General features: G+C 54.2%; 2 protein-coding genes across 2 annotated transcripts in view; one reads left to right on the top strand and one right to left on the bottom strand.

Moving 5' to 3' along the window:
* CDC16 (cell division cycle 16) overlaps positions 1-11,336 on the bottom strand; it is a 26,371-nt gene extending 15,035 nt beyond the window's left edge. The window contains exons 1-11 of the mRNA XM_065901660.1: positions 11,181-11,336; positions 9,971-10,025; positions 9,777-9,874; positions 8,489-8,527; positions 8,096-8,236; positions 5,977-6,136; positions 4,961-5,052; positions 4,338-4,471; positions 3,480-3,559; positions 2,467-2,516; positions 1,551-1,624 (exon numbers count right to left, since the gene is read on the bottom strand). Coding sequence (XP_065757732.1) covers positions 1,551-1,624; positions 2,467-2,516; positions 3,480-3,559; positions 4,338-4,471; positions 4,961-5,052; positions 5,977-6,136; positions 8,096-8,236; positions 8,489-8,527; positions 9,777-9,874; positions 9,971-10,025; positions 11,181-11,228 — 971 coding nt within the window. The 5' untranslated portion in view covers positions 11,229-11,336. The remainder of the gene's footprint in view (positions 1-1,550; positions 1,625-2,466; positions 2,517-3,479; positions 3,560-4,337; positions 4,472-4,960; positions 5,053-5,976; positions 6,137-8,095; positions 8,237-8,488; positions 8,528-9,776; positions 9,875-9,970; positions 10,026-11,180) is intronic.
* A 42,419-nt stretch (positions 11,337-53,755) lies between these two features.
* Positions 53,756-139,138, top strand: RASA3 (RAS p21 protein activator 3). Its single transcript, XM_065901743.1, has 24 exons — positions 53,756-53,909; positions 86,603-86,720; positions 94,990-95,093; positions 104,726-104,820; positions 110,070-110,146; positions 113,805-113,885; positions 114,183-114,255; positions 115,274-115,350; positions 116,626-116,730; positions 117,726-117,882; positions 119,648-119,796; positions 120,323-120,437; positions 120,894-120,968; positions 121,370-121,493; positions 121,804-121,910; positions 122,977-123,054; positions 126,077-126,154; positions 126,543-126,616; positions 127,814-127,920; positions 128,194-128,276; positions 131,632-131,840; positions 131,976-132,079; positions 136,558-136,741; positions 137,724-139,138. Exons 1-24 carry the CDS (start codon positions 53,855-53,857, stop codon positions 137,797-137,799), a joined length of 2,505 nt encoding a protein of 834 aa, XP_065757815.1. The 5' UTR covers positions 53,756-53,854; the 3' UTR covers positions 137,800-139,138.
* The last annotated feature ends 1,218 nt before the right edge of the window (positions 139,139-140,356 follow it).

Here is a 140,356-nt window from a genome sequence, read left to right as displayed (position 1 = left end):
ATGCTTAACAGTACAAGCAAAATTTTAAGTAATTTTAGGAGAGGTCCACAATTTCCTAGGTATGTAGTGGAACCCATTAGCTTTCTGCATAGACTTAACAAATATTAGTTAACCCAGGAGCTTCATTTCAAAGTGGAAGAGAGAATCAGTAGCAGCAGCAACCTTTTAATGAAGGCCTGCTTTGTGCCTCATATGCACCATCTAACCCTAATAACTTTCAGGATTATTTATGATTTTAGGCTAAGTACATCGAGGCTGGAAAGATTAAGTGACACCCTAGAGAAGACTTGGCAGACTCACGCTGGTTCGATGGACAGGACTACACAGTCTCACACTCTTCAACGAGGTGACCCACAACCAGGAATAAAGACCGCATGTCACAAAACGTGAAAAATAAAAAGGGTGACATTCCCGCTTTCTTAGCATTTTATTTTCTAAGATTTCTTTTACCCAGATGGTCCGTTTCAAGCAGAATTTATCACTGAATAAGTGCAGTAAATCAAAGCACAGTCCAAGAGAACTGCTATAACATGAATCATCCTGCTCCCAAAAAAACACAAGCGCAAGTTTCTAAAGGGCTTAACACTCAAACAGTCAGAGTGCTCTCCCTAATTTTTCCCCTAGTGCAGGATCCTCTCCTCTCATCTCATCTTCTTAACAACCCTGGCATACAGCTACATCACTCCCCATTTCACAGGAGAGGGAGGGTCAGAGAAATGAACTCTCCCAAAGAATCATATCTAGTAAGTGGCAGCATGGGGGCTAGAAATCAAGGCTGGTCCAAAGTTTATGAACTTTACCATAGATCCGTTTTCTATTCCGTTCGTAATGGAGGAAGTCACAGGTATTACCAGAGCTTTTTCTGTACTTGAGTAATTGAATTAACACTGGCTAGGCAGCTGGACTGGGCTGCATGGAGCTCCTCAAGCTAATACCACAGCAGATCTTTACATAAACCTGTTCACTTTGCCAAGCATTCTGGTTGTTCTTTTTTAAGTATTTTTTATTTTATTTATTTATTTAGGCTGCACGGCATGGCATGTGCGATCTTAGTTCCCACACCAGGCATCAAACCTGTGCCCCCTGTAGTGGAAGCAGAGTCCTAACCACTGGACCACCAGGGAAGTCCCCAAGAACTGTTTTACAGTCACATTTAGCGACCCTAACCTCACAAAGAGTTTTGTGTAATTTCACAGTTATTAAAAAAGTCCTCATAGTAAGAGATTAATACTATCTCTGTAAATAACAAACTCCCAAAATATTTCATATTATTCACTATTCATATTTATTCTAATTATAAATAAAAATTTAAATACATCATAAGTCCCTTGAAGACAAGGTCTATACCACTGACTACTTTTATCTCCCCTTCCCCCTACAGCATCTTATAAAGAGCAGGGAACACAATGGATGCAACTGAATAAAATCTGAAGAAAACACTTTCTTTCACACTGCTTTTAAAGTACTACAAATTACTATATTAAAGCAGATAACGAAGAAATTACTTCCTGTAGGTTTACAACAAAGGGAGGAAGACAGTAAGTTCATACCTGAGATATCTTCTGGCATGTTCATTTTTATGACCAACCATGAGATAATAGCATCCCACTGCAAACCAAGACACCTAAAAAGTTTAAAATGCACCATGACCAAAGGCACGTAACCTTGCACTGGGAATCGGCAACAAGTCAGATGTCCCATCACACACGCAGATCATGACAGAGCCTTCCCTGCACAGGCTGTCTACAAAGGGTCCGGGGGGAAGAGAGACCAGACTCCCCGACAGCCGCTGCTCCAGGTGCCTCCCACCATGCGCCTGCAGCATCTGAGGCATGAGGCCCTGGACTCGCCCTGTCTTCCGGGCCCCAGCTTGGGTTCACAGACTCCACCTCGTCAGCTAACTTCTCCTGCACTGATTTCTCCACTTTATAAACTGTTTCCACTATGGGGTGCAGATTATTCTCAGTCTTAAACCCTGACTCCTGACGCTTGTCTTTAAGCACATAGTTTCTGATTCCATTTTCAATTTCTATGTTTTGTTCTGATCTATGGCAGTTTGGAAGACCCAATGATTCACTCAGTGCATAATTCAGTAAGCTGTCATACATGCAACAGGAGAAATACCAAGCAGGTATTAACACTGCTTATGAAAGATATATGACTTTCACTTTTAGTATTTAATTTTTCTGTATGTTAAGTATTTTTAAATGATAAGCATATATTATTCCTATAATCATAAAAAATAAAAGATTTTTAAGTTATATGCTAAAAAAATTCTTTTGTGATTTGAAAAAGTGAACACTGCTTCTAATTATCATAACCATTAGAAGATTCTGCTCCAACAACTTAAAATAAAACATCTGTATCAACTTAAATTTAGCCTCTGTCTAAACACTAGTTAAGTATTTTCTTAAAGTTTAAGTAAGAAAAAAATACTATAAGGAAAAAAAGTTTATATTTACTTACAGGATTACTAGGATATAAATCCACCAATTTATGAGAAAGATAGAAAAGTTCTACATTAGAGAAAAAGAAAAAAAAAACAAAATTATTCATAGCAAGTGAATTTTAAGATATGAGTTTCCCCCAGTTACGACTCTTTACAATCATATAAACTGTGTTCTCATAGCAATAATTTTATACTTTTCTTTCTTCCTAGACACAAAATTCATTTATTGGATGCAACACAGAAACTCCACAAGCAGTCGCTGTGGCTTCATGGACTCCCCGCCCCACCCCGGCAGTGAGTGGGCGGGCAGCACAGACAGAGCGCTTCACGCGCTTGGGTTACTTCCAACGGCCTCGCCTGTCTTAAAGCCCACGTCTCTTACTGCAGGGGCCTATTGCAGACCATCTTAACCACCCACAACCAGCGTGGTTGACCAAACTCCCCAGTTTGTCGCATCAGCAAGGTGAGTTCCTCCTGACTGACACAAAGACCAGGGCAGCTAGAGAGCCTGCACCCCCAGCAAACTTGCAGGAGATGTGATGCTGCAGGTCCACGGACGGTACTTGGAGCAGCAAGCTCAGAGCTGGAGTGCCTGGCTACCCTTCTTGACAGAGCTGATTATTCAGCTTAAAAGATTTAAGGGCAAATATAGTCCAAACTCTAAATGTTTCTGAAATGCTAAAATACGGAAAACGTTAACAAAACCTCTACCCCCTTACAATTTCTAAGTTACTGACTCTTGCCCTATCAGCTTTCTTATGGATTTTACAAGAAAAAGAAAAAGGCAAACTGCCAGCCAACACTCTAAAGTTATGACATCTTGGAGCACAAGTTACATTTAAGGAAGCAGAAAGTAGGGATAAAGGAAGTATGTCCTGCTACAATGACAAGACAGACCACTGGTCAGTCTGACAAGTGCTTCTTCCCCCAGCTGTCACCTGCAATTGCAATTACCCAGGACTCGAGAGAGAAAATTTCCAGTTACAGAATATTTTTGTTATCAAAATTCTTAGTTTTAAAATATTCTTACCATTTGCTTTATTCAGCTCTACAAGTGTTCCTATATGTACAGGTAAACAATTCGCATGGAAAGGATCTTTTTCCATCACTCTGAAAGTTAAAGCAGCACATCATGTATGTGGGTACAATGTACCAGCACTCATTACAATTAGCTATGTTTATTTAGATAGTCATTTCCACATTACACACAATACTGTGAGTTATAATACATTTTTGGTTTCTTAACTCCATTATCCTCAGACTTTCTTAGTTAAGGTAATGATTAAGTTATAAATGAAACTGAAAATCCAGATTTACTCAGAAGCAATAAATATAAACATCACTATAAACATTTAAATTAACAGGTATAATTTAAGTGGTCTAATTATTTAGAAGGATCAAAAATAATATGAAATATTAAATGAATCCTACTTGTCAATTAAAATCTTTGTGAATTCAAGGATTTTAAGCAACCCCAAAGACAAATGTGAACTATGTACATAGAAGAACTGACAGTGGAGGAGGAGGCTTGGCAAGTGAGCCTGACTCACTTGTAGGATAAAATAAAATAAAATAAAATCCCTGTAGGGATTTTATTCGTCTCTACTTCAACAAAGAATGGGCTTTATAAAACATGGGCCGGGATGGGATTCCCAAACTTGCAAATTATCACTGGGGAGTGACAAAGACACTCCCGAGTTAATGACACGAAGCAACAAATGTGTGCACGCCTCTGTCTGTAGACTGCTCTTCTGAGCCAATACCCACTCTGTACTCTGCAAAGGCTCGCCCGTCAGCTGACATTACTCAGAAAGCATGCCCCACACACCGTCATGTAAAGTGGACTATGTGCTCTATGTTCCTGCACAAAAGAAGTGGACATACTTACACAGAAGTCAGCTTGTAGCACATTTTAAAATCACAGTTATAATAATGTCTTTCAGCTAAAGACACGACCACATCCAGATTCTCCTGCAAGCCATCTACAGACTCGGGGATGACAGTTTCACTAGGCTTATTATACTGAAAAAGAGGAGCGCAAACATGACTCAGTGGGAAGCACTGAAAGGGGCACTCAACCCGACCCGAGCACGTCAGTGTCTCACACAACAGGTGTGACGCTCTCGAAACTTCCAGCTTCGAGCGCTCCCAGTACTCCTTTCACAAGGCTGAGTCTTGTCTCACTCTTATCAGAGTCCCATGGTAGGAAGTATTTTACAAAGCAGAAGTACAGGAAGCGTAAGAAAAACCCTCATTTTCACACATCATCATCCCATTATCTGACAGCTTCATCATTTAAAAGTAAGAGTTGTCCCTGGGAGAAAGACGTATTTTTGAAAGCTTTGCTAGGAATCATACTATTTAAAATAACCTATGTGTATTCCTGAAAATGTGCTAAACTAATAAAAATTAATGTTTAAATTCTTAACCCATAAAAGAATAGAGGCCAAATTTAAAGAAAGAAATACTATACTTATATAAAGCAAATACTAACTTGGTGTTTTAACTTACCTTTTTTAACTTGTTCTCAAACAGAAAACGTAGCAATTCCTGTTCTTCAGTGCAGAGCTTGCTAAGAGGTAGTGATTCAAGAAGTTCTTTTTCTAAAAAATATTAACAAAAAAAAGAATGTCCTCAGTAATTATGGTGAAAAAAATCAGCAACAAAAATTATTCTTCTATATTCTAAGCATGTATCTTCTATATGCTTATTCTTGGTCTAAGCATACAGAACTCAAAAGAGGAAATAACAAGATCAAATGTACTACAGAAAACTAAGACCCAGGTGACGAAAACCGCACAACAGCTGTGCGCGAACCTTCAGGCAACTCCAGTCACCCCCAGACTTGAGAGCCACCAGGCCACTTTCCCAGCCTCGGCACGATGGACCCTGCGGGGACAATCTCTGCCCTCTACCCACTAGATTCCACAGGCAACCTCCGACCCCCACTCCCACCCGCCCCCCAAGCTGAGACAGTCAGACTCTCCCCAGACACTGCCAGACGTCTCCAGGGGACAAAGGCACAGGCTGAGAACAACGCTTTGGGCCACAGTATGTCCGAGGCCCGTTAATACTGCAGCCCCTCTGCTTCTTGCGTGCAGGCGCCTCGCACCACTGGCCACACACTCGGCCAGCGGCTCTCGGGCTGTGCGCCACCTCAGAAGCATCTGGGGGCTGTACACCCTCTGACGCCAGGGTCCCGCCACAGACCCTGACTTGCCTGGTCAGGAGGTGGGACCTGCACACTGACTACCTGTCAGACGCCTCGGGGTTTAAAGTGCAGCCACGCTGGTAGCCACGGCATCAGACCCTGAGCTCTCACACAACATCAGGTCGCCAGGGGCCTGGCTGCGAGAAGCACCTCACGCTGCTGTGTCCCGCAGCGCGCTTCACGCTTGAAGGCGCGAAGGAAGTGAACGGGTTTCTATAAAGCCTGCACATGGCCTGCCATGGAGTCTATAAATCTCAGGGAAAAAAAAATACAAATATTAATTGTGCTAAACATAAAAACACCTGGGTTTCCAAACCTTCTTGGGCTGTCAACATATGGTGGGATGTTAACAGATCAAATGCTTCAAAGCAATACACGTCAAGCTTCAAAGCTTCTTTATAGCTGTAGGTAGCGAGGGTTCGGTTGTCTAGAGCGTCATAGATTTTTCCTCGTAAAAGACAAATGGAACTCTTTATCTGTTGGAAAAAACAGTCACATACAAATCAATACTACTCAAAGTAATTTTGATCAAAAATCACATACTGTCCAAACGTGAAGACTCTTTTTTTTTTAACATCTAAAAGGATTCACTCCATCTCAGTGTCACACACAATATACATTAATAGAATCATAAAAACAAAGTAAAATTTCTGTCATCCATCTTCCCTAGGCTCCCTCAGGTCAACAAACCCTTATAACTAGGTTAAGCGTCACTGCCACTTTGTTCACACTTGTTCTGACTCAAAGAGGGCAACAGCTTAGAGAGAGCACACAGAGCACACACACATATTAAGTAAACATGAAGACAGTCTGACAGGTGTATCTCAGGAACAAACCTTAGTAAGTATCAGAACACGGGCAGCAATGCAGCACAGGGTTAGCAGCTTGGCCTCGGGAACCAGAGAGAGGCGAGCTCCAGTCCCAGCTGTGATGCTCCCAAGTGACCCTGGACCACGCTCCAGCTGCTCAGGCCCCAGTCCCCCTCCTCATCTAACTCATAGGCGCTGTAAGGGTTGGAGGTGGTACCCTCCAGAGCCAGCACATGGTAAGCGGATCACACAGCAGCCACCTCACCACTATAACAATAACAAAAGGATGTAGAAACCAGATTTATGTTCCAGACTCTGAACCTCAAAACACAAATAAGTGAGCTTACAGGTTGTCCAGAGATGCCATTAGGCTTCTCAGGTGGCTTAAACAATCTGCCTGCCAATGCAGGAGACGGGGCTCTATTCCTGGGTGGGGAAGATCCCCTGGAGAAGGAAACAGCAACCCACTCCAGTAATCTTGCCTGGAAAGTTCCCTGGACAGAGAAGCCTCACAGGCTACAGTTCGTGGGGCAGCAAACGAGCAGGACACGACTGAGCACACATGCATGCAGAGATGCCACCAACTGGTAATGAGATGAAGGAGATTCACCATAAAATCACAATTCAAAAATAGTAGAGGACATTGTGGGAGAATCTTAGACCTATGCAGTATTTGTGAGTTATTTAAAAAAAACCACACTCAATAAAATAAATACTGCATTAAAAATAAGTCATGCATTTCTTAGCAGTTAATGTATAAGAGGTCCAAAAGTAATGATCCTCAACTCGCTCATAAATGTATTTCCTCACACAAAAAACAATGTGTCTCTTCAAAAGAAAAAACCTAAGAATGTTTAGTATTCCTACCATTATATGGTGAAAAGCAGAGTAACCAAGTTCCTGCATAGATATGTTACAAAGAGCAACTGGGATATAAAGGAATTGGTAGCTAACAGCTAAGTGATATAAGGTCTCTTGCTGAAACTAAAAAAGAAAAAGTTCTCAAATGGATTATGGTAAGGATTATACAGCTCAATAAATATACTAAAAACCAATGTACTATACACTTCTGAAGAATGAACTACATGTTATGTGAATTACATTTCAAGAAAGTTGTTTAAGAAAAGAGTAACAGTCCAGATTAGCAGTCTGACTATGAATGTTATCTATTACACTACATTATATAATCTCTGCCAGCAGGAATTTGCAATTTCAGGCAGGTATGAAGTACATACACTGAAATACAAAAAATAACACAAATAGTAACATCAAACCACTTCCTGGAAAAAACCAATCTAAGGTAAGCAAGGTTTCTTGGGGATACCTACAAAACACTGTCAAAACAGTTAAGAAGGGAAAAGTGGAAAGGAATTTAAAACATCAGTGGTGAGAAGAAAGAGCTTAAGTCTGCCTATTTGAGATTCAAGCATCTGAGGACACAATTACAACTTCTAACTGATGGTTCAGAAATGTCTTAAAATCTTTTGGGGTTGAGAAAATCAACTAAGTTGGCAACCCAACTATTTTAAGACAATTATACTGAAGTAAAAGAAGGTGATTTACATTTGCCCTCTCCTGTGGGCAATTCTTACTGATGTCAATGAAGCTTCTTACTGTATTACTTACTGAGGACTGTGACATTTCCCAGTCACTGGAGGGGTCTTTCAAGCCACTTTCATCCTTCAAACATTTCTCAAACAGCCGTTTGTTGATCGGCTCCTCCATGTCAAGAATATCAAGAGCCTGCTGATGTTCTTTCGCAGCAAACTGTAGAAAACAAAAACAGCCTTCGTCACTTATGACTTCTGATACTAGATACACACAGTCACTGTAGATTTTAAAAGGTAATGAATATTGTACCCACTCATTAATTAAATTTAAAATGTTTAAAGTAGAATTTTCTTCATGCACATCAGCTTTTAGTAAATGGAGAATCGGTATACTGAATTCTCACACTCATGTGAGGGATGCAAAGATTCACAGCACTAAACCTTTACCAAATAACGAGAGCATACTTACATGGCATCTAGCTGCAAGGTAGCGACATGCTTCATACAACTAGAAAAGAAATTAATCTATCAAAAAAGTGATCAAGAAAACATGCATCTTCAATCAAAAAGAAAACTATAACAAAAAAGAGATGAAAGTTATTTTCATAACTCCTCTTTTACTCTCACAGAGAAAAAAGTCTTTTTAACTCATATTCGTCATGAACCTACTGTTTGCCAAGCACCAAGGATTCAAAAAGGAATAAGGCCTGCCTCAAGGAGGTTGTTAACAGGGGAGACATAAACACAGCACACCGTTTCTTTTACAAGCTATGAAAGAACAGCATCAAAAAATACTAGCCAGCTGAATAAGGAAACACCTCCAGGGGGAGAAGGTAACTTAGGAGTTGGTCAGCATCCCAGCACTGAGTCTGAGTAGCTGTCACACATCTCAGGAGCTGCAGTCGGTGGGCATGACTGGATACACACTCCATGCACTGACGGTGGTGGTGGACGGTGGTGGTGGCTATGTGACAACTGGAGAGAAGTCACAAAGCGCCTGGTGGGGGGCAGGGGGTGTCCATGAAAGCATCTGACTTTATCCTGTGAGTTAAAGTCACTGAGTCATGTCCAACTCTGCAACCCCATGGACTGGTCCATGGAATCCTCTAGGCCAGAATACTGGAATGGGTAGCCTTTCCCTTCTCCAGGGGATCTTCCCAACCCAGGGATCAAACCTAGGTCTCCTACACTGCAGATGGATTCTTTACCAGCTGAGCCACAAGGGAATCCTGTAGGTACTGGGAAAGCGCTGAGTTTAAAGGATGAACTGGAGACAAGGAAAGGGTGTGGGAAAGATGTTACTGAACAAAAGAGAGAGGCTAAAACAACAAAACAGACAAATTACAGGCCTGATGTGCAGAGTGGATATCAGACAGAAAGGAATAGACTATACTTTCAGAACTATTTAGAAAACAGTATTGTCAAAACTTAGTGACCAGATGGTAGTGTGGGCGGGGCGGGAGGGGCGGGTGTGGCAGGAGGGAAAAACAAAGTGATCAAGATTAGGAATAAGAACATTTCTCTTTGACTTCCCTGGTGATTCCAATGCAAGGGACATGGGTTCCATCCCTATTCAGGGAACTAAAATTTCCGCATGCCTCATGCCGAGACCAAAAAGAAACATACGCAAGAAATTTCTCTTTACATAAGAGAAACTGAATCCTTTAAAATATTCTTTAAAGTATTATCACATAAAAAAGAACATATACCTAAAATACTAATCTAACGACATTTTTAACACCTTTGGACTCACTTACTTTGTCCAGTTTCCGAGACCGAAGTGCATGAGCTGCCCTGTGATACTGGGCTGTCAGGTAAAGACACTGAGCCAACCAGTAAATGTCCTGGGGGTCCTCTGGAGAGAAAAACATAAATGGTCAGAGGTGCAAGGTAAAGTAGAAAGTTCTTTTAAGAGTAGAGAAATGAGAAAAAAATAGAATTTGTCACTTACCATGAGAGAGTGAAGCTACTTTATCTGCCCAAAATAGAGCACTCTGATACTGTTGCTGCATCATAAAAAGAAAAAGCGGTAATTGCCCTGTTATTTCAATAATTTTACACAGATAGCTGGTATTACTAGAAGGCTTTAATACTATATAACAAACCAACATCTCAATACAGTATTTTTTTTAACATGTAGTATCAATCATATCTCTAATCTTCTATCCCAGGTGAGTTTTAGTTCAGTGGTACAAAAAAAATAAAAATATCATTGGAAGACTGCTGACACACAAGTTGAAGAAGGCAGATTTTTTAAAAATTTATACTCTGCAAAAGTACATCAGAAGGTATCTAAGGAACTGGTTAATTCAAGTGATCAAGGTTCTCAGTCTTTCCCTCAGGCCTCCTAGATGCAAACCAGGAACTCTGCTGCCAATCAATTTGGGAAGAGGGATGCTCTGGGAGGGTCACAGATCTGCCCAACCTTAGTGCCTGCAGGCCGAAAACAGGCCTGTCCCCTTCCTCACCATATCCCCAGAGACAGAGGAAAAGTGCTCCGGAAGCATTTGGTTAACTCATCTGACTTACGGCAAACCAAAATACAGCGTTCTGAATGTTGCAAACAACCGACAACAATATTTCACATCCAACACCTAACAGTTCACAGTGAACACGCTTTTCTCTCCCCTTCTTGGTTTCCAATTTATTGGGACCACATACATTTTACAAAAACTAGGTGACATCGTAGACTAAAGGGATGCTGCTCATTCTGGAGATACGTCTTCCCTTAAACACTGATGCTCATTCAGGCAAAGGGCAGGGAGAAGAGGTGTAGTTAACGTGAACTTTTTAAAGTACTGATTTTGACACTACAAGTTTGTCTTTATCACTATTCACTTAAACTTGCCCAAATAAGAAGGATAACTAGGCTTTAAACGTTTTCTATTTACTATCGAAGTTCACAGGCCACCCCTCGACTTGCGTTCAGTACGAAGCGTGTGCTGAACACCTCGGGCCGGACTAGGAGGCACCGACACGTGCCCGGCTCGCGGCGCGCGGAGACGCCCGAGACCCAGCGCTCCCCGGCCGGCCCGCAACAGAGGCCGGCACCCGACGCCTCCTCCAGGGCTCCGGCCCGCACCAAAGCCCAGGGCCGCAGGACCGCGCGCCGCCAGGACCCGCGTCTCCAGAGCCCCGCCCGCGTCCCCGGACGGCCCCACCTGGTCCAGATACTGCCGGACGCGCTTCCGCAGTCGCTCCAGGTTCATGGCTGCGGGGCCGGGCCCGGCGCGCTTCCGCGTCCCGCTGCCCACCCGGCGGAGCCGTGCCCGCGGCGGGCGCCCGCGCCAACCCCACTGGACCGCGCGCAGAGCACGGGAACTTCCGCTCCCGGCTGGCCCCGCCCCGGAAGCCCTGTGCAAACGCGTCCCTGCTGGCGCCGGAAACGGGCGTCGCGCTGTGGGTTCCGAGATGCTCTCTTTCCCTTTCGGTGGCCAGGGCTGTCTTTCGGACTGCTACGTTGTTTTCCGTATCGTCCAGTTTTTGCAAGAATGCTGATGTCCGTTCAGCCGTAATCCCCCGCTCTTTACCCTTCTTATCCACTGCAGTCTCCCAGGTGACGTCTCATCGCCTTGGCCTGCTTTCACGGAGAGCCCCGTGAGGTCCGGAGTCGGCTCCCAGTCCTTTTCCTCCGGTGGACCCACACGAGCTCCTTGGCTGCGCCTTCCCACTCGCGTGTGCTGCGTCCTGCGTTAACCCGTTTCTCCCTCGCTGCAAATTTCCATCCCAGAGGTCCTTGTACCCGTGTTGACAGTTTCCCACGTTTGAATAAAATCTTACGTGCCTTAAGAAATGTCATTTGAATATTTTTTTTCTTTAACATCATTCAAATGAAATATCCAAAAGAGGCCACTCAATAGAGATAGAGAATTGACAGTAGGTGTCAGGGGCTGGAGTGAGGGGTGGGGTTGGGCAGATGACAAGTGACCTCTAAACGGTAAGGGATTTCTTTTACAGTGATGATAATGATCTAAAATGGATTGTTCAGTTCAGTTCAGTCGCTCAGTCGTGTTCGACTCTTTGCGACCCCATGAATCGCAGCACTCCAGGCCTCCCTGTCCATCACCAGCTCCCGGAGTTTACTCGAACTCATGCCCATCGAGTTGGTGATGCCATCCAGCCATCTCATCCTCTGTCTTCCCCTTCTCCTCCTGCCCCCAGTCCCTCCCAGCATCAGGGTCTTTTCCAATGAGTCAACTCTTCACATGAGGTGGCCAAAGTATTGGAGTTTCAGCTTCAGCATCAGTCCTTCCAATGAACACCCAGGACTGATCTCCTTCAGGATGGACTGGGTGGATCTCCTTGCAGTCCAAGGAACTCTCAAGAGTCTTCTCAAACACCACAGTTCAAAAGCATCAATTTTTCGGTGCTCAGCTTTCTTCACAGTCCAACTCTGACATCCATACATGACCACTGGAAAAACCATAGCCTTGACCAGATGGACCTTTGTTGGCAAAGTAATGTCTCTGCTTTTTAATGTGCTATCTAGGTTGGTCATAACTTTCCAAGGAGTAAGCGTCTTTTAATTTCATGGCTGCAATCACCATCTGCAGTGATTTTGGAGCCCAGAAAAATAAAGTCTGATACTGTTTCCACTGTCTCCCCATCTATTTCCCATGAGGTGATGGGACCAGATGCCATGATCTTAGTTTTCTGAATGTTGAGCTTTAAGCCAGCTTTTTCACTCTCCTCTTTCACTTTCATCAAGAGGCTTTTTAGTTTCTCTTTACTTTCTGCCATAAGGGTGGTGTCATCTGCATCTGAGGTTATTGATATTTCTCCCGGCAATCTTGATTCCAACTTGTGCTTCTTCCAGCCCAGCGTTTCTCATGATGTACTCTGCATATAAGTTAAATAAGCAGGGTGACAATATACAACCTTGACATACTCCTTTTCCTATTTGGAACCAGTCTGTCGTTCCATGTCCGGTTCTAACTGTTGCTTCCTGACGTGCATACAGGTTTCTCAAGAGGCAGGTCAGGTGGTCTGGTACTCACATCTCCTTCAGAACTTTCCACAGTTTGCTGTGATCCACACAGTCGAAGGCTTTGGCGTAGTCAATAAAGCAGAAATAGATTTTTTTTTTTTAACTCTCTTGCTTTTTTGATGATCCAGCAGATATTGGCAACTTGATCTCTGATTCCTCTGCCTTTTCTAAAACCAGCTTGAACATCTGGAAGTTCTCGATTCACGTATTGCTGAAGTCTGGCTTGGAGAATTTTGAGCATTACTTTACTAGCGTGTGAGATGAGTGTAATTGTGCAGTAGTTTGAGCATTCTTTGGGATTGCCTTTCTTAAGGATTGGAATGAAAAAGAACCTTTTCCAGTCCTGTGGCCACTGCTGAGTTTTACAAATTTGCTGGCATATTGAGTGCAGCACCTTCACAGCATCATCTTTCAGGATTTGAAATAGCTCAACTGGAATTCCATCACATCCACTAGCTTTGTTCGTAGTGATGTTTCTAAGGCCCACTTGACTTCACATTCCAGGATGTCTGGCTCTAGATGAGTGATCACACCATTGTGATTATCTGGGTCATGAAGATCTTTTTTGAGAGCTTGTTTGGAGGTTCTAGCAGGGGAGTGCAGCTACTCGTATACCCTTGACCAAAGACCGGTCCTCCTCTATCCGGGATGGTCGTCCTCTTTGACCGAGAGCGGGAGGGATGCACATGGAGCGGTGAGGGAGGAAGGGGACACTCGCCTAGCCAGCCAGATCAGCCGAATCAACCCTGGCGATCAATGGGGTGAAAGATGTCGCAACCAGATCGCCCTCACATCCATGAAGTTCTTTTTTGTACAGTTCTTCTCTATATTCTTGCCACCTCTTCTTAACATATTCTGCTTCTGTTAGGTCCATACTATTTCTGTCCTTTATTGAGCCCATTTTTGCATGAAATATTCCCTTGGTATCTCTAATGTTCTTGAAGAGATCTCTAGTCTTTCCCATTCTGTTGTTTTCCTCTATTTCTTTGCATTGATTGCTGAGGAAGGCTTTCTTATCTCTCCTGGCTATTCTTTGGAACTCTGCATTCAAATGGGAATATCTTTCCTTTTCTCCTTTGCTTTTTGCTTCTCCTCTTTTCACAGCTATTTGTAAGGCCTCCTCAGACAACCATTTTGCCTTTTTGCATTTCTTTTCCATGGGGATGGTCTTGATCCCTGTCTCCTGTACAATGTCACGAACCTCCATCCATAGTTTATCAGGCTCTCTGTCTGTCAGATCTAGTCCCTTTAATCTATTTCTCACTTCCACTGCATAGTCATAAGGGATTTGATTTAAGTCATACCTGAATGGCCTAGTGGTCTCTGTCCATGGAATTTTCTAGGTAAGACTACTGGAGTGGGTTGCCATTTCCTCCTCCAGGGGAGCTTCCTGACCTAGGGATCAAACCCATGTCTCCCGCATTGGCAGGCGAATTCTTTACCACTGAACCACCAGGGGAGGGTGCTTTGAAAGTTGAGAAATCTCATTTGGATGTTGGTTATCACTTCAGGGTTCTTGTGACTTTGAAATTAAACTTTCTCAAGGTTTAGATTCATAACGTAGTCGAACGCCACTGTGATTATCTTGATCATGTGCAATGGAGAAAGTTCTGGAGCTGCCATCAAGAGCAAGAAAGAATGAACTGGAAAAAAGTGATAGATTGTGCTTTCAAGAGTATGTGTTCACTTTATTAAATCCTTTTGCAGTGAAGCTTTTAATGCCTGAAGACGTTTGGAGAATCTGGCTTCATGGAATGAAATAAAAGATGTGTAATCTTCAAACTACTGCACAATTGTCCTCATCTCACACACTAGCAAGGTAATGCTCAAAATTCTCCAAGCTAGGTTTCAACACGACAAGAACCAGGAACTTCCAGATGTTCAAGTTGGATTTAGAAAAGGCAGAGGAACCAGAGATCAAATTGCCAACATCCGTTAGATCATAGAAAAAGCAAGAGAATCCCAGGAAAAACATCTACTTCTGCTTCATTGACGATGCGAAAGCCTTTGACTATGTAAACCACACCAAACTGTGGAAAATTCTTCAAGAGATGGGAATACCAGACCACCTGATCTGCCTCCTGAGAAATCTGTATACAGGTCAAGAAGCAACAGTTAGAACTGGACATGGGACAATGCAGTGGTTCCAAATTGGGAAAGGAGTACATCAAGGCTGTATATTGTCACTCTATTTATTTAACTTCTATGCAGAGTACATCATGCGAAATACCAGGGTGGATGAAGCACAAGCTGGGATCAAGATTGCTGGGAGAAATATCAATAACCTCAGATATGCAGATAACTCCACCCTTATGGCAGAAAGCAAAGAGGAACTAAAGAGCCTCTTGATGAAAGTGAAAGAGGAGAGTGAAAAAGCTGGCTTAAAGCCCAACATTCAGAAAACTAAGATCATGGCATCAGGTCCCATCACTTCGTGGCAAATAGATGGGGAAAGAATGGAAACAGTGACAGACTTTATTTTCTTGGACTCCGCAATCACTACAGATGGTGACTGCAGCCATAAAATTAAAAGACGTTTGCTCCTTGGAAGAAAAGCTATGACCAGCCTAGACAGCATATGAAAAATCAGAGACATTACTTTGCCAACAAAGTTCTGCCTAGTCAAAGCTATGGTTTTCCCAGCAATCATGTATAGATGTGAGAGGTGGACTATAAAGAGAGTTGAGTGCTGAAGAATTGATGCTTTTGAACTGTGGTGTTGGAGAAGACTCTTGAGAGTCCCTGGGGCAGCAAGGAGATCCAACCAGTCCATCCTAAAGGAAATCAGTCCTGAATATTCATTGGAAGGATGGATGCTGAAGCTGAAGCTCCGATACCTTGGCCACCTGATGCAAAGAACTGACTCATTGGGAAAGACCCTGGTGTTGGGAAAGATTGAAGGTGGGAGGAGAAGGGGACAAGAGAGGATGAGATGGTTGGATGGCATCATTGACTCGATGACACGAGTTTGAGCAAGCTCTGGGAGTTGGTGAAGGACAGGGAAACCTGGCGTGTTGCCGTCCATGGGGTCGCAAAGAGTCGGACATGACTGGGTGACTGAGCAACAACAATAAAAGACTCTAATTGGCTAAAGTTGAAAGGATACAGGTGATTCTCAAGGAGATGGTGATTTTCAGACATTCTGTTGTCATTTTACAATGACAGTTCTACAAATTTGGGGCTAGCCTCTGTGCAAACATCAGCTCTGCCTCCCAGAGCCGTCTCTGCGTCCCGCTGTGCTCACTACACAGGCTCCGAGGGCTGCAGCGAACACCCACTTGGGAACCAGTGCTTGTGTCCCTGGTTCAACCCCCAGCCACGGCCCCAGAGGTTACTGCCCTGACGGACACAGATCCTTGAAGGGCAGGTCTTACCTCTGCTGCTTCTACACACGACTCTGTTAAAATTCTTGGGGAATCTATTATGTTCCTGAACTGGATTTCATGACTTGGAGACTAGTTATAAAACAGCCCATAAAACCACGCTGAAGAACTGAGCAGGTGGTCATGGTGGTGGTTTAGCCGCTCAGTCGTTTCCGACTCTTGCGACCCCATGGACTGTAACCAGCCAGACTCCTGTGTGCATGGGATTCCCTGGCAAGAATACTGGCATGAGTAGCCATTTCCTTCTCCAGGAGATCTTCCTGACCCAGGGATCAAACCCAGGGCTCTTGAATTGCAGGCAGATTCTTCCCTGAGCCACCAGGGAAGCACCTGCGGTGACTGGATTCACTCATTCTTCTTGATCAGGCCTGAGTGTTTTGGGTGACTTAGCACATATTTGTTGAGAACAATTGATTACTTTGCTACAACTTACAATTTGATGAAATTATTGCAAACAACCTGAGAGAAAGAGTGCTAATTAGGCGAGCTGGAGTTGTGGGCGTCTGACCTTTCTCATCAAATGGCAGGAAGGGACAGGCGCCTCCTGTCGGGGCAGCTGAGGACTCTGTGGTCCCACCCGCACGGCTGCCTCTGAGCTGGGCTGCGGTCCCAGGGGCCAACACCAGAGGGCGCGCCTCGCCGCTCCTCCAGGCCCTGCAGAGGCTGCCGGCCGGCCAGTTCTGCGGACGCCTTGAACCGGACCGGGCCAGGTCAGGCGAAGGGCCTCGGAAGGCCAGACCCTGAGGATCACGGAGGCCTTGTCGGTTTCGGCCATTTCGGTCGGTGTTAGTTTGTTTTGTGGTTTCCCCCACTTGCTCCCGGGTTAATGCAGGAGACACTGGGTGGATCCCTGGGTCGGGAAGATCCGCTGGAGGAGGGCATGGCAACCCGCTCAGTATTCTCGCCTGGGGAATTCCATGGACAGAGGAGCCTGGTGGGCTACTGTCCACGGGGCTGCAAAGAGCTGGACACAGCCGAGCACACAGTACATTAGTGAATACAGGTAGTTGAGTAATTGTTTCAAAAGCTCCAGATAACAAGGTTTGTTTTTTTGTTTGTTTGTTTGTTTGTTTTGCTAGAAATAAGACATCTTTGGACAACTTTATCATGTATAACAAATCTTTCTCCCCCTGTGTGCAACTAAGCTTCTTTTGAATTTTGGAGTTGAGCACTAAGGAACCGCAAACATCAGAAACATATTGCGTAAATTCGCTGCATTGGGACTTTTCAGGGTGAAGCTGCAGAGACCAGCTGCTAAAACTCACCTCTGGGAGTAAGTGGCCACTGGGGTGGGGACAGAGGCAAGACGAACACTGGCTGTGGCTGGGAAGGATGTCCTGCCCTAAGTCGACGCAAAGTAGCCACAGTTATAAAGGAGGCACAGGAATGAGGGCTCACAAACCAAGCATTCGATCGCTGCGGCTGCTGCTAAGTTGCTTCAGTCGTGCCCAGCTCTGTGCAACCCCATAGACGGCAGCCCACCAGGCTCCCCCGTCCCTGGGATTCTCCAGGCAAGAACACTGCAGTGGGCTGCCATTTCCTTCTCCAATGCATGAAAGTGAAAAGTGAAAGTGCAGTCACTCTGTCCTGTCTGACTCTTAGTGACCCCATGGACCGCAGTCTACCAGGCTCCTCCGTCCATGGGGTTTTCCAGGCAAGAGTACTGGAGTGGGGTGCCATTGCCTTCTCCGATTCAATCGCTACTGGAGGGCTTTTTCTAGCAATTTGGCTTTGAGCTCAAGATTCTTGACACAGTACTATGCCCACTTTGAGGCTTCTGGACAGGGAAGGGGTGTGGACAACTTACAGTGGTTCTGAGGTTTCCCCCTAACTTAATGAAGACCAAATTCAGTCTTGAGCCAGGTTCTAGAACCAGTTCTCCCTGCCGATGGGGGTTCAGAGAGGCTGAGTAATCTTCTCACAGTCACTCAGAGAATCCTCTGAAGGGTCAAAACTCACATCCAGGTCTGTCTGACTCCAGGCCTATGATTTTAAACACCATCATTGAAGGGCCTGAGTGCTGGGAGCAGGGAAGAACCTGAGCGATTCCATGTGGACATGGAAGCCTGAGAGGAGATGGACCATGGATCTTCAAGGGTTTGTGCAGGAAGGGGTGATGTGAGCTCCTGGTTCTCCTCCTTTATTTCAGCAGAGAATTCAGTCCAAACCTGCAGTGTGAGCTAGATACAGCCAAGCGTTACACACCATGATGTGTACAAGGGTCCAGCTCTGTGAAGTGGGACCACGTCCATCTTCTCGTCTGGAGCCCCAGGCCTGTCCCAGGGCCTGGTGCGTACACACATGCGCTGGTCCCTAACCAAGACCTACTGATTACTCTTACTTCTTAGGTTCTGTATCTTGGGATCAGGGTGTAATTTTGTCCCATTGAGGAATTTTAATCTGATTTATTTAGATATTTGTTAAAGTAGTAATCACAGCCTTTTAAGGCAAATTATACAAATATATCTGAGAATTATAAACAAATCCACAACAACACAAAATATGGTAACAGAGTATGTGTTCCTAACTAGAGAGAAAAATCCAATTCAAAAGGCTTTAGCTCCCAGTATTACTCTGCATAATTTGTTTCCAGCTATCAGCCCTAGAAGCACAGAAAATAGTTTTGCTGCATCATCTGCTCAGACATCCTGTGAACACATGCAGTTTGGATGCTGACTCACACGCGTGTAGCTGTCCCTGCGTGATAAGGTGAGGAGGCCTGGCCAGGGTGGGAAGCAGCGTCCCTGAGGACAGGGGGCTGCCCCAGAAGGCCGTGACAGCCTTGCCGTTTGTCCACCACTGCTTCTGACGCATCTTCTCCTCCTCTGTGTTCTGAGTCCTCCCCTCCACTTCATCTTTTGGGTCCAGGCGGTGGCCTTGCTGAACTTCAGCTTCAGTTCCCATGGGATCAAAAATACATGTTGGAAACAAACACTTTTCTTAGGTAAAGATGGTAAAATATCAGTTTTCTAGAACACTGGGAAATGAAGTATTTAAATTCGTTGACAGTTCTACTTTATTTAGAATTAATTATATAACCTTAAAAAATAACAGCCTTGTGTGCATGCTAAGTCGTTTCAGTCATGTCAGACTCTGTGTGACTATATGGACTGCGGCCAGCCAGGCTCTTCTGTCCACGGGGATTCTCCAAGAAGAAAAGAACACTGGAGTGGGTTGCCATGCCTTCCTCCAGGGGATCCTCCTGGCCCTCTTTAAAAAAATAACAGTGTTATTGAGACATAATTGTATAACACAAAATTCACCATTTCAAGGTGTATTTTCAGTGGTTTTGTTTTATTATACATTGTACAGTTGTCCCCAAATCCAATTTTAGGAAACTTTCATCATTCCCACCCAGAAGGCCACATGCAGCTGTGGCTCCCAGTTATCCTCCCCAGCCCTTGGCACCCTCGAGCCTACTTCATGTCTCTGCGGACTGGCCATTCTGGGCATTTCATAGAAATGGAATCATGCACTATGTGCCCATTTGTATCAGGCCTCTTTCACCAAGCAGAATGTCTCAATGTTTATCTGCAATGCAGTGTGTATAGAACTTTATTCCCAGGTCTCCTGCATTGCAGGAAAACTCTTCACTGTCTGAGCCACCAGGGAAGTCCCTTATTCCTTTTTGCGGTTGCATAATATTCTATAATATGGTTGTATCCTATTTTGTTCATTTGTTCATCAGTTGATGGAACATTCTTGTACAACTTTTTGTGTGGACATGTGTCCTTAATTCTCTTGGGTATGCACCACAGAGTGGAATTATTAGGTGCTTTGGTAAGTATGTACTTAGTTTTAGAGGCCAGACTGTTTCCCAGGTTGGCTGCACAAGTTCACATCCCGTCACCAGAGCCCGCCTCAACTCTCGTCTTCTGTGTTTTGATTTTAGTCTCCTGGTGGGTGTGGAGTAAATTCTCATTGTGGTTCTGACTTGCATTCCCCTAATAGTATTGAGCATCTTTTCATGGGTTTCTTAGCCATTTGTCCATATTCTTTGGAGAAATATCTAAATAATCAGATGATCTTTTGCTATGTCAATTGTATTGTTGAACATCTTCCTGAAATGGGTCAAAGTACTTTTACACTAGATTGGTACTTCCACGATTGCACTTTGAACCTTCTGGCTTGTTGGTGTTGGAAGATGCTGGGCCTTTAGGAAGTCAGCCACATCCCAGAAGTTTTCTTTTTCCTGTTATTTCCCTCATCCTTCCCTGAAAGTCTGTGCTGGGAACTGCCCTTGGATAGAGACTGCAGCAATGGGACCTAGTCATCCAGGTCTCTCAGGGAAAGGGCAGACCAGGGCTGCTTTCTCCGCTGTGGACACACTAGGACCCGGAAGAAGAGAGAGTGAAGGCTCTCCGTCATGTCCTGCCCTGGAGCGTGTCTGCTCACCCCGACCTTGCACACTGCGTGTGTCAGGGGCACTACACAGTGCAAGGCAAAGTCTCACGTGAAATACTAGGAGTTGAATTCTCACAGATTTTATTTGCCCGATATAGTTAAGGAGTAATCAGGCACACAACCCCTCAAGGGATAGCCCGCATGATCAGAAGATATTCCTAAAACTTATTGGCAGGTAGAAGAGCCACCTCAGTCGACACGTTGATGGAATCCTGTGGCTTAAAATAAGCAGAGGGGGATGGGGTGGAAGGTGGGAGGGAAGCGCACGAGGGAGGGGACATATGTATACCTATGGCTCATCCATGTTGATGTATGGCAGAAGCCAACACAATATTGTAAAAATCCTTCCATTAAAAATAGATTTTTAAAAAGCCATGCTGAATTTTTCCCCATTATCTTAAATGGCTAAAACCTTTAAATAGAACCTACTGTGTTCTCTTTCACCTTTAATTATAAGCCTAAAATAATAAATCCCTGTTGGATGCTGAATGCTTGGTAAGTAGTAGGCTCTCATATAACACATTGAATGATAATACAAGAATATTTCATAATTAAATTCAGTCAACTATGTAAAAATGTCACCCTGTTCCTAGTTCAATATTCTCATGTAAGAATTCAAATAATCTTAACAACAGCATCCCCTAATGTTTCATCGTTCATTTATTTCCAGCACACACGCGCGCGCGCGCACACACACACACCCCAAGATTATAAAGTCCTTGAAGTGGGGAAATATCTTAAAGTACCACTTGCCCATCATGTGTTCTTTTAAAAAATTTTTTTGGAGGTTGATAAATTTTATTTAAGAACTTATACAAATATTCTAGATTGAGTTTTAATTCTCATTTTCCTCCTCTTCTTTATCTTGATTAATCTGGAAGTAACGCAGTTTATGAGCTTCTTTGCTGTTAGCAACTATGCGTAATCACGTAGATTATTTTTTTCAGATACTTTTTGTAAGATATTTCAAATATCTTTTGGGAAAGGACCCCAGAAGTTACAGTGATCTTGCTTTGGCTTCTTTCTGACTGTTGTGACACCGCTGCCCAGATTGCGGCCGTTTCCATTCACCTTGATCCTCTCCTGAAGAAATGGCTCCGTTTTGGTGGCATCCGTGACCAGCATCTTCTGCAGGATGGGCCTAGTCCGGAGTGCACTGCAGGAACGGCTTCTTTTTTTGTCACAAGCTTTTTCACCAGCGCCTTGGGGGCAGCAGAGGCAGAAAGGGTGAAATTTTTACATATTTATGGCTGCACTGGGTCTTCATCGCTGTGTGGGCTTTTTCTCCAGCTGCAGCAAGCGGGGGCCGCTCTCAGGTACGTGGGCTTCTCACTGCGGTGGCCTCTCTGGTGGGGCACAGCCTCAGTAGTTGTGGCTTCAGGGCACGTGGGACCTTCCTGGGCCAGGAACCGAACCTCTGTCTCCTGCACTGGCAGGCAGATTCTTTACCCTTGAAGTGCCAAAGAAGCCTCTCTCCATGTGCTCTTAATTAAGGATTTTAGATAAACAGAATTTGGGGTGTGCATAATGTCAAAGGCTCTCTTACTTTGCTAAGCTTTCTGACCCTCTTGACCCATACCTCCCACTACCCACCCGAACCTCTGGCAACCACCAATCTGTTCTCTGATCTATGAGCTTGCTATTATTACTATATTTTACATAAAAGAGAGATTGTACAAAGTTTGTTTTTCTCTGTCTGTCTGACTTATTTTTCTCAGCATAATGCCCAAGAGGTCCATTCATGTTTTCTCAAATGGCAAGATATCATTCCTTTGGTGACTGAATAATGTCTATATATGTAACTACATATCTTGTGATTTCTTTATCCATTCTTTGGTTGATGGGCACTTGGACTGCTTCCATATTTTGGCTGTTGGAAACAATGCTGCTATGAACATGGGGGGTGGGGGGCGTGTACACCTTTCAAGTTAGTGCTTTTTTTGGTTAATGTTTTTATCCTGTGTGGCAGATGCATACAGTAAAGAAGGAATAAAATAATATTTCATGATTTCATGCTTGCCAAGTAAACGCCAGGCACTGTGGTAGTCGTTTTTGCAAACATCTGACCCTGACATGAGTTCTGGAGAGGGTTCTCTTCACAAAGGAGCGATGGAAGCTCATGGGAGCCGAGTGAGCTCGGGGTCAGCCTCATGCCCTCTGCGTCTCCGCAAGGTCCTCTGGACTGGCTGCAAGATCACTGGTGTTTGTCCTGTTTTTGTTTCCTTCTCACGTGTGGGGGTCATTTGGGACTGGGGCACTAGATTAGAATAATACACACTTCCAGGAACTGCAGGCTCCAGCAAATCCAGGGTGCCTAGTGGGTTTTATCAGTTGATCTTTTAGAAATCCTATCCTCCCTCAATAAAAAGTTGTCAAATCAGTTCAGTAATTTCTCATTTTGGAGTTAGGGATAAGTGAGGATGATTTGAAAGTGTAAGGAAGACGAAAGGTTGAAACCTTTCCTTCAAAATATTTGAGATACTTTGCAAGTTAATATCTAAACTAGCAAAAACTACAGAAAGATTGAGGAGATGCTGCTCTGGCGAAGGAATCAGGGCTCCAGAGGAAGGGCTGTTTTTTTCTGCCAAGTCAATGAGCATATTTTCTGGAATTTTAAATGTAAACTGCAGCATATCCTGTCTGTGCCTGACCAGCAAAGGCCCCAGGCTCAGCTGACCGGACGTTGGGTAGGGATATCAGTCTTCAGGCAGCTGGTCAAGGGTAGCCACTGGGCTTTCTTTGGACCATCTTCCAACTCTCTGGTCCTATAACAGAGTCCTCTCCTCCCTAAACTTGCAGTTTTCAAATAGCTTGGTTTTTTGTTGCAACCCCTGCTCCCACCTGGATGCTGACCAAGTCCCTGTGTTTCCAAGGATAGAGAGCAGGGGCTTGTCAAGGAAGAGTCCTGCTGGTTCGAGGCAGGGAAGGGGACCCTCGGCAGGGGAGATCTACAGCAGGCCGTCTGCCCCCTGTCCTGTGTCTGTCCCCACCCTCGTCCTGCACAGGAGCTGAGGTTGGAAACGCCGCGCTGGGTGTGAGAGCCGCCTGGGAGGGAGCTGCCTCTGGGTCTGGACTATGACACGCAGGTCACAGTTCTGACTCGGGACCAGAGGCGGTGACTGGCAGTCTCTTCCTCGTGCTTTCCATGGTTGCCTTTTCTCAAAGGGGAGCACAGAGGAGCGACGACCTCGCCGGGAGCCCAGCACTGGGACGCCTGCCCGCCGGCTCCCTGGGGTCTGGTCTTTGTCAAAACTGGGAGCGTTTCCCCGCTTTGGTTCCTGTCCCATCCTGGCAGCTCCTTGGCCCCACACTTAAACACTCAGCGCAGCTGGTGACACTTCAAATAAAGTGCAGGAAGCCCTGCTGCGAGGGGCTGCTGTTCCCCCTTTCTTGGTTTGGCTTTAACATCTCCCTTTGCTCGTGGCCTTTATCTGTTTCCTGTTTTGTAAAAGGAGGGTTTCAAGGGAGTCAAAGTAAATAAATGAAGAATGAATCTGAAGCACAGGATCCAAGCATTTTCTTGACATTTGCTAAACAAAATGACAAATGGGGAAAAAGTAAGGAAACATAAACAAACAAAAAACCAGAAATGAGAGCAAACACGATACGATACTTAAGTCCATAAATATAAATGGGTAAAACTGGGGGGAAAGCCACTTGGACTAGATTATAAAACAAAATTATAGTGTTCCACTTGGAAGATACAAATCTGAAATAAAATGACACAGAAACATTACAAATTAAATGATGTCAAAAAAAAAATTAGTCACGTAAACCAGAGGAGTAAATACATGACATCCCAATGGAAAAGGCCCAAGACCCATGTGAAAGGCATGCAGGGTGACCCCTTCTCCATCTGGGAGGACCCAGGAGCCTTTCATGCCCTGGGGTGTGAGCCTGTAACCCTGTTACACAGGCTCTGTGTAATCCTCTGGAAAGTAGTCTGTGTCAAGTATGAAAAGCTTCTGATATAACACGCTGGTAGTTTTTAATCAATAAATTTGAGGGAACTTCTTCTTACACTATGAACAAAAATTCCACATTGATTAAAGTCTATATTAATTAAAGATTTAAAGTGAATCAGGAAAACTATGAAAAATTAAGGATAACAGAATATTTTTCCAATCTTAGCTTAAGAGAGCCCTTTCTACATACAGTAGAAGAACAAGATGCCACGAGGGAAAAGAGTCACAGATTTGATGACCTAGAAATAAACTAGGTGAAATGATAAATAATAATGGGAAAATATTTGTGACACTGATAATAGAAAAAGTAAATATTGATAATGCATGTTAAAAACTAAAGGAGACACAGCAGTACGAAGCTGACCAAAGGTAGGTGCAGACAGTTACTCTGCAGAAGAAATCCGGAGGCCAGAGTGTGAGGGTGCAACCGTCACAGGGAGACGTGCATATTGCCGGGCGCTTCACAAGGGCAGTTTGCTAGCGCCGAAAAATTAAGTGTGCGCCTTCGGATTGAATGATTTCACTTCTAGGAATGTAAGTTGCAGAAATAACATGGGCTAGGATGATTATCATAGTTTCACACGGAATAGTGAAAAACTGGAAACAACCTAAATTTCTGTAGTTAGGGGGCTGATTAAATAAATTAGGGCACATCTGTGCAAAAATACTTTGTGACTGCTAAAAAGGAACAGAGAAGATCTTTTTATACTGACATGAAACTGTCTTCATGATATGTTGTTGAATGAAATGAGCAACTGATAGAAAACTATGTAGGATGTGGTGCCATTTTTGTTTAAACAGGCAACTCTACAGAGGAGCAAAGACAGAGCTCGTAAGCAAGATGTTGGCAATGATCACTTCCGGACAGTTCAGACCGGGAGAGCCCCCCTCTTACTCACCCACTCGGTACTGGTTTATACTTTATTTTTTACAATAAACAAGTATTAGTTTTATAATTAAAAATAAAGATTTGTAACGAACTGTTCAGGTCTTCAATATAAATTGCAAGCTAGGTTTCTGAATGCTTTAGCACCTTGTTTTACTGCACTCCACAGACACTGCTTTTTTATACAAATGGAAGGTCTGGGGCAACCCTATGTCCAGTAAGTCCACCGACGTCATTTTTCCCACAGCATTTGCTCACCTCGTGTATTTGTGTCACATTTTGGTAATTATCACAATATTTTAAAGTTCTTCATTGTTATTATATTTTTAAGTGATCTGCTCTGTCATTACTATGACTCAATGAAGGCTCAGATGATGGCTGGCATTTTCTAGCAGTAATGTTTTTAATTAAGGAATGTACTTTTTAAAGATGCGATGCTACTGCACACTTGGTAGACTACAGTATAGTGTAAACACAGCTTTCACACGTGCTGGGAAGCCAGAACACTCCTGACTCCCTTTCCTGTGACCTTCACTTTGTTGTGGTGTTCTGGAACGGGGCCAAGCAGGTGTGCCTGTTATTAGTAATTACTTGTAAGTTACGTATCTTTGTGAAATGTGTGTGTTCTTCCCGTGCCTCCGGATTCTGTAAGAAGCGTCCGAGGCAAGCAGGCAGGAAGGTGGGGGCTTCTCAAGACTCCCCCCAAGTGAGGAGAGAGGCATTAGCAGAGCCAGGTCCACTCACACGCCTGCAGGCTCGGTAAACCACCCACCAGAGCCGGGCCCCTGCGGGGGTCTGCGTCAGGCCGCAGGGGCGGGGGAGGAGGGGATGAGTGTTTCCTTACACTTTGACATCTAGCGTTGTTCCCCGTGATGGGCTGCATTTCAAGGGAAAGCAAGTCCCCGAAATACCAGAGCCATGCATACAAATGGGGCAAGTGAAGGTTTTACAGCCCTTTAATCGGATTCATTGGGACATTCATAAACAGGATAATTAAGGACAAAATGAAAATCATTTTTTCATTCAGAATTATGGTTTTGCCAGCAACAAGGATGAGATGAAAAGGGAGAGCTTACAGTTCAGAGTATCTGGCAAACATGTTCAGATTAGTTTCCTTTGCCTCTCTCTGGGTGCAGCATGGGACCGCTATTTCAGGACTGTCACAAAACTTCCCACTGAGAAAGGCTTTTCACCAAATCTTTCTCCTACAACCTATAATTGATCAACTGAGCTCATTTTTATCTCCTTACAATTTTTTAAGGAGGTTTCTTTGGTGGCTCAGATGGTAAAGAATCTTCCTGCAATGTGGGAGACCCACATTCAATCCCTGGGTCGGGAAGATCCCTTGGAGAAGGCACCCCACTCCAGTATTCAACAACCCACTCCAGTATTCTTGCCTGGAGAATTCCATGGACAGAGGAGCCTGGCAGGCTACGGTCCACAGGGTTGCAAAGGGTCAGACACGAGTGAGCGACTGACACGCACGTCATTTCTAAGTGAGGAAACAGTGGGCGAATTCCTCAGTTGAGTCATTGTTCTGTGTCTTCCATTATTAAGGTACGACCACTCGGCACATTTGCTGACAATAGAGTAAAATGCCCTAAAGTAGCAAAGAGTCTCTGTGTCCATACCTGTGATGAATCTGAAGAAAGGAATGGAAAATTCAGACAGTGGGTTGGAAGGAATAGAAAAGCGAGGTACCTCCTCCGGCGGTGGGTCTGCCTTCCACAGGGTGTGTGGAGAAAGGGTCCTGCGCTGAGTTTGTGACCTTCTCCAGAACAGGTTTTTCTCTCTCAGGCTGCAAAGCTCCTGCTCTCTTTTCTCCCTGTTTAGACTCCAAAAAACAGCATAGATGTTGAAACATGGAGAGAGTTGAAGCCTGTGGTGGCATCAACTCTCATCCTCATTTCAAGAGAAGGAGCTGGGTGCCTTCTGGGCAGGAAGGTTTCCTGAGCAGGAGTGTCACCTCTCGTTCACAATGAAGTGAACAGGCTTGGGAGGGCCAGTGTGGACCGGGACCTGCAACCGTGAGAGCTGCTGCTCTGTCCAGGTGTCGCTGAAGGTGGGAACCAGCCTGACTCTGGAGGCGCCAGCTCTCTTTCTGCAGTGGGTGGAGGCGCCGGCTCTCTTTCTGCAGGGGTGCAGGGGCCGGCTCTCTTTCTGCAGGGGTGGAGGTGCCTGGCTTGTCCAGTGTGGTCCCACCCACGGATGGGGCCCCCTTACCTCCTGTGCGCACAGGTGACACCGCTGCGGGTCCACCCCCCAGTCCTCACGATGCAGGACACCTTCTCCAGCAGCAGACGGTTATCCCTGTCGATGACGGACAGCCGGCCCTCCTCCAGCTGCGCAGACACACCGGCCGTGCCAGGGCCATGCCAGGGCCGCCCCGCGCACAGCCCTGTCCAGGGGGCCTGCAGCCCCGCCCCTGGGCCTCGGGGCCCCCTCACACCTGCCCGCGCTGCTGCGGCCGCTCCCTGGGCAGCAGGCGGGCTCCTGTGTCCTAACTGGGATACCCGAGGGCGAGGTCAAATTTCACAGACTTGGAGTGGAAGTAACAGGGAGAGAGAAGCGATTCTTTGCGAAATTAGGTCATTCCTCAAAACCTCTGAGCTGTGTCAGTGAAATACAAAAGAAATCACTTTATATTTTAAGAGGGAGATTTTATACTGCTCAGAAGAAAAGAAGGTTTGAGGCCAGAGGAAACAAAAACCCTCCTACTTTATTTAGGGTTTTGAACTGACTGATCTGCCTGTTTGCTCCTCTGTTTTGCCTGGTTAGGCTGACACTGGGGGCACGGAAAGCTCGCAGCATCTTGCTCTGGGAGGTGTGAGATGCTGACTCTCACCAGATGGCTTCAACTCCAAGAAATAAAAATTCCAAGGTGGCCACGGAAGGGTCTGGTTTAAAGGAGCAATGCTAATTAATTACTCTAGATCTGTGCTGAATAAATTGCTGCGGTGGATCCCCTCTGCCCCCTCCCCACTTCCGGATCCCTGCCCGGTCAGCAGGGAGATCAGAGGAAGATCCCTGGCCCAGCTGTCGCCAGCTCCATTCTGGGCGAGACAGGCTTAGCTGGCGGGATGCGATTCACGGGGTCGCAAAGAGTCGGACACGACGGAGCGACTGAGCTGAACTGAGAGGCATTTTATTTTTGATACATGACTTGCTTCTTCCCTATGAGCCTGTTTTTTTCATCTTCCTGGGTTTTTAAGCTGATATTTTTTGTGCTGTGTTGGCTGTAACAGTAACAGGAATAGAACTGAAACTTACCTTGAGTTTGCCGAGTTTCAGGCAGAGGTGACTGAGGGTTGGCGGGGCGCGGCTGTCCACCACCGGCCGGGCCTCCTGCACCTGCGCAGAGTGGGCAGTGTGACCCACACACCCTCACCAGTCAATTACCCTGAGTTTTCACTGGGCGGCTTCTGGTCTGGGGGCCCTGGGAACACGTGCAGGTTGTTACAGTGTCGGAGATACCAAGTTGGTCTGGGCAGAAAGTTCTGAAAGAGGCTCTGGACTTGATTCAGAACCTGAGCATCCCCTGGAGGGGAACAGGCAGCCCGCAGACATGGCTCAACATGGTCATTTTCAAGCAGAGAATCAAGTGTGTGTGGATGAGATATTAAATGGAGCTGCCCGCTGACGTCTCCACTCCGCGCTGCCTGGCTTTGAGACAGTGAGTTACATCCCCAAGTCCACCGGACTCTAGTTTCTGAGCTTCCAGCAGTTTCTCAGCATTAGCGTCTTAGCCATTGATTAAGTGCACAATGATCCATGCAGAGTTTCGTATCAGAATTTGTACAAACAAGGGAAGAATTTGTATTTTAAAATGTGATGGACGAAATGCACAAGGGCCGTAAGTGTTACACTTGCAATAAGAAGGAACCCCCATACTCTAGCCACTTGCTTACATATCCCCAGCTGCTGAGGCCTCTGATCTGATCATCTGGAAGTGGCAGCTCCACGACTGCGTCTTTCCAGTGTGAGGACCCGAGCTCTAGGCATCTGGGACCCGAGCACATGGAGCCATGTGGTGATGGAGCAGGCGCCTTCTCAGAGAGCCAGGAGCCGGCCAGGGGTCTCTGAAAGCAGGCTCGGGAACCAGCACTTGTGCCCTGAAGCAAGGGGACCCCAGAAGGACAGGCAAGAGAGAGGTCCTCCCCACTGCGTGTGTAGGAGGGCACGGTGGATAAGACTGGACAGTCTGTGCTGCCCCATCACCCAGGGCCGTGGGAGCAGGCAGAAGTGAGCGAGACTCCGGCCCTCTTGCTGCAGTGTGAGTCTGTTAAGGTGGGGTCAGAGGAGGGTGGAGGCGCTACGGGGTTTTGTTAAGGAAATATCAGCAGCAATTTCTGTTTTATTAAGGTAATTTTCTTAGCATGAATGGGTGTTGAGGTTCTGAGACAAGGCCCTGCCCAGACTTGGGGAGGGGCCTCATTCTGGGGGTGCTGTGGGCTGGGGGAGGGGTTCCAGTCATCCTAAAGCTGCACCGAGTCCCTTCCTACCCTCAGGGGTTCTCAGCCCACGCAGTGAGGAGCTCCTCTAAAGAGCTGACCCCACTCGAGTACAGAAGAAGAACCACAGGGATACCGGGGTGAGAGTCCTTCCCACCCTCCAACATGCTTGATCAACCAGACTGGCCACCCTCCTAGACTGGGGAGGGGCGGAGGGGGACAGGGAGGTTGCATGCCATCTTTGTTATCAGCGAGCAGGGAAGGCCCCAGAACTGGGGGTCGCAGGAAGGGAGGTGAACTGGGGCGAAGCCAAGAGGCTCCTAGGGGCTCCCACAGGGACGCAGGTGCAAGGTCAGGTGAGGAGGCAGTGTGCAAACCTTGCACCCAGGCGGGCGGTACCCCTGGAGGAGCAGGAACCTTGGGTTCACTCCTTTAGATCATCCCATGGCACCCCGATTCCCACACAGCCGCTTCTTTGTTTCTCAGCTTTGATGGTCAGCCAGCACCCTGCACCTGGATGGCTCTGAGAGGTCTCGAGGGCAGAAGACTGCCCAGCCACTTGGGACCACAGGGCCACCTTCTCAAATGAGACCCACGTTTGCATCAGATATATGGAAATAATAGTGTATCTCTTAACAGAAACAAAAGTCCATTCCTAGTCTGCACTGGAGTTAGTTGTTTCGATAGGGGAAATATGCCGTGATTGAGAAAGGATGGTCCTAAAACACGGCACTTGGAAGCCATAGTCTATTTAATGGAATTTTCATTGCATGGCATGACCAACCTTTTAAGGATATGCCATTTCACCTATTCCATCTCCAAAAGGAAAATTCGCCTTTGGCTTTCAGGGGGTCTGTGGCTTCGAGGTGCTGCTCTGCACATCTGCCCCTACCTTCCTCCTGTGGTCCTGGTAGGCTTTCTCCCACGTGCCCTGCAGGTACACCCTGCCGTGGGAAAGGGTCAGCCGGGGGCCTCCAAGCATCTCGGAAAGGACGGAGGGTGGACGCCTGTCCGGTGCAGCCCTGGACAACTGTGTTTGCTGGGTCACATGACAGTCTCCATGGCACCCAAGCTCCGGGAAGGGGAGAGACCAGAGAGTGGCCTCTGCACTTGGCAGAAGGAACTGAATGTCCTTCCCTGCAGGGGCTATCCTCTCAGTGATGCCACTGGGAGGAGCGCACCTCAGCGCCCCATGCTCAGGAATAAGGTAAAGACATTCTCTTCTCAAAAATATTCAAGATCTTAGAAAACTAAGATCATGGCATCTGGTCCCATCACCTCATGGGAAATAGATGGGGAAACAGTGGAAACAGTGGCTGACTTTACTTTTCTGGGCTCCAAAATCACTGCAGATGGTGACTGCAGCCATGAAATTAAAAGACGCTTACTCCTTGGAAGGAAAGTTATGACCAACCTAGACAGCATATTAAAAAGCAGAGACATTACTTTGCCAACAAAGGTCTGTCTAGTCAAGGCTATGGTTTTTCCAGTGGTCATGTATGGATGTGAGAGTTGCATTATAAAAAAAGCTGAGTGCCGAAGAATTGTTGCTTTTGAACTGTGGTGTTGGAGAAGACTCTTGAGAGTCCCTTGGACTACAGGGAGATCCAACCTAAAGGAGATCAGTCCTGGGTGTTCATTGGAAGGACTGATGTTGAAGCTGAAACTCCAATACTTTGGCCACCGGATGCAAAGAGCTGACTCACTTGAACAGACCCTGATGCTGGGAAAGATTGAGAGCAGGAGGAGAAGGGGACGACAGAGGATGAGATGGTGGGATGACATCACCGATTCAATGGACATGGGTTTGGGTGGACTCTGGGAGTTGGTGATGGACAGGAAGGCCTGGCGTTCTGCGGTTCATGGAGTCGCAAAAAGTCGGACATGACTGAGCGACTGAACTGAACTGAACTGATTCTCCCCCAACTAACTCCTTCCATCTTCTTCTCCTCTCTTTCCCTGCATCCTCCCCTCTCCCCTTCCCTTCCTCAGTCCCTCCCTCTTCTGTCTTTGAATTTTATAATAACTTGGACAGTTCCAAATATTTTTATCTGCAGCTTAGGTGGCGGATCTTCAGTAACTTTTTCTCCAATGGACTTGAAGACAGAAAGTTTTAGCCATTTTAAGCCATTCCTCTCTCCCCAGCTTTTTCTGTTAGGAATGGGTTTTGTGTGAGACAAAGGAAATAAAGTGATGATAACATTATCTTTTGAGTCATTCTTCTTTGTCAGAATTATATGCATAATTTTGAGGATGACATAATTAGAGGAACGGGTTAATGACAAAATAGCAGTGCTATTTTCATTTCAGAATTCTGGTCTTCACTACATTACAGTAACCATTACAAAGCTCTGCAGTGTGGAGTTCTCGAATGGGAGTTCACCATGCAGCTCTGTGGAAGGGGGCATATTATGAGGAATTGGGTTCCGCACAGTAGAAGATAAATGTATGAATTACTGCCTAAAAAATAGTCGGCACTTTAAGTCTATAAAGTCTAGATTTTATAGTCTAGTCTAAATTTTATAAAGTTTGTAAAATTTCTTAGTCTATAAAGCCTGCACGTCACAATCAAAAGACTTCTGCTAAGTTATTTTTGTTCACCTGGCTACAGGCACTGACCAAGCCCACAGTCAGCGCTGCTTGGTGGATATCTGCCATTAGCAATGATGGAACATAGGACTGATGTTAGTGACCGAGTCCGCAGCTGGGCATCTGCGACTTTTCATTCAAGCATGGGTCTACGTGACTCTCGTCTTTCTTTTTCTGAAGCCCATTGGCCACACAGGCTGAGAAATTTTTGATAACTTCAGCATCTTGGCAGGTGCCTGGGGCAGAGCCACTCTGTCCAGTTTGTTCGCACTGTGTGGACAGCCTGTGCATGAAGGGCAAAGCAGAAACTGGACAAATCACGGGATGCTTGAGGGCTTTTGAATGTGTGGATTTGCTGCACTCGCCCTTCTAGCTGTGTGCTGACTGTCCGCCTGGGCTTGCTCTCCACTGACCACTTGATTCACGTTTGCTATTTGATTGACTTGATGGTGGGGCCCAGGGCAGAGAAACTGGAGAAACTGGACCTGCCCCCATGAACAGAAAGGTCACCATCAGCTGCCTGGTCTGGCTCCCACTCGCCCATCCACCCCGGCTGGAACTAAGTTTTAGTTACTAGCATGCTCTCAACAAGATTAGAGCAGAAAAGTCTGCTAGTTCGGAGTTCCTAAGGGCTTGTCCTGACGGAAGAATCTGAAACACTGGCAAGGATTCACACACACTGAGGAATTACTCATAGACGTGAAAGGCTGGAAGGCCTCAAGTTCAGTTTGTAGCAAGAGACAGTGCTAGTCTCTACTGGTGTTCTTTTCTGTCCAAGACCCGATCCATGACACCGTTTTGCATTCTGTGAACTTTTAAATAGTGAATTTTTACATGGTTCTAGATTTGTATGTTTAATATTAAAACAGTTTCTACCTATGTTCTGCAAAAAATAAATACCAGAGCCTTTTTTGATTTGCTCATTCACATGATAACTGTGTGTTTGGCTCAGCCTTAATCTGTGTTTTGGTCCAATTTGACTTGAAAATTGAGTTTATTAGTAAGGCCTTGAGATGTTACCAGTGATACCACAACTACTTGAAGCCCTTGCACACGATTGATTTGTGATGTGTACACAGGATCGAGTGTTTGTGATACAATATGCTTTAATTAAATCCTTAATATTTGTAAATCTTTTCTTGTGCTCTGTGACCACAGTTGATTTTTCTGTCCCTCTGCCTTTCCACAAGGGCAGTGTGAGCAACAGGATCCATCCTTATTTTGTAGGAATCTCAAATTGCCTCAAACTTACTTCCTTTTGGAGGGAAATTGGCGCACAGATATCTGTTCTGAGGAATATGGAGGTGCCCCTGGTGGCCTCTGGAGATCACGGGTCATGGGGGGCCTTGGTGGGGATACTCGGCACCTCTGTCCAGTCAGGGCTGCTGCTCCTCCGGCCTGAGACACCTGAAAGCACCGAGGGCATCGTAAATGCACCAAGGGGCTGACTCAGGCTCAGGAGTCTCGAAGCTGCGACGCTGCAGTCAAAGCAGCCAGGGTCCTGAGCCAGCACAGAGGGGGCTCTTGCTGGGGGTGTTCCAGGTACCAGAAATTGAGGTCTCTGTGAGAGACACATGGGGGCCCCACAGGAGAGCCCTGGGGGAAGGTGAACCAGAAACAACCTCTAAAAGCAGTTTCCAGGCTCCTGCAGGGCAGGGGCAGGGTGGGGAGTCCCTGCCCCCAGCTCCTGTGTCTGGGCAGCCAAACGCTCTCACTCCACGGGACTGGCTGAAGCAGCCGTGGTTGGAGACATCCCAAGATGCCAAGAAAAAGTGACAGTCTCCATTCAAGGCCCCAAACCTGTCCAGTGTCTCTAGGGTATGAGCATCTTGCAAAGTGCGTTGACATGAGTAGAACCACTAGAAACCTCAGAACTGACTCCCAGAGACAACAGCTACTGAAATCATGAGACGATTAGAGGACAATGGAGCTCCCTGTGTTTTAAATGGAAAAAAAGACGAAACTGGAAATATCTTCAGGGAACAGGAAACCACAAAATTTTCAACACATGAGGAACATTTACAAAATTGGCAAAATTTGACCATATGCTGAGCCGTAAAAAGTCTCCACAAGTTTCAAAGAACCACGATCATACAGATGATGATGCAGTGTGGGGACTGAGCTAAGGATTAAGCAGAGGGACAGCTGGGAACCACCTGTGTCTGGATGAGCTCCAAGGTCAAGAACAAGACAGGGTGTTCCTGCGGCCAGTGAGTGTGCTTTTAGGATCCATCTGATATATTTGTTGGGTGTTTTGAAAACAAGGAGTTTTAGTTGCCAGTGATTAGTGATAGTGTAGCCTCAGTTACGCAATCACTTTTCAGGGATGTTAGTCCTGAGAAGGTTCGCTTATGTCCCTTAATTCTGCCCTGGAGATATTCTTAGGGAATTAATCCAGAAGAAGAGAAAAGTTCTGAACACAAATGATGAATTTCCATGTTTCTAGTTTTACTGCCATTGGGGCGATGCACCTTCAGTGTCCTCTGGGGCGGGTCGCCTGCAACATTCACATGGGGCGCGGAGACTGGAAATGCGCTCTGGCCTCTGTGTGGGAAGGCGGTCTAGGGGGCACTCACTGCCCCGTCCATGTGCCTGTGTGACCCTCACTGTGGAGGCGGCTGGCTTTGCATGTTGTTGGGTGACCAGGCAGAGGTCGTGTCTTGGTGCTGTGTGCGGGGGTGGCGGGGAGGTGGGGCCTTCTTGCTGGCACAGTTAGCATAAGTAGTTATGTGTGTGGTCTCTCTGGTTTTGGACTCTGCCCTACCACCCTCACTTCACTAAAATAAGCGGATGAGTTCTTGAAGCTTGTTTCTTCCAGGACAAAATTGAACATAAATGTCAGAAAGTGTTTTACAGTCACCTTGTCCTGGGTCCAGAGGCACTCTTGAGCAACTTAACTTTTAAAAATGGAAGTGGTGCTGTGAAAACGGCCCCAGACCCAATGAGTAGCAATAACACATGAGTCAACCTCACAGGGTAGGCCGGGCTGGAGGGCAGACAGAGCTGGGTCCAGGGGCTGTGACTCCGGGTCACGGGTGTTTCCCTCCGCCTAGGCCTCAGCGTCTGCCGCGCCTTGGTGAAGTAAGCTACCTTCTGCAGACATCACAGGAGGTATCTTGGTGTCAAGGACGAACAAGGCAGCAGGTCTGACCGAGTCTTCCCCTGAAGACGAGCTGCTACTTGACTTGAGGTTGTGGGGTGCAGGCGAGGGTGGCGCCAGACTGGTGGGAGCCGCAGCGTCCTACCTCCTTCGCCGGTTCACCAGCTCCCACCAGCGGTGTCCTTTGCTGTGTGAGCTTCTGGGACCCTTTCAGTCAGGTTTCTGACCTCAAGTCTTCGTGGAGACCTCACCGACGATTAAAATTTCTGACATCTTACTTGCTCATTGCCAAACCCGAAGATTCCGTCCCACCCTGACCTGGCCTCGCTTCTGCCCCTCCCGCCTCTCTCCCACTGGCCTCTCTGCAGAAGAAATGCAGATTTGCCCTGAAGCCAAAAAAGCTGACGTCCAGAGCCTTCACTGCACCCAAGGCATGGGAAGACACGAGTGGTCTTCTCTTCATAACTTTAACCTTCTTTTCAATAGACGAACCCCTCCGCCAGCTTCCAGTCACACCTCCTTCAGTACCTGCTGCCGCTTCTACCTCTTCCTTCGCTGCAGCCCCTCCCTGCCCCTGTGTCCCTGCGGTGTGAGGCTGAGACGGCAGGACCCCAAGAGCCTTCCACACTCAACCAGATCGGCTCTACCTAGACACATTTAATATTTGATTTTGTGTTTTGGTGTGAAGAGAACTTCGTGGAATTCAGAGGAACTATGAAAAGCAAAGTAATCCATGGCTCGAATCCTAAATGTTAAAGCTAATAACTAACACACAGGATGTGATATTTTGCCCTTGAGCATGGAATAGTAATTTGCTGTGAAGCCTAATTTTAAAGAGATGTCAGTGAATTGGGCAACGAGTCAGCACAATTCTTACCAATTCAGTGGAGCAACACTGAGGTGAAGCATGCAGGTATGTTGAGAACATGGCCGGTAGATATTACTTCTTCTCTTTACACGTGAGTTTAGGGATCTGGCCTTTTAGTGAACCCAGAGGATTGCACTCACGCTGCAAAGCGTCCGCACAGAGGTGAGCTGACATGACCTTGGAGCAGACAGCTACATAAAAAATAGGAAGTTAAAGGTCGAATTACTGTCCTCAGGAACATTTCAGAAATCAGTGCATATCCATCATGTAAGAACAGGATGCCATCTTCTAACGGGCAGAGAACAGGAAAGAAACTAAAATATGGGCTTACTGAACTCAAATCCCATGAAGATCTGTCGGCCAGGACAGAGCTCAAATGTAGAGATGGGGAGACACCCGAGAAGGTTAAAATGTGGGCGATTTGTGGTCAGCTTGGGAGTGAAGTGTCTGATACTAGGGTTTCAGAGAAACAGAAAGATGAGCGACCATGAGTGCGTACCAGGAAAACTTCCTGAGCGGCTCGGGGGCTGACCCCACCAGCAGCCACTGTCCTTAAATCAGTCCAATTCACTGTCTAAAAGAAAGGCTGTCGGGTTGAATCACAAAGCAGGAGCCAGCCTGCAGCGGAGGGCGTGCGGTGGGAGAGCTGGCAGAGCCCTGCCAGACAGACGACCCTGAGGAGAACACAGACCCGGGGCTGCATGTCCTTTTTAACCAGAGAAGGTGAAGAAGCAAAGATAGCCACAAAAAGTACCTGAGGAGGAAGACTCACAGTGGTGGCGTAGTGCTGGTCCACAAACAGATCAACGAACAAATTAGAAAACCCAGAAATGCAAGATTACACAGGAATCTACTGATAAAAATGCCATTTCAGATGATCAGGGAAAGGATTAGCCACACGTGGTCTGAGAAAACTAAAGAACCTTCTGAAAAATTAGCTTCAATCCATATCTTATATCTTAATCAAAATAAAGTCAAAACAAATGAAAATTTAACTGGAGACAAAGGAAGCATGAAAATAGTAAATGAAAATAAGAATGATTTTAAAAATAATGTGAGAGGGAAAGTTCTTTCTACAGTATGATACGAAACGCCAGGAGAAAAAAGTTAATAAAAATAATTTTAAAAATAAAATAACACAGCATAGCATGACATCACTGGACGCATCTGCGGATAATATATGGGATATGAGCCCTAATGAAAAGAATTTTAAAATAAAAATGTTCAAAAATCAAATAAAGGTCTTTAGGTTAGCTGATTAAAAACTATATTAAAAAATAAATCTATCAATAAATTTTATTATAGAAAAATAAACTATATCTTTAACAAAACACAAGCCAAAGGCAAAATAACCAAACCCAGAGGTATTTGCATACTATAATCTAAGCAAGAGAGTCATTTCTTTAATAAATGAAGATAGCAATGAGTCAATACAAAAGAGCACAGACCCAACAGAAAAGTGAACAATAATGATGAACAGATATTTCACAGCAAGAGAAACGCCCTGGCCTTAAAACCGTGAAGATTCATGACCCCGAGAAGCACGAGCAAGTGTTGCCAGGAGCTGTGTGGGGGCTCTGGGAGCCCCCATCTTCGCGGGTTTTCACGCTTCTTCAGTGTCAGCCACACCTCCTCCCTGTTAAGGCACATCCTGAAACAGTTTTAATGCAGACCACGGGAATCAGGAATCATGATCTTAAATGAAGAGAGTGAGGACGGGGCAGCAGCCCCGGGCGGAGGGGACAATGCCTTTGGTCGTCACAGGAGCTGCCATGTGCATGGGCTGGTCCTCCGCCTGAACCTTCCCCACTGGAGCACCGGACAGCCCTGTGTGCCTCCCAGCCCGGGGTTCCCCTGCCGAGGGGGGCCAGGGGTTCCGCTCACAGGCTGACTACAGACGACCGCTCTCTGTTTGCCCAGGCTGAGGGTGTCCTTGGACCCTAGAGTTGGGGTTGTGCTGGGGGCCTGGCTGGTCGGTCTGAGGACCTGGAACCGGGCCCGCCTGTCAGTGCAGACTTGGGGGAGTGCTCTGCTGGTTAGCGCGCTGCTAGTTAGCACTCTGTGAGTTAGCGTTCTGTCAGTTAGTGGTCTGCCGATTAGCGCTCTGCTAGTTAGCGCTCTGCTGGTTAGTGGCACACTGGTTAGCACTCTGCTGGTTAGTGCTCTGTGAGTTAGCATTCTGCTGGTTAGCGCTCTGCTGGTTAGCACTCTGCTGGTTAGTGCTCTGTGAGTTAGCATTCTGCTGGTTAGCGATCTGCTGGTTAGCACTCTGCTGGTTAGTGCTCTGTGAGTTAGCATTCTGCTAGTTAGCGCTCTGCTGGTTAGCACTCTGCTGGTTAGCGCTCTGCTGGTTAGCACTCTGCTGGTTAGTGCTCTGTGAGTTAGCATTCTGCTAGTTAGCACTCTGCTGGTTAGCACTCTGCTGGTTAGTGCTCTGTGAGTTAGCATTCTGCTAGTTAGCACTCTGCTGGTTAGCACTCTGCTGGTTAGTGCTCTGTGAGTTAGCATTCTGCTAGTTAGCACTCTGCTGGTTAGCACTCTGCTGGTTAGCACTCTGATGATTAGTGCTCTGTGAGTTAGCATTCTGCTAGTTAGCACTCTGCTGGTTAGCACTCTGCTGGTTAGTGCCTGTGAGTTAGCATTCTGCTAGTTAGCACTCTGCTGGTTAGCACTCTGCTGGTTAGTGCTCTGTGAGTTAGCATTCTGCTGGTTAGCGCTCTGCTGGTTAGCACTCTGCTGATTAGTGCTCTGTGAGTTAGCATTCTGCTAGTTAGCACTCTGCTGGTTAGCACTCTGATGATTAGTGCTCTGTGAGTTAGCATTCTGCTAGTTAGCACTCTGCTGGTTAGCACTCTGCTGGTTAGTGCTCTGTGAGTTAGCATTCTGCTAGTTAGCGCTCTGCTGGTTAGCACTCTGATGATTAGTGCTCTGTGAGTTAGCATTCTGCTGGTTAGTACTCTGCTGATTAGTGCTCTGTGAGTTAGCATTCTGCTAGTTAGCGCTCTGCTGGTTAGCACTCTGATGATTAGTGCTCTGTGAGTTAGCATTCTGCTGGTTAGCACTCTGCTGGTTAGTGCTCTGTGAGTTAGCATTCTGCTAGTTAGTGCTCTGTGAGTTAGCGTTCTGCTAGTTAGCACTCTGCTGGTTAGCACTCTGCTGATTAGTGCTCTGTGAGTTAGCGCTCTGCTGGTTAGTGCTCTGCTGGTTAGCACTCTGCTGATTAGTGCTCTGTGAGTTAGCATTCTGCTAGTTAGCTCTCTGCTGGTTAGCGCTCTGCTGGTTAGCGCTCTGCTGGTTAGTGGCATGCCGGTTAGCACTCTGTTGCTTAGAGCTCTCCCTGTTGGCGCTTGGCCAGTTAGTGTTCTGGTAGTAAGTCTTTTCCTTTCTCACAAGTTGCTTTGAAAGACAATTAAGAAATGAAGTTTTTGTTACAAGAAACAGAGATTTTGGCAAATAATGCACACTCCTTTGTCTGCCTGAGGCAGAGGGTCAAAGGTCCGTTTCCCCGCTGATTCTAGGCTTGGCCAAGTGAATTGGTTTGACCACTGGGATACAAGCAGGGGCTTGCAATGTGCACAGATCCTGGAGTTTGCTGCGCATGCTGTGGGAAAGCCCTTGATGGTGAGCTAACAAGGCCGGTTTGCCGCCGTGAGAACGAGTGATCGAATGTGGGGAAACAAGGCCACCCCTGCACTGGCAAACGAGGCCACCCTAGAGCACCTCTCCCGCCACCAGGAGAACTGCCCACCAACCCCAGAACCAGAGGGTGGTGCCACGTTAAGCCACAAGGTGTCTGTTTGATGGCTGTTATATAACCGACAGAGATGTTGCTAGCATGTTAGTTCATTTCAGTCGCTCAGTCGTGTCTGACTCTTTGTGACCCCATGAATCGCAGCACGCCAGGCCTCCCTGTCCATCACCAACTCCCGGAGTTTACTCAAACTCAGGTTCATCGAGTCAGTGATGACATCCAGCCATCTCATCTTCTGTCACCCCCTTCTCCTCCTGCCCCCAATCCCTCCCAGCATCAGGGTCTTCTCCAATGAGTCAACTCTTCTCATGAGGTGGCCAAAGTATTGGAGTTTCAGCTTCAGCATCAGTCCTTCCAATGAACACCCAGGACTGATCTCCTTTAGGATGGACTGGTTGGATCTCCTTGCAGTCCAGGGGACTCTCAAGAGTCTTCTCCAACACCACAGTTCAAAGCATCAATTCTTCGGCGCTCAGCTTTCTACACAGTCCAACTCTCACATCCATACATGACCACTGGAAACACCATAGCCTTGACCAGATGGACATTTGTTGGCAAAGTAATGTCTCTGCTTTTTAACATGCTATCTAGGTTGGTCATAACTTTCCTTCTAAGGAGTAAGCGTCTTTTAATTTCATGGCTGCAATCACCATCTGTAGTGATTTTGGAACCCCCCAAAGATAAAGTCTGACGCTGTTTCCACTGTCTCCCCATCTATTTCCCATGAAGTGACGGGACCAGATGCCATGATCTTAGTTTTCTGAATGTTAGTAGATGTAGCTAAAGCTGCTTCATGCATAAAATGAAGATATGGAAATGAACCTATGCACTACATTAGAAAAGAACATAACACTTTATAAAGTGCAGAGCTGAGACCTAAAGAAGTGAAGTATATAAAATTCATCTTTAGTTTAGATGCACAATGGCTGAAAGTTTTTTCCCCTATTTGAATGGTTACTTCTTTCAAAGTTCCTCTTTATAAGAGAAAACTTCTTGTAAACAAATCCAGATTACGTGTTTTGAGGCTTGTTCTGTGATCTTGCTGATGTGTTTACTCCCCAGGAGGACGTCTTCCAGGAACGCACCGCGAGCTAGTGACAGAATCCCACCCCTGGGGGGCTTTGGTCAGGGTCGCAGAGGGTCGTCACAGGCTCCCCGGACACTCCAGTTTTAACTGGAGTCCTAAGGACCCCCTTTGTCTAGGGCAGACTGGGGCTGCTGGCTACTCTTTTCCTGAAACAACAGTGCAACATCCTTCAGGATCAGAGGAAAGGCCAGTTCTGGGCCCGCCTTGGACTGCTGAGTCAGAACCTCAGGACGGTTCTGCTTTCAAAAATCAGCTGCTTTTAATGGGCCCCTCAGGTCGTGCTGATGGTATGAACTGGCTCTGGGAGAGCCAAGGCCCAGGTTTGTCTGGTGGAGGCCCAGAGAGGCTTGTTTAACAGAGGAAGCTTAGGATCCCAGTGGCTGGGGAAGATCTGGAGGAAGTCCAGTCAGCAGAGGACCTGTGGTCTGACCACCGACCCTCAGCAGCCCCACAAGTGCTGACAGGCTCCTGGGTTTGCCCAATGGCTCCAGGCCACGTTCCAGGAGTCCTTGTCACTTGGGGACATTGTCCATGTTTCCAGCAGGTGGCACATGCTAATCACCCCGTCAGAAATCTGAGCAAACCCAGCAGTTGACTTAGCTGCTGAATCAGACGCCTCACTCACAACGCACGCACGGTCAATCACGCCATCAGCAGTGATAAAGAGAAATGTATAATTGGCATTATTAAGCACTTCAGGATCGTCGTGTGCGATGAAAAAGAACACTCTTTCGGCTCTAGTCACACTGAGGCTGGTAAGCACAGACTTCTAAGGAAAAGAATAAAGGATGGTGTTCTGAATTTCAGCCCCTGTTCACTTAAACACATCTTGGCTTTTACTGTGCTTTGTAGGTGACGTGGCAATGTTGCCCAGTTCTGGTAAAAATCTATGGGAGAGAAGAAAGTAAGATGGTTTAGCAATGTGTGTGACCAAAGATGCAATCATGTTTTTATTTCCTAAAGAGGAAGTTAGGCAGAGATAATAGCTCTATAAATTTTTGTACTATTCCCGCTGCTTCACAGTTGGCTTAAAATAAAAATCATCTAGTGTAGGTTATTTCTGTCACCTGAGAAGTCGCCCCATGTCACAGAGACTTTGGGGACCAATGTCTACATGTGGTTGTCTGCCGTCTCGGCGTGGCACCCCTGCCACGGCTGCAGAGGAAATTCGGTGGGCCCCAGCAGCCCCCTGGGGCCACGTAGGGGTGTGGCTGAGAAACTCAGTGACAGGTGTGCATGGAAGATTCTGGGAGAAAAGTTAGCTTCGGCATCAGCAGCGACGTCGGCCTTCTGAGCTCTGAATAGACAGTCTGGTGACCGCACCAGGGATCGAGCATTTCAGCACAATGCTGAGGAGGCAGATGTGGCTGGCGACGCTTGACGTTCTGGGCTGAGCTGGGCTCTACTGACTGGCTCTGAAAGGCTCAAAGAGAAATCAAGCCGTCAAGGGTGTTATGCACAAACCGGGAGTTTGTAAAAACTTGTTAGTACAAAAGCCTCTGAATGTCTGAGTCCGTCTTGAGAGAGCCTCGTGCTGCTGATTACACAATGATGTCTATCTATATATAGAGCAGATGCTGGCATCCAGTTTAGAGAACAAAATACTGTGAAAGCAAAGATGAAACAAAAGTACAAGGTCCCTTCCAAAAAGAAGAACAAAACCCAGTCCTTTCAAACAAAAATTTCGAAATACCATGCAGCCATCTTTTTGGTTTTGTTTTTGTATTTCTGATTATTTTATGGGAGACTGATACACATGTGAAATTAACACACACCTAGCAGCTGAGGCTAAAGCCAAGAAACAGTGGGTCAAAGCTAGATTCTCATCATGAGCTGGAACAGTTGTTTCTGCTTTCTTTTCTCAACTCTTTGCCTTAACCCCACTTAAGAGTTAAAGAAATTAGATCTGTGTGTGCTTCTGGCCCTGGGACTTCTCAGCTGCCTTTGTAAACTCAGCATTGAGGGCTAGAAAGGAATTCGGGGAAACCCGCCGACAAGGCGCGCTGGCTTGCTTGGCGGTCCCGAAGTCCTGCTGGCCATTCCCCATCTGGACACCTGATGGGGCCCAGCAAACCTCAACTCCTGGGTCCTTGAGAGTCAGAACGGTGGCCACATCAGAAACATCTTCAGTTACAACAACAAAGATGATGACGCCACAGATCCTATTTCTCTTGTTGATCCACCTTTTAAATTCCCTCTAGGCTGAGTAACGTGTATGAGGGGAGAGCGGACCAGGGCACAGGGTGCAGGTCCAGCAGGGACCTGGTCCCAGGCTGCGCGGGCTGTGGGGAGCTGCGGCAGTGACTCTCGCCTCCTTGTGGGAAGGCCCCCGCCAGGAGCAGGAAGGAAGTGGCTGGTGGGGAGTGAGTCACCGACTCCAGCTGAGAATCCTCCGGCAAGAGTGTGGATTAGCTCTGGAGGCTGGACAGATTTGACCACCCCTGGGCCTCAGCACCCAACCCCAGCCATCATTAGATGTAATGCACACGGTTTAGACACAGCAGTGGATGGGGTTCGGGGTGCCTGACAGACAATCACGGATTAGCCAACTCCTGGGGTGCTGCCTGCCCGCTTCCACTGGGACGTTAGCTGTAAAATGAACATGTGAGTCTTAGGAGAGGCACTTTTAAAAGGTAACTTTCTATTTTACCTGTTAGGAATTGGGGGTGAAGTAGAGCATGGTCGCTGAGATCCCCCTGCATAAACACCTATTCCTCACTTGGCCGTGAGAGCGACCCCCTGGAAGCTGACTCATCACTGCTGCTCTGTGCAGACCCCGGGCTGGGGGCCCCGTCATCTCAGGCCCCATGTGATCAGGTGCTGTTCCTGCTGCCCTGGCCTCCGGGCTCCTAGCTCTTCCATCCGGCAGCCACATACATTGTGTTCTGAGTCCTTTCCACCAAGTGAGCTGGAATTATGAGACCAGACCAGCTGGGAGCAGTGTGGCTTCCTGCCTGCCTGGCCCCCAAACCTGGAGCTTCAGCCCAAAGCCCCTGCCAGTTCCCGGCTCCTCCTGTGGCCTCTCCCTCCTTCTGCTTCGGGAAGCTGCTCTGCTGTTTGGCGGGGTGGGGGGACAGTGAAGGCGGGGACCTCGGGGACCTCTGGGCACTCGGGGGCTCACTGGCGCTCAGGCCCAGGGCCGTGCGGGGCCCTCCTGCTGCCTTGTCACGCGCGCAGCCCTGCCGCCCCCTTCCCTGGCCCCTGACAACCACAGTCGGTTCTCAGTCTCTACAGTTTCTTGTTTTTAAGTCGTGTGAGTGGCCTCGTGAGGTGAGCGTGGCAGGCTCTCCTCCTTCTCAGGGTCGCCCAGTTCTGGCACCAGCTCAGCCATCTGCTCCTTTTTGCTGCTGAGCAGTGTCGGTTTAAGATCCACCCGCGGAAGGATGGGTGGAGGTTGTCTCTGGTTTGGGTGTCAGTGAACAGTGTGGTTTTGTGAGCGTCCTGTCTTCTGAAGATTTCTTCCTCCAGGGGAGGGTCTGGGGTGAGTGCGAGGCCTTCGTCTGCACTGGACGCAGGCTCATCCTGGGAGGCCGCGGCAGGGAGAGCTGACTCCTCGGGGCGGGTACGTGCAGGGGCTGCGACCCGAGGCCCCAGGACGGAGAGGCTGACCGCCGCCCCCAGGTCTCCCAGGTCTGGTGCGGGTGCCGCGGGACAGCAGGTGTCTCGCAGGTGCTGGGGGGGGGGGGGAGAGGAAAGTGCCCCACCCTCACCCTGCAACCACCAAATTGCCTGAGCACCGAACGCCAGCAAAACCCCTCGTGGTCCTCAGAGCCTCTCTCTGGGAGGGCACTGTTGGCCCATTTTCACAGACCAAAAAACTTAGAGATAGTGAGGGGAGAAGAGTTCTGTTCACATCAAACCATTTGGAAGGGATAGGTAACTGAAGAGGGTGTCAGGGCCCCGTGTTAATAAAAGCAGCATCCGCCCCTCACAGTCACACAAAGTTGACGGACTTGCGTTCATGCTCCCAGATGCCACACTTGTTCCTGACCCTGCCTGGTCTCCCTGCCTCTGTGGGATGCATGATCCGGCCAGTGGCCCCCGTCCGCTCCCTTCTGTGCCGCCTGAGGCCCTGAAGCTGGGAGTGATGACCTCTGTGATGGGTGAGAGGCAGTTCCAGCTGGGCCGGCCACCGACCAGAACAACCTCGGAAATGGGCTTCCAGTCTTCACCAAGTGCTGCCACTGTGATCACAGCTTCAAGGCCGTGTCCACCTCCGGGGTCACCTCCTCTGCTCGCTTCCCCCAGCTCTCCAGGCTGAGCCTGCCCAAGGGGTGCCCAAGGCAGCAGGCAGCCGCCTGCCTGGGGCAACGGGAGTACTTCCTGCTCTTCCCGCGGGATCTGCGGCCTCCAGACACAGGCCCTGTGCCCAGCAAAGGAATCTCTAAACAGTAAATACTCGTGCAAAAGTGTGCGAGACTGCCTGTAAATAACAATAAAACCTGGAAGGAAGCATAATGGGCAGCCCCCGTTTTGCTCCTTTCAACTTTCTTTACTACGATGTTGCGTCTTCCAATCCAGTGTTTCACAAAAGCTCCTTCTGACCACTGAAAAAGTCTGTCTTGCTCGATTGTTAACAACCTTTAGAGCAGTTTGGGCCGAGGCTGCTTTATTGCTGGATTTCTGTAGCCCAGCTCTCTATATAGGAAGAGTCTGTGGTCAGAGGCAAGGGTTTCCAGAGCTCCTGGGATCTCTCCTTTGCAGCCTGTGCTGTGATTCTACTGTGAGGAAACATCGACAGCAAGTCTCCACCCCAAGTGGTCTGTGCCAGGTACCCACACCTCTCCTTTTAGCTTCTTCTGGGATGCTTTGATGAAGATTTTAGAAGAAACAAAAAAAACTCATACCCTACTGCCATAGCTAAGAAGGCAAAGCTTGGGGCCTAGTTAGCTGCTGATTTCAGGGGTGTCCTCAAAGAATTTCTTGATATTTGGCAAAATAACAAGTTAAACTTTTTTATGATAAAAACATAGATATCTTGAGCAAATATTCTTCATAATAAGCAATCATGGCATTACCTAACTCTATATAACAGGTAAATTTATTAGATACCTGCAATTACACTTTACTGTTACCCAAATTGACAGGTGCATTGATATTGATCAACAGCATCCCACGTAAACTATTAGGGTTTCTGTTCATGAGGCTGGGCCAGGCCTGGGCTGCCCCGGTGGCCCCTAAATCTCGCTGGCTTTACACAACAGGCAGTGTTCCCCACAGCTGCTCACCGAGGCGGCTCCAGGGCAGCTGTCTCCCCATAGGGATAGGCAGCCCCGGCCACTTCCATCTCATGTCTGAGGCTCAAAGCGAGGCCTCCCGCTCGCTGCGGAGGGAGAAGAGAAGGACAGAGCTGATCGGCGGCTTTTCTCAGCTTCCAACCAGAGGTGCTGTGGCTTTTTGGGCACTGAACCCTGCGACGAGCTGCCAGGATGGGAGGCAGCGTGGACCCCCTTCCCAGGAGCAGCTCCCGGGCCAGCAGTGGCCCAGCCCTGGTCTCCCCGCAGGCGGTCAAGCCGGGCCTCCCCTCCACCAGCAACTCAGAATACCTGGGCTTGGAGCATCTGACAGGAAGCTCAGTGCAGACACCTTTGCTTGAAGCTGTTCTCCTTGGTGTGGGGCAAACAACACATGCTAAAGGAAGATTATTCAAGGGTGTTATTCCTCTTTTCTCTGGATTCTCCGAATGCTTTCTCTTGCACCTATCAGGCCACCAGAGACACTTCCTTTGACTCCTAAGAGCCTGAGTAAACTACCAGAGAATTAGGCTGAACATTATGAAATTTGGAAAGCTCCGCAGTGGCCACAGGACTGGAAAAGGTCAGTTTTCATTCCTTTCATTCATCTGAGAACTTCCAGATGTTCAAGCTGGATTTAGAAAAGGCAGAGGAACCAGAGATCAAATTGCCAATGTCTGTTGGATCATCAAAAAAGCAAGAGAATCCCACGAAAATATCTACTTCTGTTTTATTGATTACACTAAAGCCTTTGACTGTGTGGAACACAACAAACTGTTGAAAATTCTTCAAGAGACGGGAATACCGGACCACCTGACCTGCCTCCTGAGAAATCTGTTTACAGGTCAAGAAGCAACAGTTAGGACTGGATGTGGACGTTATGGTACATATGCACAATGGAATATTACTCAACCATTAAAAAGAATTCATTTGAATCAGTTCTAATGAGATGGCTGAAACTGGAGCCCATTATACAGAGTGAAATAAGCCAGAAAGATAAAGACCAATACAGTATACTAATACATATATATGGAATTTAAAAAGATGGTAACTAACGATAACCCTATATGCAAAACAGAAAAAGAGACACAGATGTATAGAACAAACTTTTGGACTCTGTGGGAGAAGACGAGGGTGGGATATTCTGAGAGAATAGCATTGAAACAAGTATACTATCAAGGGTGAAACAGATCAGCAGCCCAGGTTGGATGCATGAGACAAGTGCTCGGGGCTGGTGCACTGGGAAGACCAAGAGGGATGGGATGGAGAGGGAGGTGGAAGGGGGGATCGGGATGGGGAACACATGTAAATCCATGGCTGATTCATGTCAATGTGTGGCAAAAAACACTATAATATTGTAAAGCAATTAGCCTCCAACTAATAAAAATAAATGAAAAAAAAAAAAAAAAAAAAGAACTGGACGTGGGACAATGAACTGGTTGCAAATTGGGAAAGGAGTACATCAAGGCTGTATATTGTCACCCTGCTTATTTAACTTATATGCAGAGTACATCATGCAAAATGGCAGTCTAGATGAAGCACAAGCTGGAATCAAGATTGCTGGGAGAAACATCAATAACCTCAGCTATGCAGATGACACCACCCTTATGGCAGAAAGCAAAGAAGAACTAAAGAGCCTCTTGATAAAAGTGAAAGAGGAGAGTGAAAAAGCTGGCTTAAAGCTCAACATCCAAAAAACTAAAATCATGGCATCGGGTCCCATCACTTCATGGCAAATAGATGGAGAAACAATGGAAACAGTGACAGATTTTATTTTCTTGGGCTCCAAAATCACTGCAGATGGTGACTGCAGACATAAAATTAAGAGACGCTTGCTCTTTGGAAGAAAAGCTATGACCAACCTGGAGACAACATATTAAAATGTAGAGACGTTACTTTGCCAACAAAGGTCCACCTAGTCAAAACTCTGGTTTTTCCGGTAGTCATGTATGGATGTGAGAGTTAGACTATAATCTGGACTATAAGAAAGCTGAGCGCCAAAGAATTGATGCTTTTGAACTGTGGTGTTGGAGAAGACTCTTGAGAGTCACTTGGACTATAAGGAGATCAAACCAGGCAATCCTAAAGGAAATCAATCCTGAATATTCATTGGAAGGACTGATGCTGAAGTTGAAGCTCCAAGATGTTGGCCACCTGATGTGAAGAGCTCACTCATTAGAAAAGACCCTGATGATGGGAAAGATTGAAGGCAGAAGGAGAAGGGTATGACATGGGATGAGATGGTTGGATGGCATCAGCAACATAATGGACAAGAGTTTCAGCAAGCTCCGGGAGATGGTGAAGGACAGAGAAGCCTGTTGTGCTGCAGTCTATGGGACTGCAAAGAGTCGGACATGACTGAGCAACTGAAAAAAAATTATGTTCCCAATTTTTTTTCATGTGACAGTGGAAGGAACTATTACAGTCATTCAACAAGTACCAGCTGGGCTTTTACTATGTTCCAGACACTGTTATAAGCAAAGCAGCAAACCCCATTGTTAAAGATGGAAAGTCACTCCCTGACTCACTGAATATCCCTTATGGAAAAAAATTATCTTAAAAATTCTTCCAAAATATTGTATTTTCTGAAAAATGAACACACTTCCTTTCATGAGGTAATAGAATTTACATGAGATAGTGCGCTCCGTCTTTCCCTTTCCACCTTGACTGTCAGGAAACTCAGAGCTGAGCTCTACGTTCACTGCAGCAGCTGCTTTCACTACACAAGTTAGAAACAACAGTTTCTTCCTTCAGTACATTTTTGATACCCTTTTAATTATGCATTATATACTGGTCATTTATTTTATGTCACTTCAAATCCTTTGAAAGTAGATTGAGAAGATATGAAAATAAATTAATTATGCTATTTTATGTGTGTGTATGTTAGTCACTCAGTCATGTCTGACTCTTTGTGACCCCATGGACTGTGGCCCACCAGGCTCCTCTGTCCATGGGATTCTCCAGGCAAGAATACTAGAGTGAGTAGCCATTCCCTTCTCCAGAGGATCTTCCTGACCCAGGGATCAAACTCAGGTCTCCTGCCTTGCAGGCAAATTCTTCACCGTCTGAGCTACAAGGAAGATCCACAATGCTATTTTAGCCATACACAAATATCCATTTGTTTATAGATTGGTGCTTCGCAGTAAATATTTTGGTCGGGTGCAATAGAGGGGTCTATGGAAGAGGGAACATGGTAACAGTGAGTTATAAGCAAAAGAGAGCACAGGTGTTTTCTGTGATTCATCACTTCTCCCTTTGATCCCTCTTTGTCTTCTTGTCTCTTACAAGCACAGGTACAAGGGAACAGATTCTAGTTTAGGAAAGAAGGATCAATCCCTTTGGGCAGAACACAGATCTGAGGAGGCATGGTAATAGCATGGTCTGTGGGGGCGAGTCTTCTCAGAGAAGGAGTCAAGAAAGGACGGTGTATGCATCTCCGTGCTTCTTGAATGGAAAGTGAGGTACTCAACAACATCTGGCCCCACTGATGTGGGAACCCCTGCATCTCCAATAAACTTATTTCTGACTCTCTGAGCACATGTGTCTCAGAGCACACATATCTTCTGATGAACTGCCAACTTCTTGCTCCTCTGATCTGATTAAAGTGATGTCATCAGTATGGCAAATCCAACTGATGCTCTGCAGCCCGTCCGGATCCCTTTGGGCTCTGTTACAACAGAGACCAGGAAAGCCTGAGGGTACAGAGACAGTCCAGGGTGTGCTAGAGTCTATGCCATGTGATATAACCTGCTTCTGATTCTCCCCTTGTTTGGGGTCAGTAGAGGGCATCCCCAGCCCTGAGGCCATGCACCACAGTTCAGAGGTCTGGCTGTGCACCACCTCTGGTCTGGCAGTTGCAACCATGTGTGGTGACCGTGTGCTAGAGATTTTGGTAGTTCAGTGTCATTGTCTGGAACCTGTCTGACTTCAGACATGGGACTGTGAACTAAACGATCCATCAGGTCTTTTCTCCGTGTTCCCTCCAGCATGTGTCATCATTTTTGATCTCCCATCTTGGCCTTCTTGCTGGGATAGCTCTTAACCCGCACAACAAGGAACCAAGGTGGGTGCTCTGACAACTGTCACAAACGTCCCTACCAGCCCCTCATCTGTCGTGTGGGGAAATGATCACCTGGGGGCTCTCTGCGAGCTGCTCCTGGCCCCAGGTTCCATGTTATCCTGGACCTCACAGACTTCACTCTAACAGGGGCGCGACGATCTTTCAATTCAGAACCCAGCTCAGCAGCTCTTCAGACGTCTAGGTGTTTCCCTCTCCAAGTGGAATTACTGGCATAAATGGCCACAGGCCCCTCTAGGGGAAGTCCCGGGGGATGGAGTCCTCTCCTCAAGTCAGCAGTCCCTGGGATGAGAACGGGCTCACGCCTGGAAGCTGGGTAAGGGGCTGTGACATTTTACTGAAGCAACTTTCCTGGGCCCCCGAGCTCTCACTTCAGCTTTATCTTGTTGCGTACACTGTGTAGTTCTCCGGCTGGCTGGCTTCTGTCCTGCCCCTGATGCCATGTCCGACTGACCGTCACTGTGGTTCTTCCAGCTCAGCACGTCAGGGCCGCCACTGCAGTCTCGCTGCAGTTACTGCCCCCAGTTACTTCTGAAGTTAAAGTCGCCATCTGGCCCCTATCATGTTGCCGCCTCGCCATGCTCGCTGCTATTAGGGAGCCCAGTGCTCCCTGTAACGACGTCTCCGCCCTCCACCCCGTCCTGCACAGCCAGCCCGGCCCTCATTGCGTTTGGAAATGGAGGGTCTCCTGGGCTTTCCTAGGCACTGACTAGGTCTTCTGGGCTCCTGGAGCTTATCTCCTCTCCTGTTCCACGTCTCTAAGCACCAGGATGCTGTTCTCAGCTGTCTGCCACAACCATTGGGCATTTCCACTTCACTTAATGTGGGATGCTGCTCTTTACAAGCTTGCAAAGGCACTACAAGCAGTCTGGGGTCCTGGCCAGGGTGCTGAATCCTGTATCATGGTTCAGTGACGCTGTGTCAGGGGACTTAACCTGGTCTCCCGTGATGGCAGTCCTCTCCTGGGTCCAGCGTTCTTTGGCTCTGCTCCTGATTTTGCTCCCCCGGTCCCTCCAGCATGTTTCCCATGTTTGCAGATCCCGCACTTTCCCAGCTGGGAGATGCTGCTGTGCTGGGGAGTGGAGATGGATGCACAGCACAGGCACCGTCCCACAATCATCTCCAAGCACAGAGGGTGTATTTGCCTGTGACAGGGGAAGGGGCACACCTCTTCAAGTGCAAAAGATTTAGGAAGGCTGGGATTCAAGGTTCTAAGTGCATTAATCCAGATGACACTCCCCCAAACCTCTGGATCACAGCAACCTTCCTTGGGTTGGGCCTGCAGGTGGACCTGGAGCACTGCGACTTTTGTGATTAAGTCCTCACTCTGATCCAAAGCTTTTTTTTGGTTCTCTGGCTGTAGGAGAGTTATATGGTGACAAAGAAACCTTTTTGTCACATTTTCCTTAAATGGGTGATCTTCTCATTACCTTGCCCTCAGCAAGAATCTTCTGGTTCCAAAGCCCAGGTAATTCCTGCTTTTCCCAACCTCCCTAGTGCCTGAAACACTGCATCCACTGTGCCCCTCATGCTCAGCTCGGCCCCAGTCACTGGCAGGTAGGGGGCTCCCAGCTCTCAAACCCCATCACAGAGGCCACTCCTAGAACACTCCTGGCCCCAACTGTCTTATGCTGGTTTCTCTGGAAACAGGCTCTGAAGCAGAGATCGGAGTGTGCAGGCCTTTTTTGGAAGTGTTCTCAGAAGGGGAGTCCTGAGAGGGAGTAAGGGAAGGAAGACTGCATTGGAGAGCAGCTTGTCATCAAGGCATCTACTCCCGGGGCTCAAGCAGATCCTCTGAGAATCTTGGGAGCTGGGGGTGCTTTCCAGTTCCCCAGATGGAGGCAAAACCCTCCCAGGTCAGATCAAAAGAAGGCTGGCTTACTGCAGGAGCCCCCAAGGTCTGTAGTAGGATGCAGCAGCTATCACTGGGGGTTGGACCAAGGAGGGGCTGCTGCCCTAACCTTCCTGTTAAACCCCAGTAAACACCTCCTGTGAAGGTCTTGAGAAGATAAACTCCAGGAGATAACTGAGGACCTGGAAGGAGGCTCGAGTAGTCTGGGTGAAAAGGGTCATTAACTTTTCTCAATACACACATCAACATTTCTTTAAGGAAGTGAGGAAAAGTAACAAAGAGGACAGGCCTCTCTCTTTATTATGCTTGTATTCTGGTGTGTGTATGTGCTTGTGTGGTGCTGGGCGCTCGAAGCCAGAGGAAGGGAAGAGGATGTGAAGTTAGTAGACACAGAAGATGCTCTGAGGATGGTAGCCTGGGGGCAGGGAGGGCAAACAGGAGTGCACTTGGCCTTGTGAGAAGCTAGGAGCCAGGGTGGCCGAGGTCCGGGACCAGCAGGTTGGCAGATGGAGGGATTGGGTCTCATCAGGACTGCCCGCTCCTCCAGATCCCAGATCCCCTACAGCGCCTACTCTGAGGGGGCTGAGTTGGGCCAGGGAATTCTTTTCCTTTTCCATCTTTAGCTTTGCGTTTCTTAAATCCCAGTGCATGTGTCTTCCCTCCCACGCCCCCGCCTGGTCCCCACACCCAGCACTCGCCGCCCCCCCACACCCGGCTGCTCGGTCTGGTTCCCCTGCAGCAACCAGCCCGGTCGCCCCTCCGGTTGCTCCCCAATGCACTCCCTTCCTGCTCCCGCCGCCGGCCTGTACCCCGCACTCCCCGCCGGTTCCTCCCTGCCCGGCCAGGAGTCCCGTGCGGTCCCTGGGATGCTTGGCGGATACAGAACCTGCCCCTCGGGCCTGGGATGTGGGCGGAGCCTCCCCGCCCTCTTCGCCCTGAACCAATGGGCGGCTGGGATCGCGCCGTTGGCCGGACGGTGACGCCTCCGCCCCGCGGCGGGCTTTGGGCGACCGGGGCAGGGGGCGTGGCCTCCCCGCCCCCGCCAGCTTCCCCGGCCAATGGGCGGGGTGTGGGCGGGGCCGGAGGCGGAGCGCAGCGGGCGCGCGGGCGCGGGGTCTGGCCCGGAGCGCGGGGACTGCGCCGCCGCTCGGGCTCCTGCTGCTCCGCGGGGCTCGGCTCGCGGATCCTGGCGGACCCAGCATGGCGGTGGAGGAAGAGGGGCTCCGGGTCTTCCAGAGCGTGAAGATCAAGATCGGTGAGCTCCCAGGAACAGGCGGGGCGGCGGAGTCTTCGGGGGGCTCGCGGCGGGCTCCCCCGGTCCCCAACCCCTGCGCTGGGGTCTACGGCCCTGGCGCTTCCCGGCGATGCGCGCTCCTCGGTTGCGGGCCCCTCCTCACCCCGGGAGAGCCTAGCCAAGGCCCCCTCCCCAGCACCAGAGACGCCCAGAGGCGGCCCTCTCCCCGCCTGCCCCGAGGGCGGCCTGGGCCGAGGGGGCCGGTGGCCCTGGGGGACTCAGCTCCCCGCCGCTGGCGTCCCCTAGTCCCCGGAGGCAGGGTCGACTGCAGCAGGGGGAGGTGCTCCGCCGGACCTGGGTCTGGTCCCCAGGGACTGCGTATCTGCGTGTGCACGAGCGCGCGCACGGGGGCTCTCCGGATGCGAGAAATTTAGGTGCCAGAAACACCCATCTTGGGGTTCCGCGCCTCGCTGAGTGCGGCACCCAGACGCTTCCTTTGCTGGGGACGTGGGAGCTCTTTCACCTTCCCTCCGGGGCTAGGGGCCGAGCGGGTGGCTGACCGGAGCCTGGGTGTGCGGGCGGCTGTGTGGGTGGATGTGTCTGTGTGTGTGTCTGCCTGTGACTGTGTGCCGGCGCTCTGGCCCAGGGCTCTCTCAGGGCAGGGCGCCAGGACAGCCACCCCCTCCCCCTTCCATTGAGAACTGGCGGAGGGAGCTCTTGGCCACCAGGGCCTGCCATTCAGGTCGTGTCCCCAGAGCAGCCGGCCGCTCTCCCGGGACCCAGGAGCTGGGGGAGGGGCTGGGAGGCTGTGTCTGGACTTCCTGGGTTTATGTGGAGAGACTTGCTTTTTCTGACTGGAAAGGGTGATGTACAAGCTCCTGCAAAACAAGACCGGTGCCTGGAGTGACCGTTACCCGTCATTGCCATCGGCGTGCCAGCTGAGAGGACAGCTCTCGCTGGAGAGAGCTTCTAAGGCCCACAAGAGCTGCCCTCTCAGGGTCCTTCTTGCTCACTGAACCCCCGGGTCCTCCACATTCCCATGTGAAAAAGGGCCTCTGGGAACCATGCCAGGCCCACAGTGACTGCTGGAGCGTCAGTTGTTGATGACATCTGATGCTGCTTAGGAATTCCAGCCACCCCAAATCAGCGTGTTGTTTCCTGTCTGCTTTATTTTGGTTTATGGATCATCGCTGAGACGCTGTTGATATTTGGCTCAGAAGCACTGCAGATTGGATGGGGCCACACTTCAGCCCTGAGGAGCTTGCCTGGAGAGGGTTTCTCTTGTTTACTTGGTTGGAATTTGCTGTCACTTTCTGCTGAGAGGTTCAGCATGGCCCTCCACCTGAAGTGAGGCAGGGAAAGTGCCTCTCAGCCCCAGGGCCAGTGAGCATGAGGGGGATTCACACCAGAGGCCTTGAGCTGCTTCCTTAATCAGGGGACAGGAAGGGGTGGGGCACGGCCTCGGGGCTGTGCCAGGCTTCTGGGTGCAGCAGGCAGGAGGGGGTCTGGGGACTTTGGAGTTCAAGCCCCACACGGCCAGCCTGAACTTGTGTCAGGAAGCCGAGAAAATTGACTTCTTTCCAGAATGGCCCAGTCTGAGAAGCAGAGGGCGAGCAGGCCCCCTCAGGTCCAGGAGAGGAACTCTGCTGGCCTGGCAGGACGCCCTTGGGGAGGCTCTGGACCCACACAGATGGGCCAGGCCTGGAGGGAAGGGGCTTGGAGATGCTGCTTGGTTAAGCTCTCTCTCTTCTGTGTGTGTCACTTTAAACAAGTGAGAGGAGCGCCCGGCTCAGTGGGGGGTTAGTGCAGCCACTGAACATCTGCTGCTCCAACCACTGGGGACTGGTATTATTAGAGCTGTTGGAGACCCCCTCCCTGATGTTTGGGGGTTGCAGCAGATAGGATGAGCAGAAACACCTGTCCATAGTGGTCCAGATCCCTGGACATGGTTTCAGTCCTCAGAAGCCCCTGCCTTGTCCTGCCTTTGAGGGTCTTCACCCGCTGTGTGGGGTTGTCCCCTTTGTCGCTGGGGCTTGCAGGGAGCACAGATAGGGCCTCCTCCTGTGCTGGAGCAAAGAGGCGGTCTGGGCCTTGCCGCTGACTTTGAACCTGGGCCCGGCCCCAGAGGGGGAGTGCGAGAGCTGGTCAAGGGGCTTAGCCTTGTTCCACTGTGAGTAGGAGGGCCTGGCGAGTGGTGCTCCGAGCTTTCCACTTCTTTCCTGCTTCCCCTGCTGTGGCCAGTCTTGACTCTGACTTGCCTGAGTGCTGGGCCATGGAGGCAGGCCGATGAGGAGGGACACCAGCATTGACCCAGAGGAGGGGCGGCTATGCAGGCGGACCCGCCTCCTGGCTCTGGGGGACCCTGGTCGATCTGTCATTCATTCTGAACCCTGTCTTGGGGCTGGCTGGCAGCATGCCCAGTCTGCTGGTGGCCTGCTGGCTGGAAGAAGCAGGGCAAGCACCACCCCCCCTTTCATGGCCTCATTTTTCCATTTGCAAAATGCCGACAGTCATTGTCTGCAGCATCCTGTGGGAGCTTCCCTACCCCACCCCCGCCCCCCCAGAAAGAGACTGAGGAATTCTCCCTCCAGTTATACCGTCAGCAACATCACCTTTCCTAGTGCTGAGAGGAAAGGCAGAATGTTTTGGGGAGCTGAAGAGCTTTTAGGGGTGGAGCTGTAGTCCTCAGTCTGGAATATGTGGTGGTACTTGGTCATTGAGAGGTTAACTCTGGAGAAAATGGGAAGAATCTCTTCCTTTTTTCCTCTTCCCCTTTCTTTTTCCTTCCACCTTTTGCAAATGAGATAATACATAAGAAAGTGCTGGGGAAAAGTAAGGTATTTTTATTGTAACTATTTCGAGTCCTTGTCTTAAAGAACCTGTGTCTTTCCCCACTTAAATCTCACAGTTATTTTGGATGGTTCTTCTGCACACTTGGCTATCTTGCCCATGGTCTATCTTTGGTAACAGCAGTGTCTCGTGTCAAGTAAGACTGAGCACACTTCCTATGAGGCTACTTTGAGGAAGTGTGCTCTTCTGACTCTCCGTGAGTCAGGGCTTTAGCCTGGGAGGGAAGCGACTGCAGGCAGGATGGGTGCAGACCCCCATCGGGAGCCCCCCTGCCCCGCGCTGTCCTTTGTACCTGGCACTCCTCTAGGACTTGTGACACGACTTTACTTTCCAGTGATGTTTCCCTTTTCCATGACAGCTACTCCTTGTTTTTAAAAGTGTCGTCTCAATAAATGTGTTCAGTTAAGAGCAATACAGAAGGGTTTCTCTCAAGCTAAAAAACAGATAATCCTGGCCTTGCACTTGAGGATAAGAAAAGCCCCCTTAGCCCAGCCTGTGGTTGGACTGTTGTTGGGTTTGAGGGCATCTGGGATCTGTGGTGAGTGTCAGGTTTGAGGGCATCTAGGATCTGTGGTGAGTCCTGAGTGAGGCCACGGGAAGGCCTTCCTTCTTGGGTCCAGAAGTGGCCCCCTTCTCCCAGGCGCTCAGAGCACCCGCCCCGTTCCTCCTCCATCTCCTGTCTCCTCGGTGACAGCTGAGGCCCTGTCACCGCCAAGGGCAAGGGCGGCCTGGGTGCAGCATGCGCGTAGCAGGGAGCATCCGCGCCTCCTTGGCTGGCTGTGGGCCTGCCCGCCGGCAAATACATCCTCCCAGAAGCAGGAGGCCCCTTGGGCCAGGAGGGAGCGGGGAGGGACGCTGGGTGGCCTGGCAAAGAAGCCCTGGACCCCAGGGGTTGAGAGTTCAGGATTCCAGGTCTGAGAGTGACTTTCAACCTGATTTCCACCGTGGGAAGCAGTGGTATGCCCGTCACAGGGTCTGCGAGGCTCAGATGAGGGCTTGTAATTTGAAATGGTTTTTAATAGAAGGGCTTCACAGGGCTCAGTCGGAGGACACGGTCTGTGAACATGATGGGTGATGTCACAGTGTGTGTGTGTGTGTATGTGTGTGTGATAGAGAGAGAGAGAGACAGTGGGAGGAGGGGCTGTGCTGGCCACACATGGTTCTTGGCGTTGGGGGTTTTATATTCTCCGGAGCTCTCTGATTCTAAAATTAACCTGGATATTCTATTAACCGAGCTAGGCTCTCAAGCTATTTTCAGCCCCTGAGGACCAGTGTGCAGGCTGGCTCTGCCTGGGGCAGTGAGGTCGGTCCTAACCCAGCCTGTGGCTCTGGGCTTCCCGGGAAGGGGCGTGTGCTGGCCTGTGGGTCGGGGCAGGGTGCACGCCTCAGGGTCTGGGGTGCGCGTTCTCTCGCTTCACCTGTGTTCTCACAAGCCCGCAGTGTTGCTGTTGCCATCAAAGGAGGGAGGTGAAGTCACCCACCACAGTCCCAGCCTGTCGGCTAGCGGGGGCCCTGTGCCGCCTCCTGGCCGTGCAGTGAGCCTGGACAGCAGGGCCTCCCATTCCCACCGGAGGGGACAGGCCTGTGTGAGGACGGGGTGCCAGGTCCCTGGGCGCAGGCGCTGGGACAAAGGTGGGGGACAGAACTCCTGCAGGTGGGGTTGGACAGGAGCAGGGACCGAGTCGGCTGCCCCCACGGAGCCCGGCTCGCAGGGAGCAGGGCCTCGGGGGCTGGGCCCTGGGGACGGGGTCGGCACTTGGCAGGAAATGTCCGGACTTCTCCTCTCAAGCTAACGAGGCGCATGCTCGAGTCCACACTCACACCCTCCCGAGGGCGTTTGGGAGTCAGCGCATCACACTATGGAAACAACCCGAGTGGGAGCAGCGAAGCCGAGAAGCGACGCTTGGAAGTCGCACCTGAAAGTGGAGGCTGCAGGCACCCCTCCTACTTCCAAGGGAGGAGGGTCCACTGGGTTCTGGTCGCTCAGGAAGGGCGGGCGGCCAGAGACAGAGTCCTGGGCAGTTGCTGGCTGACTGCAGCTTCAGGCACGGCCAGGCGGGCTCAGCCTCCGCCTGCTCTGCCGCAGGGAGAGGAGGAGCGGCCCCGGGCACAGCGGAGCTGCCTGAGACCCTTGGTGTGCAGTTCAGTGAGCCAGTGTGAACAAAGGCACCTGCGGTGCTCTGGTCTTGATGGCGAGGTGTCAGCTGGTGCAATTGGAAGCTGCTTGTTCAGTCAGCCCTCTAACAGGTTAGGGCTCCTGCTGAGTCAGGAGAGGAAGGCGAGGTGGGGAGGTGGGGTCCCCCCCTGGCTGCCTGTCCTCTGCACCCTACCGTCAGGATGGGGGTCTGTGTTCCAGCTGCTGTCGGTTGCTGGTGATGCTCAGAGGACTGAGAAATGCCAGTTGAAGGGGTGATTACACGATGAGCCACGAGGGTTCTGCAGCTTTCAGAGAAATGAGCTGGAGCCCAGCTGGGCCGTGTGACCTGCAGGAAGCCACAGGTGCGACTGGACAGACAGCGGCGTGAAGAGCCCGCTCGCCTCTGACGGTCCCCAAGAAGAGCAGGGAGACAAACACCTGTGTAAACGACCCCACGCTGGGGAGTGTGGAGACACATCTGTAGGAAGAGAAAATAGATCTGTTGGAAGAAGCAAGGCCATTACTGTTGTGTATATAGATGGCTACACGAAGAGTTAAAAATCACAGCCACTTAAAATGTGAAGGGAACAATGCTCGGCGGAGGATACCAGGGCCCAGGAAGATGATTTCCTGGACTGCAGAGGCTCACGCAGGCAGGACAAGTGGGGGGCAGCCACCCAGCACAGGGTGCATGAGGCAGGGGCCTCGAATGGACGCGGACACGCAGGCATCTTGGGCTGCAGCCCTGTGGTTAGGAAACTCTAACCCGGGTGACAGGGAACTTAGAGTCCCGCCGTCCACACAGAGGACCCTGTGCTTTTCTTTAAGTGTGAGGCAGCTTCCAAAATTCAGCAGCTTACACTTCAGATTGCAGGGTAATCGCACGCTCTGTGATCAAGTCTCCCGACTCCACGTGCAGCTCATGCCAGGGCCTGGACCCACATGTGTTCCCACACGGTGCTGCTGGGGGGCTCAGCGGCTCGGCGTCAGTGTCCGGGACGCTTCTCTGCCGGATGTGATGGGTCAACAGGAGAGTGGGGACCAGGCGGCGGCCCTAGTCCTCCGAGTGTCTGCAAACACTCGTGTGTTTCTGTACACAGGGTGGGTCCCGGCCGGCCAGGTCTGTCCTAGGATTTGGCCTTGTCCGTTTTGGTCTTTGAGCAAGCCTGTAGCCTGTTGCGGGAATGGTCAGTATCCCACAAGGACCCCTTCAGTGAGGCTGCCTGTCCACCCCGAGGCCCGCCCGCTATGGGGGTCTGGAACCCCCTCGGGTTCGATCTGCACTGTGCCCTTCACCCCTAAGTTAGGCCAGGGGTGTCTCTGGGGCCTGCGTTTTCCTCTGCATAGTTTCTGCTCCAGGTTTCCAAAGCGTAAGAAGTGGCTGTCTTAGCCCCACTGCCAGCAGGATGGAACCCGAAGGTACACAAGTCACCACAAAGGACTCAGAGTGACTCGGCATCTGGAGCCTCAATCCGTCGGGGCCGTGCTCCGCTAGCCTTGCTGCCCCGGCGCTGCTCCAGAGACAGTCCCGCTCGCTTGGTGGCCGCTGGTTCCTCCACAGGACCAGGACCAGGGCCTGGACGCCAGCCTCTCCTGGGACTGGTTCCCCCTCGGCCGCTCTTCAGAGCTGCTGGGATCCCAGGAAGGGGCCTGGGCTTCTGGATTTTCAGGACATTTGAGGGAGGGATGCTGACAATTCACCTTGTCTGGAGCTTTGTTTTGAACTTGACAGTGGATCCGGTTGGGTATGATCTGTGTGTAGAGTCAGTTCAGTTCAGTTCAGTTGCTCAGTCGTGTCCGACTCTTTGCGACCCCATGGACTGTAGCACGCCAGGCCTCCCTGTCCATCACTAACTCCCGGAGCTTGCTCAAACTCATGTCCATCGAGTCAATGATGCCATCCAACCATCTCATTCTCTGTCGTCCCCTTCTCCTCCCACCTTCAATCTTTCCCAGCATCAGGGTCTTTTCCAATGAGTCAGTTCTTCGCATCAGGTGGCCAAAGTATTCGAGTTTCAGCTTCACCATCAGTCCTTCCAATGAGTATTCAGGACTGATTTCCTTTAGGATGGACTGGTTGGATCTCCTTGCAGTCCAAGGGACTCTCAAGAGTCTTCTCCAACACCACAGTTCAAAAGCATCAGTTCTTTGGTGCTCAGTTTTCTTTATGGTCCAACTCTCACATCCATACATGACCACTGGAAAAACCATAGCCTTTACTAGACGGACCTTTGTTGGCAGAGTAATGTCTCGGCTTTTTAATATGCTGTCTAGGTTGGTCATAACTTTCCTTCCAAGGAGTAAGCGTCTTTTAATTTCATGGCTGCAGTCACCATCTGCAGTGATTTTGGAGCCAAAAAAATAAAGTCTCTCAGTGTTTCTGTTGTTTCCCCATCTATTTCCCATGAAGTGATGGGACCGGATGCCATGATCTTTGTTTTTTGAATGTTGAGTTTTAAGCCAACTTTTTCACTGTCCTCTTTTACTTTCATCAAGAGGCTTAGTTCCTCTTTGCTTTCTGCCATAAGGGTGGTATCATCTGCATATCTGAGGTTACTGATGTTTCTCCCAGCAATCTTGATTCCAGCTTGTGCTTCATCCAGCCCAGCATTTCACATGATGTACTCTGCATATAAGTTAAATAAGCAGGGTGACAATAGACAGCCTTGATGTACTCCTTTTCCTGTTTGGAACTAGTCCATTGTTCCATGTCCAGTTCTAACTGTTGCTTCTTGACCTGCATACAGATTTCTCAGGAGGCAGGTCAGGTGGTCTGGTATTCCTATCTCTTGAAGAATTTTCCACAGTTTGTTGTGATCCACACAGTCAGACTTTGGCACAGTCAATAAAGCAGAAATAGATTTTTTTTGGAACTCTCTTGCTTTTTCGATGATCCAACGGATGTTGGCAATTTGATCTCTGATTCCTCTGCCTTTTCTAAATCCAACTTGAACATCTGGAAGTTCACAATTCACATATTGTTGAAGCCTGGCTTGGAGAATTTTGAACTTTACTTTGCTAGTGTGTGAGATGAGTGCAATTGTGCGGTAGTTTGAACATTCTTTAGCATTGCCTTTTTTTGGGATTGGGAGGAAAACTGACCTTTTCCGTTCCTGTGGCCACTGCTGAGTTTTCCAAGTTTGCTGGAATATTGAGTGCAGCACTTTCACAGCAGAGTCAGGGCCTTTATTTCTGTGTGACTCTCCTTTCCAGAGGCCACACAGAGTGGTCCCCCAGGACCTCCTCACACTGGTGGCTGAGGATAGCTGCTTGTGCCCCTGGGTCTTCTTGTAGCTTTGCCTCGTGTTTTTTTCTTTTAAGGAAAAGATGTCATTTTCCTTTTTCACTCTGTGGGAGGGACTGGAACGGCCAGTTGACCTGAGTTTGTGCTCCGGCCTTTTTCACGCTGCTGGACCTGCCTGCAGGGCCCTGGACATGCCGGGGAGCAGCAGGTGTCCTTGCGGACACGGTCGCGTCCAAGTCTGGGTCGCGACTCTGTGCCGTGTGCAGGCACATGTTTTCTCTGGCCCCTCCCCCAAGGCTCAGAGAGGCCAGGTCACTTTCCCAAAGTCACACAGTGAGAGAGGGGACTGCCTCAGTTGTCTGATGATGAACTTGTAATTACCCAGGTCAATGAGGAACAGCCTCTAGGGTGTGTTGTCAAGTCACTTCCTCAGCAGACAGCTGACTTCCCTCCAGGGCCTCCCCTTCCCTGAGAATCTTGGAAAGAGCATTTGGGGACATTCTCAGCCAAGCGACACCTGTGAGGTCAGGACAGTGAGGTCAGGGCCTGCTGACCACCTCCCAGCCAAGGTTCTTGAGCTGTTGGACAACTGAGCAACTTCACCTGAGATCACGCTTCAGATGCGGGACTGGGCTCCGCGGGGATAGAGCCGGGGGCTGGGCTCCGCATGGACAGACCCAGGGGCTGGACTCCCAGTGGACAGAGCCGGGGGCTGGGCTCCCCTGTGGTCAGAGCCGGGGGCTGGGCTCCCAGTGGACAGAGCTGGGGGCTGGGCTCCCCTGTGGACAGAGTCGGGGGATGGGCTCCCCGCGGACAGAGCCGGGGGAGCTGGGCACCCCGCGGTCAGAGCCGGGGCTGGGCTCCGTATGGACAGAGTTGGGGGCTGGGCTCCCAGTGGACAGAGCCGGGGGGCTGGGCTCCCCGCGGTCAGAGCCGGGGGCTGGGCTCCGTATGGACAGAGTCGGGGGCTGGGCTCCCAGTGGACAGAGCCGGGGGGCTGGGCTCCCCGTGGTCAGAGCGGGGGGCTGGGCTCCCCGCGGACAGAGCCGGGGGGAGGTGGGCTGGGCTCCCTGTGGTCAGAGCCGGGGGGCTGGGCTCCCCGTGGACAGAGCCGGGGGCTGGGCTCCCCGTGGTCAGAGCCGGGGGCTGGGCTCCCCGTGGACGGAGCCGGGGGGCTGGGCTCCCCGTGGACGGAGCCGGGGGCTGGGCTCCGCGGGGACGGAGCCGGGGGCTGGGCTCCCTGTGGTCAGAGCCGGGGGCTGGGCTCCCAGTGGACAGAGCCGGGGGCTGGGCTCCCCGTGGTCAGAGCGGGGGGCTGGGCTCCCCGTGGACGGAGCCGGGGGCTGGGCTCCGCGGGGACGGAGCCGGGGGCTGGGCTCCCCGTGGACGGAGCCGGGGGGCTGGGCTCCCCGTGGTCGGAGCCGGGGGCTGGGCTCCCCGTGGTCAGAGCGGGGGGCTGGGCTCCCCGTGGACAACCTGCAGGCTGCTGTGTGGTGAGAGCAGCACTGTTTCTTCCTGACGCCTGCCCTCTGGTTTCTGACCATCCCTTCCTCCTGCTGGCCCAGGGGTGGCCTTGTGCAGGAAAAGCTCCCAGACTGGGCAGGCAACAAGTGGTGGCCGGGGCGGGCGGCTGTTGAACTTGGGGGTGGGGGTGGGGGAGGAGGTTCCGTCCCAGCCTCAAGCCTTGGATCTCTGGTTGTTTGGGCCCAGCTGAATGGGGGCTTTCCAGGGAGAGCTCAGATGGAGCACAGAGCTGTCAGCAGAAATGCAGGAGCACGACCTGGTTCCAGGAATCCCGCCAGTGTGCAGGCCCCAGGGGCTGCTGCTGCACCGACTCCTTGTGGAAGACTGCAGTGCGCTGCTGTGATGGGTGGGTTTTCCCATGGCCTCTGGGGTGCGGGCGGGCTGGGGATTTCCAGATCATTCAGGCCTGTGGCTGGCAAGCTCAGCCTCCTCCGACCGCCCTGCTGGCCTGTCCTGGGGCTGACCGCCATAAACAGTTTTTAACTTACGATCAGACAATTGGGTATTTTATCTGCTTTGTAGGGGTGACTTTCAAGGGCAGAGAGCTCTTTGTATATGATGTTCACATAGAGGACACACCCCACCCAGGTGCAGCATGTCCAGGGCCTTCTGGCGGCGTGCAGGGTCCCCAGGCTCCCCCAGAGAGGGCTATGCCCCTGAGGCCAAGGGCTTGGCTGGGAGCAGGAATTGTTTGCCTTTAGCACCTCACGGGGGCTCCTCTTGTCAGAGCATGATTGTGCGTGCACACATGCCCGGGGGCTGTCTGGGGGCAGCGGGACCAGGGAAGCAGCCTTGTCTGTGCAGCAGGTGTGCGAAGTTTAGAAAAGGTTCCAGTTCCTCAAGCAATTCTCACTCTTGTTTCTTCCTCCAGGCGTGGTGACGGCTGCAGACAGGGCTCATGTGGGCCGAACCCTGGGGTCTGTGGGGGTGTGCTTGGGGGCACCTGCCATCTGAGAGCCCTGAGGGTAGCTTGGCCAGGTCCCAGGTCGCTACTGGGACACCTGCCTTTGCCGTTTCTGTGACTTGAGTGTTTTTTCTGCAATTGTTTTTGATTTCTTCATGTTTTGTGTTTGTATCAGAAACCGTTGGCACTTTTGGTCTACAAGCCAGGCTCTTCCTGTAGCTTCTTTCCTGCCTGTGTCTGGCTGCTCTCTCTCCTGGCTCTGTTCAGGTGGGAGTCCCCAGCCCTTGGCGAGCTCCTAGGACTCCGGGCAGGGCCGGACTGCCAGGAGACCACGGGATCAAGTGAGAGGCCTTGGTTAAGGCGAGGGAAGCACCGTGAGCAGGGCGCATGAGCTGTGGTGGGTGGGGAGCTGGGGCCCCCGAGTGTGAGGCTCCTGTTTCGTGCCCACCTGCCCTTGTGCGGAGCCCAGCTCCCTGGAAGCCGGCACCCTGCCTGGTGGGACCCGAGCCCCAAGCTGGGTGGGCTGCAGCTGCCTGACCACCCCGGCTCTCCTGGCTGTGCCCTGAGACCTGGCGACTCCTCTGTGATGCCTCCCAGGCATCGGGAGGGGCGGCCAGAGGACCCTGCGCCTCCTGAGCCCAGCTGGCCCCATCCGTCTGGAGTTCATGGCTTTCCTTTTTCTGTTCATCATTTCCTGCTCCGCTCGGCTCCTCCTCCGTATCTGGAGAGGGAGTTTCTCAGCATTTGAACCCGAGCATGTGCTTGTGCGCGTCCTGACCGGAAGGAAAGGATCTCGGGGGCAGAAAACCCCTGTGCCCGCGGTTTTCTTCAGTCTCCTGACTTTCTGTTTGCTCATTTCGTGGCGGGTGTTCCGGCCTTCTCCGCAGGGCCTTTCCCTCTCCACCAGCGTCTTTCCCAACAGGCCGGCCTTCCCGGCAGGAGTGAAGAGGAGGGGCAGGCCAGGCTGCCCGAGTAGGGGCTTCTACATCTTTTTCACCTGCACCCGATTCAGTGTGATTGGTAACAATTTAGGTCTGTTTGTTCCGAAAGCACTCCTGCCGGCCAAACTGACTTTGCTACGGCTAACTGGGTTAGGACCCCCAGTTTGGTTTCATGAAGTAGGAGTTTCTGCGGCCAGAAGGAGCTGATGGTGGTGGGTGTTGGCCCGAGCACATGGATCTCTTCAGCCCCCTCGTGCTGGAGGCCAGTCTGGATTTAGTCCAGATTTAGTGTCACGGGGCCTGAAAGTAGTCAAGGCGTCCTTTTGGACAGAAGATATCAGAACAGCTGGGAAGTTGCTGCGTGTCTGATCTGGGACATGTTAGAGGCCTGAATACACGTGCTGGTTCTTAGTCAGGGATGGGGTGGCTTGGTGGCCAGCACGTGGAGGGCCGTGTAAGGGACTGGCTTTTCAGGGTCACTCCCAAGCAGCAGCGGGAACTTTGAGCTTGGCCTGATGTAATCACAAGCACTGGTTGCGGGAAAATTAGTCTTCAGAATCTCTTTTCCCTGCACATGGTGCTCAGAGGTTGTCTCAGGGGTGATTCCGAATCCCCTGGACTGACCTTTAGGTGAAGTTGGCCCAAGGGTGGGGTGACATTTGCCTCCCTGCCTGTCCCACGGCAGCTGGACGCCACCTTCACACAGGCCTGTGGAGTCATAAACCGGGCATTTCTCAGGCCTTGCCTTCCAAGGGTTTACAGACTGAATGGTAAATGAGACAAACCCATCTGCACACTCATGCGTTCTGGGAGTAACAGTAAATGGGGCTTTCAGGCCTTGGGGGCCACTGAGGAAGACTGGAGGGATCTGCCTGCTCCTCCTGTTCCACCAGGAGTGGGCGCCTAGGTGTGCACACACATGCACGCGCGCACACGCAGACCCGTGAGATGCGTGCACAGCACGCGCTGCACACAGCATGCTTTCCAAACCTGGAGAGTTCTCAGAAATGATAGAAACTGTGTGCACAAAGATTTCTAAAGACAGTGACCCCCGTGGAACAAGAGCAGTGCCTACTTTTGTCATTAAGAATATGCTAAATGTCAGCACATTGCTTTCTGTTGTAAGGCGCGGCTTGTCCGAAGGTGTCCCTGCCCTGGGCCCACAGCCCCGGGGGGCGCTCCCCACGGCAGACGGGCAGACGACAGAGCTGTCTCATCCCGAAGGCGTCTAAGGCTCCTTGCAGAGCAGAGGCCAGAGGGCGGCGGGACAGGATACTGCTTGTAGGTCCCCTTTAGTGTGTCTGCGTTTCCAAGGTGCGAGCCTCCTCAGGTAAAGTAGAGCCCTGGACGGGGAGCCTGCTTGGGACCCGGCTGTGGTCCCGCACTTTGGTCTTCTGTCTCTTCCTCCTCAGGGTCCCTCGTCACCTGTGTGGTCCGTGTAGCGAGGGCGCAGGGTGGGGGACAGAAGGGGAATGGCCGTGGAGAACACGAGTTGCAGGTGAGGCTCTTGATGGGGGCAACGTGAGGGATCGGTCTTCTGGGAGGCCCCTACCTGGGGCATTGCCTGGCTCCGTGAGCTGAGTGACTCAGACGACACCCAGGAGCAGGGCAGAACCAGCAGGAGGCCCGCTTGTTCCTGCCTCGAGAGCAGACATCTCGGGGTGGGTGATAGCCTCCCATTGGTGCTCCAAGGGACCGCTGCAGGCTCACGGTCCCCACGGGTGCCTGGCCAGTGTGTCTAGGCCTTCTGCTTTCCTTCAGAGCCCAGTTCTAGCCAGGCAACCACCCCATGGGGACAGGTGGCTATGCTCAGGGACTTTTTGTTCGTCACGCTGGTGGACCCGGTGGGTGGAGACCCTCCCCTGCAGTGCAGCGCCTGACTGTGCATGGGCGAGTCCAGGAGAAGGGGTTGTGGTGGACCCCCGTGAATACCCGGTGGGTCCTTCATACTTTTCGCCTCGCCTCAGGAGTGTGGGGGCAAGGAGCAGCTAGGTCCCGTGCTTGCCTGATGGAGAGACGCCCGCAGTTGGACCAGCAGGTGCTGCCTGACAGCTCGGGGTGTGGGCGAGGAGGGCAGGGCTCTGGGTCCTGGGCCCTCCCCTGGGGCAGGGACCCTGTGGCCAGGCAGCTGGGGACACTTCTACTCTGTATCCTATGGCAAGTCATGACCTCTGTGTGCCTCAGCTTTAGCGTCTAAAATGAGGGCACTAAAAGCTGTTTCACAGGATTGTTAAAGGGTAGAGTGTAACTGTCATCTCTTTCCCCTCCCTCCCTTCACTGGGAGGAGAGAAGGCTCAGAAGGGTTCAGACCTGCTGGAATCACAGCGTTGGGTTCTTGAGCCAAAGGTGTTTTCGTGAGCAGTAGATCCAGGGCTGGGCTGCGGATTCTGGGGGCGGATGTGGCCATGTTGGGAGGGCTGGGCTGGAGAGGGTGGGCTCGTTTCTGCACAGGGGCCTGGCCATACCTCCCCAGCCGTGTGGCGCCCCCACGAGGGAACCCCAGGGTGCCATCAGCTCGGCCATGGTCCTGGGCCTGCGCGTTCTCTTTGGAGTGCGGGTGCTTCTGTGGGCCGCCGACTGTGACTTCAAGGCGAAGAGCCCCCTGAGAAGCACAAGCTCACAGTCTGCGCAGACCCGCGGGAGCTGGTGCCGCGGCATCGCCAGGAGGCGGTTTCCGAGGAGGCAGCGGCCGGAGGAAGTGGGATGGGCTTCTGACTTCTGAGTGTGTCCCAGGGCACTTGGTGTGGTTGGAAGGTTCACACGAGGCTGCATGTGTTTGGGGAGAAACAGGAAGAACAGCCCCCGTTACGGACTTTAGGTGACAGTTGATGCTATTTACCATGTGTTGAATTCTGTAACTTTTTTTCTGGATCATTCTGTGGTTTTATCTCTGTGGCTCGATGTTCTCATGACAAGAAGTGGGCGTTAATGACTCAGTTAGCTATTTTGTAAACCTGGGGTGCTGTCTGCGGTCTCTGCAACCCCCGCTGGGTGGGGACGGCGGCCCCTGTGCTGACTTTGCCCGGAGATGCTGGGACGCTGCCCTGTCTCTCGTCTCACGTGGGGACGAGGTGTAGACGTCACCCACCAGCGAGGGGAGCCCTCGGGGGGCTGGGGCGTTCTGCTGTAGCTGAGCCCCTGCAACCACGGCCTCTCCACGGGCCGGGCTGCTCTGTGCAGGTGGACACCGGCCAAGGGGGCGTCCAGCTTCAGTCTCCAGTCCTCGGTGAATGGGGGTCATTCGCGGGTGACTTTGGGGGATCTGCTTCTCTTGCACTTGGAAATGGGGCTACTGAGGCGTCAACACCAGACAGGGTGGAGGACGTGTTCAACCCCCTCTGAGCTCATTCCAGAAACTTGCCCCAACTTTATTAATGGATAAGAGAAAACAAAGGCTAGTGAAGAGTGAAGCAAAACAAGTTGCTTTGATAAATATAATCAAATGTATAATAAGGTTCCACTCATTTGGGCCGTGAAGTTTGAAGACCAACCAAGAGCAGGCATTTTTAGAGGTGGGATGAGGCCCTGGCCCGTTGTGCAGCATAAGCAGTTTTGTGGTCCTTCCCCGAGGGCCCCAGGGTGGGACACGCCCACTTCCACGGTCCCTCTGCCTTTAACTGTCCTCCCTTATATGAGAAAGGCCGAGGTGACCCAGAGTCCTTTCCAAGATAGACGTGGGCTCAAGTCTAATAAAGGAAACCCCAGGAAATCCAGAACAGACGTCAGCACGTGATCAGGGGAAGTTGATTTTAAGCTCCTCAGATAAACTGCGGTTTGGCCTCCTTATGCGGTAGCAAACGGCAGGTCATGCAGAGTCCCCAGGCCTCAGTGTCTGCTGGGCGTCATGGCTAAGTTCAGGAATAGCATGCTGGCCAGCACGTCTCTAGTAGGCAGTCTAGTCCTGAAGTGTGGGCGACACGGGCTACAACCTGGCTTTCTCACTCGTCTATTTCTCTCTTAGAAGTTTGTGAAAAGCACCGTGGTTTTTCCCAATGGGCGGTAGGGATTCGAGTGTCTTTCAAGCTGGTTTGATGTTCCTTTCGTTCGTCACCCCTCAGCAGATGGAGGAAAGGTGCTGGGGCTTTGAGGGGACACCGCCTAGCCATATCTGCCGATAGAGTGTGGGGAATGAGGCGAGGTTGTTGAGGGGGAGACCCCCTTAGGAGACCTGACGCTGAATAAGCCCCACCTATGCACTGCAGTGCGTGGGACGCACAGCCTCTGGGTCCTGTGGTGGTACCATCCAAGCCAGTGCTGCTCAGCCCGCTGCCCAGGACCACGGTCAGGAGAGGCTTCTCAGGGCCTCCAGCTTCTGTTGGCCTCTGGCCCTGGTGCCCCTGCTCTCTGCCACCCCTGCCCATCCACCTGCCGTGTCCCCTTGCACGCCCTGCCCCGAGGCGAACCTCTGCCTCCCCGAGGGGCAGGACCGCCTTTTGAAACCCTTTGCTCTGAGACCCTCAGCTTCTGCTGCCCCCAAGGATGAGAAGGCTGCGGGCCCCCCGGAGGTGGGAGAAGACAGGGACCTTCACCCGCTCCTCCAGTTTCTGCCCCTCAGCCCACGTGGATCCACGCAGGGCAGTGGCTCCGGAATGGGGCCTCGTGGTCGTGTTTCGAGGGTCCCAAGGCCTGAGATTTGCTCACTTGCTTGGTCAAAGCTGAGCCGGCCCCCGCGGTGCGCCCTGCACGGGTGTCTGCAGGCTGGCTGCACTCGGTGCTAGAGGGCAGCTGTCCTCCTCCCCTGCAGCCAGGCTCCTGAGGGTCAGAGGCTGTCACTCTCCAGGTGGAGTCCCCCCGCCCTGCCACAGCCCACAGCATGGAGCTGACGCCCAGGAGACATGGGGTGCCCCCCTGTATTTGCACCAGCTAGTCCTATCCCACAGAGGCACCCCATCCGCAGAACCCGGGACCCCAGGAGCTGGTCTCTCTTGGCTTCTGCAGCTTCCACACTCCCACCCCCCACTTTGGAATTGGAGGGAGGGGGAGTCTGTCAGCAGAAGTGAGGCTGGGCATGTTCTGTGTTGAGTCGCCGCTACTGTGTGAAGTGACCTGGCCACAGCCCCCTGGGGTCGACAGCTCCCCGGGGTCGACCGGCCAGGCACGGAGGCTCAGCACACTCTGCTGTTAGTTCGGAGGGGCTTTGAGCAGCTTGTGTGGTTACAGGCCACTTTGGAAGGAGCGTGTCACGTATGTACTTGAAGTGCTGAGTCTTTTTATGGTGTTGCTGGGAGGCCGGTCCTGCGTGCAGGCGTGGGGACGGGCCGTGCAGCTGCATCTTTCCTGGAGACACCAGCCCCCTGGAATTTTCCCCAAGCACATTGGTGGCATCCACAGGGTTCTGTAGTTCTAGCTGTTCCACCTGGAGCAGCTGTAAGTGGGGACAATGTCAGCCCCGTGTCCTTGGGCCCACACGCCTTGAGGCTGAGAGTCAGTGAGGAGCCCCGTGCAGACAGGCTGAGCTCTGAGAGAGTCAAGACAGAGGTGGCTGTGAACGGGCCATGAGGGCCTGGCCTGGTGTTTGGGCTGATGGGAGGAGCCTGTGATGAGTGGAGTGGGGCAGTGGACCAAGAACAAGGTGGCAGCACTGCAGAGCGCCAGCTGTCTACCGAGACCTCAGCACTGCAGAGCGCCAGCTGTCTACCGAGACCTCAGCACTGCAGAGCGCCAGCTGTCTACCGAGACTTCAGCACTGCAGAGCGCCAGCTGTCTAGCGAGGCCTCAGCACTGCAGAGCACCTGCTGTCTACCAAGACCTCAGCACTGCAGAGCTCCAGCTGTCTACCGAGACCTCAGCACTGCAGAGCGCCAGCTGTCTACTGAGACTTCAGCACTGCAGAGCGCCAGCTGTCTAGCGAGGCCTCAGCACTGCAGAGCGCCAGCTGTCTACCGAGACCTCAGCACTGCAGAGCGCCTGCTGTCTACCGAGACCTCAGCACTGCAGAGCGCCAGCTGTCTACCGAGACCTCAGCACTGCAGAGCGCCAGCTGTCTACCGAGACCTCAGCACTGCAGAGCGCCAGCTGTCTACCGAGGCCTCAGCACTGCAGAGCGCCAGCTGTCTACCGAGGCCTCAGCACTGCAGAGCGCCAGCTGTCTACCGAGGCCTCAGCACTGCAGAGCGCCTGCTGTCTACCGAGACCTCAGCACTGCAGAGCGCCTGCTGTCTACCGAGACCTCAGCACTGCAGAGCGCCTGCTGTCTACCGAGACCTCAGCACTGCAGAGCGCCAGCTGTCTACCGAGACCTCAGCACTTCAGAGCGCCTGCTGTCTACCGAGACCTCAGCACTGCAGAGCGCCAGCTGTCTACCGAGACCTCAGCACTTCAGACCGCCTGCTGTCTACCGAGACCTCAGCACTGCAGAGCGCCTGCTGTCTACCGAGACCTCAGGACTGCAGAGCGCCTGCTGTCTACCGAGACCTCAGGACTTCAGAGCGCCAGCTGTCTACCGAGACCTCAGGACTTCAGAGCGCCAGCTGTCTACCGAGACCTCAGCACTTCAGAGCACCTGCTGTCTACCGAGACCTCAGTGCTGGAGGTTTGGACCAAAGAGAAGCCGCCAGACGTCCTGCGGCCACTCACAGAGCAGGAGTCTGGCCAGCCATGGGCTCTGCAGAGGCATGTCCCTGGGAGCGCCCTGGGATTCTGACCCTGTCAGGCTGTGGGCGCCATGCTCCATGTCTGGATCCAGGTCTGCCCTGACCATACATGCAGCTCTGAAGGGAATGGTGACCTGCCCACTCGCTGCCGCTTCAGTGTGCTGGACACCTCCCTGTGATGGAGTGGACCTTCCCTGTGATGATTGTGGAACCAGGATTTTGTGCAAGGACTCTGACTTACATGGGACCTTTGGGGTGGCTCAGAAATGCACACGCTGAAGGGCTTTCATTGTCACTGGGGGGTCATGACACCCGCTGTGGACCCAGTGGGAGTGGACGCTCGGCAGGCGCCTCTCCCCGAGGTTCCAGCCCCAGGAGAGCCATGGTGTGGTGACCATGTCAGCCCCCATGTTGGGAGGGCTGAGTGGGAGCAGGAGGCTCAGGTGGCATGCAGGTGACAGGAGCCAGCATCTTGCGGGTGGCATGTACCGGCTTCCCGACGGGGATGCGGGGTGGCAGCCGCCTGAACTCTGACCTGGCGCTTGGGGTCCCCAGGAGGGTGAGGGTGGGGCCTCCAGGGACAGGAGTGGGGACCCTTCCACGGGCAGTGACGGGCTGGGCGGTGGCACCAGGGTCGTGCGAGGAGGGGGCACGGGACAAGCCGCCAGGTCTGCCAGGCTCTGCTGTGGGTGCTCGGGATGTGCGTGGGCCGTGGGCCTCTGCTTCTTTGGTGCCCTTTCTGTGTTTCAGGAGTTCTGGGTGGTCGTTCTGCTGTTTTGACAGCTCACACCATGCTAGCTGCTTCCTGTGTTATTAATTCAGGGACATGCCCTCTGCCCTCTGCCTTCCCAGCCTTCATCCCCATCTCCCTGCCTGGCCTGACCTCTGCCCTCTCTGGTCTTCTGGCCTGGTTCCCAGCCCTGTGGCTGGAAGCACCCCACCTTTCTCAGAAGCGGTGGTGGGTGTTAGGCAGGCCTCTTCTGTGAATGCAGGTCATTTCAATTCATGAAAAGTGGTGAATTGGGCCGTGGTTGATTAGCAAGCAGGCAGGCTAGGCCAGCCAAGGGCTCAGATTCTGGAGCTAAAAATATGAGTGCTGAGAGGAGTGGCTCCAGGGACTGGGGGTTGGTGCTCGGCCTGAATGGCACGCGGCCGGCCAGCGGCATGGCCGGAGAAGTTTCTGTAAAGTCCCGTGTTTTGCTCGGGCACAGTACACCATGAGTGGGCAGTGGGTGGTTTAATTCAGATAAGAATAAATTAAAGAGTAAATGTGGAGCATTCAGTTTATTAGGTGTCATGAGATTTAAGCCAGGAAAGACTGTGTAGGAGGTGAAGGGCTGTGTGCCCGCTGTCTGCATGGAGGCCCTGTTCCCTGGGGTGGGCGAGCTGTGCGTGGAAGTGAGTCATGGAAGTGTGCTGTCCCCTTGGGTGGATGAGGGGTGGAAGTGTTAGCTTGCGTGTGTGTCTCCTTTAGTGGACAGATGTAGTCGACTCTAAAACGTTGGGCAGATATTCCTAGGTTCCTAACAGATAAGACAGTGTTGCAGAGGACATGGAGCAGATCAGAACACATATGAGCACCTAATTCATAACAGAGACACACTGGTTCCCTGGAGAACGTGACGTTGCCTTCTTTGGCCGTCTGGCTTGAAATAAGTTACATCGTATCTCTAACCATAATAGACAAATTCCGGATGGATTGTAAGGCTGCTGTGGGTCCAGGCAAGACACAGCCATCCTCCACGGGGTGTGCACCTGCTCCACATGGGCACAGGGCTGAGGACTCACCCCGCACCCCACCCCCTCTCCCAGCTGCCAGGCATGAGGAACGTTTTGGAAACTATTGTGAATGACCTGCAGAATGCGGGAGGACTTCTAAGCTGTCATTGAACTAAACAAACGACGGATGTGGTTATGTAAAAACACTGATCTCTGTCCGAGTGACGGCGGCTGCGTGCTCACGCCCTGGACAGCCAGCAGGCCTTCACTGCTAGAGGCACAGCCCTGCCGCCCTCTCTGACGTGGAACCTGATCTCGCTCTTGGCTGGTCTTTCCAGTAATGAATGAGAAAGGAAAAACCAAAGTCTTAATTTTACTGTTTCCTCCTGTCCTAAAACTGCCACGAGGACTCAGACCCGGTGGCTGGCGTGGGTTTGGCTTGTGGTTCTCTGCAAGCAGCAGATTACAGGCCGTCTCTGCAGGTAGGTCGCTGGAGTGGGCACTCCTGGAAGTCGCCAGCATCCCCGACGGCCGGGGTCCAGGGAGGCACTTCGGCGAGGCTCTCAGCCTGTGCTCACGGAAGCTGGGCGGGCAGCAGGTGGGCCCAGGGCTCTGTGGCTGCACTGCGGGGGCTTCGGGCCTGTGCTCACGGACGCTGGGGGGCAGCAGGTGGGCCCGGGGTTCTGAGGCTGCACTGCAGGGCTCACGCCTGTGCTCACGGATACTGGGGGTTCAGCAGGTAGACCTGGGGCTCTGAGGCTGCACTCTGGGGCTCCGGGCCTGTCTTGGCTGCACGTGGCAGGAGGCTACCCCCGGGCTGGGTCCGTGAGCCCAGCTCCCATGGGAGAACCGAGGTCTTTGGAACAGACCTACCGGGCCTGGATCCCGGGATTCTTCATGCTTGTTGGCACCTGCAGGCCTCTCAGACCCTCACGCTCTGATGGGATGAGAACCACCTGGAGGAGGCCTCGGTTCTGGACACGCCCCCACCCAGCACTCAGCCTGCAGCCCGGTCGGTGCCCAGGGACAGGGCAGGGGCCACGACCTGGGGCCTGGGTCCTGCTGCATGTGCGTTGGTCAGCCTGCTCTGCACCTGCTGGCTCCCTCAGCTGCGGGCACGCTGATTGGTGAGCTCTGCGGGGCCCTGACCCGGCCGCTGCTCTGGGCAGGGCCGTTGACCCATGATGACCCGGAGCCGCATACACCTTCTGGGCAGCCAGTCCACAGCCTTGCCCTCTGCTGTCTGTGTGTTTCTTGGGACCTCTAGTCATCCACAGAGACTCTGCTCCCCGAACCAAAAGGGATGACGACGGGGCTTCTCAGGGGAGCGGCTGTGTCAGGCCTCCAGGGCGCTGCGTGGAGCCCTGAGGGCAAGAATGAGGGTGAGTCCCTGGCAGGCTCCACCCCTGCTGCGGCCAGCGCCTGTCTGTCCCTGGTGACTGGCGAACCTACAGTGGGAGTGACCGGGCTCGGGAGCCGTGCTGCGGAGGCTTGGCCCGGCATGGAGCTCAGCATCCTGGCCTGGCGGCCTGCCCTGCTGGTCGGGGATGCCGCCGTGATCGGGACCGTCCTGGACCTCGCTTCGGTGGCCTCTCGCACCCAGGGGCGCACCCTGGGCTCTTTCTCAGGAAGCCTCCACCAGCCGGCGAGCAGCCGTTGTCAGAGGAATGGAGTCACATCGGAAAGCCCCGGCTTGGCAGCCACTGCCCGGAAGACGCTGAGTACCCGGTTCTCCAGCTCCAGAGGAGGTGGACTCAGCTCGCGTCTCAGACACGCAGCCTTCTGACCAAGAGGCACCTGCAGCGTGGGCAGCAGCCCAGACGTCCCTTGGTTCAAATCTGCCTGGTGGCTCTGGGCCTTGGTTCCCTGGCAAGTGGGTGTTGGGTGGCTGCGCCCTCAGAGGCCGCGAGGCAGACAGTGGCTATCAGGTCATTTGACTCTGCTGGTCAGTGATGGACCCTACAACCCCCGAGGCACACGGGCCCCCTTCCCCACCCTGGGGGCACACACACACTCACCCCCTCCCCCCCGCCAGGGGACACATGGTCCCAGCTGGCTGGTGGGTCTGGGACCCTGCTGCTGCCCTCCCGCCCAGGAGACACTTCCTGCCCAGGAGACACTCGTGTGGATGAATCACAGCTGAGCACAGAGCCTGCAACCCTTTAGACGCAGTTCTGAAGCTTTTATTACTTCATTCTGTGAACCCCTGGCGAGGCCCCGCCTCCCCCGCCCCTGACCTGTGTGTCTTCCAGCTGCTTATCTTCTTGTGGCCTCAAGCACAGGGAAGCCTGTGTTCCGGAGTGTTCCCTGGGGTGTCCCCCCTCCTCTGGCTCAGCCAGCCTCCAGCCTCTCCTGGCCTGCTCCTCCTGCACCCCTCGCCGCCTGCAGGGGTCCCGCCTCCGGGGCGCCCCCTGCCTCCCGGCCTCCCCACCTCCATGGCTCCAGGGCTGCCCCCTGGTCTCTGGGTGCGGAGCCCAGCTGCAGTCCAGCTGCCTCCCGCCGCGTTCAGGGTGCCCTCTTCCGCCTCCTGATTCCTCTGCGAGGCGGTGCATGTGGCTGGCCACAGGGTTCCCACTCAGCCAAGATAAGACGGTTAATGAGCCCAAGGCCCTCCTGCAGGCCCAGGCCCCCTGACCTCTGAGTGGGCCCATTAGTACCAAGCATATTCCTTGCTCGCCTGTTTGCTGAGAGTCGCCTGGTGTCTTAAACAGGGGGCCGGGGGGCGGGGCTGGCACCACGGGCACAGGTGACCTCCGCGAAATGGCAGAGGCTTGAGGACCAGGGCTGTGGGCCTCAGGAGGTCTTCAGGGGCCCAGCTGAGGGCTGTGCCCCGTTGCGGCAGGTCTGCTGTGAGAACGAGACGCCTGCCGGGGTTCTGGTCGGTGCTGATCCTGCGGAGCTGCCGTGGCCGGCGCACAACACGCGTGCTCGCGCAGGTCCTGCGTGCCTGCTGGAGGTCACGCGAGTGAGCAGACCGGCTGTGTCGTGGCTGCCCTCCTTCCCGGAGACGCCCCGACTGGAACAGGAGCTGCTGCGGACGCGGGGAGTGGGGTGTGCTGAGCGCAGAGGGTGTGGGGTTCAGGCCCTCCGCGGCCCCCACACTCCGGAGGTATGCACAGAGACAGCTGACCTGGGTGAGGCCTGGCTGGTGTCTCGGACCTCGGGGTCCCCCCGTCTGAAAGGGTCTGGGCAGTGGCCCCCCCAGGCCAGGCTCAAAGGGTGAAGGAACACCTTGCACTTAAAATTCTTTCCAAAACTTTGTGTTTTATACCAGATGTACTAGTGCAAGTTCTGAATTTATAAGAAAGAAAGTGGTTTTTCTAATCTTTTGTTAACATCTAAGAACTTTTCTTTCTCAGCTTCTAGCCAGGACTATTTCAGAAAAGGGTGTGGGGAAAAAAGAAAGAAAAGCAAAAGTAGCACCAGCGTAGACACGGTGGGGTCATCTTTGGATCACTTCTGGAAAACAAACCTGGATCCTCCCTCTGCGGATGGAGGCCAGGTGCCCGCCCCTGCTCGCCGAGCCTGGCGGGCCCACGGCCACAGTGCCCTTGGCAACTTTCCCCAAAATCATATTTTCCAGATTGTCTTCCCTCCTGGAATCCAAAATAACGCTAATGCCAACTTTTAGGAATGTTCTGCTGTCAGAATCCAGGAACCTGCACTGCAGCAGCCCTCACCCCGGCTGGCGCGCCACTGGCAGCTTCTGGCCGTGGGGTCCTCTGCCCCTCCGGGCCGCACCCCGCAGGGTGTTGGAGCTAGTCAGGAGCGTAGGTGCGCACACACTTGGAAAGGTCAGAACTTGACAGCCAAATCTCAGCTCCCTGGACCTCGTCTTCACGGTTCCGTCAGAACTGGGGTGCCAGCCTCGGCAGGGTGGGTGTGGGGAAACTTGTCCTGCCAAGGAGGGGGAAGAGGGACAGGAGAAAGGCTGGGAGCGGCTTTGAGCCCCGAATAAATGGAATGGAATCGGGTCCTACAATAAGAGCCTTTTGTAACAAATGGACAGCAGAGCGCACAGCATTTTTACCTCTCAGACTGGACAGGCGCACAGTTTTGATGACTCGGTTCTAGCAAGAATCTGGGAAGGAGCGTTTTTGAATGCGGTGGTCTGCCTAGCAGTTTGATAGATGTGTGTGCAAGTTACAAACTGTGGACCAGTGAACACACTTGAGCAGTGAAGATGGAATGGGACCTGCTGATGTGAGGGGGGGACTTGAGCCCTGAACTGACACCCAGTCAGACCACAGGGGCCCCTGGGCAGAACAAAGCTGCCTGGACCTGGGGAGGGGGAGGGAGGGGGTGTGAGGGGTGGCGTGCTTAGTCGCTCAGTCGGGTCTGACTCTGTGCGCCCCATGGACTGCAGCCCACCAGGCTCCTCTGTCCATGGGATTTTCCAGGCAAGGATACTGGAGCGGGTAGCCGTTTCCTTCTCCAGAGGATCTTCCCGACCCAGGGATCGAACCCGGGTCTCCTGCACTGCAGGCAGATGCTTTACCGACTGAGCTAGTTGCACACAACCCTGTGAATGTGCTAGAAACATTAAATCGTCCATTTTAAATGGGTGAATTCTGTGGTCCGCTGACCCTGTCTCAATACATTTTTCTGTTAAAAAACAAAAAGCATGCATGTACACACCTGTAGACCCTCGCACCTGTAAGACGGCTGTTGGGGGGCCAGCTGTGGGGTGTCCCGTCCGTGTCCACTGCCAGGCGCTGGACCCCTTTCCTGGCTCTTCCTGGGTCCCCGCCCCTGTCTGAGGTCGTGGAGGCACGTCTTGTGGACTGTTTTCTGTTCTGCACTGTCTGTGTCCCGGCACCTCCTGATCCTGCCCAGAGGCTCAGGGACCCCAGGGGGTGGCCTCCCTGCCCTTGGGGAGCTCGAGTCCAGGAGGCCTCATTCTTCCAGAAGTTTCCATGCTGTCTTCATCTTAGTTTGTTGCATTAAAACAGCATCTTGTGATACCCCTGCCATCTCTTTTATCTCCTTCTCCCTCTCAGCTACCTTGACTCCTTATCCCATGCCGTTTCCTGATAACCTCCTGGAAATCCCCGTGCAGTTAGTAACGCATGAAGGACTAGAGGGTGGAGGGTCTGTGGAGCCGAGCTGGGGGGCCCTGACTTGGGGTGAAGCTGCAACAATCCGGCTTCAGCTCCTGTTTCAGTTGTCACGGTGTCTCACATAAGGGCATTCTCGACCCTATTGACTTAAGTAGCTTCCTTAGTTTGTTTTCCAGAAGCTTCTTTTTGAGCTTGGTATGTGAAAATTAATTGAGAGTTTGCAGTTTACAGGTGTGTTCAGGCCTGTCGAAGCAGGCGGTCACAGTACGCGGTTTCTGGGAGGACACCCAGCTGTTGCAGTCCCTACTCCATCTTTGAGGGGCCCAGATGAGGCATGGGTGCCAGGGATGCCAGTGACGGGTGTCACTCGCTGAGGCTGGTCCAGGCCAGGGTGTGGGCGGAGGCCCCCGTGTGACCCCCACACCTGTCAGATGGTGTGACAGGATGTGGGGGCCTGTGACAGGGCTGTGGCCTGACTGAGCGTATGTGCCAGCTCTCTCCTGTGTGTCCTGCCCCCGAGGGACCCTGAAGGGTGGGGCCCGCGTGCCCCCACGCCCCTCACATGCCTGCTGGGCTCCTGATGCCCGACGGCAGGTCCAGCTCCAGGTCCCGTCTTCCGGGCAGGCTCGTCAGGAGGCTGCCCAGGTGTGTCCCCAGGCCGGGGAGACAGCCATAAACACCCTCCTCTTTGCTGGTCTTAGCATCCCTTAGAAATGCAGCATTAGGTGAAAAAGTATTTCCGAAAAAGAGGCACAAAATTTCAGTTTCCAGGGAGTCAGAAATACCTGTTCACCACAACGTTATAAAATAAAGGAGACGCGTGGTTTCTTTTTCCCCTGACTTAATTTCACAGCTTTTATTTCAGGACTGAGTTGTTGTCCAAGAACACTATTTTTATTTCTGGCTTAATTAGAAAAGCACAAGAAAATATAGCATACCCTTTTTTTCTCGTTGGGAAAAGACCGGCGTCCAAGTGAAAGCAAAGTTGCCTAACATTTTGTGTGTTTCAGGTGCTGAACACGTTGAATTCAGTTCAGACAGAAGATCTAAGTGATTCTGGGGGTGTGTTGTCCACAAAACCGGTCTGAGCATGACCCCCACCCAGCTCCTTCGTGCCTGTGGCTCTTTTCCCCCGGAGCCTCAGTGACACTTGCCTTTTGACCCCGAGGCCCCCTTGCCGGCAGCCCAGAGAGAGCAGCGCTCCGGGTGGGCAGGTGGTCTGTGGGGTCTTCCGGGGGCGGCTACGTGAGGTCCAGCGAGGGGCAACAGGGTGGGGGGCCCCCACCCGCCCCCCCACCTGCCCCTGCAGCCCCTGTGTCCCCGCTGGCTCGGACGCTGGGGGCTTCTGCAGGTGTGGGGGCCCTGGGCTGGGGAGCCTGGAGGGTGGTGCCTGCTCCGCCCCCTGTACTTGCAGGGGTGCATGGACCTGTGCCCCAGATTCCTCTCCTTCGGCCCCACGGGACCGTCCATTCAGTCGGAGATGCCCAGCACTCAAGGTGACCCGTGCCTGGGCCATGGGGGAGACGGAAGCTTCTGGGGTGGGAGGAGGCCTCAGGCAGGAGGGGCGCCCCCGCATGGCTGGGCTCATGTTTGCACTTGGGTGATGCTTCCGCAAGGCCTAGGTGGTGATGAGATAAACTCTGCTGGTCTCAGCGCAGGAGGGCAGGCAGGGCCCCTGGGCGGGGCCGCCCCGACCTGGCCGGTGACCATCATGGTGGAGACGTGGCCCAGCACGACTGACCTTCTGAGTTCGCAAAAGGCGTGAGAGTTGGGAATTAGAAACGTGTGAAACCACCAGTGTTAAACAGCGTCAGGTAATTCAGAATTGAAGTCGCCGTGTGGGGACAGCCGGCCCGAGGGTCGCCCACCGCAGCGTGCCCGTGCCCTGGCCCAGCTGCCCATGGCCCGCCGGAGCCCTCGTTTCCCCACCGCACGGTCATCATTCTCAAGTCGGAGGGCCTTTGCGTCAGAGCCAGATGCACCAGGAGCGCAGGGCAGGGTCTCCTCACCCGAAGGGACGCCCAGGACCTCCTGGGCGCACTGCAGCCGGTGCATCGCACCTTTGGGTCGTCACCGTGGGTGGGGTGGGGAGATGCCACTTTGCCCGAGCACCTGAGCATCTGAGCACTGCACCGTCACCTCTCAGGACGTCAGGGCAGCGTATGGGCTGGACATGCAGCCGGGAGGGAGCTCTGGTGGGCAGCTGGGGGGCAGGCTGCCCTGCGGGCTCTTGAGGCCTCTGTCACCGTATGGGGTGCTGGAAGGCCAGGCCAGCCAGGGCTTCCTGGGTCACCTGCATGGTAGCGGGGCCTGGCCTGTGGCTCCAGGCACAGAGCACCAGTGTCCAGCGGCCAGGGTGGAGGCCCGTGGCTCTGACCTCCCCCAGGAAGCCCTGCAGTTGCCACTGGTCTGTCAGGGCCCTGAGGCCAGCCCAGACCAGAGGGAGGGATGTGGGAGCCCCCCCAGGAGGGGCGGCACAGGAGCTGTGACGCCCCGTGCTGTGTGTCTGGGGAGAGGCTGCCGCGTGGTCAGCGCCCAGCAGACCAGGTCATCATGGGTTTGCTCCTTGACTCGCTGGAACACAGGTTTTGGGAGTGCTCCCCGTCTGCCCAGCCATGCTGGATGCAGAGAGGAAGCAGGAGCAGGCATGACTGTGGCTCACGGTGAGGAGCGGGTGACCAGCGGCTCTGGGGTCCCTCTGCCTCGTGGCCCAGAGTCCAAGGGGCGACTCCGTGGTGTCCGTGCAGGGAACAGAGCCCCATCGGTCTCTTCCCGGGGCTCCTGGCTGCCTGGGGGGCCATCACTGGCCCCTCCTGTGCTGCGTGCTCGTCACAGGTCATCACTTGCGTCCCCACCCGAGTGCAGAGAAGGGCCCCGGAGGGCGTTTCTGCATCTTCTGTAACAGTTTCTCGGAAGACATGCCTGCCTGTCTTTTCATAGAGTTTCCTCTTGGAGAGCTGGTGAGTTTCATTTTTAGGCAAATCCTGAGAATTGTGTGTTCTGCCATTTCCACGTGTTCATTAGCTCCTGGGGACTCAGCGCCCGGGTGTGTCATTGACCCACTCACAGTGGGTTGGAAGGTGTAGCTCTCCTCTCTCCTGTCATATGTTAGACTTTAATTTCCTTCTAGCAGCCTTATTTTATTCTTGTCTTTCATGTTGTCACTGGTTCTTTTTGGAAATTGGGGGAGATCTGAGATGCAGGTTTGCGAGGCTTCCTGGGTCCTGGGTATGCCCCCCTACCCCAGTACCTGGAGCTGACCTTGCTGCTCTGGGTCAGGACCTTGGCCGTGTGCTCTGGGTTAGGCAGCTCAGCCCGGAGCCCTCCCGGCTTGTAAATCAGCCTGCGCTAGAGGAGGCTGCCTGTAACTTGATTCAGAAATCTAGCCTCATCTGATTGTGGGGATGTTCGTTCTTTTAATGTGTGTGTGTGCTCGGTCGCCCCATCGTCCAACTCTTTGCGACCCCATTCACTGTGGCCCACCAGGCTCTTCTGCCCATGGAATATCCCAGGCAGGAATACTGAAGTGGGGGCCGTTTCCTCCTCCAGGGCGTCTTCCCGACCCAGGGACCAACCTGCGACTGTTGTGTGTGTCTACTGCGTTGCAGGCGGGGTCTTTTTACCCCTGAACCATCTGAGAAGCTGTTCTATTTAATATCAAGTGTTAAAAGAAAATAGCAAGGCAGTTAAAAACATATTCAAGGAAAGAGAATGTTTTCATCGTGAAACTGATCTCTGGTGGGAGATGGGCCTTTATGTAGTTACAAGGAGCTACACTGGCCAGCAGACTCCATAGGCCCACAGGTACTTGGAGGGAGAGACGGGAGCCCGGGGGCTGTGTCCCCCTCACCAGGTGCTGCCCCTGTGCGTGGGGAGGGCTGGGGAGGGCTGTCTCTGAAGGACAACGGCCTGGGGCTCCTGTGGCTGGTCACGTGTGGTTACAGACTTCGGCCTGTAGCTGAGCTGAGGACCAGCCTACGTAGTAGGGCAGAGCAGAGGTCCCGTGCTTCGTGGACACGGCAGATCTGAGGCCCCGGCTCACTGCTGGGCGTCCCCCTGGGGGCGGATGAGGGCAGCAACCGAGGTCAGAGCCGCTCGGAGGGGAGCCTGTGGACGTGGGGGCCGGGCCGGCTGGGCCAGCAACAGCCTCATGGGGTGCAGACCACGCTGCTGCCCCTGCAGGGCAGTGGGCTTCCTGGTCTGGGCTGAACCTGGTGGAGCTGTGGAGACCACCCACGGCCCGCAGGAGGCCCAGCCCTCTGCCGGGCCAGGCTGGAGACTCGCCGTCTGCGGGGCTGGGTCTTTCTGGCCGTGGTCACCTGGCGTGTGCGGGCAGCGTGGCCAGCAGTGGCCAGGAACCACGGCCTGACGCCTTAATTAGAAACAGGTTTGCTGCTTCAGCGCTGATTTATTGCTGGTTTTTAGGTGCCGCCTTTTATGTCTGTCAGTAAATTCAGCATTCAGAGATGATACTTGGCACAGATTTGCTGTCTGAATCAAAGCCCCCAGCAGACAGTCATTCTGGGTGAATAGTATACATTTCGGAGTCGTGGTTAACAGGAGGAACACGTTTGGTAATGTGACTTACTTGGCTCTTAGAATGAAACCAGAGTTTACTTTCCTTTTTCTTTGCAGGCATTTATCCATCCATTCATTTATCAAATAATCAGCACCCACTGAATACCAGGAGTGACTTTGCCTTCTTAGGTAAACAGCTCCACACATGAGAAAAAAGAACACATCTATCTTCTCATTTGAGGGGCGAAAAGGCCCCATAGTCTGTAGTCAGGAAGAAAACGACCTCCAGCCTGTGGCAGAAGGGACGCACATGGAAGAGACGTCCTCTGCTCTAGTGAGGCCGGGACCCGCTCCTGCCCTGTGGCCGTGGCAGCGTCTCCAGGTGCAGGGCCAGGCGGACGACGTGGCCAGACGGGGTACGGGCCTCTCCCAGCCCTCCTGGCCTGAGTCACTTGTTAACATTGGCTCCGGTGCCTGGCTGGTCTCTGATGTTGCCATCGTCATAGCAACCAGGATGTTTCTGTAACCATGGGGGTGGGGTGGGGGGTGGGAGGCCATGTTCAGCATCTCACAGTTTTAACTGGTTGTTCAGAGAAGGCACTTCCATCTCTTCTGTTCTTGAAGAGAAGTGTCAACTGCTGCTGCTTGTGTTTTGAGGTTCTTAGGAGAATAGACAGGAAAAATCCCCGTCCTGTGTTTTCCACTAGAGGCCATCTCCAGTAAAACTTTTTTAAAAAGATTTAATTCTTCTTTTAAGAAACACAGGCACTTGCAGCTAAATATCTCATTTCTTGCAAAAAAAAAAAAATTTCCAACAGGAAGTGCAGTCACATCCTAGCAGTGTCAGCAGGGAAGTCAGAGTGGATTCGGGGGAAGGTTTGTGAGCACCAGTTCGGGAAGCGGGCAGGAAGTCTATGGGCCCCTTCGGATGCGTTTCGTCACGGTCTGCATGCACCTGCGTGAGTACATGTGAGCGCTTGCGTCTGCCGGGAGCCTATGGAAAATCTGTCTCTAGACACTTCATGACGGGGCTGGAAGCTGCCTGGAATCACGCGCCCTTCTCAGCTTGTCTGTGTTTCTATGCCCAACTCCCCTAGAGTGGCCGGGTGTCCAGGGCCTTGCAGCATTGAGGTGTTATGGGGGTAATCGTAGGAAAACATTCATTGGTTATTTCTTTTTCTTCACCATCTGAGTCACTGATGATTCCCTGACGATTCCCACAGGAAAACCCCACAGAAGCTTTTGAGTTAGAGGAACCTGAGACGTGTGTCCTCACACCTCATGGCTGAGAAGCTGAGGCCCAGAGGGGAGGCCTGGGGTCCCAGGCACGTGTGTGGCAGGTCCCGGAGTGCAGCAGGTGTGTGTGTTCAGGTTGCAGCCGGGGCTGCTAGGAAGCCTCAGAACACTCGATTTATTGGCACAGAAAATATCCACTTGGTTATTGCATGACTTCTTTACCCTGTTGCTCTCCTCTTTCCCAAGTGATGACATTAATGAGAAGCTTGAAAGAGAGGCTTTGGGCTCGCAAACTCGCCTCTGCCCGTCAGAGGCTGCGGCAGGAAGCTGCAAACTGCGTGTTTCCCCGAGAGCAGAGTCAAGTGTGTTTGTGGGGTGTAGGTGTGGCCGTTCTGGGTGCCAAGCTCTGAGGAACTTCTGCTCTGGTTTTGGTTTGGTTTCTGTTGTTGTTGTTTTTCCTTCAGCTTTAACCAGGGGTGGAGGTGCGGCCCCTGGGTGGTACTGGCAGGTGTCGCCGCCTGGGACTGCTCCGGTGGTGCTGGGTGCTCAGACCCGGCCCCCTTCCTGGCCCTGCGTCTGGGGAACAAGAGGCCCCTGGGAGGCAGGAGCTCCTTGAGAGGCTTCCTTCTTTCTTACCTGGGAGGAGAAGCCCCCTCTGCTCCCACTTGGTCCACGTGCAAAGGGCCGCGGTGGCCCGCAGCAAGCTCACCCCGGCTCCTGGCAGAGGGCCCAGCAGGTCTCCAGTCAGACCCAGGGTCAAAGGCACCATGGGCTGGTGGCACCAGGCTGCCTGCAGCTCATGCCTTTTCTCCCAGCACGCAGGGGAGGCAAGGGCACAGCTGGTCCCCTGGACTTCTCCTCACTGGAGCTGTTGTTTGTGTGTGCACACCAAGTTACTTCAGTCGTTCCCGACTCTGTGATCCTTGGTTATTGCCCCAACTTTGACCTAATACTATCAAATTAATCAGAATAAAAAGAGACCTGGGGATTAATAGATAAGCAAAGTGTCAGCCTCGAGAAAGAAGGGAATACTGAGTCAGGCCAGGACATGGATGAGCCTTGAGGACCTGGCACTGAGTGACATTAGCCGGACCCAGAAGGACAAACATGGTGATCCTACTTCTGTGAGGTCCCTGGATCGTCAGGGTCACAGAGACAGAAGCTGGAAGGTGGGCTGCAGGAGGGGAAATGGGGCTTGTTGTCTCATAGATGAAGAGTTTCAGTTTTGTGAGATGAAAGAGTTCTTGAGGTTGATTGTGCAAGTGTGCTGTAGTTAAAGGAGGATGCTGCTGAGCTGTATTCTTAAAGGTGACTGAAATTTTAAAATTTCTGAGTATCTTAATAATTTAAGGTCTTCCCTGGTGGCTTAGATGGTAAAGAATCTGCCTGCAATGCAGGAGACGCAGGTTCAATCCCTGGGTTGGGAAGATCCCCTGGAGAAGGAAATGGCAACCCACTCCACTATTCTTGCCTGGGGAATTCCATAGACAGAGGAGCCTGGTGGGCTACAGTCCATGTGGTCGCAAAGAGTTGGACACGAATGAGTGATTAACACACACAATGATTTAAACATTAAAAATATTAAAGGGACTAATCACTGATTCAATGGATATGAGTTTGAGTAAACTCCGGGAATTGGTGATGGACAGGGAGGCCTGGCGTGCTGCAAGAGAGTTGGACACGACTGAGCGACTGAACTGAACTGACTGAATGTGGGTAAAAGGAAGCAATCGTTAGTTTCTGATGGATCCCTACTTTTACAGGAATCCATTGTTTTAGAGGTTAATGTATGTCACCTTCATGTAACAGTACAAGTGGTTTTTTCTTCAGCACTTTGACTGGTGATGACAAGAAAATGTACAGAATATACAGAAGTGAGCAGGTGCCTTGCTGTGGAATAAACCCATCATTGGGAAAGATGTCTGAGATTAACTAGGAGACTAAGTAATTCCATGCAAAACTGATGGTAGATTTACATTTACTTTTAGGTGAAGCCAAAAATCTTCCCACATACCCGGGGCCAAACAAGATGCGTGATTGTTACTGCACCGTGAACCTAGACCAGGAGGAGGTTTTCAGGACCAAAATCGTGGAGAAATCACTCTGGTAATGTTTGCTGCTCTGTTTGATGCTGATGATCCCTCATCTTACGTCTCCTTGTCTCTTGGTTCACTGGGCGGTTATGATGACGGTCCCTGAATGCTCCTAGTGTCCAGGACTGGGTGGGAGGATGAAGAGGCTGTTTGTCTGCTGGGAGGTGGGTAGGAACTTCCTAAGTCCAGATGAACTGGTGCAACAAGAGGGCAGATTAAGGATTTCAGAGCATAAACATTTGGGAAGCTTTTTTAACCATCTTCCTTTTCCTAAAGACCTCAAGATGAGTGTAGAAGTCACTGCCCACAGAGGTCAGAGGCCTTGAGAGCATTTGCCGATGGAGTTTGAGGTGGGGGGAGGTGAGAAAGGGAGGGTTCAGGCCTGGAGACAGAGGAGTTTGCAGCAGAAGAAACAGGTCAGCTTGTGTAGGAATCCCCCGAGAGCCTGTTCAAGCCCCGTTGGTTCCCTGTTGGTTGGTTCTGGTGGGGTGTGATTCGCATTTCCCACCAGCTCCCGGCCCCCTGGCCCTGACCCCACCCTAGGGACCCCACCCTAGGGTAGGAGCTGTAACGCCTGTGGTCACAGCATGCTGGGGGTGGTGCCTTGCTGCCCCGCAGGTGGGTGGGGCAGGGGTGTGGGTATGGAGAAACAGCAGAGCCGGGTGGGGTCCCGACTAGCACAAGAGAGAGGTTCTGGCTGCGGCCCCACCCTCGGGCTTAGAACTGTGGGTTGTGTGGGTCCATCCACAGAGCTATTTTGGGCTTGAGAACATTTTTAGCGGATGAATTATATCCTTGCTTATTGCTGCTTCTAAGTGGGAACAAACAGCACGTTCTGATGACTTAATGAACTTAAGTTTTAGAAACCATTAAGATCTCCTGCCCCCGAAATGTGAAGACACTTCCCTTCACCATCTGCCCTGTCGCTGCCCACACTAGCAGGGCGGCTCCCGAGGCCCTGTGTTTTTTCAGTCCACACTCCAGATCCTCTGAAGGAATTTGTTGAAGCAAAAGAAGACTGAGGAATTTGTCAAGAGTCAAGTGTGGCTTTGGGACAACCTGCAAGGGTTATTTCTGTGAGGTCCCCAGGAGAGGAGTCCTTCTGTGTTTAAATGGTCTCTGTTAGAGGATCATAAACCTAGAGAATTAACATCGATCCCTGTGAAACTAGGCTCCCTGCAGACCTGCTGGGTGAGGGTCTCTGGGAAGCGAATCTGTTGAGGAACCTCTGCAGTGAGGACCAGTCCTAAAAATATTTCCTATGGGTTTAGAAACAGAAACCATACTTTTTGGTTTTAGTGGCACAAAACACTGTGCTCTGGGGGCAGAGAGGGGAGACTGCGGGCTGCACATCAGCCAGGCTGCGGCGGTGTTGTCCAGGTGGGGCAGCGCCCTGTGGTGCAGCCAGAACCAGGGCAGCCCCGGAAGCTGGCCCAGGGGCCGGGTAGCTCAGGAGGGCCGGGTAGCTGCGGAGGGCCGGGTAGCTCAGGAGGGCCTGGTACCTCAGGAGGGCCAGGTAACTCCAGGAGGCCGGGTAGCTCAGGAGGGCCTGGTAGCTCAGGAGGGCCGGGTAGGGCAGGAGGGCCGGGTAGCTCAGGAGGGCCGGGTAGCTCAGGAGGGCGGGATACCTCAGGAGGGCCGGGTAGCTCAGGAGGGCCGGGTAGCTCCAGGAGGTCCGGGTAGCTCAGGAGGGCCGGGTAGCTCAGGAGGGCCGGGTACCTCAGGCGGGCCTGGTAGCTCCAGGAGGGCGGGGTACCTCAGGAGGGCCAGGTAGCTGAGGAGGGCCGGGTACCTCAGGAGGGCCGGGTAGCTCAGGAGGGCCGGGTAGCTGAGGAGGGCCTGGTAGCTCAGGAGGGCCTGGTACCTCAGGAGGGCCGGGTAGCTCAGGAGGGCCTGGTACCTCAGGAGGGCCTGGTACCTCAGGAGGGCCTGGTAGCTCAGGAGGGCCTGGTACCTCAGGAGGGCGGGGTACCTCAGGAGGGCCAGGTAACTCCAGGGGACCTGGGTAGCTCCAGGAGGGCCAGGTAGCTCCAGGAGGCCTGGGTAAATCCAGGGGGGCCGGGTAGCTCCAGGAGGGCCCAGAGCACACGCTCCTTCTGACCCTCACCATTCATGCTTCCCGCACAGGCAGTGTTAATATGCTAGCTTTTAAGGTTAATGTATTCATTAGCTCAAGTAATATTTATTGAGTGCTGATCTAATATACAAGATAAGGCCAGGAGTGCTGAAAGCAGAAAGTTAAAGCTGATAGCAAATAGACACATTTGTGCAAAATAATTCCAAGAGCCTAAAAATATAGGAAACAATAAGCAAATGGGACCTAACTAAACTTAAACACTTTTGCATAGTTTTTTATTCCTTTTTTAAGGAAACAATAAGCAAAATGAAAAGGCAACCTATGGAATTAGAGAAAGTATTTGCAAATGACACTACTGACAAATGATTAATTTCCAGAATATATAAACAGCTCATATAGCTTAATATCAAAAAACCAAACAACCCAATCAGAAAATGGGCAGAAGACCTAGATATTTCTCCAAAGACATACAGATAGCCAAGAGGCACATGAAAAGATGTTCAACATTGCTAATTATTAGAGGAAAGCAAATCAAAACTAAACTATGCAAGACACAAGTTGTTTTTTTAGTTAAAAAACTAAAAACTTAACTACTGTATGGTCCAGTAGCCCCAGTCCTGAGTTTATATCCAGAGAAAGCCATAGTTCAATAAGATGCATGCATGCCAGTCTTCACTGCAGCACTGTTTACAGTAGTAAAAACATCCAAACAACCGAAATGCGCATCAACAGATAAGTAAAGAAGGTGTGGTACACACACACACACACACACACACACACACACACATGCGCGTGCGCGCGCGCAATGAAATACTACTCAGCCATAAAAAAGAATGAAAGAATGCCATTTGCAGCAACATGGATGGACCGAGAGATTGTCACACTGAGTGACGTCAGTCAGACAGAAAAATGAATATCATATGGTATTGCTGACATGTGGAATCTTAAAAAAAAAGATACAAATGAACTTACTTACAAACCAGAAATAGACAGATAGAAAACAAGCTGGTGGTTACCAAAGGGCCTGACGGGGAGGACAGAGAGGGATTAATATACACACCACTATATGTAAAACAGATAAACAGCAAAGACCTCTTGGAAGCACAGAGAATTATATTCAATATCTTGCAATAGCCTATAATGGAAGAAAATCTGAAAAAGAATATGTGTGTGTGTGTGTGTGTGTGTGAATCACTTTGCTATGAACCTGAAACTAACACGCTGTCAATTAACTATACTTCAGTTTAAAAAGTGGTTTATAATATGACTGTGTTTAGCATTGAGGTAAAAATCTTATTCACACTGGTGGGGGCCAAGCGGGTCTCCCCAGACCTTGATTCTGCAGTGTGAGGGCAAAAGCAAGTAACCTGCTCTATTAAAGAAGTTAGCAAGAGAAACTGCCTCCACTCGGTGCCAAACGCTTGAAATCAGAGCTGGCTCTTGTGAGTGTGTAGCCTGAATCCATACCACATCTGTGGTCTGGAAACCACAGTCCACACACGTATATTAATACAGTCCAGGGTTAGTGGTTTGTAACACCCGTTGAGGCAATGATGAGCCAGTTGAAAGCAAATCCAGTCTTCTTCAACCCACGTCTCCGGATTCTGCAGTATAACGTTCCAGGGAATTTGTGCTCAGAGGAGAAAATGCACAGAGGACACAGGAATAAAGCATCATGTGCATTTCCCAAGAGAAGCAATAGATAGCAGAAATAGACTTTCAGAGTTTGCAGAATGTCAGCTAGCAAAGTTTAGCGAACACAGATAGCTGGACTCACATGTCCTGGGGGGCTCTCAGGGTCAGATGCCTCGGGGGAAACCAGCCTCTCTCCATCCCAGGTGACCTGTCCATCAGCAGGTGATTCAGGAATAGTTTCTGCCCTCCCAAGAGCAGCATCTTCCTGATGTTGCAAGTGGACTGGTTCACATCTAACTTCTTACAGCCATACTTTTTAATCATTTAAATGACAAATCATCATTTCTTTTCCTTTAATTTAAATGTTAAGGCTCTATGAACCTGGGCCGTCAGGGTTGGGGCTGGATGGCTCCCTGCTAGGGGCCATGGTGTGCCTGCAGAGGCGTCCTGGGGTCCCCGGGCTGGGGCAGATGGGGCTGAAGGCTGCCCGTGGAGGAACACATCCCCTTATCCAGTAAAAGGAGCATGTTGATGCCACGGGCACACACACACACAAAGAAAACAGAACTCTTGAGGGTCTTCCCTCAGCTCAGTTGGTAAAGAATCTGCCTACAATGCAGGAGACCCGGGTCTGAACCCTGGGTTGGGAAGATCCCTTGGAAAAGGGAAAGGCTACCCACTCCAGTATTCTGGCCTGGAGAATTCCATGAACTGTGTAGTCCATGCGGTTGCAAAGAGTCGGCCACGACTGCACAACTTTCACTTCATTACTGGGTTGGTCTAGTCCTTTGCAGGAGTATTCCACAAAGTGGCAGATCTTTATTTCCATTGGTCCACATAAGTGATCATTTTGAGGATGACGCTGTCCGCTTCTCCCCAGGGCGGGTCGGAAGGGGCTCCTGCTCTGACCCTCGCCTCCCCCAGGGGCGGCTGTGTTAGGTGTGCTGTGCCTCCTCCCCCGTCCCTCCAGGCCTCGGCTGTGTGACCTTGTGGGCCTGCAGCCCTGACCCCGGGCCCTGCCGAGCGCAAGGCGGGCACATCCTGCCCCCATGTTTGGTTGTGTCTGTCAAGCAAGGAAGGCAGGTTACAAAGTTGCGTTAATAGTAAGAGGCCTTTTTTGCTTAAACCTTGGGATGCTCTAAAAATGGCCTGGAGTGTGAGGAGGTAAAGGCCAGTGTGGTTATCATTTCTGAGTAGTGGGATCACAGGTGGTGTTTTGTTCTTTTGTTTGTAGGTATTGTCCATTTACGTAATTAGAAGTTTCTTAAATAACCGCTTTCTGGACCGCAGGGAGGAGGAGCTAGAGCATCGATTGGGCTGTAATTACAGAATCTCAGTCGGCCGCTCTTGCCAAGGACTTTCCCAAATGAAAGGCTGTTCCCTAGTGGATGGGTGCGAGCTTCCGGTTTGCAGCCAGACGGAGCATGAGGGTCAGTGACTTGAGAGGGTCCTTCTGTTCCTTCCAAGAGATGCAAATTGCTCGGAAAATAGAGCTTTGTGTGATGGGAGTGACTAGACCCAGAAAGGCCTCCGCAGTGTTCCGAGGGAGAAGCTGTTTGGGGTTAGGGTGTGACAAGGGAGAGGAAGTCTGTGGTTTGAGGGGAAAGACGTCATTTTCTCAGATGTTTTTAATGAAAACCAAGTTGTTGACTAGAAAACAGCTACTGACATTATGAGACTGTACAAATAGCATCTTCTTTGCTTACATTTTTCTCTCTAATTTCTCAAGTTAAAGCTTAAAATATTTTTGACATCAATGCAGGTCTCAGGTCCGGACGTTCCATATCACCTGGAGTGGGTATACCCCCCACAGTCCCGAGGGCTCTGAGAGGACCCTCCTCCCACAGTCCCGGGGGCTCTAGGGGGACCCTTCCCACAAACCCGGGGACTCTGAGGGGACCCCCCACAGTCCTGGGGCCTCTGAGGGGGACCCTCCCCCCACAGTCCCAGGGGCTCTAGGGGGACCCTTCCCGCAAACCGGGGACTCTGAGGGGACCCCCCACAGTCCCGGGGCCTCTGAGACGACCCTCCCTCCACAGTCCCGGGGGCTCTAGGGGGACCCTTCCCAAAAACCCGGGGACTCTGAGGGGACCCCCCACAGTCCTGGGGCCTCTGAGGGGGACCCTCCCCCCACAGTCCTGGGGCCTCTGAGGGGGCCCCTCCCCCCACAGTCCCGGGGGCTCTAGGGGGGCCCTCCCCCTGTAGTCCTGGGGGCTGTCTGGTCCAGGGCGGGCCTGCAGCTCAGAGCATCCCCCCAGTACCTTCTCCATCCTCCCTGAGCGCCTGAGTCTCAGGATGGGGGACTTCTCTCTGAGCTCCCAGACGCCTTGCTGACCACAGTGTCCAGGCAGCAATCAGGCCAGGACCCTGCAGGAGACCGTGGCTGGACCCCGTCCACCCCTCTGAGGGGTCAGTCTGTCCCTGTGGGCCTGCGAGCCAGGCAGTCTGGGGGTCAGTTAATGGGACCCCTGGGCTCCCCCAGGGCTTCCCAGGCTGCTGCCCCCTCGCCCTCAGGGGTCTCCCCGATACCCTCCTTCCCTCGGGGCCTTTCTGAAGCTTCTGGGCCCTGGTGGCTTCAGTTGCTTTAGGGAAAAGGTCCATCCAGGTGTGACTTGTTGGTGAGGACACATGATTTCCCTGGGGGGTGTGGGGGGCCCCTTGTGGAGTGTGAGCTGGGTGGTAGACCCCACGTGAGCAGGGGCTTCCAGGTGGGAAGACAGTCTGGGAGGGGAGAGGAGCTACCCTGGCCATGGGCCCTGCCCACAGTCTCATACAGATGTAAGCGGTGGCCAGAGAGATGCGGCTGACTGTCCACGCCCTTGTGTGGATGGAGCGGCTTTCTCTCCGGAAGCTGGTTTGCCCTGCGCTCTGGCCGTGACCCCTGACTGGGGGAACCTGAGCTTCTGGAGAGGATCTGGGAGCCTCAAACAGAAGCTGTCATAATGCAGGCTCACAGGCGCCGAGGGCCATGCTGCCTGGCGATTTTAAAGGAGTTTAAAACCGTTTAGAGGAAGTGCGAGAGGGACTCTGAAGAAGCTAGAAGGGGTTTCTGCTGCCTCTGGGAGCTGAGCAAGATCATTCCCCGGGGTGGCCGGGCGTCCCAGCCCTGGGGCGGCTGTGGGTGAGGTGAGACCACCCCCTGTAGCACTGGCCCTTTGGATGCAGGCCCCGCCCTTCTTGACTCGTCTCCTGTGGACGCTTGGATACGGTGTTTGGCTTAATGAATTTCACTCCAGGTTTTAGGGAATGGCTTAACCAGCGTGCAGTTATTAGCCAGACGCTGAGCTGTCTGATCTGGCCGGCGCCCTTTCTGGAGGCCTGGCCCTGCCTGCCTGGCTTCCGGCTCTCGCCGCGCTGCAGGGTGGTCCTGAGCCCACTTCTGGACCCCGGGCTCTGTGTGGGCTGCCCTGTGGCGCATCTGGGGCTCACGGGAGGCTCCCCTCTATTCCGTGGCTCCTGCCCTCCCCTCCCCCAGACCTGGGAAACCGATGCCCGTGTTTGGACACAGGACAGCAAGAAAGGGGAAACCGGGTTCTTTTTTCAAGGCTGGCCCTGGTGGGGGCGGGGCGGTGCCAGCCTGGCATGGTGTTGGGGGTGGGGAGTGGGACATGACTGCTGGCAGAGGGAGGTGTTTGCACATCTAGGCTCAGGGAAAGGGGAATCTGCGTTTGAACTTCTCCCTGTAATTAGCAAGGAAGGCACTCTGGCTGGCCTCAGGGCAGGGCACTGCTGGCATTAAACCCTTGTCGTACAGCCGTAGTTCAGGCCAACTGGTCCCTGGGCTGCATGTTCCCTTTATCTGGAGAAGCCTGCAACCGTGCCTCTATGACCTGTGTGTAGAGATGCCTGGGCAAAGGTGCCAACAGGGGGGGCTGGAGCTGTGTGGCCCCCTGGGTTCCCCAGAAAGGAGAGACTGTCTGACAGGCACATGAGGGAGTCTCACCCTGCTCCCCACCATCCACAGCTTCCTTTATCTTGGAAAAATGCTTCCAACTCTGTCCCCACGAAGAGACACTGGGCTTTCCCTTCACCAAGAGGGAGTGGCCTGGACCGTGATGGCCCATCCTTGTGCTCCCCCCGAGGACTGATCCCCCTAGGATGACACCCCCAGGACTGACACCCCCAGGGCTGGTCCCTTCCAGGACTGACACACCCAGGAGCTCATGTCCCCAGGACTGACACCCCCAGGGCTATTCCCCTCCAGGACTGACACCCCGGGACTGATTCCCTAGGACTGACACCCCCAGGGCTGGTCCCTTCCAGGACCGACACACCCAGGAACTCATGTCCCCAGGACTGACACCCCCAGGGCTATTCCCCTCCAGGACTGACACCCCGGGACTGATTCCCTAGGACTGACACCCCCAGGGCTGGTCCCTTCCAGGACTGACACACCCAGGAGCTCATGTCCCCAGGACTGACACCCCGGGACTGATTCCCTAGGGCTGACACCCCCAGGACTAGTCCCCTCCAGGACTGACACCCCAGGATGGTCTCGCCCAGCCCCAGTACCCCCAGGACTGGGGACGTGGCTCACAGAGTCTAACAGTGTCCCTCTGTCTCCGTCTAGCCCCTTCTATGGAGAGGACTTCTACTGCGAGATTCCGCGGAGTTTCCGTCACCTGTCCTTTTATATTTTTGATCGAGACGTTTTCCGGAGGGATTCCATCATAGGTAGGTCCCGACCAAACAACCAGGTGTATTCTTCATTTTCTCTGCCTCTTCTGAATGGGGACTTGTTCTGGAGGAACTGGGGCATCTCCTGGACACCCCATCTGAGCCAGAGAACTGCACCAGCGTCTCACCTGCCCTTGCTGGCTGTCCCCGGCTGACTGTCAGCGGGTGCGGGGCAACACCCCACGAGCTCATGGAAACACATCCGGAGCCGTCCCTCAGGGCTAGAGTGGGGTTCCTGGACCTGCCCCCAAATGATTCCCAAGGGCTCCTCCAACCACCCCAGCCCCTGCCTCTCCCTGACACCCAGCACCCACCTATGGGGGCTGTTCTCAAGGTGTTGGGGTGCTCTCAGAGCTAGTGGGGTATTCTCAGAGGTGTTGGAGTGCTCTCAGGGGTGCTGAGGTGCTCTCAGGAGTGTTGGGGTGCTCTCAGAGGTGTTGGGGTGCTCTCATGGGTGTTGGGGTGCTCTCAGGGGTGATGGGTGCTCTCAGGGGTGTTGGGGTGCTCTCAGGGGTGATGGGTGCTCTCAGGGGTGTTGGGTGCTCTCAGAGGTGTTGGGTGCTCTCAGAGGTGTTGGGGTGCTCTCAGAGGTGTTGGGTGCTCTCATGGGTGTTGGGGTGCTCTCAGGGGTGATGGGTGCTCTCAGGGGTGTTGGGTGCTCTCAGGGGTGATGGGTGCTCTCAGGGGTGTTGGGTGCTCTCAGGGATGTTGGGTGCTCTCAGAGGTGTTGGGGTGCTCTCAGAGGTATTGAGTGCTCTCAGGGGTGTTGGGGTGCTCTCAGAGGTGTTGGGTCCTCTCAGAGGTGATGGGTGCTCTCAGGGATGTTGGGGTGCTCTCAGGGGTGTTGGGTGCTCTCAGGGGTGTTGGGGTGCTCTCAGAGGTGTTTGGTGCTCTCAAGGCTGTTGGAGTGCTCTCAGGGGTGTTGGGGTGCTCTCAGAGGTGTTTGGTGCTCTCAGGGGTTTTGGGGTGCTCTCAGAGGTATTGAGTGCTCTCAGAGGTGTTGGGTGCTCTCAGGGGTGTTAGGGTGCTCTCAGGGGTGTTGGAATGCTCTCAGGGGTGTTGGGGTGCTCTCAGAGTTGTTGGGTGCTCTCAGGGGTGTTGGGGTGCTCTCAGAGGTGTTTGGTGCTCTCAGAGGTATTGGGGTGCTCAGGGGTGTTTGGGTGCTCTCAGAGGTGTTAGAATGCTCTCAGGGGCTGTTGGGGACTCTCAAAGATGTTCAGGCACTCTCAGAGGCGTCAGAGTCCCAGATGCGCCAGCATCCTGGAGAGAGTGAGGCCCACCTTAAATGGGGAGCAGCCCAGAGCTGCCCTTTGGTGGGTGCACCTTTGTCCCTGCAAAGCCCTATCAGTTCCCTTGGCCCCAGAGACCCGAGCCCCCAAAACGGGCTCAGCTGTAGCCTCGGGATCCAGCTGATCGTTGGTGGCCTGGCTGCTCCTGGCGGGAGCAGTCTCAGTGCTTGCTCTGGTACAGAGCAGTTGACTCTGACAGCCCCTGACCCTGCAGTCTCCCACCCACTCCTGGGGCATCTGGCTCACTCAACTTACCGCTCACACATGACTGGTCAAGGGTGTTTGTGTCCAGGCCAACAGCCCTCAGAAAAAGTCTGAAGGCAGTCTGGCGCTGAGGTCCTTTGAGGAAGCGTCTAGCAGAGTTCCCAGCACATGGATCAGAGGTTCCACTTGTCAAGATGCGGATGCTGGTTGCTGGGTCTGGACAACAAGTAGCATTCTTGGAAACTGCTGAGTTTTAAGTGGAGGTCACCAGGGCTTGTTCGACAAGTGCGTGGCCTGGATCACACAGGAACTCAGGCGATTCATAACTTGACTTGTTTAAGATGGAGCTGTGGTTGGGCTGCCAGCGGGACCTTTAACTCTCGATCCGGAAGGTTTTCCATGTGGGGGAGGCGGGGAACACTTTCATGCCACTCACCCTGTAGGCCTGGCCACCTTTGCCCTCAGGATGGTGCCCGAACGAACCCTTAGCAGCTGTCAGGCCCTGGTGATTCCTCCTCGAGGCCAGACATGGGCTCCAGCCTCTACTGAGAGGCGCCTTTGTCTGGTGCCTCCCGACCTGGAGCCCACCTCAGGCCCTGCCCCGGTGCCCGTGTGGCCACCGCCATTGGCCGAGACCCTGGTCAGCAAGAGGCTGCCCCTCGCTGCATGCTATCCTCACCGTCACTGTGGGAGCGGCTCTTCTGTGTCCACCGGACCGCACTTCCCGTGGCCTTGGGCTCTCTGCGCAGTGCCGAGGGTGTCTCTGTCCAGCTGATGCTGGACACACCAGCGTTTGTTCAAGGAGGAAAGTGAACAGAGCAGCGGGTTTGGAATGTGACGTGTTACCTGATGGAGCAAAATGCCAGGCTGGATGAAGCACAATCTGGAATCAGGTTTGCTGGGAGAAACATCAATAACCTCAGGTATGCAGTAACACACCCTTATTTCAGAAAGCAAAGAGGGACCAGAGAGCCTCTTGATGAAAGTGAAAGAGGAGGGTGAAAAAGCTGGCTTAAAATTCAGCAAGTTCAAAAAACAAAGATCATGGCATCACTTCATGGCAAATAGATGGGGAAACAATGGAAACAGTGACAGACTATTTTCTTGGGGTCCAAAATCCCTGCAGATGGTGACTGCAGCCATGAAATTAAAAGACACTTGCTCCTTGGAAGAAAAACTATGGCCAATCTAGACAGCACATTAAAAAGCAGAGACATTACTTTGCCAACAAAGTTCTAGCTAATCAAAGCTATGGATTTTCCTGTAGTCATGTATGGATGTGAGAGTTGGACCATAAAGAAAACTGAGCACCAAAGAATTGATGCTTTTGAACTGTGGTGTTGGAGAAGATTCTTGAGAGTCCCTTGGACTGCAAGGAGATCCAACCAGTCCATCCTAAAGGAAATCAGTTCTGAATGTTCATTGGAAGGACTGATGCTGAAGCGGAAACTCCAATACTTTGGTCACCTGATGCAAAGAATTGACTCATTGGGAAAGACCCTGATGCTGGGAAAGATTGAAGGCAGGAGGAGAAAGGGACAACAGAGGACGAGATGGTTGGATGGTATCACCAACTCGATGGACCTGAGCTTGAGCAAGCTCCGGGAGACAGTGAAGGACAGAGAAGCCTGGTGTGCTGCAGTCCATATGGTCACAAAGAGTTGGACATGACTGAGTGAGTTGAACAACAAAGATGTTTATTAATCATTCTGTTTAAGGCACCTGCTATTTTTAAAGATAAATAGCAAAATCATGGCTTAGCAATTCCTGGTGGCTTTAAAATTGGGATGTGTCAGGGTGCAACCAGATTTAGAGTTTTCAAAATCGTTCTCACAGCCGTAAAAATAAGAGGCTGTCTGATCTCCAGGGGTAATTTAAAGTTATGACTAGCAATTATGTTGTTACCAGGATGAGAAACCACATTCTAGGGTATAAATTTGTGTCACAGAAACAAGCACAGTGTCACCGGCTTCTCGCGTCTACCGTGTGATCTGATGGCACGGCGCCCGGTTCTGCCCGTGCAGCCCCCAAGTGGGCCCCCCCCACAGGCTGGGTCCCAGGTGCCCAGGGAGGCTGCAGAGACGCTCGTGCCAGTGTGGTCAGGGCCGCCAGCTCTGGCAGGGTGGCTGGTGGGGCTGGCCGTGCTGGGCCGGGCTCCTCCCACCACCCCCCACTTTTGTCAGGATGGGAGGGGCGTCCTGCAGTCTCTCTGAAAGGCGGGGGCTTGCTGTGAGTCCTTGGGCCCCTGGTCTGCAGGCCGGTTTATTGAGCTGCAGTCTGTGCACTGTGCCCGTCGCAGGGAAGTCCGCTTCTGCCCACTCATCACCAGATGACGGTGGGGTTGCGTCCCGTTTTTTGTGACTGTAAACAAAGCTGCCCTCAACTTTCTCGTCTAGGTGTTTGCGTTGACAAATGGTTTTATTTCTTAGAAAATACCTAGAAGTGAGATTTCTGGGGCATTCTGTAGGCTTTAGAAGACAGCAGAATTTGCCATCTCGAATAAGCCATTTTGGTATAAGGAATTGTTTGAGCTGAAGGCAGTTGAGAAGAAGTGGACACATGGAAATCTCTCTGCCCTGCAACCTGGGACAACTCTAGACCCTGATCAGCCTGGAAGCGACCCCCGAGGAGCCCACGTAGCAAGCCCTCTGGACCTCTCGTTCCCTGAAGCTCTTCCTCTGTGTCATCACTCCTCTGAAACTCCGTGACTGTTGTTTTAGGTGGAGATGCTCCGAGTTGCTGCTGCCTCCTGGAGTCACTCATCGCCAGGCTTCCCCTCATGTACCTGTCTGTTTTCCCTTGTTAATTTTTCTTTCGTTACAGAGGCCAGAGAACCTGAGAGAGTAGGAGGAGAAAGATTTTCATGCCCTGCAGTGTGTTTCGGTCTGTTAGAAACGGACTCTGCTTTCCTAATACGCCGTCTTCAGTTCTCTCCAGCACTGTGTCATCTTCCTTTATTTTCAGTTCAGTTTTGCCATTCTGATGTGTGTGTAGCATCTTGCTGTCGTTTTTACTGTTTTTTCATAATGAAGAATTATTTGGGCATCTTTTCATGCACTGACTTACCATCTATATCTCTCCTTTGGTAAATTGTTCACATCTTTGCCCTTCTAATTGGGCTCTCTTGTCGAGATTTTCAAAGTTTTTAAACTGTATTCTGGATACAAGTCCTTTATCAGATGTGTATTTGCAGATATTTTCTTCTAGCTTGTGGCTTGTCTTTTCATTTTCTTACTAGTGTCTTTTGAAGAGCAGAAGTTTTTAATTTTGATGAGCTCCGATTTATAAACCTTTTTTATAGTTTGTATTTTTGGTGTCATATCTAAGAATTCTTTTCCTACCACGGGGTTGTGAAGATCTTCTGTTTTTTTCTTCTAGAAAGTTTTTGTTTTTAGTTCTTATATTTAGATCTATTTCAAGTATATTTTACATATAACAAGATTTGTTTTTCTCCTTATAGATGTCCAGTTGAATTTCCGTAGCATCTTTTGAGAATCAGTTGACTTTACACGCGTGGGTCTGCCTGTGGCTTCTGTGTTCTGTTCCCCTGATGTCCACTCCTTTCCTCACACCAACATCACACTGTCTCAATTCCTGTATTTTCACAGTAAGTCTTAAATCAGTCCTCTGAGCTCATCAGCTTTGTCCTTTTCCAAACTTGTTTTGCTATTTTAGGTCCTTTGAATTGTCATTTGCATTTTTGATCTGCTTCTCAATTTCCAAGATAATTGAGATTACATTGATCTATAGATTAATTTGGGGAGAATTAACACTTTAAGAAAATTGAGTCTCAGACCATCCAGCATGGCATGTCTCTCCACGTCCTTGGGTCTTTAATTTCTTTCATCAGGATTTTGTGATGTGTTTTCAGCATACACATCTTGCATGCACACACACATATGTGTGGGGAGTGTGTGTGTATGTACATGTGTGTAGATATTTATATGTACATATATTCCTATATTTATGTTTATACATATGTGTGTGTACATGTGTGTGTATATTTATATATACATGTATCCCTCCCTATATTTATGTTTTTGATGCTGTAGACAAAGATTTCTCATGTAGTACACCAAAAGCTCAAGCCACAAAGCCATCACTTTATGGGTGTGTGTTAGTGTCTTTTCAATTTCAGTTTCCACTGCCATTGCTTCTGTGCACAAATATACTTGATTTTTATGTGCTGACTTTGTATTCTGTGGTTTGCTAAACACAGCTGCTCTACTAGCTTTTCCTGTAGATTCTGTAAGTAAAGGCTTATTTCTTCCCTTCAAGTCTGCAGGCCCTTGTTTCTCTCTCTGCCTCCGTGCACCTGCTAGACGTCAGGGTGAACAGGAGTGCCGAGTGTCTCTGCCTCCGCCTGTCTTGGGGGGGCGTCCAGCTGTCCTTCCTTAGCTGCCATCCTGAAGGTGTCACCCTTGGCTGCCCACCTTCCCCCACCCCTGTGCTGTACCTGTCCCCCCATCACATGCCGCTTCTTGAACTACCTGACACGCTTGTCTCTTCTGAATAGACCCCAGCAGGTATAGTGCCACCAGAGGAAGTAACACATGGGAATTTTAGTGGTGGAACGGCTGTGCACCTTTCCTCCTGAGTGGGTCCTGAGTCTGTCCTCCTGAGTGGGTGAGGCCCAGGGGACATAGTGACCTGATGTCACCCAGATCAATCAGGGAAGCAATGGATTATGACACGTTGGGCGCATTTAAGTGGTTTGCACGTCAGTGCTCCCCAGGACAGCCTGTGGAAGCACCGCCTCTCACATGTAAAGAGTGCACGTCCATATGTTCTTGACGTGGTCAGCCTCTAGAAAGACAGGCTGGTAGCTGGTGACAGAGGTGACCCCAAGGTGGAATCTCTGTAGCAGGGGAGAGACAAACTTATTCTTGGCTGTATTTTATATCCTTTTGGATGTTTCAGATTTTATTCTGTTTCTGTATTACCCACTTAAATTTGAATTAAGTACTTCCAAAAATAGAGTAGTACTGATGTGTAAGTTGTAGAAGTCGTTTGAGTATTAAATATGTGACTCCTCCCTGCTCCGGTAAAAAATCCTGAAAACACTGTGGTTACTTAAAATCTCAAACTTCAAATGTAGCCCTCCTATCCAGCTGAACTAATCATGGAGTCTGAAACTTTCTTTATCCCTTTTCAATGAAATGCGTTGCCCAGTTCAGTTCCAAGAAATGTTTGTTTCTTGTGGCTTTATGCCTGCAAGACTCAAAGTCATATTCCCAACAGGGAAAAGGGTAGAGTTTTTTAGGAGCCAAGCAGAGAAGCAGCAGTCTTCTCCTGGGGGCTCTGCCTGCTGACAGGAGGTCAGAGGTGGGGGAGCCCACGTCAGGCCCTGGCGAGATGCCCCCCGAAACCAGGCGTGGTGGTAGGGGAGGAGTCTGGGTGGGTCGCTGGTGCTGATTGGAGGAAGGCCCTCCTGGCTGTGACTGGAGGCCCCTGCTCTCCTGTGGCCTGTTCTCTGCGGCAGCCTGCGCTGCTGTGTGATGGGCGCCCTCTGCCTCCTCACTGGCACGGGCTCCGCACCTGCCCTGTGTGCTGTGCCCTGTGAGGCCCGTGGTGGGCAGGATTTGGCTCTGCACGGCCAGAGCTGAGCCAGCGAGGTCGACGTGAGCAGGGTTGGGGCTGGCCCTTGGACCCGGGTGTGCTGCGTCCACTGTGCACAGAGGCTGGCCTTGAGCCACCGCGTGTGACGGTGGGAGGTGAGCGGAGGCCCGTGGTGGACGTGCCGACGTGCCGCGGGGACAGCGGGCAGGGGAGCGAAGGTGAGGCAGGGGACGGCACCGCAGCCCCCGGCTCTCGGGGTGGCATGTCCCTGTTCCATTTCTAACTTCCCACTGTGCCCGGCAGGTGCATCTGTCGATGTCTGGAGTCCAGGGTGTGAAAACTGCAGGGCAGAGATTTGTCTCACCCACCTGGGTGCTCCAACTGCCCTTGCAAAACTAGACAGAAGACAGACTAACAAGGAGAAACAAGCATTTTCAATTCCTCTTAAAGCACATGTGGCGGGGAGACACCTCAGCAGTGAGGAGGAGCTGGTGACGTGGGTTAGCAGCGCATCGTAGTGAAGGGACAGCAGGTTTTGGAGGAGGGTCGAGACAAAGGAGGGGCGGGGGGTGTGGATTGTGCGGGGCCCTCTGGGGCCGACGCCCCTCGCTGCTCTGGCTCTGGTATCACCGCCTGTATTGTGGGTGCATGTCCTGAGCCCCCAGAGCCAGCAGCAGGGCATCCTTCTCCTCAAACCTCCCCACTCCTGGCAGACAGAGCCAGGCCCCAGCGAGGCCACCTGCAGGTCCCAGGGGAGCCATAGAGGGGGGTGCATCGTGGGAAAGCCTGGTGGGACAGCGTCTGGGAGAAGCACGAGGCAGAAAGACAGGAAGGCAAGGTGCCTGATGAGGCAGGAGACCCAGAGCCTCCCAGAACAGGCCATCTGTTCAGCGACCTGCCGCCTGCCCCCCGACGGCTGCTGGATGAAGTGAGAGGACAGAAGGTTTGGGGACCCGCGGGGCAGGCCTCCCTGTGAGGCTGCCAGTACTCCTGTCTCGTGGGAGCCAGCATGTACCTTTGCGGAAGCCCAAGATGGAGCACTCCTCCTGGGAGAGGAGGAGTGTATGTCCTGGGTGAGGGCAGGGCTGACCCGCTAGCTCCGGGCTCTTCACTAGTGTTGCCTGTGGTGACGAGACTGTGGTCCTGAGTTAGGCTGTGTATTCTGAGCTCCAAAAGGAAACAACTGAATTTAAAAAGCGTGTAATTGAATGTTGTCCTTTATTGTTCCTATTTCTGCATGTGATTTACCGTGTGTTTAAGACGTGTGTACATGTGTATCATGTGCACACACGTGTACAGGGGTGCTTACATGGCCAGGCTCCCACCTCCCCTCCCGTGGTAGGCAGTGTGGTCCCCATGCTCGAGGCCACGGAGTGTGGGGACATGTGGGCAGCCTGGTGTCCTCTGTCCCCCCAAGCCGTAGGCATGCATCTGCTAACTGCCCATGTGCTTTTTTGGAAAGGAAAAGGTGAATGAACGATGCATGATGGTTGTAGATATATATTTAAATACTCAATTCTGTGCCAGGTAATATACATCACACATGTGTATTTATGTATATGTTTTCACTGACGTTCTGACTCCTCAGTACCAAGCCTGCGTCAGGAATGTAAAACTGTTGAGAGCGGGCATCCTCAAACTTTGGGGCCCCAGGAGTTCCCTGGGGACTTTGTGGAAATGCAGATTCCAGGAGGAATTCCTCTGGAGATTGCTCCACCCCGGAAGCTGCTTTCTTATCTGGAACAAGCCCGGGAACTTGCATTAGGAAGCCCTGCAGCTGTTTCAAGGCAGGGGGCCCATGATCACATGTCGAGAAACACTCATTCGTAGACCCGGTAGGGTGATGACCAGCTTATCCCGCAGGCCTGACAGGAACATGTGTACACGCATGCTATATAAGCTAAACGCACACACGTGCACACTGAGAACCAACTGTGCATGCTCCCGTGAGCTTGGTGTGCACACACATGAGTTCTCAGCCGTGGCTCAGGCAAGCACACACACTAGGTGTGCACACACATGAGTTCTCAGCCGTGGCTCAGGCAAGCACACACACTAGGTGTGCACACGCGTGAGTTCTCAGCTGTGGCTCAGGCAAGCACACACATTTCCAGGGCATGTGCCGCAAAGTCCTCAGCAGGCACCACCCACCATGTGCCGCAGCATGGACGTTGGGGCAGGAGGGGCTGTGACGTGGCTGTCTTGGGTTCCTGTCCCCTCACCCCCTCCCACACATCCCGCCCCAGGCCCAGGCAGCACCCCTGGCAGAGCCGCCCCCCGCTCTGTAGGATTTCCACCAGGTGCCCCTGAGCCACAGAATGGGTGACATGGGAGGAGGAGCCCGCCCAGGTTCAGGCTGTGGACGCCATGGCAGTGACAGGCTGTGTTTGGGTGGACGTGGCACTTCCAAGACAAAATGTGGCCTCTGTGACCTTACTGCATTGTCCATCTCCCGATGCACTATTCTGGGTTTCCGTCTGAGATGACTGACGCTGACTGTGGAGATCCCGCTGGCAGGGCAGGTTGGGCAGGCAGATCGGCGCCTCGTGACTGGTCTCCTCTGCGTTGGTCTTCCAGGAAAGGTGGCCATCCAGAAGGAAGACCTGCAGAAGTACCACAACAGGGACACGTGGTTCCAGCTGCAGCACGTGGATGCCGACTCCGAAGTGCAGGTGAGGCTCGCGGAGTCCACGGGACCAGGTGCCTTGGGTGGAGGCGATTGTGGCCAGAGAAACAGACGCAGGATTCTGGTCTTCAGCGGAAACAAGGGTTAGCAGACTGTCCCCTCGGCATGTCCTTCTGGGTGGTTCATTTTGTTTGTTCATAGGTTGCTGTCAGACTTAGTTGTGCAGCTTAAAAATGTAAAATGCAAAAGACCATAACAGATAATTGAAGATAAAAAGAGAATAAGGTGAGAAAACCTAGGGCTGTGGGCCTCTGTCTCCTGGAGGCGCCCACGCGTGTTCCTGGCTCCCTGCCCCAGGAAGGACTGAAGGGGTGATGAGGGCCCATGGCCTGAGTGTCCCCAGGGCCCACCCAGTGCCCCAGCCATGTGTTAACTGGAAGTGCCACCGTGACCAGGCCCGGGGCTTCTCCCCCAGCAGGGCCACTGCCCGGGCCCAGGGTCCAGGAGACGCTCGTCGGGGGGCCTGCTTGCGTCTTCTCTTCCCTGGTGACCCTGCTTGTGCTCCTCGTCAGCCTGTCCCCGAGCCCAGGCTGTGCCTGGAGTTCCAGGAGCAGAGCCTCTGCAGGCAGTGTGGCAGCCCGGGGCCAGCGCTGCACTCAGGGGAGCGTGGCCCTGGTGCTCTGGGCCTCGGCATCCTCACCATAATGCAGGGCTTTATAAGCAGCAGGGTCATGGACCGAATTCTCTAGGGGGGCCCACTAGGCCTTACCGGGGGTCAAACAGCAGGGTCACAGACCGAATCCTCTAGGGGGCCCCACGAGGCCTTCCCAGAGTTCAGACAGCAGAGTCATGGACCGAATCCTCTAGGGGGCCCACGAGGCCTTCCCGGGGGTCAAACAGCAGGGCCACGGACCACATCCTCTAGGGGGCCCCACGAGGCCTTCCCAGAGTTCAGACAGCAGGGTCACGGACCGAATCCTCTAGGGGGGCCCACGAGGCCTTCCCGGGGGTCAAACAGCAGGGCCACGGACCACATCCTCTAGGGGGCCCCACGAGGCCTTCCCAGAGTTCAGACAGCAGGGTCACGGACCGAATCCTCTAGGGGGGCCCACGAGGCCTTCCCGGGGGTCAAACAGCAGGGTCACGGACCACATCCTCTAGGGGGACCCACGAGGCCTTCCCGGGGGTCAGACAGCAGGGTCATGGACCGAATCCTCTAGGGGGCCCACAAGGCCTTCCCGGGGGTCAAGCAGCAGGGTCACGGACCACATCCTCTAGGGGGCCCCACGAGGCCTTCCCGGGGGTCAAACAGCAGGGCCACGGACCACATCCTCTAGGGGGCCCACGAGGCCTTCCCAGAGCTCAGACAGCAGGGTCATGGACCGAATCCTCTAGGGGGCCCACAAGGCCTTCCCGGGGGTCAAACAGCAAGGTCACAGACCGAATCCTCTAGGGGGCCCCACGAGGCCTTCCCAGAGTTCAGACAGCAGAGTCATGGACCGAATCCTCTAGGGGGCCCCACGAGGCCTTCCCAGAGTTCAGACAGCAGGGTCACAGACCGAATCCTCTGGGGGGCCCACGAGGCCTTCCCGGGGGTCAAACAGCAGGGTCACGGACCACATCCTCTAGGGGGGCTCACAAGACCTTCCCGGGGGTCAAACAGCAGGGTCACAGACCACATCCTCTAGGGGGGCTCACGAGACCTTCCCGGGGGTCAAACAGCAGGGTCATGGACCGAATCCTCTAGGGGGGCCCACAAGGCCTTCCCGGGGGTCAAACAGCAGGGTCATGGGCCGAATCCTCTGGGGGGCCCACAAGGCCTTCCCGGGGGTCAAACAGCAGGGTCATAGACCGAATCCTCTGGGGGGCCCACGAGGCCTTCCCGGGGGTCAAACAACAGGGTCACAGACCGAATCCTCTGGGGGGCCCACGAGGCCTTCCCAGAGTTCAGACAGCAGGGTCATGGACCGAATCCTCTAGGGGGCCCACGAGGCCTTCCCAGGGGTCAAACAGCAAGGTCACAGACCGAATCCTCTAGGGGGCCCCACGAGGCCTTCCCAGAGTTCAGACAGCAGAGTCATGGACCGAATCCTCTAGGGGGCCCCACGAGGCCTTCCCAGAGTTCAGACAGCAGGGTCACAGACCGAATCCTCTGGGGGGCCCACGAGGCCTTCCCGGGGGTCAAACAGCAGGGTCACGGACCACATCCTCTAGGGGGGCTCACAAGACCTTCCCGGGGGTCAAACAGCAGGGTCACAGACCACATCCTCTAGGGGGGCTCACGAGACCTTCCCGGGGGTCAAACAGCAGGGTCATGGACCGAATCCTCTAGGGGGGCCCACAAGGCCTTCCCGGGGGTCAAACAGCAGGGTCATGGGCCGAATCCTCTGGGGGGCCCACAAGGCCTTCCCGGGGGTCAAAAAGCAGGGTCATGGACCGAATCCTCTGGGGGGCCCACAAGGCCTTCCCGGGGGTCAAACAGCAGGGTCATGGACCGAATCCTCTGGGGGGCCCACAAGGCCTTCCCGGGGGTCAAACAGCAGGGTCATGGACCGAATCCTCTGGGGGGGCTCACGAGACCTTCCTGGGGGTCAAACAGCAGAGTCATGGACCGAATCCTCTGGGGGGCCCACGATGCCTTCCCAGAGTTCAGACAGCAGGGTCACGGACCGAATCCTCTAGGGGGCCCCACGAGGCCTTCCCCGGGGGTCAAACAGCAGGGTCACGGACCGAATCCTCTAGGGGGGCCCACGAGGCTTCCCAGAGTTCAGACAGCAGGGTCATGGACCGAATCCTCTGGGGGGTCTCACGAGACCTTCCCGGGGGTCAAACAGCAGGGTCATGGACCGAATCCTCTAGGAGGGCCCACGAGGCCTTCCTGGGTTCCTGGCCCAGTGTCTGCATGCCTCCTCGTGGGCCCAAGGCCTCCGTTGAGCTTGGAGCTGCGTGCTGGGGCTCAGGATTTCTGCTGCGGACGCCTCGTGGCCACTGGGGCAATGCCCAGACTGTGACAAGCAAATGGCACACAGGTACATTGAGACGCCCAAGGTGTGGTGAGGGTGCTCACGCTTGGTCGATCTGACTGAGGCCCATATGCTGCGGGAGGCGGAGGGGCCCGTGATCACTCAGAACGAGGGTGGTGCCCGAGTCCAGGGGCGGTCCTGACTGTGACGCCGATGCTGGTGGAGGACAGAGGCCGCTGCTGCTCGGGTGCCCAGGAGGCCCCTTCTCAGGAGGGTTCAGATGCGTGTGCCGCATGAGCTTCACTCTCGTCCCCGCTGTTCTGAAGAGATTCCACCTGCAGCCGCGACAGACTCACTGCTTAGTCCCCAGACTTAATGCTGCTCTGGTGGCGAGTGCAGGTTTCCCTTGTTCCTGCCTTTTTGAAAAAGCTTAGCTTTTAGTTCTGAAGGTGTTATCGAGTTGTAGGAAGTCACAGGAAATGCTGCCCAGGGCGTGCTGGTTAGCCTGTTTACACTCAGAGACACATCGGGACGAGGCCCTGTCCCTCCCCAGACCCCGCCTGGCGACGTCTGTGCACCTGGGCAGGGCCCCCGACACCACTTGGGTCCCGCCGGTCCTGGGTGTGCCTGCGTGTGTCCTCGTGGGCGGATGCGAGCACGCGTGGCACCTTCTGTGGATCTCAGCCACGCTATCTGAACCACAGCTGGTTTCCTGGAGCCAGCAGCGACGCCTCACTTTCATTTCTGGTTTTAGTAACTTGTGTCTTCTTACTCTTTTTTTAGCATGGCTAGAAGTTTACCAATTTTACTATTGTTTTTTTAAAATTGCTTTGGTTTATGTATTTTCTCTATTGATTTCCTGTTTTCAGTTTCATTGATTGCTGCTTTGATTCAAGTTATTTGTTTTCTTCTGGCACTTTAGATTTAATTTCTCTTCTCTATCCTAGTTTCCTAAGGTGGAAGCTTAGATTATTGATTTTTAGACCTTCCATCTTTTCCAATATCTGGATTCACTGCTTTGAATTTCCCTCTAAATGTTGCTTTGGCTACATCTCATAAATCTTGATGCTTTATTTCATGTCAACTTATGAAAAGAAACAAATTCAGTGTTTTTTTTTTCCTGAAACTTCTGCTTTGGCCTCCTTGTTATTTGGAAATGTGTTGTTTAATCTCCATATATTTTGTTATTTTTCGCTCTCTATCTATCACTGAGTTATCGTTCAGCTTCCAGTGTGGTGTGAGAGTGGCTGTGATGCTTTCTAGACTAGCTAACGTGTATTTAAAGTCAGGTTGGTCTGTCCCAGTGGACGTTTCGTGTGGGTCTGTGATGCTGTTCAGTCATTATTCCCCTTAAGTAAGACTGGGAAGTCTATGAAGTCAGCGTTTTCAATGCTCTGCCCTGAGTCTCTCTTCTCTCAGACCAGCATAACGCAAGAACCCTTGCCGAAGTCTTAGTACGTCTTGCCTGGGCTCACAGCTAATTAGCAGGATTCAGCTGACCCTCCTGTGGGAGGGGGACCACCCCAGCCCTCAGCCTGGCAGGGGTTCTGGAGCCACCTCCCTGAAGAGGTGAAGGCCTGGCTCCCGTTGGGGTCAGAGCAAGCCCAGGGGACACTTGCATGTGCCCCCAAGCAGCCAGTGGCCCCTGTGTCCCTGGGAGGTTTTGGAAAGGAACTTGGAGACAGTGACCCAGTGCCGCTGTCTTCTAAGGAGAGCCAGTCTAGTTTAATGTCACACTCACTCCCAGAAGCACCCGCACCGTGCTCCTCCTGTTAGACTTTTGGGGACTGGTCTTCCCCGCTCTGTCTGCAACCCTGATAATGCCCTGGCTGTGTCCACCTGTCCGTCCTGCCCACTTGCTGTCCTCAGCCAGGGGCCCTTTGCACACACAGCCCCATCCCAGCTGCGTTCCTCCAGCCTGCCCCCTCCTCCCAGAGCATCCGTGAGCCCTCACTTCATTCCTGAAGAGCAGGGCTGAGGCTCCTGACCTCTGACCAGCCTCGTGGCAGACACCAAGACGGCAGCAGGGCTGCCCTTGCTGCCCACGGCCCCCGACGTGCCGTGAGCTCAGGCCAAGCGGCGGCCGGACACGCTGCAGACACTGCGCCCTCAGGGCCTTTCCTTTTCTTTCTTCTGAAGCAGCGCTTGCCGTTAGCAGCCTGACCAACATAAAGCAGGAGGGCTGGAGGCGTAAAACTCTGGGATCTGAGCTGGGCAGGTAGACTGGCCGAGGATGCCTTGCAGGGTCAGGTATAGGTGTCACCAGTCCTCGATGGGAGCCTGCGAGCTCCCGCTGCTCACGGCCCGTGACCCCTGTCCTTGTGCCTTCCAGGGCAAGGTCCACCTGGAGCTGAGGCTGAGCGAGGTCATCACCGATTCGGGCGTCGTCTGCCATAAGCTGGCCACGCGGTAAGACCCGGGACAGCCCCACAGCCAGTCTGCTCGGCCCTGAACCTGACCGCTGGCAGTGGGTAGGCTGTGATTTGAAAACAGATGAATCAGGATTCCCAGAAGCGGGGCTTCCCCCAGAGACGGTCTGAACATCCTCGTGAGGCACATGCTTACCCTGGGGGTGGGTAAGCATGTTTGGTTTTTGCAAATAACCAGTCACTCAGGGTGACGTTTAGCAGAGGTTGGGGTCACGCCCCTGGCTTTACACTCAAGGAAATGGTGAGTTGGGGGCAGAGTTGGGGTTTGACCTCTGACCTCAACCCCCATATCTCAGCTGCTTCTACCCATAATGTTTGGTGAGTGTGCATGTGTGCATCTCTTTGTGTTCAGGTGTGTAGGAATGAGTGTGCACACCTGTGTGATTGCATGCATGCAAATGTGTAGGAGTGAGTGTATACACTTGTGTGAGTGCGTGTGCAAGTGTGAAGGCATGTGCACCTGTGGGTGTGTGCTTGCAAGTGTGCAGGAGTGAGTGTGCACCTGTGGGTGTGTGCCTGCAGGTCTGTAGGGGTGAGTGTGCATCTGTGTGTGTGGGGTCAGCTTAGGCACATACCCCAGTGGGAATGTACCTTTTCCACTAAGACAGGCTCTGGGCAGATGGGCTCTGAACAGGCTCGAGCGCCAGGTGCAGTGATGTCCCTGGGTGGAGGGCTGATGAGCCCACGATGCATCTCCCGTGTGCATGTTGCATCCTGGGGGGCAGCATGTCGGGTTTCCTTGTTCTCTGAGATGTTTGGGTGGCTGCAGTCAGGCTGGCCCCTTGCCGCTTGGAGCCTTCCTGGTGCTGGTCGGTGAGGAGGGGCGGAGCCGGCCGGCAAGTGGCTGTCTGACGAGCGACTGTCCCGGCGTCCAGACACATCTCCAAGACGCCAGGTGTGGGAGGAACTGCTCCCCGACTAAGCTGCTGCCAGGAAACCTTTGTCCCTGAGACTCCAAAGTGAACCTACCATCCCGCCTTCTTCCTGATTTACAACTGGATGTGATAAAAGTCCTTTAGCCTTGAACTTGGGCCTTTGGCAGAGTGTGGGGCAAATGAGTCCCTCCTCCTGCTTCCAGCCCCAGGGCCGCAGCTCCCCGCCCCCCGACTGAGGACCTCCTCCCACCCTCCCACCCGGCGGATCACCCTGTGTGCTCCTTCCAGGGAGGCACACCCACTGTCCCCCTGCGGCTGCTGGGCTACCGAGCCCCCCGCTTCTCAGGGTGTCAGCCTCTCACACAGGCCCCCTCCCCAGGCCTTTCGGGGTGTCAGCCCCTCACACAAGCCCATCCCCAGGCCTTTAGGGGTGTCAGCCCCTCACACAAGCCCATCCCCAGGCCTTTAGGGGTGTCAGCCCCTCACACAAGCCCATCCCCAGGCCTTTAGGGGTGTCAGCCCCTCACACAAGCCCATCCCCAGGCCTTTAAGGGTGTCGCCCTCACAGAAACCCCCTCCCCAGGCCTTTAGGGGTATCAGCCCCTCACACAAGCCCATCCCCAGGCCTTTAAGGGTGTCGCCCTCACAGAAACCCCCTCCCCAGGCCTTTAGGGGTGTCACCCTCACAGAAGCCCCCTCCATGGGCCTCTCGGGGTGTCAGCCCCTCACACAAACCCCCTCATCAGGCCTCCCGGGGTGTCAGCCCCTCACACTAACCCCCTCCCCGGGCCGCTCACAGGAGCCCTTGACTAGCTCACGGCTTCACGCCCATCCCTGGAAATGTGCCTGAGATCCTTGTTTAGTGAGAAGTTAGTTCACGGAGGCAGGAGGATGCCCCCAGACCAGGTCTGTAGCAGGGAGAGAAGTGAGACATTCCAGAAGAAGCGTGGAAGGGAAAGACCTGAAGGCGCTCGCTGACGTTCCTGAGGCCCAGCCCGTCCAGTGGGCAGAGGAAGGGAGAGAGGCCACCACTCGCGGAGCAAGAACAGAGGGGCTCTGACCAGAGAGAGGCAGTCCCGTGAAGGGTCAGGACCGCCAGGCCCCTCGAGGGGCAGAAGCCACCCAGGTGCCCACCTGCAGGAGTGAGCGGGGCCTCGGTCTCCCCGAGGCAGGAAGGCGGGACACTCAGACCCTCGGTGTCTGAGTGGGGTTAGGGCTCTGCTTCCAGCCAGGATGGGGCAGTGGGACATGTGCCCTCTCTCACCTCAAAGGACCAAAGAGCTGACGCCGTCTGCACCAGGGGGACAGGGGTGGCCCCCACAGGAGGAAGCAGACGAGGTCACCGCAGGCCCACTCTTGTCCTGGACGTGCGTTGGTGACGCACGCGAGCTCCCCCAGCAGAGCCCACGGCGAGTGAGAAGAGATGCGGGGCAGGGCACTTGGTGGTGCTCCCTGGACCTGCATGAATGGACAGGGTGGAGCCCCTCAGGGCCAGGTGGGCAAGAGGGCTGAGGGCAAAGGGGCCGCAGAGCTGGGGGTCATTCGAGTCTCCCCCAGCCCAGTGGAGAGCACGCTCTCACTCAGACACTCAGCAGACTCGGGGCCACGCCGGGCAGTGGGGCCAGACTGTCCCCAGACGAGGCCACCGGCACCTCCCGGACAGAGCAGCAGAGCAGTCTCTCCAAACAAGAGACCACAACCTCTGACGGCACAGAGGAGCGCAGAATCCGGGCACCGACAGTGTGAGTTTCACAGCATCCAGCATCCGGCCAGAAGTTCAAACAGGAGCAAGGCCTGCCCCGCAGCAGAGCCGGGTGACAGGTGATGGACAAGGGCGGTCCAAGAGCTGGCGTGACCACGATCCAAACCCAAAGGGAGCCAGGAGCCAGGGCAGTTGATGGAGCAAAGCCCGAGATGGGGTTTCCCAGCCCGAGGAGCACGCTGGAGGCAGCACACAGGCCAGGGCTGGGAGCCCCTGCAGTGCTGGGCCCTCAGGCCCCCCGAGAGCACAGACCGAGTCCCGCTTCCTGCTTGACAGGGCTGCATAGACCTCTCTCAAGCTCCTGGGGATGGAAGGCAGGGCTTTGCTCAGGGAACTTGGCGCTGTGGACAAAGGACGTCACCTGTCGTATTGTAAACAGAGGACCTTGCACCTCCAAGCCAGCAGCCACTGCAGCCACCCCCAGCAGCACCCCCACCTCGAGGGTCTCAGGGTGGACAGTCCAGGACTCTGGCCTCAGGGAGCCGAGGTGCCCATCAGAGGGATGATCTCAGTGAGCCCAGACTCCCACCCATATCTTCCCATGTGTGGAAAAGCACTCCTTAACCCAAGGTGTCTGAGTTTAATTAACAGTGACCTTTTGATGTTCCGACCACTGGTCTTTGTTGCAGGAACTCCTTTGTACCCTGGCGCCTCTCACCTGTTCAGAGCCGTCTGAGAGGCTGCCTCCTGGGTCAGGTCCTCAGAAAGTCCCACGTAAACACGACCCTCAGCCCTCACACTGTGCCGTTTCCAGCCAACACTGGAAGCGTGTCTGTCCTTCCCATGGGTACACACACACTTCCTCTTGCCCCCAGGTGTTTGCTGCCCGCTGACCAGGGTGTCCATCTCTGTTCACTAGATGGAAGCCCAGGGAGCACTTTGCAGGGACTTGTGACTCTTGACCTGAGCTAGTGAGATGTCTGCCCCTCAGACCTCAGGGCGGCTATGAGAGATGGCCCCTGGGCCTCAGGTGCCCTCCTGACCCCCACTTCTCTCCTCAGCATCCTCGAGTGCCAGGGCCTCCCCATCGTGAACGGGCAGTGTGACCCCTACGCCACAGTGACCCTGGCGGGACCGTGCAGGCAAGTACCGCCTTGGCTGCAGAGGGCGAGGTCGCCGAGGCGGGGCTTTCCTCGGAAAGCAGGTGGGCCAGGCAGGCTGTGTAGGTCTCGCTTCCTTCTGTTTCCTTCATGGCCTAAAGTTTGTAAGAAGAAAGCCTTCCTGTTCTTCACGTGGGCGTCTCTGGCTCAGTAAAGGGTCCTGGTTTGCATACCACCAGGCGCTGGAGACACAGCCTGTGTGGTCTGTGCCCTGGAGGGCCCAGCCTTGGTGGGATCAGCATCGAGTGTTTTCCGTCCGATCCTTCTCCTCAAACGCAGGTCAGAAGCGAAGAAGACGAAGGTGAAGAAGAAGACTAACAACCCGCAGTTTGATGAAGTGTTTTACTTTGAGGTCAGTGTTTCAGTGGCACAAACACGATCGATACCCACGCCCAGGGTCTTTGGCAGAGGGGCCCCCGGTCACTGCTGCAGCGAGGTCTGGGGTGCTGTCCCTCACCTGGAGTCCCTCCCACCCTGCAATGTAAACTCCCAGGAGCGCCTTCCTTCCCTGGGCAGAAAGGCTGTTTGCTGCTTCCAGCTCGACCTGGTTTTGTGTTGAATGATGACAAATCAACACTTTCCAAATCACCAAGACTTTGGGGTTTTTTGGCTGGCTTGGTTTGGGTTTTTTGCTCCACCCAGTCTCCCTTGAGCAGCAGAGGGAAGCTTGTTTCACCACAAGTAGTGAGGGTTTTGGGGTGGAAGTGGTGCATTCAAACGAGAGCCCCCAACTGCCCCTTAGAACCAGAACCACCAGTTGGCTGGTGGGTGAGGGCCAGGCTGGCACAGAACTGCCAACCATTGGCTCAGAGGTGCCAGCCCCAGTAACGCTCAAGGGGCCATTGTCCCCCCACAAAGGTCACCATAGGTGAGCGTGAGGATCTCACTGCCATCTCCGTGGTTCGCTGCCCAGCGCGGGGAGGGCGGAGCAGCCGTGCCCTCATGTGGCGATATGGCATCCGGGCTCCCGGAGCAGAGTGGATGCACCACCGTCCAAGGGGCAGTGGGCAGGGCTTCCGGAGTGGGGCTTGGAAAGTTCATGGAGCACTGGAGCTGTAGGAAACTGGAGACGCTAGGGTGGAAAGGTGGAAGGGGACTTTGCAAATGAACTTGGAGGGGTGGCTCAGGATGTGCAGGGCTCACTGGCCTCTTCCACCTGGGCCCTCAAGAGGATGGGCAATGCTGGCCTCATTGGGCGCTTGTGAGGGGCTGGGGGCACAGCCTGAAAGCCTGGATGAAGAACCAGTGCCATCCTGGGATGCGCTTGTTGTAGCCAGGAGAAGGTGGCCAGCCCTCCCTCACGGGGTGCGTGTGCAGGGGTGAGCAGGGGGCCAGGGGCAGGGAGGCCTGACGTGCTCTCGTCCCCACAGGTGACCAGGCCCTGCAGCTACAGCCGCAAGTCCCACTTCGACTTTGAGGATGAGGACGTGGACAAGCTGGAGATTCGGTGAGTGGGGGTTCGGGGCTGAGTTTCCCAGGCGGTGTGCCTGGGCTGCTATCTCCTGCTGGATCCCTGTTCTGTCTATAGAAACTGGGCAACATCTGTGATACCTTATGGTGAACCATGTTGGATCGCAACCTCCAAAGATTCAGCTTCGGGACCAGGGGCCAGGCTTGATCACTCTGCCACTTGTGTGGCAGAAGTTTTATTACAGTGAAAAAGGAGAGAGAAAGCTTTTGACACAGACCTCAGAAGGGGAATGGGGAGTGCCCCCCTCACTAGTCTGATCAAGGCTTTATGTACTTTTGTCAGACCCACTCCCACAACATACTCTTGAGATAGCAAGGTTAGTCAGAAGGTTCCTGTTAAGAGAAAGAAACGTGTCCTTGAGCAAGGTATTGTTATATAATCATTAGTACAGAGCTTTAGGGAAAACATACCCCGGAGCAAGACGAATTGTTTTGTTGTATTGTTGTGTAATCATTAGCTCTAGGCTTAAAGAAAGTTAGTCTTAAAGACTGTTGTTATAACAACTCAGAGTTTAAGATAAAATATCTTGTGTGACTAAGATAAAGCAATGTAGAAAAAAATGTTTGTCCCTTTCTCCTCCTAGAAGGCCCTGGACTCCTTATCAACCTACCTAAGATTTAACTCTCTCATCTATAGACAGGAACATCAGTTTTCTGGGTCATTTTAACATGAGGATGCGGGTGGTGGCTAAAGGCCACATGGTCTGTGTTCACCTTGCATGTCTTCCCAGGCGCAGAGCAAAGGTTCCAAGTCCCTCTGTGTGTGAGGCCTGGTCTGGCACACGGCTGCACTGCTTCGGGGCCCCGCGGTGGGGCCTCTAGTGCACAGCCCAGCATCCCTCTGGGCCTCGCCAGCCGTCTTGCCTCCCTGGCTGCCGCACCACCCCCGGGTCTGGGGACAGATCATAAGCCTGAGTCTGGGGTGGCCACAGTGGGTCTGACCACTGTGCTCGTGAGAACCATAGGGCTTCTCCAGATGTGACACCGTGTAAGCTTGCTCTCCTGTGGGTCAGGATTTCCCTTGAAGCCGAGATTCTGACACTCAGTCGGGGACAGGCTGGGGTCTGTCCTGCAAGGCCCGTGGAGTGGGGCTCTGGGTGAGCAGCTCTCCTGCCAAGGGCCTGAGCAGCTTGGACCTCAGGCTTCAGCTGTGCTCAGAGTGGCCTGCTGGCCTGTCCTGCTCCAGCTCTGGGCTTTGGGGTTCCCGCTGCCTGGCCGCCTGGTCAGAGGCCTCGTGCCTTCTGCCTTCCAGGGTGGACCTGTGGAACGCCAGCAACCTGAAGTTCGGGGATGAGTTCCTTGGGGAGCTGAGGGTCCCGCTGAAGGTGCTGCGGCAGTCCAGCCCCCACGAAGCCTGGTGAGGTCCCCGCGGCCCGGCAGCGTCTGTGCTCACGGCCCTGGGTGCCAGCAGACGGGCCCTCAGGTGTCCTGAGACCAGGACCCCGCCCCCTGCCTCCTGCCTCCACCCAGGCTCCTGGGCCCACGGGTTGCGTCACCATGTCACAGGGAGGGAGCAGACCCCAGGCTCACAGGCTCTGCCCCGACAGTGGCTTCCCTGCCCCGGCCCACCACTGGGGTGGGGGCAGGCGTAGACCACTCACCTCACGCCTCACCCCAGAGCCTACTCACCTGCCAACACGTGGGCAGACATTGGTGCTGTGCCCCAGGGAGCGTCCGCCCCAGGAAACTGGAATTCCTATTTCAGTTCCCAGGCAGCCCTGCTTGACCAACAGCCTGGCCTTGGGATGGGGCTGGACGGGAGGCCAGCAGATGGTCAGTGCCTCAGTTGCTCGTACCTCAGGCTGCCTGGCATGGGAGCTCAGGGCAGCTGGGTGCTGCAAGGCCATGGGTGGGCCGGGAGGGCAAGGGTATCTGTCAGGAGCACCGCTGGGTGCCCTGTGCCTGGGGCCACCCAGCCCATACCACGAGCCCTCCCTCCCCACTAATGTCCATTTCTGAGCGTCTTTCCACCCAGCGCTGCTCAGGAAAGGCCGTTCTCAGGGGTCGTTCTCCAGGGTAGATGGTTTTGCTGCAGTCTCCTGCACTGCTCACGGCCCTGTCTGTTCCTCCCACCCCACACCCCCCTTCTGAGTCTGTGGCTCTGTGATCAGCCCAGAGTGAGCGACCGTGGGGGCCACCCCCCATACAGACCCTTTGGGGGGATGGGGTGGGGGCCGCCCCAGGTGCAGGGGCTCTGTGGGAGGGGTCGGGGTGGCCCCTGGGAGGTGGGTCCTGCAGTGTCCACGAGCCCTCTCACCTCAGACGCTGACCCAGCCCACGTCAGGAGGACCACTGCAGCGGAGTCCCTGGGGAGCAGCGGCCTCATGCCACCGTCCGTCTGTCCCGCACCAGGTACTTCCTTCAGCCTCGGGACAATGGCAGCAAGAGCTTGAAGCCAGGGGATCTGGGCTCCCTGCGCTTGAATGTGGTCTACACGGAAGACCACGTTTTCTCCTCTGACTACTACAGCCCCCTGCGGGACCTGCTGCTGAGGTCTGCGGACGTGGAGGTATCTGCGTGGCCCCCATGGCCCTGCCCGCCTCCGCCCGGCACCTGGCAGCCTGCCCCCACCCCCGGCCCTCAGTCCAGACCTCCCAGCCTGCCTAGTGCTCAGGACTGTCTGTCTCCCTTTACTGGGGGTGGGGACGCCACAGCCCTACATGAGAGCCACGGGAGCCCCAAAACCCCACAGGACAGCCACGGGAACCCCCACACCCCACAGGACAGCCACGGGAACCCCCACACCACACACTACAGCCACGGGAACCCCCACACCCCACAGGACAGCCACGGGAACCCCACACCCCACAGGATAGCCATGGGAACCCCCACACCCCACAGGACATCCACGGGAACCCCCACACCCCACAGGAGGGTAACGGGAACCCCCACACCCCACAGGACAGCCACGGGAACCCCCACAACACACAGTACAGCCACGGGAACCCCCACACCCCACAGGACAGCCACGGGAACCCCCACACCCCACAGGACAGCCACGGGAACCCCCACACCCCACAGGACAGCCACAGGAACCCCCACACCCCACAGGAGTCACGGGAACCCCCACACCCCACAGGAGAGCCACGGGAACCCCCACACCCCACAGGAGAGCCACCGGAACCCCCACACCCCACAGGACAGCCACGGGAACCCCCACACCCCACAGGACAGCCACGGGAACCCCCACACCCCACAAGACAGCCACGGGAACCCCCACACCCCACAGGAGTCACGGGAACCCCACACCCCACAGGACAGCCACGGGAACCCCCACACCCCACAGGACAGCCACGGGAACCCCCACACCCCACAGGAGGGTCATGGGCACCCCACACCCCACGGGAGAGCCACGGGAACCCCCACACCCCACAGGACAGCCACGGGAACCCCCACACCCCACAGGAGAGCCACGGGAACCCCCACACCCCACAGGACAGCCACGGGAACCCCCACACCCCACAGGACAGCCACGGGAACCCCCACACCCCACAGGAGGGTAACGGGAACCCCACACCCCACAGGACAGCCACGGGAACCCCCACACCCCACAGGACAGCCACGGGAACCCCCACACCCCACAGGAGTCATGGGCACCCCACACCCCACAGGAGAGCCATGGGAACCCCCACACCCCACAGAACAGCCATGGGAACCCCCACACCCCACAGGACAGCCACGGGAACCCCCACACCCCACAGGACAGCCATGGGAACCCCCACACCCCACAGGAGTCACAGGAACCCCACACCCCACAGGAGAGCCACGGGAACCCCCACACCCCACAGGAGAGCCACGGGAACCCCCACACCCCACAGGACAGCCACGGGAACCCCCACACCCCACAGGACAGCCACGGGAACCCCCACACCCCACAGGAGAGCCACAGGAACCCCACACCCCACAGGACAGCCACGGGAACCCCCACACCCCACAGGAGGGTAACGGGAACCCCCACACCCCACAGGAGTCACGGGAACCCCCACACCACACAGGACAGCCACAGGAACCCCACACCCCACAGGAGTCACGGGAACCCCCACACCCCACAGGAGTCACGGGAACCCCACACCCCACAGGAGGGTCATGGGAACCCCCACACCCCACAGGAGTCACGGGAACCCAGCAGGCCCAGGACGTGCGGTGCCTCTGACTGTGGCCCCAGGGTTGCGGGTGGGCCCTCTGCACAGCGGCTGGTACTGCATGTCGGCGGTGGGCGGGGCACCGGGAGCGGGCTGGGCGGTCGGGGGCTCACTTCCCGCACCCTGCCCCAGCCTGTCTCTGCGTCGGCGGCTCACATCCTGGGCGAGGTCTGCAGGGAGAAGCAGGAGGCGGCCATCCCGCTGGTGCGGCTCTTCCTGCACTACGGCCGGGTGGTGCCGTTCATCAGTGCCATCGCCAGCGCCGAGGTCCGCAGGACCCAGTGAGTGCCAGCCGGGCCCGAGGCCGTCTGGGGTCCCGGCCTCATGCGGGGCTGGGTGGGGCCCAGGCAGCTGCAGGCAGCCAAGCGGACTTCACCAACACTCTGGCTCTTCTCCTGGAAACGAGTTGGGGGGCGGGCGAGCGGGGAGCCGAGTGCCTGGGGGCAGCTCAGTTCCGAGGTCAGGACTGCAGGGTGAGCAAGAAGCCCGGGTCAGGGGCCGGGTCCCTGCTCCCCAGGGCCTGCAGCTGTTCTAGGAGGTGGGCTCTGCCGGGACCAACGGCTCAGAAAGACCCACACGTGTCTGTGGCGTTGTGGCAAGGCCCCCCTCTGCCCCTGGTGCTGTCCTGCGTCCCTGAAGACGAGGTGCGGCTCTGGAAGTGCAGGGCCTGGGGGCCCCGTGGTGGCCGTGGTGGGGGGGGGGTTCGTTATGCAGCAGGCAGGCCTGGACCCCCGCTGCTGCAAGGTGCTCGCCGGTCAGGGCGGCCCCCCACTCCCTGGACGCCTCCCTATCCGTGCTGTTTTCTAGGGACCCCAACACCATCTTCCGAGGAAACTCGCTGACATCCAAGTGCATCGATGAGACGATGAAGCTGGCGGGCATGCAGTACCTACACGTCACCCTGAAACCCACCATAGAGGAGGTGAGGGCCAGCAGGAGGGGAGGCCGGGCGCCCCCGGAGCCCAGAGCTGTCGCCGCCACGCCGGCCTCCCCCACCTCCCAAGGGGGCCTTTGAGCATCCCAGAGCCTCCCTCATTTTCTCAAATTAGAAAAATACTTCAGAAAGTCCATCATTCCGCTCAGACAGGAGGACCCGCGGAAGGACACCTCCTTCCCCAGTCCTAGAGGCCGTTCCTCTGGGTCCCCTTTCCCGGAGGGGTGTTTCCTCAGAACCGTTTCAATTGCGAGGACTGAGACTAGATTCCGGTTTGCTCCGTGAACCGGCCCTGAGGGTGCCTTGGGGTGACCCGTGAGTGAACCCATGGGAGCTCACCCCCCATGAGCCGGCACTCCGTGGTCTGGCCAGGCCCACCAGGACCTCCGCCCGCCTGGGCCCCAGATCAGCTCATGTGTGGCCTGTCCCAAACGCTCTTTGTAGATTTGCCAGAGTCACAAGTCCTGTGAGATCGACCCCGTGAGGCTGAAGGACGGTGAGAGCCTGGAGAGCAACATGGTGAGGCCCGCGTGCCCTGCCGCACGCTCGGGATGGGCGGGGTGTGGGGCCAGGGCGCCTGACCTGCAGCGCTGTGGGGGCCACTCAGGCTCCAGCCGCCACACTGCTCCAGGCCCGGCCCGCGGCTCACGCTCTCTGTGCCTCTAAAGAGCCCAGAGGGGTCCTGGCCTTTGGAGGTCACATCCCGTGGCCATCTATGGGCCCTTGGTCGGCAGGGGAGGGGCCACAACGTGCCCCTCCGCCCTCCCTGGCTGGATGCAGGGTCTGGACTCCACAGCGCGCTGGCCCTGACCCGTGGCGGGAAGTCTTCCCTAGGGCCCCGGGGGCCGCGGGGCTCTAAGCAGCCAGCTCCGCAGCCCCGGGATGGCTGGGTGCAGCCGGCACTGCCCCGCGCCTTGCAGGAGAACCTGCGGCAGTTCGTGGACCGCGTGTTCAGCGTCATCACCGAGTCGGGGGTGAGCTGCCCCACCGTCATGTGCGACATCTTCTTCTCCTTGCGGGAGGCGGCCGCCAAGCGCTTCCAGGGTGAGTGCTCGTGGACCGCTCACGGAGAGGCCTCCAGGCCACAGGCAGGCCCCGTCAGGGTCAGGCCTCCGGCCGTTGCTGCTGGGCGGGGTCGGGCGCCAGCGTGGAGGGCCCCGTTTGCACCCCAGCTCGCCCCCGCTGTCTACCCCCCATCTGTACCCGCCCCTGGGGGGTCAGACCCCAGCCCGGCCCAGGGAGTCGCAGCTCCCAGCCGAGCTGTGTCCCTGTGGCTCCTGTTTTCTTCCCTGCCCTGGTTTCTCCCTGTGGCTCCAGAAGCCCAGGCAAGTCTGTCTGTCTGTCTGCACCACAGATGACCTGGATGTACGGTACACAGCTGTGAGCAGCTTCATTTTCCTGCGGTTCTTCGCTCCGGCCATCCTGTCCCCCAACCTCTTCCAGCTCACGCCCCACCACACGGTGAGTGAGCCTCAGGCACAGCACACGGGGACTAGTCAACCAGACCTGTGCAGCCGCCCTGACCCGCCCGGCACCCCCGACCCGCCCGGCCGCCCTGACCCCCCTGGCCCCCCTGACCCGCCCAGCCGCCCTGACCCCCCCAGCCGCCCTGGCCCCCCCGGCCCCCCCGGCCCCGCCCGGCCGCCCTGACCCCCCTGGCCCCCCTGACCCGCCCGGCTGCCCTGACCCCCCGGCCGCCGCGGCCCCCCCGGCCCCCCCTGCCCCGCCCGGCCGCCCTGACCCCCCCGGCCCCCCCTGCCCCGCCCGGCCGCCCTGACCCTGACCCGCCCGGCCCCCCCTGACCCCCCCGGCCCCCTGGACCCACAGGGGTTAGGGAAGGTGCTGCTAGCCGAGTTGGGGAAGGTGCAGAGACAGCTCCACGTGGTAACTGAGTTATGGATGAGCCACAGGCCCTCAAGTCCTTATCTCCAGAAGGTGCTGAGACATTCTGATCTAAGTCATGTCATTAAAACCGTCGGATGGTGTGACCAGGGCTTCAGCTGAGGGCTGACGCCACCCCACCCACCATGGGAAGACAGTGTCCCTGACCTTGGGTATATTAAGTCATATTCAGGCCAGGTGGTCAGCATGGACTTTTGGTGAGCATGTGAACTCCCACCATGACCGTGAGCGAGGCCCACACCCTCATGCACAATGCGCCAGGCGGCCCCAGTGCTTGGTGGAAAGCCCAGGATGGTGGCCCATTCCTGGGTTTGAGTTCAGCCTCTGAGCAGTGTGGAGGGCGAGGGGCCCCTGGGCAGGTCCTGGGAGATGGGGCCAGAGACCGGCCCCTTGGCTGGCAGCGCTGGGCGTGAGTGGCCCGAGGACCCGCCTTTTCAGCAGTTCCCAGCCGTACAGGTGGAGGGTCTGCAGGGACCTGTGAATCCAGCAGGCTTGTGTTTAGCTGCTCCCTCATGGATGACAGGCGCGACGGGACCGCTTTTAGGGATGTGCTTCCTTTTATTGGTGGCAGTGCTGGGCTCAGCACAACTCGTCTGAGAGACCGTCACCTTCTTGTCTCTGGCAGGACCCACAGACATCGAGGACGCTGACACTTGTTTCGAAGACCATTCAGACTCTAGGCAGTCTGTCCAAGTCCAAGTCTGTGAGTCACTGACTTTAATTCTCTTTTCAATACAAAGGAGGATGTGGAATAATAGGATGAGGAGAGTCACCACCTGGCCCCCCCATATGAGGCTGTAAGATCGCCTTTTGGGAGGAAGAGTAACAGCAGGTGGTGGTGGCATCCCCTGAAGGTGTGACGTCACCCATGGGTGGTGATGTCGTGTCACCTATACACGGTGACTGTCCTGTTGGGCAGTGATGTCACCTGTATGTGGTGACTGTCCCTGCAGGTGGTGACTGTCCCCCGTGGGCCATGATGTCACCTGTACATGGCGACTGTCCCTGCAGGTGGTGACGTCCTCCATGGGTGGTGACATCACCTGTATATGGCGACTGTCCCTACAGGTTGTGATGTTGCCTGTGGGTGGTGGTGTCTCCTGTGCATGGCGACTGTCCCTGTAGGTGGTGACATCCCTCGTGGGTGGTGACATCACCTGTATGTGGTGACTGTCCCTACAGGTTGTGATGTTGCCTGTGGGTGGTGGTGTCTCCTGTGCATGGCGACTGTCCCTGTAGGTGGTGACATCCCTCGTGGGTGGTGACATCACCTGAATGTGGTGACTGTCCCTACAGGTTGTGATGTTGACTGTGGGTGGTGATGTCTCCTGTGCATGATGACTGTCCCTGCAGGTGGTGACGTCCTCCATGGGTGGTGACATCACCTGTATATGGCGACTATCCCTGTAGGTGGTGACATCCCTCATGGGTGGCGACATCACCTGTACGTGGTGACTGTCCCTGCAGGTGGTGACTCCCCTCATGGGTGGTGACATCACCTGTACGTGGTGACTGTCCCTACAGGTTGTGATGTTGCCTGTGGGTGGTGGTGTCTCCTGTGCATGGCGACTGTCCCTGTAGGTGGTGACATCCCTCGTGGGTGGCGACATCACCTGTACGTGGTGACTGTCCCTGCAGGTGGTGACTCCCCTCATGGGTGGTGACATCACCTGTACGTGGTGACTGTCCCTACAGGTTGTGATGTTGCCTGTGGGTGGTGGTGTCTCCTGTGCATGGCGACTGTCCCTGTAGGTGGTGACATCCCTCGTGGGTGGCGACATCACCTGTACGTGGTGACTGTCCCTGCAGGTGGTGACTCCCCTCATGGGTGGTGACATCACCTGTACGTGGTGACTGTCCCTACAGGTTGTGATGTTGCCTGTGGGTGGTGATGTCTCCTGTGCATGATGACTGTCCCTGCAGGTGGTGACGTCCTCCATGGGTGGTGACATCACCTGTATGTGGCGACTGTCCCTGTAGGTGGTGACATCCCTCATGGGTGGCGACATCACCTGTACGTGGTGACTGTCCCTGCAGGTGGTGACTCCCCTCATGGGTGGTGACATCACCTGTACGTGGTGACTGTCCCTACAGGTTGTGATGTTGCCTGTGGGTGGTGGTGTCTCCTGTGCATGGCGACTGTCCCTGTAGGTGGTGACATCCCTCGTGGGTGGCGACATCACCTGTATGTGGTGACTGTCCCTGTAGGTGGTGACATCCCTCGTGGGTGGTGACATCACCTGTATGTGGTGACTGTCCCTGTAGGTGGTGACATCCCTCGTGGGTGGTGACATCACCTGTACGTGGTGACTGTCCCTGTAGGTGGTGACTCCCCTCATGGGTGGTGACATCACCTGTACGTGATGACTGTCCCTACAGGTTGTGATGTTGCCTGTGGGTGGTGGTGTCTCCTGTGCATGGCGACTGTCCCTGTAGGTGGTGACATCCCTCCTGGGTGGTGACATCACCTGTACGTGATGACTGTCCCTACAGGTTGTGATGTTGACTGTGGGTGGTGATGTCTCCTGTGCATGATGACTGTCCCTGCAGGTGGTGACGTCCTCCATGGGTGGTGACATCACCTGTACGTGGTGACTGTCCCTACAGGTTGTGATGTTGCCTGTGGGTGGTGGTGTCTCCTGTGCATGGCGACTGTCCCTGTAGGTGGTGACATCACCTGTATGTGGTGACTGTCCCTGTAGGTGGTGACCGTCCCCTGTGGACTGTGGTGTTGCCTGTGCATGGTAACTGTCCCCTGTAAGTGGCTGGCACTCCCACTGCTGTATGTGGATCTGCAGACGTGTGCCCTTGGCAGCAGACACTACCCGGCCCCACTGCACAGCTGGGCATTCTCAGCCTGAGCACTTTAAGGAAGTTGAGGCGCCGCCCAGTGACCAAAGCCTTCACACACAGCCAGAGGCAGCCCCTCCTTCCCCAGGCCCGAGCTCGTTTGTCTCCCCTTCACGGGGGCTCCTTGAGACTGACTGCGGGGCTCTGAGGTCCACACACGAGGGCCGTGGTGCGGGTGCTGCGTCCTCCATGCACGGGCTGTGACGTGGCCTGCTCCTCAGAGGTGGGCCCGTCAGGCTTTGTCGGGAAAAGGTAGAGCCGCGACCCACAGGGGCCCCCGCCCCTGCCCTTCTCCTATGTCCACAGCCCCGCGTGACCCCACCCCCAGCCCTGCAGACAGCGGCCCCTGCAGGCCTTTCTCAGCTCTCTCAGAACCTAAGTGACACACACAGAAGCAGGCCCAAGCCCCATGCTCCGTCTGTCCGTCAGCCCAGCATCTGTCAGCAGAAGCAATGAGCGGGCCCCTGCCGGGCTGAGGTCCACACAGATCCCCTTGTAATAAAGTGACTCATGTGGACAGAGACCCCCCAGGTTCCTCCTGCCGTTGACCTGACTCTTGAAAGTGAGGACCCCCCATCCCAGCAGTGCATCTGGAAGCCACATGCCCGCGAAGGGTGTTGAATTATGCGTGACAGGTCTCACCCAGGACCAGGACCCTGTGTAGTTGGCATTTAAGCACAGCCTGAGTGGAGCCCCTCCTGTGGCGTGCGGCAGGCCTCTGCAGCAGGGCCGTGCCTGCGCTCCGCACTGCTGGAAAGAGATGCCGGCCTCTTGTTCTCAGCCCCGAGCTGAGGCTTGCTGCGTCCACACTCCAGGTCTTTCAGGTTTGGGCCAAGCGACCTCGGGCTTCGTTTAAGTGACCTTTTCTGTTTTAGGCCAGTTTTAAGGAGTCCTACATGGCTGCGTTCTACGAATTCTTCAATGAGCAGAAGTACGCTGACGCGGTGAAAAACGTAAGTCTCAGCATCAGTTACACAGACTCCCAGAGGCGGAGGTGGGTGACTGGTGGGAGGCTGAGCTGAGCGGGGAGGCCGCGAGGGGCCACACCTGGAGGTGGGGAGCTGGGAGGGAGCCGGGGTGGCTTCGAGCTCCGGGAAAGGGGAAGGTGAACCTCCACGAGTCACCTGGGGCCTAGCAGCTCTCAGGAGCAGGAGCGGCTCTGGGTCGGGGAGACCTCCCCGGGAGGGGCAGGCTCAGGTGGGGCCCGGCCTCTGTGGTTCCGTGAGGGGCTCTGCCTGCACCTGCGCTCAGACCCACCTCGCCTCTGGCTGCAGGAGACGCAGGGTGCCCAGGCAGTTCTTGCCGTTTCCCCGTAACTGTCTGCTTTCCGTCCCACTTCAGTTCCTGGATTTGATCTCATCCTCCGGGAGAAGAGACCCCAAGAGCGTGCAGCAGCCCATCCTGCTTAAGGAAGGGTGAGGCGCAGGAAGGAGGCTCGGGGCCGGGGGGCCTGCCCGCGGGCCCGGGGGCGTCCAGGGGGCCTACCCGCGGGGCCAGGGGCGTCCAGAGCTGCCGGGGTCAGGGGGCCTGCCCGCGGGGCCAGGGGCATCCAGGGAGCCTGCCCGCAGGGCCATTGGCGTCCAGAGCTGCCGGGGTCGGGGGGCCTGCCCGCGGGGCCAGGGGCGTCCAGGGGGCCTGCCCGCGGGGCCAGGGGCGTCCAGGGGGCCTGCCCACAGGGCCAGGGGCGTCCAGAGCTGCCGGGGTCGGGGGGCCTGCCCGCGGGGCCAGGGGCGTCCAGGGGGCCTGCCCGCGGGGCCAGGGGCGTCCAGAGCTGCCGGGGTCGGGGGGCCTGCCCGCGGGGCCAGGGGCGTCCAGGGGGCCTGCCCGCGGGGCCAGGGGCGTCCAGGGGGCCTGCCCGCGGGGCCAGGGGCGTCCAGAGCTGCCGGGGTCAGGGGGCCTGCCCGCGGGGCCAGGGGCGTCCAGGGGGCCTGCCTGCGGGGCCAGGGGCGTCCAGAGCTGCCTGGGGCCTTGGTCTGTGGCTCTGAGACACCTCAGAGCCACACCCCTGTGCTTGTTCTCTGCTGAGGCTGCGAGGGGAGAAACACCCGTCTGCAGGGCGGGGGATGGGGGGAGACTGAATGGCCCCCAAGTAGTCAGAGGCTTCTGCCTGGTGGCTCCCTCAGCAGAGTGAGGGCCCCTGCCCTCCGTCAGCCCCCCATGCAGGAGCGTCCCCCACCGGGGCCCAGAGCACAGGACGCAGCCCAGAGCCCCTGGCTTCCTGCTGTCTTTGCCTCCAGTACATGCTTGCGGGGCCGGGACCTACTGCCGCACTGGCTCTGGGAGCACCTTCAGCTCACGTTCTGAGGGTAGGAGGTGGGCTCCTTGTTGGAGCTCTGGGAGACCAGGGTTGTCAGCAACTCGCAACCTGAGGTTGACAGTTGACACCAGCCCAGGGGCTAAACTTATCACAAGTAGAGGCCGTCATCTTTTGATTGTTAAATCCTGTGTCTTGGAAATAAGATACTGAAACCCCATAATCCGCATCAAATGTCACAGGAGTGGAAGTGGCGAGCTATTCAGATTTTGTGACTTTGGCCTGCGGGGCTGGGCAGGCAGGTGCCCTGGCTCCAGCCCTCGGCCACTCACCCACCAAACTGGCCTGTTCACGGCAGGTTCATGATTAAGAGGGCACAAGGGAGAAAACGATTTGGGATGAAGAATTTTAAGAAAAGATGGTTCCGCCTGACAAACCATGAATTTACCTACCAGAAAAGCAAAGGTAACAAGACAAGGTCACTTTTTACTTGTTTTCGCATATTTTATTCCAAGGGATCAGAGCCTCACCTTGGGCCCCGTGGGGCTCCAGGTTGCTTCCTTACATGGGAGGTGGGGGCTCCGAGAGGGTGGCCTGGGTGACGTGCCTCGGGCTGGACACCCTTGTCCCGTATGGGTGGCCTGGTCTGGATGGTGGGCATCCCCAGGGGACTTGAGGCCCGTGGGAGCCTGCGGGGGGACCGGCCCCTCCTGGCGCTCATGGCGTGCTCTGCCGCAGGGGACCTGCCTCTCTACAGTATCCCCATCGAGAACATCCTGGCCGTGGAGCCGCTGGAGGAGGAGTCCTTCAAGATGAAGAATGTGAGTCCCGCACCCACCCCGCCCCACCCCAGGCCCTGGTCTGCTCCTGGACCTGTGAAGCAGAGAGCCCACCCTGCCCATCGGGTCGGCCAGGACCCATTGGGTTTCTCCCAAAGTCAGCTTTGGGCGGAGGCTGTGGGGCCCTCCATCCTGATGGACCTCCCACAGGCCCACCTCTGCTGACCATCCGGACGCTGGCAAACAGCTTGGGGACCCCCGCTTTGCCTTTGCTCCCCTGACACTGTGGGGACCGTGGGGGTGGAGGACAGTGCCTGGCTTCTGCCTGGCGAGCAGCGCCACACGCTGGGGAGGAGGAAACACGGCCACCCTGCCCCTCCCGGCCCCCTGCGAGGCTCCGAGGGGGGCACAGGGGCCACACTGGGTGCCAGGACGACCCGCTTTCCTAGGGGCTCATCTCCGGGCGGCAGGTCCCTGCAGCCTTGTGCGGACACCGTGGGGTCCTGGCCCTGCGTCCCACCTCCCTCGGCTGTCTTCCCGGAGCCCCATCCAAGGGCTTTTCTGGGTTGTCTGTCTTCCTCAGAACATCTGCACACTTAGGTCCTGTTTATCCTGAGTCTGCTGCCATTTCTCTTCTCTAATTCTGTTTCTAACTTTTAAAATATTTTTTATACTTTTTCAGTTTCATTAGATGCATTTTGTGTAAGTCACGTGCACTCTTTTTGAAGGCAGATGGGGTGTAAATACTGATAGATGAAACCTGAAATCCCACACACGGTTCACTGGTCTTCCTGAGAGACCCTGACTGTGACCGGAGGGTGGCGAACAGCGTGGGCTCCGCTGCCCAGCCGTCAGGGGCGAAGCCCCCTCGGGGTTGTAAGCATCTGCTCAGCAGCCCCAGGCTGAGCCTCTCTTCTCTGTGGCTTGTCTCCGTGTCCCGAGGGCTGGGTGGAAGGAGAGACGGCCCCACTGGGTCTCCCTGAGGACGGTGGTGCCAGGACACCCCTTCATCAGGTGGGTGGAGCGGGCAGGAGCCACCTGGCCAGGCGGTCAGCGCCTTGCGCTCTCCTCTGCCAGACAGTGGTCGTCCTCAGGGCGCTCGCAGGCCAAGTGGACGTCAGGCGGAGCTCAGCAGGGGCCTCCGCATAGTCGGTTCCCCTTTATGTGTTGGGTCGTCATGGTTTATGGTTCTGGGGACGTTCCGGTTGAGCAGGATCCTGAGGAGGCCTGACCGAGGGTGGTCATCTGGAGCCCTTTGCACAAGGGACCCTCCCGTGAGGAGGGGTTTCATTTCAGTGTTCAGACACGTTGCCTCCCATGCCCTTCGGGGCTCAGTGGGGTGCCCTCTAGGCTCTGGGCATCTGCGTCCTGTGTCCTCTGAGGTCACTGAGCTCCCTCGTGTCTCGGGACCACTCCCCCATGACCATGCCGAGGAGGAGGACCTGGAGCTGGCTGGGAGCTGACCCCCTTGCGTGGGGGCAGGACCGGCCTGGGCTGACCTTGGCGCCCCAGACCCGCCTCCCCGCCTCCCCATTGTTGCCTCAAGCTGCTGCCGCAGCCCCTCCAGGCCCGAGCGTCTGGTGTCCACTAGTCCCTCTCCCGGCTCAGAGACCCCGACCAAGTCTGGTCCTCCTACCCCACGTCTGTCTGCGCCCCGCGCTGGGCCCCTGCAGGAGGTCTGGTTTACGTAGCTGCCTCCAGCTGCACAGGGTGGGTCTGCCTGACCTCTGTCTGGTCTGAGGCCAGCCCCGTGGCCACAGAGAGTTAGTGCTGGCTAGGCGGATGGTCAGCGGCAGCTGCCCTCATCCCGCGCTGGCTCCTGACCTTGGTTTCCTCCCTGCCCCCAGGGCGACCTGAGGTGACGTCTTGGGCTGGGAGGTGGCCCCGTGGCAGGTGCGAGGGCGGTCTGCGCCCTTGTCCTGCCCTGTGTGTGTCTGCACAGCATCGCGGCACCCCCCAGGCCGGTGACAGGTGCCCCCAGGATGGGGCTGGGGGCAGCCCACTCCCAAGGACCAGGGAGGGACACGGTGTGGAACCGTACCCTGAAGCAGCTAGAGTCGCTAATTCCATCAGGTGTAGAGTGAGTCCTTAATGGTAATAATTAGAAGAATTAGTATGAGAAGTATTAGAGGAAATTCCTAATTTCAGAGTTCTTTTCTCTTGCTGCCTCCCCAGAGGTGTTCCCACGAGCTAACTATAGGCCAGCGTCCTCCTCCATTTGCGAGACGTTTTCGAAGGCCTGGGGTGTGCAGGCCCTGTTGGAGGGTCCAGCCCATGGGGGGGATTGGAACAGAGTGCCTTCCCCCAGGGGGCTGCCTCTGTCGGGGATACAGCTGCACACAGATTGTGCAGTCTGCGGCCTGGGCAACAGTGCTTGTGTGGGTAGGGCCAGCCAGAGGAGCCTTGGCTACTCTCTCGGGAACCTGAGCTCCAGCTCCTCCGGGGATCCTCCAAATCCTGTTCTGTCTTTCCTCTGTGAGCACACCCCCCCCACCTTGCAAAGGCCACCTTGGACTTTGACACCCTAACTCTTGGCCCCCTGCACCGTCTGACAAGTCCAGCCTGACAGCCCTCCCGGGGCCAAGCCTGCCGACCTCCCTGCTCTTCTGTGGGCGGCCCGGCTGTGTCTGCTGGAGGTGCCCAGCTCTGGCCGCCCCCAGGCCTTTGCCCCTGCTGCACGCTGCCCCCACTCCGCTCAGTTAACTCCAGGTGACCCGTCTGATCGCAGCTGGAGGACCATTTACCTAGAGGTTCTCTCCTGACCCTCCCTAGCCCTCCTCCCTCCACAGCCCCTGTGCCCTGGGTTCACTCTTGTCTTTGGCTGGCTAGACGCTCACAAGAGCAGAAACTCCGTTTGGGCAACTGAGTCCCCAGAACTTTGGACAATGCCTTGGACGCAGGAATGTTTGTTGAGTGAATGATAAACAGGAAAGGCAACAGAGGCTCTGAGAAGCCTCAGGGGGTCCATAGCATCTGCCTGGGGGGGCGGAGGAGGGGGCCCCTGACATGGCAGGCTGAGAAGGGCGCCTCTCAGATGGACAACAGCATGTGCACTGGTCCTAAAGCCGGTCTGGGGATGCAGATGGGAGGCTGGACAGTTCTGCTGGGGCATGTCTTGCACAAAGTCCGTCTCACTCAAGGAAGAAGGAGGCCCAGGGAAGCCGGCACTTTTGTGTAACGGCCACGTCCACTTCGGCCATCCCGGGGGCTGGCTGGCGGTGCACCTGGGGCCCAGGAAAGGCAGCGCCCGACCCAGCTGAGCAGGGCTGAGCCAGCCAAGCCTTGCCGCCTCAACGTGCCCCCGCGCAGCCCGGGCAGCTTGGCACGGCCGGTGGCGGCCCTCGCGGTGCAGGCCGGGGGCTCCGCCGTGCGCCCCCCTGAGCCCTCCTGCTCTCAGATGTTCCAGGTCATCCAGCCTGAGCGGGCGCTGTACATCCAGGCCAGCAACTGCGTGGAGGCCAGAGCCTGGACTGACATCCTCACCAAAGTGAGCCAGCGCAACCAGAAGCGCCTGGCCGTCTACCACCCGTCCGCCTACCTGAACGGCCACTGGCTGTGCTGCAGGGCCTCCTCGGACACGGCCGCGGGCTGCTCCCCCTGCACCGGGTAGGTCGTGACCAGTCGGTGCTCCAGCCCCAGCAGGGGTCAGCGAGGGGCCGGGTCCTCCATCCTTAGGGGCCGCTAAGTGACCGACATCACAACTGACCCTCCTCCTCTCCACCCACTCATGTGTCTGCGCAGCGGCCTCCCAGCAAACATCCAGCTGGACATCGACGGGGACCGAGAGACCGAACGTATCTACTCTCTCTTCAGCTCGTACATGAGCAAACTCGAGAAGATGCAAGGTGAGGCGGGGCTGGGGGAGCGCTCAGCTACAGTGCTCAGTTACAGCACTCAGTTACAGCGCTGGGGTGGAGGAGGCTTCTGCAGGCTGGTGGCTATTCTGGAGAGTTACTTTAGTAACAGTTTCTGTGGGTAATTTTAAGATGGGATTTAGCTTGCAGCCTCAGAACTGCAAAATTCTTGAGAAGGTCCTATGTCTTAGTAACTCCCATGCCCCCAGAGGGTTTCCTTTTCCAGAGAGACATGAGCATGTGTGTGGACCCATGTGTGTGTGTGTGTGCGTGTGTGTGTGTGCATGCGCGTGAGTGTGGGCCTTTTATGTTGTGCGCATGAGTGTGGACACTTGTGAGTGCATGTGTACATGAATGGACAGTGAATGGAGAGTTGTGAGTGCGTGTATACATGTGTGTGGACCCGTGTGAGTGTGTGCGCATGAGTGTGGACCCGTGTGTGAGCGTGTGTGCATGAATGGGCAGCTGTGAGTGCGTGTATACGTGTGTGAACCCGTGTGAGTGTGTGCACATGAGTGTGGACCCGTGTGTGAGCGTGTGTGCATGAATGGGCAGCTGTGAGTGTGTGTATACATGTGTGTGGACCCGTGTGAGTGTGTGCACATGAGTGTGGACCCATGTGTGAGCGTGTGTGCATGAATGGGCAGTTGTGAGTGCGTGTATACATGTATGTGAACCCGTGTGAATGTGTGCACATGAGTGTGGACCCGTGTGTGAGCGTGTGTGCATGAATGGGCAGCTGTGAGTGTGTGTATACATGTGTGTGGACCCGTGTGAGTGTGTGCACATGAGTGTGGACCCATGTGTGAGCGTGTGTGCATGAATGGGCAGTTGTGAGTGCGTGTATACATGTATGTGAACCCGTGTGAATGTGTGCACATGAGTGTGGACCCGTGTGTGAGCGTGTGTGCATGAATGGACAGTTGTGAGTGCGTGTATACATGTGTGTGGACCCGTGTGAGTGTGTGCACATGAGTGTGGACCCGTGTGTGAGCGTGTGTGCCTGCCCAGCAGCTCCAGGCGTGTCGATGCAACTGCGTCTCTCTGGGTGTTCGTTGCTCTTCTTGCCCTACTGAACCAAGCAGTGTAGGTGGGACAAGTCAGGAGGCCCAGGGGCTTGGCTGGGCTGCGTCACGAGAGGCAGATGCAGGACGGATCCCCCAGCCGTGCCCCAGGGCCGGTGCTTCTCAGAGCTGGGGTCAGACAGCCTGCAGTGGGCCCTGAAACCCCCCAGAAGGAGCCTGGAAACAAGACTGTCAGACCCTTGCTGTCCGCTGGTCTGGCCTGGAAGTGTCCGTGCGGCCTGCTCTGACAGGCACGTGGCTGCCTGTCCGTGGGCTCCGCCCGCTGTTTTTAGGCCCACCTCCCTCTGCACAGCGCCACACTGCGACCTCTGTGCTCTTGCCCCGACGCACCCACAGTCTCACTGCCCCGCGGCCTGCAGGTTCCCCTCCGCCCAACGGCCTGTGCTCGCCTCTGTCTTTGCGATGATAGTCGTCTCAGAGCACTTCACCTGTGATGCACATGAGCCTTGAGAAGCAAGGCTGGTGTGACTCATCCCCACACCCGGAACTCAGGAGGCACTCGGCACCTGTTTGCCGGACGGGTGGATGGACGCCCAGCAGAGGGAAAGGGGTCTTGAGGCCCTCGCCTCCCTCCTGGGCAGCAGTGATCTTGACAAGCAGGGTACACAGGATGTCAGTAGGATTGGGGACCGTGTCCCTCACTTCATGAAGGCACCGAAGCACTGAGTCACTTTCCACGGTCCTCAGGCCTCTGCCTGGAACCTCAGTGCTTCCTTGAGGCCGACAGTCTGCCTTCAGAGGCTCTCATCCCTTTGGGATCTTGTCTGTGTTCGCCAGACCACCCTGAGCACTCAGCCTGTGGGCTCCTGTTGTACCAAGGCCGCTCCCCTGGAGAAGCAGCCTCTCGGGGCTTGGAGGTGGCTGTGTCGCTGTCACCCGTCCCCCACCCTCACGCATGGACCCCGCTCAGTGCTTCCCGGGAGCTTGGTGATGGTGCAGCCGGGTCCTCGGGCAGGCGGGCCCAGACCAGTGCTGGCAGGATCCCTGCTGAGGGGCTGGCGTGGGGCCCCGGCTGCCAGCCAGAGCCGTGCAGCCGGGGTCCTGGTGATGGTGACTGGCCACCCTTGCTGTGCCCCAGGCACAGACCCGGTCATCCGGGCCTGGGGAGGGCTTGGAGTGACTCCAGACGCAAAGCAGCGCTGCACGCAGGCCCAGGGCCGCCGTCCGCCCTGCGACCGGGTGGGCCTGACCTTCCGTCTCGGGGCGCAGACACTGATGTGTGACTGGGCCTGTGGGTCTTTGCGTCCTGCGTCACCTGGCCCTTGGGTGTCCTCCCGACTTCGAGTACCTTACCGCCGTTGTCACCTGGCAGAGTCTACCTCGCCGCCCTCTGGTCTTCAGGATGTGGCTGGCCCATCGGCAAGTCCGCATGTTGGCCTGTCCGCGTCTGTCCCGTGCTTCTCCTTGTTCCTGGAGCTGTTTCATAAAACCATGCCCGCTGCCGGCGGGCATCAGCACGAAATCCAGCGCTGCCAGGCTCGCTTTGGGGAGTGGGTGAGCTTCCTGGCCTCCGGATACTCAGGGTCTGTTTTTGGTCCAGTCACAAGTCTGGTGTCTGACATCGGGCTCAGAATTAAGACCTGCTCCCCCAGCCTAATCTTGGGCCCTCCTCCCAGCCTCTCCCAGCGTGCTCCCGTCACCCTGGCCGTGCTCCCTGACGCCCTGGGACGGTGCAGGGCGCTGCCGCTGCTGCTCCATCACTTGAATCGTGTCTGACTCTGGGCGACCCCGAGGACTGCAGCCTGCCAGGCCCCTCTGTCCGTGGGAGTCTCTAGGCAAGAATACTGGAGTGGGCTGCCATGCCCTCCTCCAGGGAATCTTTCCGACCCAGGGGTCAAGCCTGAGTCTTCTGCATTGCAGGCAGGTTCTTTATTGCTGAGTCACCTGGGGAGCCCCAATGCTCAGCACACAGACCTTAATTCAGAGCCACATTGGCATCCCCTGCAAGACCAGCTGGCACATCGTCCACCCGGCAGCTCCGACTTCCTCCTCCAGGAAGAGGCCCACCGACCACCCTGTGAAGCAGTTCACGCAGACCCATCCTAAGGTGGCCTAGGTCTCCCTGCCTGCGCCCTGTCCCCACCCCCGCCCCCCACCCTCGGGGTCTCCCTGCCTGCACCCTGTCTCCACCCCTGTCCACCTCCCCAGTGTGGTCCTTCCGTGATTCCCATCCTGCTCTCAGCAGCCCCGTCTCCCAGCAGGGCTCACTGAGGCTCGGCGCTTCAGTGACTTGCTCCAGGCCAAGCAGTTAGCACAGCAGGGCTTCGGGGAACAGATGCAGGCTGACGCAGGCTCGTCAGTCGGTGTGTCCCCCCGACCCTGGTGCCCCCAGGTCTCTGCTTCTTTATCCCTTACGTGTGGAACCGTCATCTTCCTCACACCGTGTTCCCTTTTCCCTTGAAAGTTTAAATCTCAGTTTCCCTTTGCACAGACTCGTGATTTTTCAGTAAGAATTAGGAGATTCCTTCTGAGTCAGTAAAGGCAGTGAAGCTTTCTGTGACAATGGTGATGACAGTAATGATGATGATGGTGGTGGTGATGGTGATGATGGACGTGGTGATGGTGATGTGATGGTAATGAAGGTGATGGTGGTGATGTCAGTGGTGGTGACGATGGTGATGATGTTGGCGATGGAGGAGATGAGGTGAGGAGGGTGATGATGCTGGAGATGAGGTGATGAGGGTGATGATGTTGGTGATGAGGACATGAGATGATGAGGGTGACAGTGATGGTGATGATGGTGATGTTGATGATGAAGTTTATGATGGTGCTACCAGTGGTGATGATGACGATGGTGGTGATGCTCTGCATCCCAGACCAGGGTGAGGGGCCTCATGCTGGTTCACCTGGGCCAGGCAGCGGGAGTGCAGGACTCAGCTCAGGTGTCTGGGGTCAGATGGGGTCCTGGAGGCCACAGTGTGGTCTTCAGCAAGAGTGAGGTGGTCTTAGGAGAAGTTACTTGTTGAGCAGGTGGGGCAATGTGTCCTAGAAAGCTGCCAGCAGAAGGCTTTCCTGACCACCCTGTGGCTTGTGCGTGCCCCTTGTGGGGCATCCTCGTAAAAAGGGATGGAACCCAGCACCCCTCCTCAGGTGGGGCTTCCTTGTGCACATCTCTCCAGACTAACCGACCCTGCCTGGCCCAGGCTAGGACAGAGCCAGCTCACCCTAGAGAGGGTCTGGGGCCTGGTACTCAGCGTCGGAGCCTCAGGCTGAGGTCCCTGGCTGCTTCCAGCCCACGGGCGTCTCCGCAGTTCAGGGGCGGCCTGGCTCTTGGCGGCTTCTGTTTCGTGTGCATTTGCACGAGCGGTTGGTCCTTCCTGACATGCTCCAGAGGTGGCGTGTCTGGGCCGCCCACACTGACCTCAGCCCTCCCTGGCGCTGCAGAGGCCTGCGGAAGCAGATCTGTGTACGACGGGCCAGAGCTGGAGGAGTACTCCACGTTCATCATCGACGACCCCCAGGAGACCTACAAGACGCTGAAGCAGGTCATCGCCGGGGTCGGGGCCCTGGAGCAGGAGCATGCGCAGTACAAAAGGGACAAGTTCAAGAAGACCAAGTACGGCAGCCAGTGAGTGTGGGGTCTCGGCGGTGCGGGGAGCCGGGGCGCTACCTTGGACCCCGTGCCTGTGGGCAGGGCAGGTCCCTCTGGACTGTGTCCCAGAGCAGTGCCTTCCACCCCCACCCCCAGACCCTCAGGCCCCCAGGCCCCCTGCCTCCCGAACCATTTGCTCCTGAAGTTAGGCTTCCTTGGGCCAGCGGCCCTGCCTCCAGGAGCCACCTTCAGCCTCTCTCCAGGCTGGCCGTGGACCCCACCCCACGTCCTGGAAGGGACGGACAGCAGAGATGCAGGCTGAGCCAGGCCACCTGCGCTCCACGCCACTGGCTGCAGGCGGCTCAGCCAAGGGTCCCTGTCCTCCTGCTCTGAGTGTGCGGTGTTGAGAGTCCATAAGCATTGGAGCCCACAGACCCATGCAGAGCTCACCCAGCACACACCTGGCATGGGCCCAGCCCCCCTCCCTGCTCCCCCTTCCTTCCAGGGAGCGCATGGGTTTGGTTTGGGAAGGGAAGGGGGCCTCTGGAAGAGACCCCGACTCTGGCCAGGCTGCGAAGGTGCCCAGCGTCTCCGGGGATGCCAACCGTGTCTGCTCCCGGCTCCACAGACACTTGCATCACCTTCCAGACCCTCTAACACCCTCTGTCAGAGCCCACGCCAGCCGTGTGAAGATGCTGCCTTTTCCTAAACGTGGCAGACCTGCCATGTTGGAAACAGCCGTGACTCACAGCTGTGCCAGCATCCGTAGCCAATGGGGCGTGGCACCGCGTGGCCGCTCCTGGAGCTCACGGTCCGCACACGCCTGCACGACGAACCCCACCCTCTGGGACTGGACTCACGGTGGGCGCGTCCCTGGGTGCTTTCAGGCTGATTGCTTCCCTTGCTGGTCTGCATTTTCTGTGCATCACAAGCCAAGGTAGGAGCAGGCAGTGAGAGCTGAGAAGTATGCCAGGCACGAGGCAGCCCGTGCTCACGCTCCTGTCCCCACACCCTGTAGGGAGCATCCCATTGGAGACAAGAGCTTCCAGAGCTACATCAGGCAGCAGTCTGAGACCCCCGCCCATTCCATGTGAGGTTTCTGCACAAGCTCTCCCAGGACGGCCCTGAGCTGCGCCGAAAGAGCCTTGCTGGGGGAGGAGAGAACCAGACCAGAGGGCAGCTCATCGGACGTCCGGCTCACAAACTCCTGAGGCTCCCGGGCCACTCCGGGTGGCCGCGCACTTGGTCACGTCGGTGGCAGGTGAGCTGGCCCTCCCGGAACACGGTGCTGGCAACACCACAGCCTGCAGGGCGCGTGCCCGGGTCACACGCACGCTTGTCTCTGCGGCACTAAGGCTCTGCTCCGCTGGACCAGGGACCTCCTGAACATTACTCTCCTGCGAGCCTGCAGTCCGGGCGGCCACCAGCACAGGGCCTCCTGGTTTCAGCTTTGACATTGGTGCCACCCCTGGCCGGAGGGTCAGAGCCACACGGAGATCCCGGCTGGAGAATGGCCTTGATCTTTGGGGGCAGGGGTCCTCTTGCAGAGATTTCCTGGGGGTCCCAGCCTTCATTCCCACCTCGCTGCTGAAATGCGTCCACCCAACTGCCGCATCAAGGAGAGCTGTGTTGTTTGCTGTCAGTGGGACTTAAAGCAGAATGCCACCCTGGTGGGAGTTTGGGGAAGTTTGTAAAAATGGAAATGTGCAGTATTTTCAAGCTGTTTTTCTTAATGTTTTTAAAGAACCGTTTTAAATTAGCTCTTTGATATGAAGTATTAATAACTTGCAACATCCAAGCCTCTACCATTCAAGGGAGGTGCCACCTTAGGACAAAAAAGGGAATGGGTGTGTCTCATGGGTGACAAGGCCTCAACACAAGGCCTCCTGGTTTCAGCGTTGACATTGGTATCACCCCTGTTCAGAGGGTCAGAACCACACGGAGATCCCAGTTTGAGGTCGGCCTCGATCTTTGGGGGCAGGGGTTCTCTTGCAGAAATTTGGTGACAATGGGTGACAAAAAAGGGAATGGGCATGTCTCACAGCGGCCAAGTCAAGTCCCCGAGAGAAAAGGAAGGGGGAACCGCTGGGCCAGCGCTGGGCGGCCTCGGGAGCAGATGCCAGGCCCAGGCAGAGCTGCTGCCTCTGACGCCCTCAGGTCAGCCAGGCCGAGCCTGAATTTGGAGAGCTCCATTCAGACCCCTGGGACCCAGTACCCTGTGCCATCTGTCACTGGAGATCCAGATGCAGATAGAAATGTTAGCAGTTGTCACAAATGGTGGAAGAAAATGTTGCAAAAAAGAAACTTGCATCACACAACTATTAGGCTGCTCCAAACTGCAATTTTTAACATGAATTTGTAACTTAATGTTTCTAAGATACTAATGATGTGCGATGTATTTTACTGGCTAATTAAAACAGACCTTTTATTCTTTCTGAGACTGACTTGGTTTCACAGGAGCACCCACTGATAATATGCACCTGTGGAGATGGGGGTGGGTGGTGGAGCGGGGCAGGAAAGAGTTTAATGCCACTCACGTGATGGCAGGTGAGGTTCCCCTGATGACCAGTGAGGTCCTCATGATGACGGTTGGGATCCTTCTCATGACAGGTAAGGTCCTCTGACAGCAAATGAGGCCCCCCTGACGACAGGTGAGGTTTCTCTGAGGACAGGTGAGGCCCCCCGATGACAGGTGAGGCCCCCCAGTGACAGGCGGGGTCCCTTGAGGACAGGTGAGGCCCCCCAGTGACAGGTGGGGTCCCTTGAGGACAGGTGAGGCCCCCCGATGACAGGTGAGGCCCCCCAGTGACAGGCGGGGTTGGCTGGCGGGTCCCAGGCCTCCTGTGAGCTACGGTACTGTGAGATGTTCAGGGATGGATGTGGGAAATGGGGATCAGTCACTTTGGCTTCATTCTGAACACTGACAACACACAGTGCTGTCGGCCGGGTGCTCAAGGAACCTCTGCTGTGACTTGTCCCCCATGGTCCCAGAGGAGAAGAAAAATCCATGCTGAATAGATCATCAGAACCTTTCTGTTAGACTGTGTTATAGGCTGAACTGTGCCCCACATAGTGTGAAATCCTGACCCCCAGGACCTCATAAAGTGACTGCATTTGAGACAGGCCTTTAAAGAGGTGACGAAGGTCACCTGAGGTCCCTCAGGGGCCCTGGTTCAGTCTGACTGATGTCCTTTTAAGAAGAGGTGGATTAGGACTGAGACACACACAGGGGATGACCCCGTGAGGACATGGTGAGGAGACAGCGTCCACACTCCAAGGAAAGAGGCCTCCGGAGAGCAGCCCAGCCACGCCTGGACGCCTGACCCCTGGCTCCAGACCCAGAGTGTCTGCTGTGGACACTGCCCAAGCCCTGGTTATGGACACGCCAGCAAAAGGCCCCACTTAAAAGGCAGGGAAGGGTTTCGTCAGCACAGTTCTGAGGATCCTGTCCCCAGGTGGCGACCCACCCCCTCGATGTCACATTTGAGCAAAGCTCCCGTCGTCTGGCATGGGGAGGACGCGGGATGCCACCAGGGCCCAGACTGCCAGCCAAGTAGCGTCACCACTGCCCCCCAAGTCCTTCGTCCCTACGAAGAGTCAAAGGATTCGCTGAAGGCCCGGCAGACATGGTTCCAGGAGCTCCGGGAGCCA

The sequence above is a fragment of the Muntiacus reevesi genome, chromosome 11 (assembly GCF_963930625.1).
Source record: "Muntiacus reevesi chromosome 11, mMunRee1.1, whole genome shotgun sequence".
NCBI lineage: Eukaryota > Metazoa > Chordata > Mammalia > Artiodactyla > Cervidae > Muntiacus > Muntiacus reevesi.
The sequence above is the reverse complement of the archived record's forward strand: the minus strand, read 5'-3'. Positions and strand labels throughout refer to the sequence as shown.

What these genes read in the sequence shown, in the direction of transcription:
- RASA3 (XM_065901743.1), top strand. Translation starts at nt 53,855, where the DNA reads ATGGCGGTGGAGGAAGAGGGGCTCCGGGTCTTCCAGAGCGTGAAGATC. An exon ending in TACCTACCAGAAAAGCAAAG is followed by an intron (nt 127,921 to 128,193) that starts GTAACAAGACAA and finishes GCTCTGCCGCAG; the next exon opens with GGGACCTGCCTCTCTACAGT. An exon ending in GGCTGCTCCCCCTGCACCGG is followed by an intron (nt 131,841 to 131,975) that starts GTAGGTCGTGAC and finishes GTGTCTGCGCAG; the next exon opens with CGGCCTCCCAGCAAACATCC.